Source organism: Engystomops pustulosus, chromosome 8 (genome assembly GCF_040894005.1).
Source record: "Engystomops pustulosus chromosome 8, aEngPut4.maternal, whole genome shotgun sequence".
Classification (NCBI taxonomy): domain Eukaryota; kingdom Metazoa; phylum Chordata; class Amphibia; order Anura; family Leptodactylidae; genus Engystomops; species Engystomops pustulosus.
In genome coordinates, this window is record NC_092418.1 from 3,164,713 (window position 1) to 3,308,891 (window position 144,179).

The following is a 144,179-nucleotide window of genomic DNA, read 5'->3' on the forward strand; positions in this document are numbered from 1 at the left end:
TCCTGTATCCTCCTCCTCATAGATTGTAAGCTCTTGTGTCCATTGTACCAGTGCTGTCACCTCCTGTGTCCTCCTCCTCATAGATTGTAAGCTCTTGTGATTATTGTACCAGTGCTGTCACCTCCTGTATCCTCCTCCTCATGGATTGTAAGCTCTTGTGATTATTGTACCAGTGCTGCCACCTCCTGTGTCCTCCTCCTCATAGATTGTAAGCTCTTGTGTCCATTGTACCAGTGCTGTCACCTCCTGTATCCTCCTCCTCATGGATTGTAAGCTCTTGTGTCCATTGTACCAGTGCTGCCACCTCCTGTGTCCTCCTCCTCATAGATTGTAAGCTCTTGTGTCCATTGTACCAGTGCTGTCACCTCCTGTGTCCTACTCCTCATGGATTGTAAGCTCTTGTGTCCATTGTACCAGTGCTGTCACCTCCTGTATCCTCCTCCTCATAGACTATAAGCTCTTGTGATTATTGTACCAGTGCTGCCACCTCCTGTGTCCTACTCCTCATAGACTATAAGCTCTTGTGTCCATTGTACCAGTGCTGCCACCTCCTGTGTCCTCCTCCTCATAGATTGTAAGCTCTTGTGTCCATTGTACCAGTGCTGCCACCTCCTGTATCCTCCTCCTCATAGATTGTAAGCTCTTGTGTCCATTGTACCAGTGCTGTCACCTCCTGTGTCCTACTCCTCATGGATTGTAAGCTCTTGTGATTATTGTACCAGTGCTGCCACCTCCTGTATCCTCCTCCTCATGGATTGTAAGCTCTTGTGTCCATTGTACCAGTGCTGCCACCTCCTGTATCCTCCTCCTCATAGATTGTAAGCTCTTGTGTCCATTGTACCAGTGCTGTCACCTCCTGTGTCCTACTCCTCATAGATTGTAAGCTCTTGTGACCATTGTACCAGTGCTGCCACCTCCTGTGTCCTACTCCTCATAGATTGTAAGCTCTTGTGTCCATTGTACCAGTGCTGTCACCTCCTGTGTCCTACTCCTCATAGATTGTAAGCTCTTGTGTCCATTGTACCAGTGCTGCCACCTCCTGTGTCCTCCTCCTCATAGAATGTAAGCTCTTGTGATTATTGTACTAGTGCTGTCACCTCCTGTGTCCTACTCCTCATGGATTGTAAGCTCTTGTGATTATTGTACTAGTGCTGTCACCTCCTGTATCCTCCTCCTCATAGATTGTAAGCTCTTGTGTCCATTGTACCAGTGCTGCCACCTCCTGTATCCTCCTCCTCATAGATTGTAAGCTCTTGTGACCATTGTACCAGTGCTGCCACCTCCTGTGTCCTACTCCTCATAGATTGTAAGCTCTTGTGTCCATTGTACCAGTGCTGTCACCTCCTGTGTCCTCCTCCTCATAGACTGTAAGCTCTTGTGTCCATTGTACCAGTGCTGTCACCTCCTGTATCCTCCTCCTCATGGATTGTAAGCTCTTGTGATTATTGTACCAGTGCTGTCACCTCCTGTGTCCTCCTCCTCATAGATTGTAAGCTCTTGTGTCCATTGTACCAGTGCTGCCACCTCCTGTATCCTCCTCCTCATGGATTGTAAGCTCTTGTGTCCATTGTACCAGTGCTGTCACCTCCTGTATCCTCCTCCTCATAGATTGTAAGCTCTTGTGTCCATTGTACCAGTGCTGTCACCTCCTGTGTCCTCCTCCTCATAGATTGTAAGCTCTTGTGTCCATTGTACCAGTGCTGCCACCTCCTGTGTCCTCCTCCTCATAGATTGTAAGCTCTTGTGTCCATTGTACCAGTGCTGTCACCTCCTGTGTCCTCCTCCTCATAGATTGTAAGCTCTTGTGTCCATTGTACCAGTGCTGCCACCTCCTGTGTCCTCCTCCTCATAGAATGTAAGCTCTTGTGTCCATTGTACCAGTGCTGTCACCTCCTGTATCCTCCTCCTCATGGATTGTAAGCTCTTGTGATTATTGTACTAGTGCTGTCACCTCCTGTATCCTCCTCCTCATAGATTGTAAGCTCTTGTGTCCATTGTACCAGTGCTGCCACCTCCTGTATCCTCCTCCTCATGGATTGTAAGCTCTTGTGTCCATTGTACCAGTGCTGTCACCTCCTGTATCCTCCTCCTCATAGATTGTAAGCTCTTGTGTCCATTGTACCAGTGCTGTCACCTCCTGTGTCCTCCTCCTCATAGATTGTAAGCTCTTGTGTCCATTGTACCAGTGCTGCCACCTCCTGTATCCTCCTCCTCATAGATTGTAAGCTCTTGTGTCCATTGTACCAGTGCTGTCACCTCCTGTGTCCTCCTCCTCATAGATTGTAAGCTCTTGTGTCCATTGTACCAGTGCTGCCACCTCCTGTATCCTCCTCCTCATAGATTGTAAGCTCTTGTGTCCATTGTACCAGTGCTGCCACCTCCTGTGTCCTACTCCTCATAGATTGTAAGCTCTTGTGTCCATTGTACCAGTGCTGTCACCTCCTGTGTCCTCCTCCTCATAGATTGTAAGCTCTTGTGATTATTGTACCAGTGCTGCCACCTCCTGTGTCCTACTCCTCATAGATTGTAAGCTCTTGTGTCCATTGTACCAGTGCTGCCACCTCCTGTATCCTCCTCCTCATAGAATGTAAGCTCTTGTGATTATTGTACCAGTGCTGCCACCTCCTGTATCCTCCTCCTCATAGATTGTAAGCTCTTGTGTCCATTGTACCAGTGCTGTCACCTCCTGTGTCCTACTCCTCATGGATTGTAAGCTCTTGTGATTATTGTACCAGTGCTGTCACCTCCTGTGTCCTACTCCTCATAGATTGTAAGCTCTTGTGACTATTGTACCAGTGCTGCCACCTCCTGTATCCTCCTCCTCATAGATTGTAAGCTCTTGTGTCCATTGTACCAGTGCTGCCACCTCCTGTGTCCTACTCCTCATAGATTGTAAGCTCTTGTGTCCATTGTACCAGTGCTGCCACCTCCTGTATCCTCCTCCTCATAGATTGTAAGCTCTTGTGACTATTGTACCAGTGCTGTCACCTCCTGTATCCTCCTCCTCATAGATTGTAAGCTCTTGTGTCCATTGTACCAGTGCTGCCACCTCCTGTATCCTCCTCCTCATGGATTGTAAGCTCTTGTGTCCATTGTACCAGTGCTGTCACCTCCTGTATCCTCCTCCTCATAGATTGTAAGCTCTTGTGTCCATTGTACCAGTGCTGTCACCTCCTGTGTCCTCCTCCTCATAGATTGTAAGCTCTTGTGTCCATTGTACCAGTGCTGCCACCTCCTGTATCCTCCTCCTCATAGATTGTAAGCTCTTGTGTCCATTGTACCAGTGCTGTCACCTCCTGTGTCCTCCTCCTCATAGATTGTAAGCTCTTGTGTCCATTGTACCAGTGCTGCCACCTCCTGTATCCTCCTCCTCATAGATTGTAAGCTCTTGTGTCCATTGTACCAGTGCTGCCACCTCCTGTGTCCTACTCCTCATAGATTGTAAGCTCTTGTGTCCATTGTACCAGTGCTGTCACCTCCTGTGTCCTCCTCCTCATAGATTGTAAGCTCTTGTGATTATTGTACCAGTGCTGCCACCTCCTGTGTCCTACTCCTCATAGATTGTAAGCTCTTGTGTCCATTGTACCAGTGCTGCCACCTCCTGTATCCTCCTCCTCATAGAATGTAAGCTCTTGTGATTATTGTACCAGTGCTGCCACCTCCTGTATCCTCCTCCTCATAGATTGTAAGCTCTTGTGTCCATTGTACCAGTGCTGTCACCTCCTGTGTCCTACTCCTCATGGATTGTAAGCTCTTGTGATTATTGTACCAGTGCTGCCACCTCCTGTATCCTCCTCCTCATAGATTGTAAGCTCTTGTGTCCATTGTACCAGTGCTGCCACCTCCTGTATCCTCCTCCTCATGGATTGTAAGCTCTTGTGACTATTGTACCAGTGCTGCCACCTCCTGTATCCTCCTCCTCATAGATTGTAAGCTCTTGTGTCCATTGTACCAGTGCTGCCACCTCCTGTGTCCTCCTCCTCATAGATTGTAAGCTCTTGTGTCCATTGTACCAGTGCTGCCACCTCCTGTGTCCTCCTCCTCATAGATTGTAAGCTCTTGTGATTATTGTACCAGTGCTGTCACCTCCTGTGTCCTCCTCCTCATAGATTGTAAGCTCTTGTGTCCATTGTACCAGTGCTGCCACCTCCTGTATCCTCCTCCTCATAGATTGTAAGCTCTTGTGTCCATTGTACCAGTGCTGCCACCTCCTGTGTCCTCCTCCTCATAGATTGTAAGCTCTTGTGTCCATTGTACCAGTGCTGCCACCTCCTGTGTCCTCCTCCTCATAGATTGTAAGCTCTTGTGTCCATTGTACCAGTGCTGTCACCTCCTGTGTCCTCCTCCTCATAGATTGTAAGCTCTTGTGATTATTGTACCAGTGCTGTCACCTCCTGTATCCTCCTCCTCATAGATTGTAAGCTCTTGTGTCCATTGTACCAGTGCTGCCACCTCCTGTGTCCTCCTCCTCATAGATTGTAAGCTCTTGTGTCCATTGTACCAGTGCTGCCACCTCCTGTGTCCTCATCCTCATAGATTGTAAGCTCTTGTGTCCATTGTACCAGTGCTGCCACCTCCTGTATCCTCCTCCTCATAGATTGTAAGCTCTTGTGACCATTGTACCAGTGCTGCCACCTCCTGTGTCCTACTCCTCATAGATTGTAAGCTCTTGTGTCCATTGTACCAGTGCTGCCACCTCCTGTATCCTCCTCCTCATAGATTGTAAGCTCTTGTGTCCATTGTACCAGTGCTGTCACCTCCTGTGTCCTCCTCCTCATAGATTGTAAGCTCTTGTGTCCATTGTACCAGTGCTGTCACCTCCTGTGTCCTCCTCCTCATAGATTGTAAGCTCTTGTGATTATTGTACCAGTGCTGTCACCTCCTGTGTCCTACTCCTCATGGATTGTAAGCTCTTGTGATTATTGTACCAGTGCTGCCACCTCCTGTGTCCTCCTCCTCATGGATTGTAAGCTCTTGTGTCCATTGTACCAGTGCTGCCACCTCCTGTGTCCTCCTCCTCATAGACTATAAGCTCTTGTGATTATTGTACCAGTGCTGCCACCTCCTGTATCCTCCTCCTCATAGATTGTAAGCTCTTGTGTCCATTGTACCAGTGCTGCCACCTCCTGTATCCTCCTCCTCATAGATTGTAAGCTCTTGTGTCCATTGTACCAGTGCTGTCACCTCCTGTGTCCTCCTCCTCATAGATTGTAAGCTCTTGTGTCCATTGTACCAGTGCTGCCACCTCCTGTGTCCTCCTCCTCATAGATTGTAAGCTCTTGTGATTATTGTACCAGTGCTGCCACCTCCTGTATCCTCCTCCTCATAGATTGTAAGCTCTTGTGATTATTGTACCAGTGCTGTCACCTCCTGTATCCTCCTCCTCATAGATTGTAAGCTCTTGTGTCCATTGTACCAGTGCTGCCACCTCCTGTATCCTCCTCCTCATAGATTGTAAGCTCTTGTGTCCATTGTACCAGTGCTGCCACCTCCGGTGTCCTACTCCTTATAGATTGTAAGCTCTTGTGATTATTGTACCAGTGCTGTCACCTCCTGTGTCCTACTCCTCATAGATTGTAAGCTCTTGTGTCCATTGTACCAGTGCTGTCACCTCCTGTGTCCTACTCCTCATAGATTGTAAGCTCTTGTGTCCATTGTACCAGTGCTGCCACCTCCTGTATCCTCCTCCTCATAGATTGTAAGCTCTTGTGTCCATTGTACCAGTGCTGCCACCTCCTGTGTCCTACTCCTCATAGATTGTAAGCTCTTGTGTCCATTGTACCAGTGCTGTCACCTCCTGTGTCCTCCTCCTCATAGATTGTAAGCTCTTGTGATTATTGTACCAGTGCTGCCACCTCCTGTATCCTCCTCCTCATAGATTGTAAGCTCTTGTGATTATTGTACCAGTGCTGCCACCTCCTGTATCCTCCTCCTCATAGATTGTAAGCTCTTGTGATTATTGTACCAGTGCTGCCACCTCCTGTGTCCTACTCCTCATAGACTATAAGCTCTTGTGTCCATTGTACCAGTGCTGCCACCTCCTGTGTCCTCCTCCTCATAGATTGTAAGCTCTTGTGACTATTGTACCAGTGCTGTCACCTCCTGTGTCCTCCTCCTCATAGATTGTAAGCTCTTGTGACTATTGTACCAGTGCTGTCACCTCCTGTGTCCTACTCCTCATAGATTGTAAGCTCTTGTGACTATTGTACCAGTGCTGTCACCTCCTGTGTCCTCCTCCTCATAGATTGTAAGCTCTTGTGTCCATTGTACCAGTGCTGCCACCTCCTGTATCCTCCTCCTCATAGATTGTAAGCTCTTGTGATTATTGTACCAGTGCTGCCACCTCCTGTGTCCTCCTCCTCATAGATTGTAAGCTCTTGTGATTATTGTACCAGTGCTGCCACCTCCTGTATCCTCCTCCTCATAGATTGTAAGCTCTTGTGATTATTGTACCAGTGCTGTCACCTCCTGTATCCTCCTCCTCATAGATTGTAAGCTCTTGTGTCCATTGTACCAGTGCTGTCACCTCCTGTGTCCTCCTCCTCATAGATTGTAAGCTCTTGTGATTATTGTACCAGTGCTGTCACCTCCTGTATCCTCCTCCTCATGGATTGTAAGCTCTTGTGATTATTGTACCAGTGCTGCCACCTCCTGTGTCCTCCTCCTCATAGATTGTAAGCTCTTGTGTCCATTGTACCAGTGCTGTCACCTCCTGTATCCTCCTCCTCATGGATTGTAAGCTCTTGTGTCCATTGTACCAGTGCTGCCACCTCCTGTGTCCTCCTCCTCATAGATTGTAAGCTCTTGTGTCCATTGTACCAGTGCTGTCACCTCCTGTGTCCTACTCCTCATGGATTGTAAGCTCTTGTGTCCATTGTACCAGTGCTGTCACCTCCTGTATCCTCCTCCTCATAGACTATAAGCTCTTGTGATTATTGTACCAGTGCTGCCACCTCCTGTGTCCTACTCCTCATAGACTATAAGCTCTTGTGTCCATTGTACCAGTGCTGCCACCTCCTGTGTCCTCCTCCTCATAGATTGTAAGCTCTTGTGTCCATTGTACCAGTGCTGCCACCTCCTGTATCCTCCTCCTCATAGATTGTAAGCTCTTGTGTCCATTGTACCAGTGCTGTCACCTCCTGTGTCCTACTCCTCATGGATTGTAAGCTCTTGTGATTATTGTACCAGTGCTGCCACCTCCTGTATCCTCCTCCTCATGGATTGTAAGCTCTTGTGTCCATTGTACCAGTGCTGCCACCTCCTGTATCCTCCTCCTCATAGATTGTAAGCTCTTGTGTCCATTGTACCAGTGCTGTCACCTCCTGTGTCCTACTCCTCATAGATTGTAAGCTCTTGTGACCATTGTACCAGTGCTGCCACCTCCTGTGTCCTACTCCTCATAGATTGTAAGCTCTTGTGTCCATTGTACCAGTGCTGTCACCTCCTGTGTCCTACTCCTCATAGATTGTAAGCTCTTGTGTCCATTGTACCAGTGCTGCCACCTCCTGTGTCCTCCTCCTCATAGAATGTAAGCTCTTGTGATTATTGTACTAGTGCTGTCACCTCCTGTGTCCTACTCCTCATGGATTGTAAGCTCTTGTGATTATTGTACTAGTGCTGTCACCTCCTGTATCCTCCTCCTCATAGATTGTAAGCTCTTGTGTCCATTGTACCAGTGCTGCCACCTCCTGTATCCTCCTCCTCATAGATTGTAAGCTCTTGTGACCATTGTACCAGTGCTGCCACCTCCTGTGTCCTACTCCTCATAGATTGTAAGCTCTTGTGTCCATTGTACCAGTGCTGTCACCTCCTGTGTCCTCCTCCTCATAGACTGTAAGCTCTTGTGTCCATTGTACCAGTGCTGTCACCTCCTGTATCCTCCTCCTCATGGATTGTAAGCTCTTGTGATTATTGTACCAGTGCTGTCACCTCCTGTGTCCTCCTCCTCATAGATTGTAAGCTCTTGTGTCCATTGTACCAGTGCTGCCACCTCCTGTATCCTCCTCCTCATGGATTGTAAGCTCTTGTGTCCATTGTACCAGTGCTGTCACCTCCTGTATCCTCCTCCTCATAGATTGTAAGCTCTTGTGTCCATTGTACCAGTGCTGTCACCTCCTGTGTCCTCCTCCTCATAGATTGTAAGCTCTTGTGTCCATTGTACCAGTGCTGCCACCTCCTGTGTCCTCCTCCTCATAGATTGTAAGCTCTTGTGTCCATTGTACCAGTGCTGTCACCTCCTGTGTCCTCCTCCTCATAGATTGTAAGCTCTTGTGTCCATTGTACCAGTGCTGCCACCTCCTGTGTCCTCCTCCTCATAGAATGTAAGCTCTTGTGTCCATTGTACCAGTGCTGTCACCTCCTGTATCCTCCTCCTCATGGATTGTAAGCTCTTGTGATTATTGTACTAGTGCTGTCACCTCCTGTATCCTCCTCCTCATAGATTGTAAGCTCTTGTGTCCATTGTACCAGTGCTGCCACCTCCTGTATCCTCCTCCTCATGGATTGTAAGCTCTTGTGTCCATTGTACCAGTGCTGTCACCTCCTGTATCCTCCTCCTCATAGATTGTAAGCTCTTGTGTCCATTGTACCAGTGCTGTCACCTCCTGTGTCCTCCTCCTCATAGATTGTAAGCTCTTGTGTCCATTGTACCAGTGCTGCCACCTCCTGTATCCTCCTCCTCATAGATTGTAAGCTCTTGTGTCCATTGTACCAGTGCTGTCACCTCCTGTGTCCTCCTCCTCATAGATTGTAAGCTCTTGTGTCCATTGTACCAGTGCTGCCACCTCCTGTATCCTCCTCCTCATAGATTGTAAGCTCTTGTGTCCATTGTACCAGTGCTGCCACCTCCTGTGTCCTACTCCTCATAGATTGTAAGCTCTTGTGTCCATTGTACCAGTGCTGTCACCTCCTGTGTCCTCCTCCTCATAGATTGTAAGCTCTTGTGATTATTGTACCAGTGCTGCCACCTCCTGTGTCCTACTCCTCATAGATTGTAAGCTCTTGTGTCCATTGTACCAGTGCTGCCACCTCCTGTATCCTCCTCCTCATAGAATGTAAGCTCTTGTGATTATTGTACCAGTGCTGCCACCTCCTGTATCCTCCTCCTCATAGATTGTAAGCTCTTGTGTCCATTGTACCAGTGCTGTCACCTCCTGTGTCCTACTCCTCATGGATTGTAAGCTCTTGTGATTATTGTACCAGTGCTGTCACCTCCTGTGTCCTACTCCTCATAGATTGTAAGCTCTTGTGACTATTGTACCAGTGCTGCCACCTCCTGTATCCTCCTCCTCATAGATTGTAAGCTCTTGTGTCCATTGTACCAGTGCTGCCACCTCCTGTGTCCTACTCCTCATAGATTGTAAGCTCTTGTGTCCATTGTACCAGTGCTGCCACCTCCTGTATCCTCCTCCTCATAGATTGTAAGCTCTTGTGACTATTGTACCAGTGCTGTCACCTCCTGTATCCTCCTCCTCATAGATTGTAAGCTCTTGTGTCCATTGTACCAGTGCTGCCACCTCCTGTATCCTCCTCCTCATGGATTGTAAGCTCTTGTGTCCATTGTACCAGTGCTGTCACCTCCTGTATCCTCCTCCTCATAGATTGTAAGCTCTTGTGTCCATTGTACCAGTGCTGTCACCTCCTGTGTCCTCCTCCTCATAGATTGTAAGCTCTTGTGTCCATTGTACCAGTGCTGCCACCTCCTGTATCCTCCTCCTCATAGATTGTAAGCTCTTGTGTCCATTGTACCAGTGCTGTCACCTCCTGTGTCCTCCTCCTCATAGATTGTAAGCTCTTGTGTCCATTGTACCAGTGCTGCCACCTCCTGTATCCTCCTCCTCATAGATTGTAAGCTCTTGTGTCCATTGTACCAGTGCTGCCACCTCCTGTGTCCTACTCCTCATAGATTGTAAGCTCTTGTGTCCATTGTACCAGTGCTGTCACCTCCTGTGTCCTCCTCCTCATAGATTGTAAGCTCTTGTGATTATTGTACCAGTGCTGCCACCTCCTGTGTCCTACTCCTCATAGATTGTAAGCTCTTGTGTCCATTGTACCAGTGCTGCCACCTCCTGTATCCTCCTCCTCATAGAATGTAAGCTCTTGTGATTATTGTACCAGTGCTGCCACCTCCTGTATCCTCCTCCTCATAGATTGTAAGCTCTTGTGTCCATTGTACCAGTGCTGTCACCTCCTGTGTCCTACTCCTCATGGATTGTAAGCTCTTGTGATTATTGTACCAGTGCTGCCACCTCCTGTATCCTCCTCCTCATAGATTGTAAGCTCTTGTGTCCATTGTACCAGTGCTGCCACCTCCTGTATCCTCCTCCTCATGGATTGTAAGCTCTTGTGACTATTGTACCAGTGCTGCCACCTCCTGTATCCTCCTCCTCATAGATTGTAAGCTCTTGTGTCCATTGTACCAGTGCTGCCACCTCCTGTGTCCTCCTCCTCATAGATTGTAAGCTCTTGTGTCCATTGTACCAGTGCTGCCACCTCCTGTGTCCTCCTCCTCATAGATTGTAAGCTCTTGTGATTATTGTACCAGTGCTGTCACCTCCTGTGTCCTCCTCCTCATAGATTGTAAGCTCTTGTGTCCATTGTACCAGTGCTGCCACCTCCTGTATCCTCCTCCTCATAGATTGTAAGCTCTTGTGTCCATTGTACCAGTGCTGCCACCTCCTGTGTCCTCCTCCTCATAGATTGTAAGCTCTTGTGTCCATTGTACCAGTGCTGCCACCTCCTGTGTCCTCCTCCTCATAGATTGTAAGCTCTTGTGTCCATTGTACCAGTGCTGTCACCTCCTGTGTCCTCCTCCTCATAGATTGTAAGCTCTTGTGATTATTGTACCAGTGCTGTCACCTCCTGTATCCTCCTCCTCATAGATTGTAAGCTCTTGTGTCCATTGTACCAGTGCTGCCACCTCCTGTGTCCTCCTCCTCATAGATTGTAAGCTCTTGTGTCCATTGTACCAGTGCTGCCACCTCCTGTGTCCTCATCCTCATAGATTGTAAGCTCTTGTGTCCATTGTACCAGTGCTGCCACCTCCTGTATCCTCCTCCTCATAGATTGTAAGCTCTTGTGACCATTGTACCAGTGCTGCCACCTCCTGTGTCCTACTCCTCATAGATTGTAAGCTCTTGTGTCCATTGTACCAGTGCTGCCACCTCCTGTATCCTCCTCCTCATAGATTGTAAGCTCTTGTGTCCATTGTACCAGTGCTGCCACTGCATCCCCCCTTCTCCTCATAGACTAAGTTCTTGGGGGTCATGCCCTCACTCATTGTATCACGTGGCTACGATATGTCACTGTTATGTCTTATTTTATTTGTAAGGCTGCTAAATGAAGGGTAGAAAATACAATCTATGAAGTGTATTAGAAAGACTGTAAGCTCTTGTGCGCAGGGTCCTTATTCCTATTGGTCCTTCTGACCCAACAACGTCTTATTTTGTCCGCATAGGTAGGTAATGATCTGTAAGACGCTGTGGAATATGACAATGCGCTCTATAAATATGTATTATTGAGAACTTGTATATAGGCGCCATGAGTTGTACAGCGCTATGGAATATGGTGGCGATATATATAACTACAGATTTATTATTAGTACTATTGTCCCAACCAACACCAGGACTTTCCCCTCCTCCTAAATCACATCTCAGCCAGTCACATCCCCGTGGGAAGGGGAGAAACTGATCAGGACATTTTCCGTGTAATATCACAAACAAAAAATTGGTAAACTTGAATATAATTATGGCCATAATTTTGAGTGTTTTGATTTAATTAATGACACTGCACTCAGAATGGCGCCGCTTGTAAGCAATCACCAAATCCAGAGACAATAGGACCAAATGTCCGAGTGCTGGTTCTGTAGGATCTAGACCTGGTGTCATCAGTCAGGTGAGCGCTTAAGACAAAGACCCCCAATCCTGCAGCAGAGGACGTCACCCACAGGTGCGGGAGCTACTGGTGCTCTGATCACAGCCGTGTGGACCACGAGAGGCGCCGGAGGTATCGGAACGCCGCATGACGACCTAGAGGAGCCGCTGCGAGATCGCCGGCTAGGGAGGCTGAGGGAATGACAGGAGGACGGAGCGCTGCCATCGGATTTTAAAGACCTAGATATGGAAGAGCTGCGCCAATCCCCAGACTGGCATAGCCAGTAGGAGTGGGTTGCAGTGCACTTCCAGGAGAACGCAGGAGGATATAACCGAGTCCCAGGTCATGGGATTGTAAAGACCTGGCGACCTGGATGTGGAAGAGCTGCGCCAATCCCCAGACTGGCATTGCCAGTAGGAGTGGGTTGCAGTACACATCCTAAAATCATATATAACAGAGTCCCACATCGCCAGTTAGCATGGTGCACCCTGGGATGGAGGAAGTTGGGGAGCATAAGCTGGAGGGGGGGGGGGGGAGCAGGTCTTCATCAGGGACCTCAAATTCTATAGGGTATGCAGAGGGGGGTGGGGTGTTACTCATAGCTGTGGCAGGGGGCTAGAGACTCCTAACAGCAGCAGAAGCCCCTGCCCTGGGGCACCACATGTGAGGGAAGGATCCAGCAGCCAGAGTAGGGAGCTGGGGATTCATAACTGCAGCTAAGCCTCTACCCTGCAGCACTGCAAGGGTTAAATATGCTGCTAGAAGCAGAGGGCAGTGAGGGTGATGGAGGGGCAGTGTGCTGCTCAGGGCACTGTAAGTGAAGGTGCCAGGGCAGAAGATTTACTATAGATAAGCCCTGGCAGGACTATGGGGACCATGTGGTGTGTGCATGTACAGTAGTACAAGCTGGGGCTGGGGATGCACTGTAGCTACTCCCTGCCTGGCAGCACTATAGGGACCATGTGGTGGGTGCATGTACAGGAGTACAAGCAGCTGCTGGGGATGCACTAGAGCTACTCCCTGCCTGGCAGGACTATAGGGACCATGTGGTGGGTGCATGTACAGTAGTACAAGTCGCTGCTGGGGATGCACTGTAGATACTCCCTGCCTGGCAGCACTATAGGGACCATGTGGTGGGTGCATGTACAGTAGTACCAGCAGCTACAGGGGCTGGGGATGCACTAGAGCTACTCCCCGCCTGGCAGCACTATAGGGACCATGTGGTGGGTGCATGTACAGTAGTACAAGTCGCTGCTGGGGATGCACTGTAGATACTCCCTGCCTGGCAGCACTATAGGGACCATGTGGTGGGTGCATGTACAGTAGTACCAGCAGCTACAGGGGCTGGGGATGCACTAGAGCTACTCCCCGCCTGGCAGCACTATAGGGACCATGTGGTGGGTGCATGTACAGTAGTACAAGCAGCTCCTGGGGCAGGGGACAGGCTCATTACAGCTACTGCAGACGGCCCTGGTGATAGGGGAGAGGTGGCAGGAGACACCATACCCGGTGTGACTGATCAGGCCAAGGCTTGTCTCTGCAGGGGAGGTGGTGGGACAATGTCCTGCCTGGTCCCTGCACCACAGCCACAGCAGGCAGAGGTGCAGGGGGCCAGGCAGGAGCAGGGCTGGGGGCGCAGGGGGGCCAGGCCGGAGCAGGGCTGGGGGTGCAGGGGGTCTAGGCCGGAGCAGGGCTGGGGGTGCAGGGGGCCAGGCAGGGCTGGGGGTGCAGGGGGGCCAGGCAGGAGCAGGGCTGGGGGTGCAGGGGGCCAGGCAGGAGCAGGGCTGGGGGTGCAGGGGGCCAGGCAGGGCTGGGGGTGCAGGGGGGTCAGGCAGGAGCAGGGCTGGGGGTGCAGGGGGGTCAGGCAGGAGCAGGGCTGGGGGTGCAGAGCTCGTGTGCTCTGCAGGAGAGAGGACTCGGCGGTGACTGCCTACCAGAGCCTGGAGCAGGGTTGTAGGAGCCAGTACAGCAGGGGGAAGCAGCCATGGTGGTTTCCATCAGGAGTGACGCAGCCATGCTGATTCCTCGGCCTGCAGACGACGGCGCATCCTCAGACAGCACAGAACACGCGGGAAAACCGATGAAAAAGAGGCGGAGTCTCTGCTACTCAGAGTATTTGAGCATGTGCTCACCTCCTGTACCGCCCACATTACTAGCCACGCCCCCAGCACATCCCTCTGATGAATAAAGATGAGCGGGTAGAGCAACCTCCAATTAAAGGGGCCACACATCTTTTATTGTGTTCAGACTGCTAGCCACCTTTGAGCAGTCATTAGCCCAACGGCTATGCGCCTAGGGGCTATCAATACAAAAATCCAGCATCTCACAGATACAACCACCACCTGCCTCTATCAGTCCTGCTGTACACAATTTAAGTTGCCCCTAGAAACGACCCTGTAACTTCCGAGTTTATGGTCGAGAGGAAACATTGTTGTCCTGTCTGACGCTGCACTGAGCTGCTTTCTCCCTCCAGCCCCCTCCCTGCATTCCAGGACGAGCTCACACACGAATATATATATATACACACAGACTTCCTGCAAGCAAACAACACATTGGGGGTCATTTACTAAGGGCCCGATTCGCGTTTTCCCACCGCGTTACCCGGATATTTCCGACTTTCGGCGATTTTCCCTGTATTGCCCCTGGATTTTGGCGCACGCGATCGGATTATGACGCATCGGCGCTGGCATGCACGCAACGGAAATCGGGGACGTGGCCGAACGAAAACCCGTCGGATTCGGAAAAACCACCGCATTTTTTAAAAAAAAAGGTCGCTGGACACGCGCTTACCTTCACCAGGTATAGGCTCGTGCATTCCGGCGGACCTCGGGGAACTTCAGCGCAGCAGCGACATCTGGTGGACGGCGGAGGAACTGCCTTAGTGAATCGCCGAAAGACCCGAATCCACCGTACAGAACGCGCTGCTGGATCGCGAATTAGCCGGGTAAGTAAATCTTCCCCATTGTGAAGAGAGTAAAGCTACAAGCTACAGACAGATAAGATCTTTATCCAGGGGAGGGGGAGGGAGGTATATAGCAGAGTTGAGTGTGTCATTGTGTGTAATATGCATCTCATGGATCTCATCATCTCTCATCTGTCTCATCTCTTTCTATGTGTCAGATACTGGTGAATTTTCAGAAGGTAAATGAAAGTGTATATAACCCTGTACCCTGATAATCTAAGCACATTGTCAGCACACATCATCTCACAGCACAGAGGGATCATGAAATGTCTGCTTGGAGAGTTTCTGCTCACACTCTGGAAACTTACACTGACCATCACTGAGTGATTGGAGCTAAAACACCAATAACACTGAGTAACATTGTACAGTAAGGGGTTAAAGATGGTCTTTCTTGTGTATCATCACAAGGGGGATGGAAATGTGAGAATTTTCATGGGAAAACTCCTTTAACTCCACAAACGTTACATGTATCAATATGGAAACATCATATATCAGAGCAGCAGAAAATGCAGATGTGCAAATCAGACACCTGCCCCCAATGTCTCCTGCGCACAACTCCCCGCCCCTCTGTGTCACATGACTAAAGTTTATAAACCAGAAATAATAAACCAACCCCCTTTGCCCTGCCCATTAACTCCGCCCCCGCAGAACTTATAGATGTGATTAAGGAGGAAAATAACTGAATGAGCTGCAGCCGGTCACAATCTGGATTTTATTTTGGATTATAAAATGTAACTGGAACATTCTGTGGGGTTTATAAGGAGTCAGACACCCAGCGGGGGCTCCTGTACACAGTGATCGGGGAGGAGGTCCCTGTAATACAAGACAACGTGTCATGATCCAGACATTCGGGAGGAATCAGTATATAACCCTCCCCATGTGTACAGACACATACAGGAGGCGGTGGGCAGTGTGACCATGTCCCAGCAGATCTCCACAGTCTTCACACATTGACTGCAGCTTGGAACAAATATTAAGACGTTAAATGATCCGAATTAATCTCCAGGACCAGATGTGACGCATCTGCTGGGGGGTCCGGGTCCTGACAGCGTCTAGTGAGGACAATCTGCCGGAGAAGAACCTGAGGCCGAGACTGTGATCAGTTTCTTGGCTTCTCTTTTACTTTATCAGATGTTTCCAGTACATGGCATAGAAGAGCTTCGTGTTCCTCAAGTTTAGACTCGAGCTGCTGTACTCTGGATTTAAGCCTCTCAATCTCTTCATCCTTTTTCTGTATTGTCAGTTTTGGGTCAGTCCCATAGGTCAGGTTAGGATTATAGCTTGTGTCCCTGGGAGAACCTGCACCCATCATGTTTTCTGTTCCAGTTTTCCAATGATAACTTCTGTGTCCATATTGTGTCATTCCTTCATCTTCTCCACCAGGGATTGATCGGTTCTCCTTATGTCTCTGAATTCCTTGAGTTTCTTTATTTTCATGTTCCTCGTATGGTTTATATTCCAATTCATGGATAAGGTGTGTCAACTGCAGAATTTTCTGTTCCATGTTCTGGATTGTTTCCTCCTTTCCTGCTATGGTCCTCTCCTTGTCACAAAGATCTTTCTGGATCTTCTCTTTTGCTTCTTGTGTCTCTTTCCTCACTTGTGCCTCAGCGTCTTCTCTTTCTCTTAGTTTCTCCTCCAGATCTTCCATTGTTTGTTTCATCTTCTTGGCCGTCAGCTGATTTTCTGCTCTGGTCCTCTCCTCGTCACACAGATCTTTCTGGATCTTCTCTTTTGCTTCTTGTGTCTCTTTCCTCACTTGTGCCTCAGTGTCTTCTCTTTCTCTTAGTTTCTTCTCTAGGTCTTCAATTGTTTGTTCCATCTTCTTGATCGTCCTCTCCTTGTCACACAGATCTTTCTGGATCCTCTCTACTGTCTTTTGTGTCACTATTCTCATTTGTGCCTCAGCGTCTTCTCTTTCTCTTAGTTTCTTCTCCAGATCTTCCATTGTTTGTTTCATCTTCTTGGTCGTCAGCTGATTTTCTGCCATGGTCCTCTCCTCGTCACACAGATCTTTCTGGATCCTCTCTACTGTCTTTTGTGTCTCTTTTCTCATTTGCTCCTCAGCGTCTTCTCTTTCTCTTAGTTTCTCCTCCAGATCTTCTATTGTTTGTTTCATCTTCTTGGTCGTCAGCTGATTTTCTGCCATGGTCCTCTCTTGGTCACACAGATCTTTCTGGATCCTCTCTACTGTCTTTTGTTTCACTATTCTCATTTGTTCCTCAGCGTCTTCTCTTTCTGTTAGTTTCTCCTCCAGATCTTCTATTGCTTGTTTCATGTTCTTCATCGTCACCTGATTTTCTGCCATGGTCCTCTCTTGGTCACACAGATCTTTCTGGATCCTCTCTACTGTCTTTTGTGTCTCTTTTCTCATTTGCTCCTCAGCGTCTTCTCTTTCTCTTAGTTTCTCCTCCAGATCTTCTATTGTTTGTTTCATCTTCTTGGTCGTCAGCTGATTTTCTGCCATGGTCCTCTCTTGGACACACAGATCTTTCTGGATCCTCTCTACTGTCTTTTGTTTCACTATTCTCATTTGTTCCTCAGCGTCTTTTCTTTCTCTTAGTTTCTCCTCCAGATCTTCTATTGTTTGTTTCATGTTCTTCATCGTCAGCTGATTTTCTGCCATGGTCCTCTCTTGGTCACACAGATCTTTCTGGATCCTCTCTACTGTCTTTTGTGTCTCTTTTCTCATTTGCTCCTCAGCGTCTTCTCTTTCTCTTAGTTTCTTCTCTAGGTCTTCAATTGTTTGTTCCATCTTCTTGATCGTCCTCTCCTTGTCACACAGATCTTTCTGGATCCTCTCTACTGTCTTTTGTGTCTCTTTTCTCATTTGCTCCTCAGCGTCTTCTCTTTCTCTTAGTTTCTTCTCCAGATCTTCCATTGTTTGTTTCATCTTCTTGGTCGTCAACTGATTTTCTGCCATGGTCCTCTCCTCGTCACACAGATCTTTCTGGATCCTCTCTACTGTCTTTTGTTTCACTATTCTCATTTGTTCCTCAGCGTCTTCTCTTTCTCTTAGTTTCTCCTCCAGATCTTCTATTGTTTGTTTCATGTTCTTCATCGTCACCTGATTTTCTGCCATGGTCCTCTCTTGGTCACACAGATCTTTCTGGATCCTCTCTACTGTCTTTTGTGTCTCTTTTCTCATTTGTTCCTCAGTGTCTTCTCTTTCTCTTAGTTTCTTCTCCAGATCTTCCATTGTTTGTTTCATCTTCTTCATCGTCACCTGATTTTCTGCTCTGGTCCTCTCCTTGTCACATAGATTTTTCTGGATCATCTCTGTGGTGCATTCTTTCTCTTTTACGTTCTTGTCATGTTCTTTTGCTTGCTGTTTTTCTTCGCTCTCCTTTGGTTTCTTGAGCAGGAGGTCATTCCTACTTTGAATATGCTCAGTTTCTCTTTGCAGCCTCTGCAGCTCGGGCATCTTTGTCCTGTTTTCTTCATGTAGATTTTTCTGGCCCTCTTTACATTTTTCATTGTCTGTGGATAAACAAACTGTTAAATCTTTATAGATGTTGTCCAACTCAACCAAAGTCTTAGAACCATCCAAGATCAGCTTACCAGGATCTAGAAGCCTCTTCTTTGATTTTGGCCCTTTGGGATCCACAGCATCTTTCCAAGGTGAAGTATAAGCTTTGGAGATGCCAAGTTCCTTAATTTGTAGAACAGAAGATGCGGCTTCACGGTCTCTTGAAGATAGATGATGGTCCTGTCCTGGATGTATTTGAAACTTACTTGATGTACAAGAGTTTCTTCCATAATCAGCTTCATCTGTATAAAAAGAGTAAAAACACCAAGTTACTTTCTATCCTTAGGATTTGTATTCATTAGATGACAATATACAGAGTAATGTCTCCCGCAAGCTGGGGACGGAAGCAAAATCCATTAACTATAAATTACTGGACTATGCAAATGCCCATGGCCAGTATTTGGATGGGCCTTTCTTTTCAACTGGACAGGCTGTACTAATATTCTTCTGCTGAACCTTCTGGCCAGTCTTCTCAGTAGTAAGATCTATTTGTTTCATTCCCTTTTATTGTATAACTGTTTGTGTAAGTACAGTGTTTTTATTCTTTGTAATTCCTTGTTTTATGTATGCACTGCCGATCTGTGTATTAAATATTTAAAATGTAATAAGTCACTGTTGCCTTAAAGAAATTAGGTTTCCAAAGAGCTAATGTTACCAATACCTATTGTTAAATAATGTTGTAGCTAATTGGGTTATCTAAATTTTGTGTTTCGAAATTGTTGAGGGATTTCTGTAAACATCGAACCTAATTACCTACTTATTTTACATTAATAGCAAAATATAGGTGGTGGAAATTAAGGTTTCAGCTAAAACTTAAGTGAATGCTACAAGAGTAGAATTGAGCGTAAAGGAGACATCTTGTGTAGATGGGTGGGACTTTATGTAGTAAATTGTGAGGCTCCCTATCGTAGTTGCACCCTGTGACATAACTTGAGAGTGGGGGCTCATCATAATGGGTTTCATATATGCCCTTTAGTCATGTTATGTAAATTTACCTCCATGTAGTAACTTATTGGGGCTCATTTATTAAGGGTCCGAATCGTCGGGTTATGCAAAGATTTCCGATTTGCGCCGAATTGCCCTGGGATTTTAATGCACGGGACTGGATTTTGGCGCATCGGCGCCGGCTTACACGCGACAGAAAACGGGGGTGTAGGCATCGGACAACCCGACGGATTCGGAAAAAACACGGAATTTAAAAAAGAATTTGTGTCGCAAGATCAGCACTCACATACACCGGGACAAAGAAGGTGAACTCCGGCGGACCTTGGCGCAGCAGCGACGCCCGGTGGATATCGGGCGCATGGACTTTACTGAATGACGGCAGAACCGATTCAGCATCGGACAACGCGTCGTGGGATCGCAACTGGACCGGGTAAGTAAATGAGCCCCATTGTGTAGCATACCTACAGAAGGTGAGCATACACAGTGCTAGAGCTGTTGTTTCAGATGGATGGAGAATTATATGATCATTATGCGGCTTCTCATATAATTTATAGGGAGACTGATGGGAAAACAGAAAAATAAATGAAGCTATGAATGTACTGAAGGGACGGACCCCGTCCAGCACCACTACATTACATAGGACCTTCTCATTGTATCAGAGAAGCTTCATATGTTGCATGTGGTGACTGGAGAGAGGGAGGTCATTGGCCAACTGCAGAAGGGTTACTGTAATCTATACCTGGGATTGGTAAAATGCACATATTGATGTAGTGTTGAGATGTGACATTAATGACTCCACTTCCTGTCTATTCTTACCCGGGTCCATGGTTTCATCTTCTTGGGTTTTCCTCCTTAGGATTCTCTGTATATTTTCCAGGTTCTCCACGTTGTCATTCCTTTCATTGAACAGGAATAGATCGGCGGCCAGTCTACCGATGCTGGGCTGGTTCTCCAGGATCCGGGTCTTCTCAGATGAGTCAGTTTTCTGCAGATCATCGATCACCACAATGACCTTGTCCTTACCTGCAGAAAAGTGTAAGAATCAGTCAGACTCTCTGGATCTACTGCCATGACATCAGGACAATCCATGGGATATTTCTCACATACCGAGATACTCGGAGAGGTCTCTGAGCTCCTCATCGTATAAGGAGTCGGTGACGTCTGTGATGTTGAGTCGTCCGTGTTTTTTTGTGTGGTACAGGATGGCAAAGGAGCAGTTTCTGATCTCAGAGTAAAAATCTGTGTATTTATTAGTGATGTAGACGCCATGGACATCATCTGCTCTCATCAGACACTTGGTCTTCAGCCAATCCACCAACCAGCGGTAATTACTCTCTGGAGACCTTGAGAAGATGTTGATCTTTGGTCTTGATCTCATGGGTTGTAGAACCTTATGTCCTCCATGTTTTACATATGCAGAACAGATCTGTTTGTTATCCTGAAATGATTCCTTGATTTTCTAAAAGGGGAAACAAGAATTATTATTTTTCTACAGATTCTGTCCTCAGGAAAGAGCTTTCCTGATAGGACAGATGAATGACCACCAGTAACCAGAAATCTGAATTGTAATAAGAAGAGATGTGAGCCGGACATGATAAGCAGAGGAGATCTGGGATTGGAGTCTATAAATGTTTCATTTTAATTACTGTACAGCAGTAGTGTCGCTGGGATAAAAGATCCGGTGCCCCGCCCGGATCTTTTGTCCTGTTCCCCAGATTTGCAGAATACTCGTCCGGCTGTCCGGGCATCACCCCACTCATCACTATCTGCATGCTCAGGACACAAATCGTGATGAGTAATATAGTGAAGAATGGAGCCATCAGCTCTGTTCTCAACTACAGAGAGCAGGAGACGCTGCCATCACCCAGTGTCTCGTGCTCCAGGCAGCTGACTGCACTGCTGGGTGCAGGAGAAGAGCAAGGGAAGTGCAAGGTGAGTATTAGTGATTTACTATGCAGTGTGAGGGCAAGGGGCACATTGAGGAGGGCTGTGGTGAGGACATTACTGGGGGGGCTGTGTGAGGACATTACTGGGGGGGCTGTGTGAGGACATTACTGGGGGCTGTGGTGGACATTACTGAGGGCTGCGGTGGACATTACTGGGGGGCTGCGGTGGACATTACTGGGGGGCTGCGGTGGACATTACTGGGGGGCTGCGGTGGACATTACTGGGGGGGCTGTGTGAGGACATTACTGGAGGCTGTGGTGGACATTACTGAGGGTTTCGGTGGACATTACTGGGGGGCTGTGTGAGAACATTACTGAGGGCTTCGGTGGACATTACTGGGGGCTGTGGTGGACATTACTGAGGACTACGGTGGACATTACTGAGGACTGTGGTGGACAATACTTAGGGATGCGGTGGACATTACTGAGGACTACGGTGGACATTACTGAGGAGTACGGTGGACATTACTGAGGACTAAGGTGGACATTACTGGGGGGATGCGGTGGACATTACTGAGGGCTGCGGTGGACATTACTGGGGGGCTGCGGTGGACATTACTGAGGGCTGCAGTGGACATTACTGAGGGCTGCGGTGGACATTACTGAGGGCTGTGGTGGACATTACTGGGGGCTGTGGTGGACATTACTGAGGGCTGCGGTGGACATTACTGAGGGCTGTGGTGGACATTACTGGGGGCTGTGGTGGACATTACTGAGGGCTGCGGTGGACATTACTGAGGGTCTGTGTGAGGACATTACTGGGTGGCTGTGGGGGACATTACTGAGGACTACGGCGGACAATACTGAGGACTACGGTGGACATTACTGAGGACTACGGTGGACATCACTGAGGGCTGTGGTGGACATTACTGAGGACTACGGCGGACATTACTGAGGGATGCGGTGGACATTACCGAGGGCTGTGGTGGAAATTACTGGGGACTACGGTGGACATTACTGAGGACTACGGTGGACATTACTGAGGACTACGGTGGACATTACTGAGGGATGCGGTGGACAATACTGAGGGATGCGGTGGATATTACTGAGTACTACGGTGGACATTACTGAGGAGTACGGTGGACATTACTGAGGACTAAGGTGGACATTACTGGGGGGATGCGGTGGACATTACTGAGGGCTGCGGTAGACATTACTGGGGGACTGCGGTGGACATTACTGAGGGCCGCAGTGGACATTACTGAGTGCTGCGGTGGACATTACTGAGGGCTGTGGTGGACATTACTGGGGGGTCTGTGTGAGGACATTACTGAGGACTACGGTGGACATCACTGAGGGCTGTGGTGGACATTACTGAGGACTACGGCGGACAATACTGAGAGATGTGGTGGACATTACCAAGGGATGTGGTGGACATTACTGAGGGTCTGTGTGAGGACATTACTGGGGGGCTGTGGGGGACATTACTGAGGACTACGGTGGACATCACTGAGGGCTGTGGTGGACATTACTGAGGACTACGGCGGACAATACTGAGGGATGTGGTGGACATTACCGAGGGATGTGGTGGACATTACTGAGGACTACGGTGGACATCACTGAGGGTTGTGGTGGACATTACTGAGGACTACGGCGGACATTACTGAGGGATGCGGTGGATATTACCGAGGGATGTGGTGGACATTACTGTGGACTACGGTGGACATTACTGTGGACTATAATGGACATCACTGAGGGCTGCGGTGGACATTACTGAGGGATGCGGTGGACATTACTGAGGGATGTGGTGGACATTACTGAGGACTAAGGTGGACATTACTGAGGACTAAGGTGGACATTACTGGGGGGCTGCGGTGGACATTACTGGGGGGCTGTTGTGGACATTACTGAGGGCTGCGGTGGACATTACTGGGGGGCTGCGGTGGACATTACTGGGGGCTGCGGTGGACATTACTGGGGGGCTGCGGTGGACATTGCTGGGGGGCTGCGGTGGACATTACTGGGGGGCTGTGTGAGGACATTACTGAGGGTTGCGGTGGACATTACTGGGGGGCTGCGGTGGACATTACTGAGGGCTGCGGTGGACGTTACTGAGGGCTGTGGTGGACATTACTGAGGGTCTGTGTGAGGACATTACTGGGGGCTGTGGGGGACATTACTGAGGGCTGCGGTAGACATTACTGAGGGCTGCGGTGGACATTACTGAGGGGCTGTGGTAGACATTAACAGGGGCTATGTGAGGACATTACTGGGGGGGGATGTGTGAGGACATTACTGAGGGCTGTGTGAGGACATTACTGGGGGGCTGTGGTGGACATTACTGGGGGGCTGTGTGAGGACATTACTGGGGGGGATGTGTGAGGACATTACTGGGTGGCTGTGTGATGACATTACTGGGGGGGGGGTGTGAGGACATTACTGGGGGATTGTGTGGGGCACATTGCTGGGGGGCTGTGTGGGGACCTTACTGGGGGCTGTGGTGGACATTACTGGGGGGTTGTGTGGGGGACATTACTGGGCGGTTGTGTGGGGGACATTACTGGGGATTGTGTGGGGGACATTACTGGGGGATGTGTGAGGACATTACTGGGTGGCTGTGTGAGGACATTACTGGGGGTTGTGTGGGGGAAATTACTGGGGGCTGTGTGAGGACATTAATGGGGGGGCTGTGTGGGGGACATTACTAGGGGGGTGTGTGGAGGACATTACTGGGGGGCTGTGTGGGCACATTACTGGGGGGCTGTGTGAGGACATTACTGTGGGGCTGTGTGAGGACGTTACTGGGGGGGATGTGTGAGGACATTACTGGGGGCCTGTGTGAGGACATTACTGGGGGCCTGTGTGAGGACATTACTGGGGGGGTGTGTGAGGACAATACTGGGGGGGCTGTGTGGGGGACATTACTGGGGGGTTGTGTGGGGGACATTACTGGGGATTGTGTAGGGGACATTACTGGGGGATGTGTGAGGACATTACTGGGTGGCTGTGTGAGGACATTACTGGGGGTTGTGTGGGGGAAATTACTGGGGGCTGTGTGAGGACATTAATGGGGGGGCTGTGTGGGGGACATTACTAGGGGGGGGTGTGGAGGACATTACTGGGGGGCTGTGTGAGGACATTACTGGGGGGCTGTGTGAGGACATTACTGGGGGGCTGTGTGGGCACATTACTGGGGGGCTGTGTGAGGACATTACTATGGGGCTGTGTGAGGACATTACTGGGGGGGATGTGTGAGGACATTACTGGGGGGGATGTGTGAGGACATTACTGGGGGCCTGTGTGAGGATATTACTGGGGGATTGTGTGAGGACATTACTGGGGGTGTGTGTGAGGACAATACTATGGGGGCTGTGTGGGGGACATTACTGGGGGGCTGTGTGGGGGACATTACTAGGGGGGGGTGGAGGACATTACTGGGGGGCTGTGTGAGGACATTACTGGGGGGCTGTGTGGGCACATTACTGGGGGGCTGTGTGAGGACATTACTGGGGGGCTGTGTGAGGACATTACTGGGGGGCTGTGTGGAGGACATTACTGGGGGACTCTGTGGGCACATTACTGGGGGGCTGTGTGAGGACATTACTGGGGGGCTGTGTGAGGACATTACTGGGGGGCTGTGTGGAGGACATTACCGGGGGGCTGTGTGAGGACATTACTGGGGGGCTGTGTGGGCACATTACTGAGGGCTGTGGTGGACATTGCGAGGGGCTGTTTGAGGACATTACTGAGGGCTGCGGTGGACATTACTGAGGGCTGCGGTGGACATTACTGAGGGCTGTGGTGGACATTGCGAGGGGCTGTTTGAGGACATTACTGAGGGCTGCGGTGGACATTACTGAGGGCTGCGGTGGACATTACTGAGGGCTGTGGTGGACATTATTGGGGGCTGCAGTTGACATTACTGAGGGCTGTGGGCAAATTACTGGACACTGTGGGATAAATACTGGGGGCTGTGTGAGGGCGAACCCCTGTGGGCAATGCTCGTCCCGAGTGTATATGTGTTTCCATAGAAATGCATGCGATTGTTAACGAGGACCTGGTGTCTTGCATTGTTTAAGCACAGGGCACACCCCACGTGTGTACGCAGCCATACAGTGTTTGGGGCGAGTGTTTGGGGTAGCAGTGGGAAAACACTTGCAGGGAACCAAGATGTGGAAACAGTGATGAACACAAGACGTCTTTGTGGTGAGGAGGAGGACACGTGGCTGAAGAGGAGATGTGGTGATGCAGTCCCAGGACGCATCACCTGAGGGCGATGGATGAATTAGGGAGGGATTTCTCCTTTGTTTTCTGTCGCTGTATATTAGTACAGTTGTTTTTGGCACAACCCAATGTACAGGAGTGGGCATTACTGAAAGTGGGACACATATTCACTGGTGCCCGTGCCCTGAATCATTTACCAGCCTAGCAACGCCCCTGCTGTACAGGACTTACTTCACTTGTGGACCTGGCAGAAGATGGAGAAGATCTGCTGTAACCTGGGGAGAAAGTGAGAGCTGTCAGTGATCTTCATGGTTCCAGCCTTGTGGGATATGACGAGATTATACAGAGATTTGTGGAAGGTCTTGGTGAGGATGACAATACACTGGAATCATAGCTACAGGGGAGACTCGAGCTTTCCATGGACTGTGAGGGAATCTGAAGATGTTCCAGCCCTGTCACCTGACCAGTCGTAGTTGGAATAGGTTGATGTATATCCAGTTGTACCTTATTATTTACAAGGATAATTTCCTATTATATTTATAACGTTACTGTAGACTTGCGTTACTCTTAGCAGTGACCGGTCACTAGGCGGTTGTTGAGTAGATGGAGCCTCCGACAGCTTCAGCACTGGCTGTACTGGTAGCCGTCCTGGTCCGTCTAGTAAGGACCTTCAGTGTAAATGTGTGCATGGGTGATAAACTCAGGAGCCCATTCACATTACAGCAATTCTTACATGGTGGGTCATTTTTATGGGCTTTGTCTGAGAAAATAAGAAGAATTTTTGACCCTTCAGATGTGTCTTTCGACTAGTGGGGAGCAGTCAGGTCCTATTGATGTAGTGTTGAGAATTGACATTTATTTATTTATTTATTTTTTTTTTGGGGGGGGGGTTTAAAAAATTTATTTAAAGAAAAACGAAAAGTTTTACATACAGTTGTTTATAAAGAACAGTTTACATGTTTGTCCTTAATCATTGACACTACTATCAGTAGTATTTGTTTGTGTTAGTTGGTTAAAACATGACTATCAATGCTTCTATTGTTGTTATTACTCAGACTCGATCTAGACCGGTCATTACTTCATGAGTCCAGATCCGTAAGTCGTCCATTAGACAGAGACAGATAACCTTAATTAAAAAGAAAGGAATAAAATTTAAGAAAAAGAAATGTGAAAAGTGAAAAGAGGAACAAGAAGGAAGACAGAAAAAAGGCAACTTAGCCTTTTGTAATATAATCCTTATAGTGGTCTTGCCATTTGGTGTTCTGAAGATAGGTGATGCGTTTGGGTTGGTCACTCATAGTAGTATTGAGAATTAGTCCAGACTTTCCATTGGTCTTCCATTAAGGTGGTTTTTAGAGATGAGCGAACATGCTCGTCCGAGCTTGATGCTCGGTCGAGCATTAGGGTACTCGAAACTGCTCGTTGCTCGGACGAATACTTCGCCCGCTCGAGAAAATGGCAGCTCCCGCCGTTTTGCTTTTTGGCGGCCAGAAACAGAGCCAATCACAAGCCAGGAGACTCTGCACTCCACCCAGCATGACGTGGTACCCTTACACGTCGATAGCAGTGGTTGGCTGGCCAGATCAGGTGACCCTGGGATAGACTAGCCGCTGGCCGCGCTGCTCGGATCATTCTGTCTCTGGATGCCGCTAGGGAGAGAGCTGCTGCTGGTCAGGGAAAGCGTTAGGGTGTTCTATTAGCTTACTGTTAGGCAGGAGTGATTCTCAAAGAACCCAACAGCCCTTCTTAGGGCTACAATAACGTTCTACTTTTTTTATTTTAATTTGCATCTTTTACCATTTTGTGAGGAATTAGCAGGGGGACTTGCTACCGTTGTGTTTAGCTCTTAGTGGCACACATATCCATAGCAAAGACCGAAGTGGGAAAATTCAGTAGGGGTTGGATTTCTATTAGGCAATAACTCAGTGTCATCTCATCTGGCATAGTAGTGTGCTTCCTTTGATACTTGGCTAGAAAATAGCCATAGGAGAATACAAACAGCTTCTTGAAGCCTACAGTAGCGTTCTATATATTTGATTTCTGGTTGATCTGCTGGTGGCTGTAGTTTCTGCAGTGCATGTACTTGCCAATTCTGAGCAATTTGTAGTGAGACTTGCGACCGCTGTGTTCTGCGCTTAGTGGCGCACATATCCATAGCAAAGGCCGAAGTGGCAAAATTCAGTAGGGGTTGGATTTCTATTAGGCAATAACTCAGTGTCATCTCATCTGGCATAGTAGTGTGCTTCCTTTGATACTTGGCTAGAAAATAGCCATAGCAATAGGATAGGATTGTTTGGTTTTAAAAACTCAAAAAAAAACAAAAAACACAAAAAAACACAAAAAGAAGTAAAAAAAAAAAAAAAGTTATAACTCTCATTTTAAAAATGTTTAACCCGAGGGCTAGGGGTAGAGGACGAGGGCGGGGACGTGGGCGTCCAACTACTGCAGGGGTCAGAGGCCGTGGTCCTGGGCGGGGTGAGACACCACCTGCTGATGAGGGAGCAGGGGAACGCCGCAGAGCTACACTCCCTAGGTTCATGTCTGAAGTTACTGGGACTCGTGGTAGAGCACTGTTGAGGCCAGAACAGTGCGAACAGGTGATGTCGTGGATTGTTGACAATGCTTCGAGCAATTTGTCCACCACCAGTCAGTCTTCCACGCAGTCCACCCATGTCACCGAAATCCCCACTCCTCCAGCTCCTGCACCTCAGCCTCCTCCCCCCCAGTCTGCCCCCTCCCAGGAAAATTTGGCATTTGAACCGGCATACTCTGAGGAACTGTTTTCTGGACCCTTCCCACAGTCACAAACCACTTGTCCGGTTGCTGCTGAGCAATTTTCCGATGCCCAGGTTTTCCACCAGTCACAGTCTGTGGGTGATGATGACCTTCTTGACGTAGTGGAAGTGTGTAAAGAGGTGTCCGACGATGAGGAGACACGGTTGTCAGACAGTGGGGAAGTTGTTGTCAGGGCAGGAAGTCCGAGGGGGGAGCAGACTGAGGGATCGGAGGATGATGAGGTGACAGACCCAAGCTGGGTTGAGAGGCCGGGTGAACACAGTGCTTCTGAGACGGAGGAGAGTCCTCGACCTGAACAGGTTGGAAGAGGCAGTGGTGGGGCCAGACGGAGAGGCAGGGCCAGAGCTGGTGCATCAGCGCCACTGTCAACTAGTGAAGCTCCCGTGGTGAGGGCTCTTGCGGCGAGGGCTAGATCTTCAGAAGTGTGGAGGTTCTTTAAGGAAACACCGGATGACCGACGGACTGTGGTGTGCAACATTTGCCAAACCAGGCTCAGCAGGGGTTCCACCACTACTAGCTTAACTACCACCAGTATGCGCAGGCATATGAATGCTAAGCACCCCACTCAGTGGCAACAAGCCCGTTCACCTCCGGCCGTGCACACCACTGCTCCTTCCCCTGTGTCAGCTGCTAGTCAGCCCCCTGCCCAGGACCCTGGCACAAAAACCCCATCGTCGCCTCCACGATCCTCCACAGCATCCACCAGCGTTCAGCTCTCCATACCCCAGACGCTGGAGCGGAAACGCAAATATAGTGCAACCCACCCGCACGCCCAAGCCCTTAATGTGCACATCTCCAGATTGCTTAGCCTGGAGATGCTGCCCTATAGGCTAGTAGAGACCGAGGCCTTTCGCAACCTCATGGCGGCGGCCGCCCCTCGGTATTCGGTCCCCAGCCGCCACTACTTTTCCCGATGTGCCGTCCCAGCCCTGCACCAGCACGTGTCAGACAACATCATCCGTGCCCTGACCAACGCCGTTTCTGACAAGGTCCACCTGACCACGGACACGTGGACGAGTGCTGCCGGGCAGGGCCACTATATATCGCTGACGGCACATTGGGTTAACTTGGTGGAGGCTGGGACCGAGTCTGACCCTGGGGCTGCTCATATACTGCCGACGCCGAGGATTGCGGGGCCTACCTCGGTCCAGGTGTTTCAGGCCTACTATGCCTCCTCCTCCTCCCACCCCTCCTCCACCTCCTCCTCCGAACTACCATCCGTGGGCACGGCGCCATCAGTCGGTAGCTCTAGGCACAGCAGCAGTGCCGTCGCTAAGCGACAGCAGGCGGTGCTCAAACTGCTGAGCCTAGGCGACAAAAGGCACACCGCCCAAGAGCTATTACAGGGCATCACGGCGCAGACTGATCTGTGGCTGGCACCGCTGAACCTCAAGCCGGGAATGGTTGTGTGTGACAACGGCCGTAACCTGGTGGCGGCTCTGCAACTCGGCAGACTGACACATGTGCCATGCCTGGCCCATGTGTTAAATCTGATAGTGCAGCGTTTCCTCAAGACATACCCCAATCTGTCTGATTTGCTCACGAAGGTGCGCCGCATCTGTGCGCATTTCAGGAAGTCCAGCCCAGATGCTGCCACTCTCAGGGCAGCGCAGCGCCGCCTCCAACTGCCCGCTCACCGACTGTTGTGCGACGTGCCCACGAGGTGGAATTCAACACTGACCATGTTATCCAGAGTTTACCAGCAGCGCAGAGCGATTGTAGACTGCCAGATGTCAACTTCCACCAGAACTGGTAGTCAGGTCAGTCAGCTTCCTCAAGTCTACAATGAGGAGTGGACGTGGATGTCTGATATCTGTCAGGTGCTGAGTAACTTTGAGGAGTCAACACAGATGGTCAGTGGCGATGCCGCCATCATCAGCCTCACCATCCCGCTGCTTGGCCTGTTGAAAAACTCTCTGGTCAGCATGAAGTCGGAAGCTTTGCGCTCGTCACAAGAGACGGGGGAAGAATATTCCCTTGTTGATAGCCAAAGCACCCTGAGGTCTGTTTCTCAGCGCATATCGGAGGAGGTGGAGGTGGAGGAGGATGAGGAGGAAGAGGAGGAGAATGTTGGCGAGACACAAGAGGGGACCATTGTTGAGTCCTTCACTGTTCAGCGTGTATGGGCAGAAGAAGAGGAGTTGGAGGAGTTGGAGGAGGAGGAAATGGACAGTCAGGCCAGTGAGGGGAGTGAATTCTTACGCGTTGGTACTCTGGCGCATATGGCAGATTTCATGCTAGGCTGCCTATCCCGTGACCCTCGCGTTCAAAGAATTTATTCCAGCACCGATTACTGGGTGTTCACTCTCCTGGACCCACGGTACAAGCAAAATCTTTCCACTCTCATCCCTGCAGAGGAAAGGAGTGTGAGAATGCATGAATACCAGCAGGCCCTGGTGCACAAGCTGAAACAGTATTTCCCTTCTGACAGCGCTAGCGGCAGAGTGCGTAGTTCTGCGGGACAAGTAGCGAGGGAGAGTAGGCGAGTAGGCAGCTTGTCCTGCACTGGCAAGGGTACGCTTTACAAGGCTTTTGCCAGCTTTATGTCACCCCAGCAAGACACTGTCACCTGTCCCCAGTCTCGGCAGAGTAGGGCTGATCTTTACAGAAAGATGGTGAGGGAGTACGTAGCTGACCATACCATCGTCCTAAATGATCACACAGCTCCCTACAACTACTGGGTTTCAAAGCTGGACATGTGGCACGAACTGGCGCTGTACGCCTTGGAGGTTCTTGCCTGCCCTGCCGCTAGCGTCTTGTCCGAGCGGGTTTTCAGTGCAGCTGGTGGCATCATCACCGATAAGCGTACACGCCTGTCGACTGACAGCGCTGACAGGCTGACGCTTATTAAAATGAATAAAGGCTGGATTTCTCAGAATTTCCAATGTCCACCAGGTGAAGGAAGCTCAACCTGAATAATTGATCCACTCCTCCTCCTCCTCCTCCTCATTTTCCTCCTTCTCCTCCTCTTTGTACAGTAAAGCAGAGGAAAATGGCTATTTTTTGACAGGGCCCACTGGCTCTTGCTATAGTACTTCATGCATTTAATTTTTCTGGAGGGCCACCTACCCGGTCCTCTGTTTGAAACAATTTTTGTGAGTGCCACATACAGGCACTCAATCTATTCCATTTTTCTGGAGGGCCACCTACCCGGTCCTCTGTTTTAAAAAATTTTTGGGACTGCCACATACAGGCACTCAATCTATTCCATTTTACTGGAGGGCCACCTACCTGCTCCTCTGGTTTGAAACATTTTTGGGACTGCCACATACAGGCACTCAATCTATTCCATTTTACTGGAGGGCCACCTACCTGCTCCTCTGGTTTGAAACATTTTTGGGACTGCCACATACAGGCACTCAATCTATTCCATTTTACTGGAGGGCCACCTACCTGCTCCTCTGGTTTGAACAATTTTTGGGACTGCCACATACAGGCACTCAATCTATTCCATTTTACTGGAGGGCCACCTACCTGCTCCTCTGGTTTGAAACATTTTTGGGACTGCCACATACAGGCACTCAATCTATTCCATTTTACTGCAGGGCCACCTACCTGCTCCTCTGGTTTGAACAATTTTTGGGACTGCCACATACAGGCACTCAATCTATTCCATTTTACTGGAGGGCCACCTACCTGCTCCTCTGGTTTGAAGAATTTTTGGGACTGCCACATACAGGCACTCAATCTATTCCATTTTACTGGAGGGCCACCTACCTGCTCCTCTGGTTTGAACAATTTTTGGGACTGCCACATACAGGCACTCAATCTATTCCATTTTACTGGAGGGCCACCTACCTGCTCCTCTGGTTTGAAGAATTTTTGGGACTGCCACATACAGGCACTCAATCTATCCCATTTTACTGGAGGGCCACCTACCTGCTCCTCTGGTTTGAAAAATGTTTGGGACTGCCACATACAGGCACTATCCAAATTAAATTGTCTCCATAGCAGCCTCCACACGTTGTCTCCATTGCTACCTCCAAAAGTCGTCCATATAGCTGCCTCCATACATCGTCCCTTTATCAAACGAGGTGTGTCAGGCAGAAATTTGGGTTGTTTTCATGGATTCCACATCAAAGTTGTTAACTTTGTCGCCACCCTGCTGTGTTATCCACAAAATATACTGGCAAACTTTTACCATTTAGGGATATTATTTCAGCGCTTCTTGCGCATCTGTTTACATTCCCCTCACCCGGCATATCCTAAACTTATAAGAACGCTACTACACTTGATCTTATACAAAAGGTTCTTAGAAGTGCTGTTTGGGGAGTAGCCTAGAGACAGGGGCTTGGATTGGCGAAAGCTCGCCTGGCAGCGGAACGCCAGCTCCATGCGCATCATGCGCTTCTTGCGCATCTGTTTACATTCCCCTAACCCGCCATATCCCAAACTTATAAGAACGCTACTACACTTAACTTGGTGCAGGCTGGGACCGAGTCTGACCCTGGGGCTGGTCATATACTGCCGACGCAGAGAATTGCGGGGCCTACCTCGGTCCAGGTCTCAAAGGCCTACTATACCTCCTCCCACCCCTCCTCCACCTCCTCCTCCTCCGAATTACCATCCGTGGGCATGGCGCCATCAGTCGGTAGCTCTAGGCACAGCAGCAGTGCCGTCGCTAAGCGACAGCAGGCGGTGCTGAAACTGCTGAGCCTAGGCGATAAAAGGCACACCGCCCAAGAGCTATTACAGGGCATTCCACATCAAAGTTGTTAACTTTGTCGCCACCCTGCTGTGTAATCCACAAAATATACTTGCAAACTTTTACCATTTAGGGATATTATTTCAGCGCTTCTTGCGCATCTGTTTACATTCCCCTCACCCGCCATATCCTAAACTTATAAGAACGCTACTACACTTGATCTTATACAAAAGTGCTGTTTGGGGAGTAGCCTAGAGACAGGGGCTTGGATTTGCGAAAGCTCGCCTGGCAGCGGAGCGCCAGCTCCATGCGCATCATGCGCTTCTTGCGTATCTGTTTACATTCCCCTCACCCGGCATATCCTAAACTTATAAGAACGCTACTACACTTGATCTTATACAAAAGGTTCTTAGAAGTGCTGTTTGGGGAGTAGCCTAGAGACAGGGGCTTGGATTGGCGAAAGCTCGCCTGGCAGCGGAGCGCCAGCTCCATGCCAAGATCCAACTAACATAGTTTTAACTGCAGCACCTTTAATCTACTACTAGTTCACTGCCTCCATACATGGTCCCCTTATCAAACGAGCTGTGTCAGGCAGAATTTTGGGTTGTTTTCATGGCTTCCATGTTAACTTTGTCGCCACCCTGCTGTGTAATCCACAAAATATACTGGCAAACTTTTATCATGTACCGATATTATTTGAGCACTTCTTGCTCACCTCCTTTGGTTCCTCTCTGCCACCCATTGGTTTGAAGCCTGAGTCCATTTAGGGTATGTCGCCATGACACTCTCTAGCCTGCTGCCGCTGCCTCTGCATGCCGTCCCCTATAGTGTCAGGGGCAATTATTGGATGTTTTAGATGCTATCTAGCCTCATTCTGTCACTCTGTCATGGCCATGCTGTTGCCCATAATTTTGGCATAATGGTGCGATTATGCAGCCTCAGAGGCATCCATGCATGCTGCCCCTGCTGTTTCCTGTCCATTTCCGTGGTGTTTCCATCCTTTTCTGAGGTTCCCAGGTGTTTGGCCAAGCTTCCCTGTGCAGAGCCTTGGTCCCCTTGAAAAATGCTCGAGTCTCCCATTGACTTCAATGGGGTTCGTTATTCGAGACGAGCACTCGAGCATCGGGAAAAGTTCGTCTCGAATAACGAGTACCCGAGCATTTTAGTGTTCGCTCATCTCTAGTGGTTTTCCCTCTTTGGTTGGCTATCGCTCTCTCGTAGGCACATGTGGTATTTAATTGACCTAATATATCGTCCAGTTGTGGGCATTTGGGGTCTTTCCAGTGCTTAGTTATAGTAAGTTTGGTAGTCATTAGTAATTGTGCGGGTACTGTAGGATGCTTCTTGTCTAAGCTTGCTAAATCTATTAATAGCAGCGCTTGTTGTGGTGATAGGCTTATTGGCTTCTTATATATGTGAGATAGGATATTAGTAACGGAATTCCATAAAGGTGAAATTATAGGACAGTCCCATAGAATATGAAGAAGTGTACCTCTGCCTCCGCATCCCCTCCAACAAGAAGGGGAGGTTCTTGGGTAGATCATACTTAACTTGGAAGGTGTAAAATACCACCTATGGAGAGTTTTTATTATTGCCTCCTGGTGAGACACACATTGGAATGTGGAATAAATAGTTGTAAATGCTTTTTTCCATTGAGCTGGAGTGAATGATTTTTGAAGGTCTCTTTCCCATTTAGTCATAAATGGAGGTTTGTCTTGTTTGATATTTTCTTGTAAGAGTTTATAGAAGAAAGCTATTCCTTTGGTCTTTGAGGAGGTTTTGTCCAGGTAGTTTAGTATAGTTTGGTCTATTTGAGGAACATGCTGATTGGTACTGTTTAAAATACTTCGTATTCTCAGGTATTTATGTGTTTCTCCTTGAGGTAGATTATATTTTGAGGAGATTTCTTGGTAAGATTGAATAGATTTGTGGCCCCATATGTCCTGGATTGTTTTGATTCCTTTTGCCTTCCATGTCGCTAGGTCTAAGTTAGGTGTTTTGGAATTGAGATATTCCAGGGGGATTCTGCTTAATGGAAATGTGGTTTTGTTGGAGTTCCGTTTGTGGAGAAGTTCCTGCCATGCTTGATCTGCTGCTTTAATTGTAGGTGTGTTAGGGGTAGAATTAGATAGACCCCATAGTCCATTATATAATCTAAATGCCAGTGGGAAATTGTTATTTAGATGTACTTCTTGTTTGCACCAGTTTTTCACGGGTTCCCCCCACCAGTGACTGGTTTGATCCAAAACAGCCGCATAGTAGTAGTTTTTTAAGTCTGGTAAACCGAGTCCTCCATTTAATTTATCTCTAGTCAATATTCCTCGTGCTATTCTGGGTTTTTTACCCGCCCAGATGAATTTGGAAAGCTGTGAGTGGGCTTTTTTGAAGAAATTTTCTGGTACTGGTATATTAAGACTTCTAAAAATAAAAAGGTAGCGAGGGAGTATCATCATTTTGTATGCCGCTATTCTGCCGCACCAGGATAATATTGTTTTGGAGTAGGATTCTAAATCTTTATCAATTGTTGCTAATAACGGATAGTAGTTGAGTTGTATTAGTTGGTTAGTCGGAAAGGTTAATTTCACACCCAAATATGAGATCCATTTGTCCTGCCAGTCTAGATCATATGTGGCTTTTAGTTGTTTCAGTGTAGGGGGTTTCAGGTTTATCGGTAATGCTTGGGATTTTGTATTGATCTTATAATGTGAGATCTTGCTAAATTCTGCTATAATTTTTAATGTTTCTGGTAGAGAGTTGATTGGTCGCTTAGTGTGAGGATTATGTCATCCGCAAATAGGGAGATGACATTATGAGATTGTCCCATGTTAATTCCCTTTATTTGTTCATTTTGTCTTATCAGTTCCGCTAGAGGTTCTATTGATAAATTAAAAAATAATGGGGAAAGGGGGCATCCCTGACGAGTGCCGTTTGTCAATTTAAAGTATGGGGATAAAATGCCATTTGTAAATACTTGGGCTATAGGATTTGAATATAGTGCTTTTATGGCGCTATATATTTCGCCTTTAATACCAAATTTGTTTAGTACTTCAAATGCGTATTCCCAATTCACTCTGTCAAACGCCTTTTCGGCGTCGACAGTGAGGGCTATTGCACTTTTCTTATTAAGTTCGCAATATTGAAGGGTGTTAATGATTCTCCTCGTGTTATCTGGAACTTGCCTGCCATGCGTAAAACCAGCCTGGTCCGGATGAATTAGTGTAGGAATAATTGGTTTTAACCTATTTGCTAATATTTTAGCATATATTTTTACGTCATGGTTTAAAAGTGAAATCGGTCTATAGTTGGATGTTATGTCGGTAGGTTTACCCGGCTTTGGTAGGGTGACTATTAAAGCTGATAGCATCTCACTTGGAAATGCTCCCTTTTCCTGTGCCAGGTTGAATAGCTTATTTAAATGCGGGGTGAGTGAGGTTATAAATTTTTTATAGTATTCCCCTGGTAGTCCGTCAGGGCCTGGTGTCTTATCGGATGGAAACGATCTAATAGTTTTTGTTATTTCCTCTGGGGTGAATTTAGCGTTAAGAGACTTTAGTTGTTCAGATGAAACTTTGGGAAGTGATATCTTTTTAAGAAAGGAGTTTATAGCTATTTTTGTCGGTACTGAGTTTGTGGGATCGTTCTTTAAGTTATAAAGTCCCTCATAGTATGCTGCAAAAGCTTCAGCTATGCCTCTAGGAGACATGATTTTCTCCTTAGTGTTGGGGTGATGAATCAATGGGATTTTTGATTTCAGGGCTCTTTGTTTTAGTTTTTTAGCTAATACAGCCCCTGCTTTTTGGTCCTGAGAGTAGAATTTTATTTTCATTTTTTTTAGGGAGTGTGAGTAATTAACAAGGTATAAATTTCTCAGGTGATCTCTAGCTTCCCGTAATTTTTTGTAAGTATCGTGTTGGTGGTTTGTCTTGTGAAGTGCTTCTAATATGGCTATCTTTTTTGTTGTATTATCTATTTCTTTCTTTCTCTGAATATTTGCTTTTATCCCTATCTTTATGAGTTCCCCTCTTATAAATCCTTTGTGTGTGATCCATACTGAAAAGAAATCAGTGTTCTCTTGCGTATTAAATGTCATGAATTCTTTAGAAGCTTTTTCTAGGAATTCAACATGTTTGTTGTTTGAAAAAACTGTTGTATTGGCCCTCCATACAAAATCATTGATATTTGATAGGTTGTCTGAAATTGTAAGAGATATTGGAGCATGGTCTGACCAATGTTTCGATCCAATCTTAGTATTTTCTATTCTGTCTAGTAAGTCTCTGTTAACTAAAAACATATCTATTCTAGAATATGTACAATGTCTGTGAGAATAGAAGGAGAAATCTTTTTCGGATGCGTGTTGCACTCTCCATGCATCAAATAGTTGGTTACGCCATATCCAGGGATTAAGAATGAAATCCCTTTTCGGGGATCTAGCTGTTGTGTCCAGTTCGAATTGATTGATTGTATTGAAGTCCCCACATATTATTAATTCTCCTTGTTTGATTTTGTTTACCTTTTTAAGGAGTTTCCTTAAGAATTTTCCTTGTCCCTTATTTGGGGCGTATATATTTACTATTGTGTAAGGTAGATTATTTATTGTACATACTATTATTATGTAGCGACTCTGTGAATCTATAATTTGTTGTTGTATTTTCAGTGCCAGTGATGACCGAAAACCCATTAGCACCCCCCTTTTTTTTTGGGAGAAGGTGGATGTTATAATTGTGGGGAATTGAGGGTTAGATATTTTGGGTGGGTTTTTACTACTAATGTGTGTCTCTTGTATGCAGATAATATCTGCTTTCTGTTTTTGGGTTTCTTTCCATAAGAGCGACCTTTTATATGGACTGTTAAGTCCTTTCACATTAAGGGATATAATTTTTATACCCATATTTATATTTAATGAGCTGTTTGGTGATGCATTTTTTAGTATTAGAGATGTTGTTTTCTGTTTGTTTGTTGTTTTTAGTATGACCAAAGGCAGTAGACCATAACCATATATGCATAACAATACATTTCCTATACACGAAATTTACATAAAAATAAACTTGAAATACAATAAACAAAATTGTACTAATCTGAAATTGTAGTACTTGCATGGGGTGAGTCCACGTGGAAACGTGACGGGGAGGTGTAAGTAGTCGTTCTATCTCCTCCTCTTAAACTTGTTTTAGGCTGTTTCTCGTTATATTTTTAACTTGCGGTTCGCCATTCAGGGTTTAATTTTCTGTGCTCTCTTTTTTCTTTGGATTGGGTTATTTCTTCGTATGGTAAGCCCCATTTTTCCAGAATTGAGTAGCCTTCCATGAGATTATTTATTACTACCATTGTGTTCTGGTGTTTCACCAGTATTTTGGTCGGGAAGCCCCATCTATACAGGATGTTATTTTTTCTTAGTGCAGATGTTATTGGGGCTAGCACTCTACGGGCTTGCAAAGTGGCTGCAGAAAGATCTACGTATAATTTTATGGATTCGTATGGTGCTGGTAAGTTTTGCAGGTTTCTAGATTTAGTCATCAGTTGTTCTTTTACATGAAAAAAGGTGAATCTCGCCAGGACATCTCTGGGTATAGAGTCAGGAAGAGAATTAGGCTTAGGTATTCTGTGAGCTCGATCTATGCTTAATTCATACTCCGCTAGGTTAGGGAGAATTGTTTTAGTAAGCTGTTGTACGTAATTACGGAGTTGTGTGCCTGGAACATTTTCAGGTATTCCCCTTAGTTTTACGTTGTTTCTCCTGTCTCTATCTTCAACGTCTACTAGCTTTGCTTGAATGTTAGAGACTTTTTCATCAACTTCATTATGAGAATCTACCAGCTCATTATGTGCGTTAGTGAGCGATGTCATTTTTTCTTCCACATGAGATACTCTCTCTCCTAAACTGTTGACTGAATATTGTAATGGAGAAATTAGATTAGAGAGATCTTTTTGTAGTGATATTTTAAAAGCTTCCAGCATGGCTTTTAGCTTGGTCTCAGACACTGTCTTTTCTGATGCTTGAAATAGTGAAAAGCTGTCTGGAGTAGTTGGTGTTTGGTGATTAGTCTGAGAAGAGAGGCTTGAGTCTGTGTTCACATTGAAATCTTGTTTGCGGATTTTATGTTTCACAGGACTGATGGCTGGTGAATTGGAGTTGTCAGTGCTATTCTGTGAGGGAGCTAGAGCTGAGTTAGAGCTCTCTGGCAGGTGTAGCTGCAGGGGAGACATGCTTCCCTCCCCCACCTCGTGGTCAGGAGAAGATTCTGGGCTAGAGACATGTCCCTTGCTTCTCTGGCTATTTCTAGCAGGTACTGTGTTTTCTGGAGGGGATTTGCTTGCTCTGGGGAGTTTTGAGATGGGGTTGCCGGTCTCCTTACCTCCACATGTGCTGTGGCACGATCCTTTAGTGGCGCTTGAGGATGTCTCTGCGCCATCTTTGCTTCCCCGCGGGTCCGCTGTGAAATACAGCCCGATCGGCTTATTTGCCGCTTCTTTGTTATTTCGCCGCTTTGCGGCTGTGCCAGTGATGTTTCCCGGCATGATGCTGTTGTTTTTTCCCCCTGCTCGGCGTTTATATCGCTGTTTTAGCGCTGTATGGGAGATATGAAGGACGGAGCTCCCCGTTCACGCGGCCATACTCTCAGGCAGCCAAGCCACGCCCCCCAGAATTGACATTTATGACTCCACTTACCGGTGTCCATGGTTTCATCTTTTTGGGTTTTCCTCCTTAGGATTCTCTGTATATTTTCCAGGTTCTCCACGTTGTCCTTCCTTTCATTGAACAGGAATAGATCGGTGGCCAGTCTACCGATGCTGGGCTGGTTCTCCAGGATCCGGGTCTTCTCAGATGAGTCAGTTTTCTGCAGATCATCGATCACCACAATGACCTTGTCCTTACCTGCAGAAAAGTGTAAGAATCAGTCAGACTCCCTGGATCTACTGCCATGACATCAGGACAATCCATGGGATATTTCTCACATACCGAGATACTCGGAGAGGTCTCTGAGCTCCTCATCGTATAAGGAGTCAGTGACGTCTGTGATGTTGAGTCGTCCGTGTTTTTTTGTGTGGTACAGGATGGCAAAGGAGCAGTTTCTGATCTCAGAGTAAAAATCTGTGTAATTATTAGTGATGTAGACGCCATGGACATCGTCTGCTCTCATCAGACACTTGGTCTTCAGCCAATCCTCCAACCAGCGGTAATTAAACTCTGCACACCTTGTGAAGATGCCGATCCTCAGTCTGGATCTGGCGGGTTCTATAACCTCATGTCCTCCACATTTGGTATTTGAAGACCACTTCTGTTTGGATTCTGGAGATGTTCCACTGATTTTCTGAATAATGGAAAAAGATATATTATTTTTCTCAGAATTTGTCTTGTAGGACAGATGATTGGCCACCAATGACACTGTTGAATGTATAAATTAGTAGAATTTGGAGACATGAAAAGTATTTGTAGGAATACAGCACAACCCTGTGACCCAGATTTATCAAAAACAGTGCAAACTGTACTATGTGCAGTTACCTCTGTAGTGTGCAGGGGGCGCCAGATTCATAAATTGTGGCGCCCATTCATCATGAATCTGGTGCCCCCTGCACTGCCCTGGCAGAATGCACTGACTTTTGAGTGCATCTTTAACTTGGAGCATAAAACACAATTTGCATGTCTAACTGCGCACCAGACGCCCCCTTCAGTGCAGAGACTTGTATAGCATGGAGTATAAAGCAGCCGTGTGCCGGACACTTTATAGATACATGTACAAGCAGTTTGCACTAAAGAGAACATCAGAAAACTGGCGCAGGGGCTTAATAAATATTGACCTGTATGTCACCAGACCCATTTGGAAGATTTTCCAGGGAATATTTCTTGGATCCCCTTATATAATATAGAAGATCTGTGTCCATAAACCAATCCCGGCTCCGTGGGGCATCATCTGGTTGTCTATATATGATGAGCAGCTCTAGAGATCTACAAGGAGTATCTTCATTGTCATGAGCATAGACAACATTAGGACTTACTTACACTTGTGAATATAGAGGGGAGGAAGAAAGAAGTCCAGGAACCTGCGGAGAGAGTGAGAGTTATCAGTGATCTCTACCGTCCCATCTATGTGTAAAGAGATATTACACATGATACAGAGACTGTGGACATCCACAACACAAGGGAGATTACAGAACATCTAGTGGCCACATCCTACAACACAAGGGAGATTACAGAACATCTAATGGCCACATCCTACAACACAAGGGAGATTACAGAACATCTAGTGGCCACGTCCTACAACACAAGGGAGATTACAGAACATCTAGTGGCCACGTCCTACAACACAAGGGAGATTACAGAACATCTAGTGGCCAAATCCTACAACACAAGGGAGATTACAGAACATCTACTGGCCACATCCTACAACACAAGGGAGATTACAGAACATCTAGTGGCCACATCCTACAACACAAGGGAGATTAAAGAACATCTAGTGGCCACATCCTACAACACAAGGGAGATTACAGAACATCTACTGGCCACATACTACAACACAAGGGAGATTACAGAAGATCTAATGGCCACATCCTACAACACAAGGGAGATTACAGAACATCTAGTGGCCACGTCCTACAACACAAGGGAGATTACAGAACATCTAGTGGCCACATCCTACAACACAAGGGAGATTACAGAACATCTATTTGCCACATCCTACAACATAAGAGGGAGATTACAGAACATCTAGTGGCCACATCCTACAACACAAGGGAGATTACAGAACATCTAGTGGCCACATCCTACAACACAAGGGAGATTACAGAACATCTACTGGCCACACCCTACAACAGAAGGGAGATTACAGAACAACTAGTGGCCACATCCTACAACACAAGGGAGATTACAGAACATCTAGTGGCCACATCATACAACACAATGGAGATTACAGAACATCTAGTGGCCACATCATACAACACAAGGGAGATTACAGAACATCTACTGGCCACATCCTACAACACAAGGGAGATTACAGAACATCTAATGGCCACATCCTACAACACAAGGGAGATTACAGAACATCTAATGGCCACATCCTACAACACAAGGGAGATTACAGAACATCTAGTGGCCACGTCATACAACACAAGGGAGATTACAGAAGATCTACTGGCCACATCCTACAACACAAGGGAGATTACAGAACATCTAGTGGCCACATCCTACAACCCAAGGGAGATTACAGAACATCTAATGGCCACATCCTACAACACAAGGGAGATTACAGAACATCTACTGGCCACATCCTACAACACAAGGGAGATTACAGAACATCTAGTGGCCACGTCCTACAACACAAGGGAGATTACAGAACATCTAGTGGCCACGTCCTACAACACAAGGGAGATTACAGAACATCTAGTGGCCACATCCTACAACACAAGGGAGATTACAGAACATCTACTGGCCACATCCTACAACACAAGGGAGATTACAGAACATCTAGTGGCCACATCCTACAACACAAGGGAGATTAAAGAACATCTAGTGGCCACATCATACAACACAAGGGAGATTACAGAACATCTAGTGGCCACATCCTACAACATAAGAGGGAGATTACAGAACATCTAGTGGCCACATCCTACAACACAAGGGAGATTACAGAACATCTAGTGGCCACATCCTACAACAGAAGGGAGATTACAGAACATCTAGTGGCCACATCCTACAACACAAGGGAGATTACAGAACATCTAGTGGCCACATCATACAACACAAGGGAGATTACCGAACATCTAGTGGCCACATCATACAACACAAGGGAGATTACAGAACATCTACTGGCCACATCCTACAACACAAGGGAGATTACAGAACATCTAATGGCCACATCCTACAACACAAGGGAGATTACAGAACATCTAATGGCCACATCCTACAACACAAGGGAGATTACAGAACATCTAGTGGCCACGTCATACAACACAAGGGAGATTACAGAACATCTAGTGGCCACATCCTACAACACAAGGGAGATTACAGAACATCTAGTGGCCACATCCTACAACAGAAGGGAGATTACAGAACATCTAATGGCCACATCCTACAACACAAGGGAGATTACAGAACATCTAGTGGCCACGTCATACAACACAAGGGAGATTACAGAAGATCTACTGGCCACATCCTACAACACAAGGGAGATTACAGAACATCTAGTGGCCACATCCTACAACACAAGGGAGATTACAGAAGATCTAGTGGCCACATCCTACAACACAAGGGAGATTACAGAAGATCTAATGGCCACATCCTACAACACAAGGGAGATTACAGAACATCTAGTGGCCACATCCTACAACACAAGGGAGATTACAGAACATCTAGTGGCCACATCCTACAACACAAGGGAGATTACAGAACATCTAGTGGCCACATCCTACAACACAAGGGAGATTACAGAACATCTAGTGGCCACATCATACAACACAAGTGAGATTACAGAACATCTAGTGGCCAAATCATACAACAGAAGGGAGATTACAGAACATCTAGTGGCCACATCCTACAACACAAAGGAGATTACAGAACATCTAGTGGCCACATCCTACAACACAAGGGAGATTACAGAACATCTAGTGGCCACATCCTACAACACAAGGGAGATTACAGAAGATCTAGTGGCCAAATCCTACAACACAAGGGAGATTACAGAACATCTAGTGGCCACGTCCTACAACACAAGGGAGATTACAGAACATCTAGTGGCCACGTCCTACAACACAAGGGAGATTACAGAACATCTAGTGGCCACATCCTACAACACAAGGGAGATTACAGAACATCTAGTGGCCACATCCTACAACACAAGGGAGATTACAGAACATCTAGTGGCCACATCCTACAACACAAAGGAGATTACAGAAGATCTAGTGGCCACGTCCTACAACACAAGGGAGATTACAGAACATCTAGTGGCCACATCCTACAACACAAGGGAGATTACAGAACATCTAGTGGCCACGTCCGAAGGGAGATTACAGAACATCTAGTGGCCACATCATACAAAAGAAGGGAGATTACAGAACATCTAGTGGCCACGTCCTACAACAGAAGGGAGATTACAGAACATCTAGAGGCCACATCCTACAACACAAGGGAGATTACAGAACATCTAGTGGCCACATCCTACAACACAAGGGAGATTACAGAACATCTACTGGCCACATCCTACAACACAAGGGAGATTACAGAACATCTAATGGCCACATCCTACAACACAAGGGAGATTACAGAACATCTAATGGCCACATCCTACAACACAAGGGAGATTACAGAACATCTAGTGGCCACGTCATACAACACAAGGGAGATTACAGAAGATCTACTGGCCACATCCTACAACACAAGGGAGATTACAGAACATCTGGTGGCCACATCCTACAACAGAAGGGAGATTACAGAACATCTAATGGCCACATCCTACTACACAAGGGAGATTACAGAACATCTAGTGGCCACGTCATACAATACAAGGGAGATTACAGAAGATCTACTGGCCACATCCTACAACACAAGGGAGATTACAGAATATCTAGTGGCCACGTCCTACAACAGAAGGGAGATTACAGAAGATCTACTGGCCACATCCTACAACAGAAGGGAGATTACAGAACATCTAGTGGCCACATCCTACAACAGAAGGGAGATTACAGAAGATCTACTGGCCACATCCTAAAACACAAGGGAGATTACAGAACATCTAGTGGCCACATTCTACAACACAAGGGAGATTACAGAACATCTAGTGGCCACATCATACAACACAAGGGAGATTACAGAACATCTAGTGGCCACATTCTACAACAGAAGGGAGATTACAGAACATCTAGTGGCCACATCATACAACAGAAGGGAGATTACAGAACATCTAGTCACCACATCCACAACACAAGGGAGATTACAGAACATCTAGTGGCCACATCCTACAACACAAGGGAGATTACAGAACATCTAGTGGCCACATCATACAACAGAAGGGAGATTACAGAACATCTAGTCACCACATCCACAACACAAGGGAGATTACAGAACATCTAGTGGCCACATCCTACAACACAAGGGAGATTACAGAACATCTAGTGGCCACATCCTACAACACAAGGGAGATTACAGAACATCTAGTGGCCACGTCCTACAACACAAGGGAGATTACAGAACATCTAGTGGCCACGTCCTACAACACAAGGGAGATTACAGAACATCTAGTGGCCACATCCTACAACACAAGGGAGATTACAGAACATCTACTGGCCACATCCTACAACACAAGGGAGATTACAGAACATCTAGTGGCCACGTCATACAACACAAGGGAGATTACAGAAGATCTACTGGCCACATCCTACAACACAAGGGAGATTACAGAACATCTAGTGGCCACGTCCTACAACAGAAGGGAGATTACAGAACATCTAGTGGCCACGTCCTACAACAGAAGGGAGATTACAGAAGATCTACTGGCCACATCCTACAACAGAAGGGAGATTACAGAACATCTAGTGGCCACATCCTACAACACAAGGGAGATTACAGAACATCTAGTGGCCACATCATACAACACAAGGGAGATTACAGAACATCTAGTGGCTACATCCTACAACAGAAGGGAGATTACAGAACATCTAGTGGCCACATCCTACAACACAAGGGAGATTACAGAAGATCTAGTGGCCACGTCCTACAACACAAGGGAGATTACAGAACATCTAGTGGCCACATCATACAACACAAGGGAGATTACAGAACATCTACTGGCCACATCCTACAACACAAGGGAGATTACAGAACATCTAGTGGCCACGTCCTACAACACAAGGGAGATTACAGAACATTTAGTGGCCACATCCTACAACACAAGGGAGATTACAGAACATCTAGTGGCCACGTCCTACAACACAAGGGAGATTACAGAACATCTATTGGCCACATCATACAACACAAGGGAAATTACAGAACATCTAGTGGCCACATCCTACAACACAAGGGAGATTACAGAACATCTAATGGCCACATCCTACAACACAAGGGAGATTACAGAACATCTAGTGGACCTGCCGTCAGTCCTGACTCCAGCCCTGATCTCCATATGGACCCTTCTACTGTATAGCCCAGGATATGTGGAAGGTCATGGAGAGACTGACAACACACCGGTTATTATAGTTGCAGGGGAGGTACGAGGCTCCATGATTTCCTCTGATCTAGTTTTTAACTCTCCTTTCTTTTCATCTGATCTCTTTGTTGAATCCTGAATAATTTTTCATAATCATCTTACCCTCCATATGGGCTGAGACGCAAAGGAAAGTCCTACCATTACATTCATTTTTCATGATATTTTGTTGGTATTTTGGATGTTACATTTTCATTACTCTTACTCTTAGCGGCGCTGGATTGGGGAACTGCAGTGGCTCCAGTGTTGCCCAGGACCTTAAGGATCTCCGCCATCTTCTTGTTGGCTTCTTCAGTCTTGCCAGATTCAGGGAAGAGGAGAAGCTGAGAGGACAATTGTCCGAGGCTGGGCTGTGCCTCCAGGATCCTCTGCCGCTCACTGTCAGACCAATTCTCCACATCATCCAACACCACCAGGACATTATTTCTGCCTTTAGAAATAAATGAAACAGGAGAATGAAGATCCCACAAAGCGGCTCCACCTCCATTTATCACACACTGCATGCTCCACCTCCAATTATCATAAACTGCATGCTCCACCTCCATTTATCACACACTGCATGCTCCACCTCCATTTATCATACACTGCATGCTCCACCTCCATTTATCACACACTGCATGCTCCACCTCCATTTATCACACACTGCATGCTCCACCTCCATTTATCATACACTGCATGCTCCACCTCCATTTATCATAAACTGCATTCTCCACCTCCATTTATCATACACTGCATGCTCCACCTCCACTTATCATAACCTACATGCTCCACCTCCATTTATCATAAACTGCATTCTCCACCTCCATTTATCATACACTGCATGCTGCACCTCCACTTATCATAATCTACATGCTCCACCTCCATTTATCATACACTGCATGCTCCACCTCCATTTATCACACACTGCATGCTGCACCTCCATTTATCATACACTGCATGCTCCACCTCCATTTATCACACACTGCATGCTCCACCTCCACTTATCATAATCTACATGCTCCACCTCCATTTATCATACACTGCATGCTCCACCTCCATTTATCACACACTGCATGCTCCACCTCCATTTATCACACACTGCATGCTGCACCTCCATTTATCACACACTGCATGCTCCACCTCTATTTATCCTACACTGCATGATTCCCCACCATTTATCACACACTGCAGGCTCCACCTCCATTTATCATACACTGCATGCTCCACCTCCATTTATCATACACTGCATGCTCCACCTCCATTTATCATACGCTGCATGCTCCACCTCCATTTAACATACACTGCATGATTCCCCACCATTTATCATACACCGCATGCTGTAACTCCATTTATCACACACTGCATGCTCCACCTCCATTTATCACACACTGCATGCTCCAACTCCATTTATCACACACTGCATGTTCCACCTCCATTTATCATACACTGCATTCTGCACCTCCATTTATCACACACTGCATGGTGCACCTCCATTTATCATACACTGCATGCTCCACCTCCATTTATCACACACTGCATGCTCCACCTCCATTTATCACACACTGCATGCTCCACCTCCATTTATCACACACTGCATGCTCCACCTCCATTTATCATACACTGCATGTTCCACCTCCATTTATCACACACTGCATGCGCCACCTCCATTTATCACACACTGCATGCTCCACCTCTATTTATCACACACTGCATGCTCCACCTCCATTTATCATACACTGCATGCTCCACCTCCATTTATCACACACTGCATGCTCCACCTCCATTTATCACACACTGCATGCTCCACCTCCATTTATCATACACTGCATGCTCCACCTCCATTTATCACACACTGCATGCTGCACCTCCATTTATCACACACTGCATGCTCCACCTCTATTTATCATACACTGCATGATTCCCCACCATTTATCACACACTGCAGGCTCCACCTCCATTTATCATACACTGCATGCTCCACCTCCATTTATCATACACTGCATGCTCCACCTCCATTTATCATACACTGCATGATTCCCCACCATTTATCATACACCGCATGCTCCAACTCCATTTATCACACACTGCATGCTCAGCCTCCATTTATCACACACTGCATGCTCCACCTCCATTTATCACACACTGCATGCTGCACCTCTATTTATCACACACTGCATGCTCCACCTCCATTTATCACACACTGCATGCTCCACCTCCATTTATCACACACTGCATGCTCCACCTCCATTTATCACACACTGCATACTCCACCTCCATTTATCATACACTGCATACTCCACCTCCATTTATCACACACTGCATGCTCCACCTCCATTTATCACACACTGCATACTCCACCTCCATTTATCATACACTGCATGCTCCACCTCCATTTATCACACACTGCATGCTCCGCCTCCATTTATCACACACTGCATGCTCCAACTGCATTTATCACACACTGCATTCTGCACCTCCATTTATCATACACTGCATGCTCCACCTCCATTTATCACACACTGCATGCTCCACCTCCATTTATCATACACTGCATGCTCCACCTTCATTTATCACACACTGCATGCTCCACCTCCATTTATCATACACTGCATGCTCCACCTCCATTTATCACACACTGCATGCTCCACCTCCATTTATCATACACTGCATGCTCCACCTCCATTTATCACACACTGCATGCTCCACCTCCATTTATCACACACTGCATGCTCCACCTCCATTTATCATACACTGCATGCTCCACCTCCATTTATCACACACTGCATGCTGCACCTCTATTTATCACACATTGCATGCTCCACCTCCGTTTATCACACACTGCATGCTCCACCTCCATTTATCACACACTGCATGCTCCACCTTCATTTATCACACACTGCATGCTCCACCTCCATTTATCATACACTGCATGCTCCACCTCCATTTATCACACACTGCTTGCTCCACCTCCATTTATCACACACTGCATGCTCCACCTCCATTTATCACACACTGCATGTTTCACCTCCATTTATCACACACTGCATGCTCCACCTCCATTTATCATACACTGCATGCTCCACCTCCATTTATCACACACTGCATGCTGCACCTCTATTTATCACACATTGCATGCTCCACCTCCATTTATCATACACTGCATGCTCCACCTCCGTTTATCACACACTGCATGCTCCACCTCCATTTATCATGCACTGCATGCTCCACCTCCATTTATCACACACTGCATGCTCCACCTTCATTTATCACACACTGCATGCTCCACCTCCATTTATCATACACTGCATGCTCCACCTCCATTTATCACACACTGCTTGCTCCACCTCCATTTATCACACACTGCATGCTCCACCTCCATTTATCACACACTGCATGCTCCACCTCCATTTATCACACACTGCATGCTCCACCTCCATTTATCACACACTGCATGCTCCACCTCCATTTATCACACACTGCATGCTCCACCTCCATTTATCACACACTGCATGCTCCACCTCCATTTATCACACACTGCATGCTCCACCTCCATTTATCATACACTGCATGCTCCACCTCCAGTTATCATACACTGCATGCTCCACCTCCATTTATCACACACTGCATGCTCCACCTCCATTTATCACACACTGCATGCTCCACCTCCATTTATCATACACTGCATGCTCCACCTCCATTTATCATACACTGCATGCTCCACCTCCATTTATCACACACTGCTTGCTCCACCTCCATTTATCATACACTGCATGCTCCACCTCCATTTATCACACACTGGTGCATGAACATAATTTTTAGTTATTCTTTATTAAAAAGCTGGAGAGAGGAGCTAAAGAGTGGAAGAAAAGGGACCAGGACAGAAATGGACAAGCGAAGACTGGATAGAGGAGATCAGGTCTAGAAAGGCTGCGACCATGAAATAGTGAAAACTAAGACTAGAAACAGTAGATGGAGACGGTGGCCCACATTGATCAAAAACAGTGCAGTGCGTACTATGTCCAGTGTCCTGTGTAGTGTTTACTATGTGCAGTGTGTGTACTATGTGCATGGTGTACTATGTGCAGGGTGCAATATGTGCAGGGTGTGTACTATGTGCAGGGTGTGTACTATGTGCAAGGGGTGTACTATGTGCATGGTGTACTAAGTGCAGGGCGTACTATGTGCAGGGTGTGTACTATGTGCAGGGTGTGTACTATGTGCAGGGTGTGTACTATGTGCAGGGTGTACTATGTGCAGGGTGTACTATGTGCAGGGTGTGTACTATGTGCAGGGGGTGTACTATGTGCAGGGTGTACTATGTGCAGGGGGTGTACTATGTGCAGGGTGTGTACTATGTGCAGGGTGTGTACTATGTGCAGGGTGTACTATGTGTAGTGTTTACTATGTGCAGTGTGTGTACTATGTGCAGGGTGTGTACTATGTGCAGGGTGTGCTATGTGCAGGGTGTGTACTATGTGCAGGGTGTGTACTATGTGCAGGGTGTACTATGTGCAGTGTGTACTATGTGCAGTGTGTACTATGTGCAGTGCACTATGTGCAGGGTGTGTACGATGTGCAGTGTGTACTATGTGCATATTGTGTACTATGTGCAGTGTGTACTAAGTGCAGTGTGTACTATGTGCAGGGTGTGTACTATGTGCAGTGTGTACTATGTGCAGTGTGTATTATGTGGATTTTGCACTATGTGCAGTGTCCTGTGTAGTATGTGCAGGGTGTGTACTATGTGCAGTGTGTATTATGTGGAGTGTGTACAATGTGCAGTGTCCTGTACAGTGTGTACTATGTGCATTGTCCTGTGTAGTGTATATAATGTTCAGGGTGTGTACTATGTGCAGTGTTTACTATGTGCAGTGTGTACTATGTGCAGGGTGTACTATGTACAGTGTTTACTATGTGCAGTGTCCTGTGTAGTGTGTACTATGTGCAATGTGTACTATGTGCAGTGTCCTGTGTAGTGTGTACTATGTGCAGTGTCCTGTGTAGTATGTACAATGTGCAGGGTGTGTAGTATGTGCAGGGTGTGTACTATGTGCAGTGTGTACTATGTGCAGGGTGTGTACTATGTGCAGTGCGTACTATGTGCAGTGTGTATTATGTGGAGTGTGCACTATGTGCAGTGTCCTGTGTAGTATGTGCAGGCTGTACTATGTGCAGTGTCCTGTGTACTATGTGAAGGGTGTACTATGTGCAGTATGTAATATGTGCAGTGTGTACTATGTGCAGTGTCTTGTGTACTATGTGCAGGTGTACTATGTGCAGTATGTAATATGTGCAGTGTGTACTATGTGCAGTGTCCCGTGTACTATGTGCAGTGTCCTGTGTACTAGGTGCAGCGTGTACTATGTGCAGGGTCCTGTGTACTATGTGCAGGGTCCTGTGTACTAGGTGCAGCGTGTACTATGTGCAGTGTCCTGTGTACTATATGCAGGGTGCTGTGTACTATCTGCAGTGTCCTGTGTGGTGTGTACTATGTGCAGTGTCCTGTGTAGTGTGCAGTGTGTACTATGTGCAGTGTCCTGTGTACTATATGCAGGGTCCTGTGTACTATGTGCATGGTGTGTACTATGTGCAGTGTGTGTACTATGTGCAGTGTCCTGTGTGGTGTGTACTATATGCAGTGTGTACTATGTGGAGTGTGTACTATGTGCAGTGTCCTGTGTAGTGTGTACTATGTGCAGGGTGTGTACTATGTGTAGTGTGTACTTTGTGCAAGGTGTGTACTATGTGCAGTGTGTACTATATGCAGGGGGTGTACTATGTGCAGTGTGTGAACTACATGAAGTGTGTACTATGTGCAGGGTGTACTATGTGCAGTGTCTTGTGTACTATGTGCAGGTGTACTATGTGCAGTGTCCTGTGTAGTGTGTACTATGTGCAGGGTGTGTACTATGTGCAGTGTGTACTTTGTGCAAGTTGTGTACTATGTGCAGTGTGTACTATGTGCAGGGTGTGTACTATGTGCAGTGTGTGAAATACATGCAGTGTGTACTATGTGCAGTGTGTACTATGTGCAGGGTGTACTATGTGCAGTGTGTACTATGTGCAATGTCCTGTGTACTAGGTGCAGCATGTACTATGTGCAGTGTCCTGTATACTATGTGCAGTGTCCTGTGTGGTGTGTAGTATGCACAGTGTCCTGTGTACTATGTGCAGTGTCCTGTGTGGTGTGTACTATGTGCAGTGTGTACTATGTGCAGTGTGTACTATGTGCAGTGTCCTATGTGCTATGTGCAGTGTCCTGTGTACTATGTGCAGTGTCCTGTGTGGTGTGTGCAGTGTCCTGTGTGGTGTGTACTATGTGCAGGGTGGTACTATGTGCAGTGTCCTGTGTACTATGTGCAGTATGTAATATGTGCAGTGTGTACTATGTGCAGTATGTAATATGTGCAGGTGTACTATGTGCAGTGTGTACTATGTGCAGTATGTAATATGTGCAGTGTGTACTATGTGCAGTATGTAATATGTGCAGCTGTACTTTGTGCAGTGTCCTGTGTACTATGTGCAGTGTCCTGTGTACTAGGTGCAACGTTTACTATGTGCAGTGTCCTGTATACTATGTGCAGTGTCCTGTGTGGTGTGTACTATGTGCAGTGTGTACTATGTGCAGTGTGTACTATGTAGAGTGTGTACTATGTGCAGTGTCCTGTGTAGTGTGTACTATGTGCAGGGTGTGTGCTATGTGTAATGTGTACTTTGTGCAAGGTGTGTACTATGTGCAGTGTGTACTATGTGCAGTGTGTGAACTACATGCAGTGTGAACTATGTGCAGTGTGTACTATGTGCAGGGTGTACTATGTGCAGTATGTACTATGTGCAGTGTGTACTATGTGCAGTATGTACTATGTGCAGTGTCTTGTGTACTATGTGCAGGTGTACTATGTGCAGTGTTCTGTGTAGTGTGTACTATGTGCAGGGTGTGTACTATGTGCAGTGTGTACTATGTGCAGTATGTACTATGTGCAGTGTCCTGTGTACTAGGTGCAGCATGTACTATGTGCAGTGTCCTGTATACTATGTGCAGTGTCCTGTGTGGTGTGTAGTATGCGCAGTGTCCTGTGTACTATGTGCAGTGTCATGTGTAGTGTGTACTATGTGCAGTGTGTACTATGTGCAGTGTGTACTATGTGCAGTGTCCTGTGTGCTATGTGCAGGGTCATGTGTACTATGTGCAGTGTCCTGTGTGGTGTGTGCAGTGTCCTGTGTGGTGTGTACTATGTGCAGGGTGGTACTATGTGCAGTGTCCCTTTGTGCTATGTGCAGTGTCCTGTGTGGTGTGTGCAGTGTCCTGTGTGGTGTGTGCAGTGTCCTGTGTGGTGTGTACTATGTGCAGGGTGTGTACAATGTGCAGTGTGTACTATGTACAGGGTCCTTTGTACTATGTGCAGTGTGTACTATGTGCAGTGTCCTGTGTGGTGCAGTGTCCTGTGTGGTGTGTGCAGTTTCCTGTGTGGTGTGTACTATGTGCAGTGTGTACTATGTGCAGTGTCCTGTGTACTATGTGCAGTGTGTACTATGTGGAGTGTGTACTATGTGCAATGTCCTGTGTAGTGTGTACTATGTGCAGGGTATGTACTATGTGCAGTGTGTACTATATGCAGCGTCCTGTGTACTATGTGCAGGGTCCTGTTTAGTATGTGCAGTGTGTACTATGTGCAGTGTCCTTTGTACTATGTGCAGTGTTTACTATGTGCAGGGGGTGTGTACTATGGGCAAAGTGTACCATGTGCAGTGTCTTGTGTACTATGTGCAGGGGGTGTGTACTATGTGCAGGGTGTGTACTATGTGCAGTGTGTACTTTGTGCAGAGTGTACTATGTGCAGGGTCCTGTTTACTATGTGAAGTGTCCTGTGTACTATGTGAAGGGTGTGTACTATGTGCAGTGTTTACTATGTGCAGCGTCCTGTGGACTATGTGCAGCGTCCTGTGTACTATGTGCAGGGTGTGTACTATGTGAAGTGTACTATGTGAAGTGTGTACTATGTGCAGGGTCCTGTGTACTATGTGCAGTATGTGCTATGTGCAGTGTGTACTATGTACAGGGTCCTTTGTACTATGTGCAGTGTGTACTACGTGCAGTTTCCTGTGTGGTGTGTAATATGTGCAGTGTGTACTATGTGCAGTGTCCTGTGCCCAATGTGCAGTGTGTACTATGTGGAGTGTGTACTATGTGCAGTGTCCTGTGTAGTGTGTACTATGTGAAGGGTATGTACTATGTGCAGTGTGTACTATGTGCAGCGTCCTGTGTACTATGTGCAGGGTCCTGTTTACTATGTGCAGTGTGTACTATGTGCATCGTCCTTTGTACTATGTGCAGTGTGTACTATGTGCAGTGTCTTGTGTACTATGTGCAGTGTATACTATGTGCAAGGGGTGTGTACTATGCGCAAAGTGTACCATGTGCAGTGTCTTGTGTACTATGTGCAGGGGGTGTGTACTATGTGCAGGGTGTGTACTATGTGCAGTGTGTACTATGTGCAGTGTCCTGTGCCCAATGTGCAGTGTGTACTATGTGGAGTGTGTACTATGTGCAGTGTCCTGTGTAGTGTGTACTATGTGAAGGGTATGTACTATGTGCAGTGTGTACTATGTGCAGCGTCCTGTGTACTATGTGCAGGGTCCTGTTTACTATGTGCAGTGTGTACTATGTGCATCGTCCTTTGTACTATGTGCAGTGTGTACTATGTGCAGTGTCTTGTGTACTATGTGCAGTGTATACTATGTGCAAGGGGTGTGTACTATGCGCAAAGTGTACCATGTGCAGTGTCTTGTGTACTATGTGCAGGGGGTGTGTACTATGTGCAGGGTGTGTACTATGTGCAGTGTGTACTATGTGCAGGGTCCTGTTTACTATATGCAGTGTCCTGTATGTGCAGTGTGTACTATGTGCAGTGTCCTGTGCCCAATGTGCAGTGTGTACTATGTGCAGTGTCTTGTGTAGTGTGTACTATGTGCAGGGTATGTACTATGTGCAGTGTGTACTATGTACAAGGTGTGTACTATGTGCAGGGTCCTGTTTACTATGTGCAGTGTGTACTATGTGCAGGGTTTACTGTGTGCAGTGTGTACTATGTGCAGTGTCCTGTGTACTAGGTGCAGCATGTACTATGTGCAGTGTCCTGTATACTATGTGCAGTGTCCTGTGTGGTGTGTAGTATGCGCAGTGTCCTGTGTACTATGTGCAGTGTCCTGTGTGGTGTGTACTATGTGCAGTGTGTACTTTGTGCAGTGTGTACTATGTGCAGTGTCCTGTGTGCTATGTGCAGTGTCCTGTGTACTATTTGCAGTGTCCTGTGTGGTGTGTGCAGTGTCCTGTGTGGTGTGTACTATGTGCAGGGTGGTACTATGTGCAGTGTCCTGTGTGGTGTGTGCAGTGTCCTGTGTACTATGTGCAGTGTCCTGTGTTGTGTGTGCAGTGTCCTGTGTGGTGTGTACTATGCGCAGGCTGTGTACTATGTGCAGTGTGTACTATGTACAGATTCTTTTGTACTATGTGCAGTGTGTACTATGTGCAGTTTCCTGTGTGGTGTGTACTATGTGCAGTGTGTACTATGTGCAGTGTCCTGTGTTTTATGTGCAGTGTGTACTATGTGGAGTGTGTACTATGTGCAGTGTCCTGTGTAGTGTGTACTATGTGCAGGGTATGTACTATGTGCAGTGTGTACTATGTGCAGCGTCCTTTGTACTATGTGCAGTGTGTACTATGTGCAGTGTCTTGTGTACTATGTGCAGTGTATACTATGTGCAAGGGGTGTGTACTATGCGCAAAGTGTACCATGTGCAGTGTCTTGTGTACTATGTGCAGGGGGTGTGTACTATGTGCAGGGTGTGTACTATGTGCAGTGTGTACTATGTGCAGGGTATGTACTATGTGCAGTGTGTACTATGTGCAGCGTCCTTTGTACTATGTGCAGTGTGTACTATGTGCAGTGTCTTGTGTACTATGTGCAGTGTATACTATGTGCAAGGGGTGTGTACTATGTGCAGGGTGTGTACTATGTGCAGTGTGTACTATGTGCAGGGTCCTGTTTACTATGTGCAGTGTCCTGTATGTGCAGGGTGTACTATGAGCAGTGTCTTGTGTACTTTATGCCGGGGGTGTGTACTATGTACAGGGTGTGTACTTTGTGCAGAGTGTACTATGTGCAGGGTCCTGTTTACTATGTGAAATGTCCTGTGTACTATGTGAAGGGTGTGTACTATGTGCAGTGTCTACTATGTGCAGTGTTTACTATGTGCAGCGTCCTGTGTACTATGTGCAGTTTCCTGTGTACTATGTGCAGTGTGTACTATATGCAGTGTACTATGTGCAGTGTCTTGTGTACTATGTGCAGGGGGTGTGTACTATGTGCAGGGTGTGTACTATGTGCAGTGTGTACTATGTGCAGGGTCCTGTTTACTATGTGCAGTGTCCTGTATGTGCAGGGTGTACTATGAGCAGTGTCTTGTGTACTTTATGCCGGGGGTGTGTACTATGTACAGGGTGTGTACTTTGTGCAGAGTGTACTATGTGAAGTGTCCTGTGTACTATGTGAAGGGTGTGTACTATGTGCAGTGTGTACTATGTGCAGTGTTTACTATGTGCAGCGTCCTGTGTACTATGTGCAGTTTCCTGTGTACTATGTGCAGTGTGTACTATATGCAGTGTGTACTGTGTGCAGTGTGTACTATGTGCAGGATGTGTACTATGTGCAGGATGTGTACTATGTGAAGTGTACTATGTGAAGTGTGTACTATGTGCAGGGTCGTGTACTATGTGCAGTATGTACTATGTGCAGTGTATACTATGTACAGGGTCCTTTGTACTATGTGCAGTGTGTACTATGTGCAGTTACCTGTGTGGTGTGTACTTTGTGCAGTGTGTACTATGTGCAGTGTCCTGTGCCCTATGTGCAGTGTGTACTTTGTGGAGTGTGTACTATGTGCAGTGTCCTGTGTAGTGTGTACTATGTGCAGGGTATGTACTATATGCAGTGTGTACTATGTGCAAGGTGTGTACTATGTGCAGTGTGTACTATGTGCAGCGTCCTGTGTACTATGTGCAGGGTCCTGTTTACTATGCGCAGTGTGTACTATGTGGAGTGTGTACTATGTGCAGTGTCCTGTGTAGTGTGTACTATGTGCAGGGTATGTACTATGTGCAGTGTGTACTATGTGCAGCGTCCTGTGTACTATGTGCAGGGTCCTGTTTACTATGTGCAGTGAGTACTATGTGCAGCGTCCTTTGTACTATGTGCAGTGTGTACTATGTGCAGTGTCTTGTGTACTATGTTCAGTGTATACTATGTGTAAGGGGTGTGTACTATGCGCAAAGTGTACCATGTGCAGTGTCTTGTGTACTATGTGCAGGGGGTGTGTACTATGTGCAGGGTGTGTACTATGTGCAGTGTGTACTATGTGCAGTGTGTACTATGTGCAGGGTGTGTACTATGTGCAGAGTGTACTATGTGCAGGGTCCTGTTTACTATGTGCAGTGTCCTGTATGTGCAGGGTGTACTATGTGCAGTGTCTTGTGTACTTTATGCCGGGGGTGTGTACTATGTACAGGGTGTGTACTTTGTGCAGAGTGTACTATGTGCAGGGTCCTGTTGACTATGTGTAGTGTCCTGTGTACTATGTGAAGGGTGTGTACTATGTGCAGTGTGTACTATGTGCAGTGTGTACTATGTGCAGCGTCCTATGTACTATGTGCAGCATCCTGTGTACTATGTGCAGGGTGTGTACTATGTGAAGTGTACTATGTGAAGTGTGTACTATGTGCAGGGTCCTGTGTACTATGTGCAGTATGTACTATGTGCAGTGTGTACTATGTACAGGGTCCTTTGTACTATGTGCAGTGTGTACTATGTGCAGTGTCCTGTGCCCTATGTGCAGTGTGTACTTTGTGGAGTGTGTACTATGTGCAGTGTCCTGTGTAGTGTGTACTATGTGCAGGGTATGTACTATGTGCAGTGTGTACTATAAGCAGCGTCCTGTGTACTATGTGCAGGGTCCTGTTTACTATGTGCAGTGTGTACTATGTGCAGCGTCCTTTGTACTATGTGCAGGGTCCTGTGTACAATGTGCAGTGTGCTATGGGCAGTGTCTTGTGTACTATGTGCAGTGTATACTATGTGCAAGGGGTGTGTACTATGGGCAAAGTGTACTATGTGCAGGGGGTGTGTACTATGTGCAGGGTGTGTACTATGTGCAGGGTCCTGTTTACTATGTGCAGTGTCCTGTATGTGCAGGGTGTACTATGTGCAGTGTCTTGTGTACTATGTGCCGGGGGTGTACTATGTGCAGTGTGTGTACTATATGCAGGGGGTGTACTATGTGCAGGGTGTGTACTATGTGCAGTGTGTACTATGTGCAGGGTGTACTATGTGCAGTGTCCTGTGTACTATGTGCAGTTTGTACTATGTGCAGGGGGTGTGCTATGTGTAGTGTGTACTATGTGCAGGGGTTGTACTATGTGCAGTGTGTGTACTATGTGCAGGGGGTGTACTATGTGCAGGGTGTGTACTATGTGCAGGGGGTGTACTATGTGCGGTGTGTACTATGTGCAGGGTGTGTAATATGTGCAGTGTGTACTATGTGCAGGGTATACTATGTGCAGTGTCCTGTGTAATATGTGCAGTGTGTACTATGTGCAGGGTGTACTATGTGCAGTGTCCTGTGTACTATGTGCAGTGTCCTGTGTAGTGTGCAGTGTGTGCTATGTGCAGTGTCCTGTGTAATATGTGCAGTGTGTACTATGTGCAGGGTGTACTATGTGCAGTGTCCTGTGTACTATGTGCAGTGTCCTGTGTAGTGTGCAGTGTGTACTATGTGCAGTGTCCTGTGTAGTGTGCAGGGGTCTGCAAAAGAGGACACCACTATTTTTGGTGCCCCTTTACCTTGGGCCGTGTGACACAATTCTGTCGGACTTTGCCTGTTAGCTTTGGTACATGGTTGGAATGAGCACCGGACGCCCCTTCAGTGGCAACATTTGTGTGGCTTGGGGAATAGTGCAGCCACCACTATGGAGAGCAGAATTGCTGAGGGTTTCTAGGATGGTGAAATAATGTCTAGACGATGGTCCGGTGTAACAAGGTCTATGATGTCACCATTACCTAGAGTATCGGAGAGATAGCGAAGCTCCGCATCATACAACGCTCCTTCTACATCGGTGATATTACTCCGCCCCCGGTGCTTGGTGTGATACAGGATCCCGACACCATATTTTCTGACTTCCTTCTCCCACTCTATTCTGTTGCTGTTGGTGATTGGTAGATACGACACAGGACATGTCCCTCTGATGAAGTCCCTCAACCACTGAAGATCCGTGTCTGAAGATCTGGAGGTGATCACCACAACATTCCTGTCACTGGAGAAGACACATCAGATGTGACCGGTATCACATACACGGACGTCCAACCATGACAAATACTGATTCAAAGGAAATCTACCATCTGTTTTCATGCATTATGAACCAGACATACCCTGAGAATGCTGTAGCTACACTGGTGCAGAAACATATCTTGTTTAATGCCTGAGCTGAGAGTTTTTTTCAGAAAAATAATTATACATATATGCTAATGAGGCTCTGTCGCTCCTGTGGCTGCCCCGGCACTTCTCCTCTTACCCTGATTATACACTGCTCCAGAGAATGATGTAATCACTGTGTTGTCCCTGACAGGCAGAAGTAATCAATCACTGCACCATCCCCCAGCTTCTGTGTGTGAGTCATCCAGGTTGATTCGTCTTGTCTGGACTGTTCAGGAAGCTCCTGTAATGTGTTTATCCAACTGCACCCAGCTTTCCCAGGGTCCTGAATTTTATGATTGTTTTTTGAGCAGATCCACTTGGTCCAGGGATTAAACAAGATATGTTTCTGCATCAGTTTAGCCACAGCAATGTATGTTTGCTTCATAAGGAAATCGAATTGTAGATGAAGTCTCAGGCCATAGTGCATTGCTGTAAGTCGCCCCCTAGTGCCTCTTATTGATACAGTCATACTCTAGTAACTGCCGCTTTATGTGATGATACAAATGGGGGCGATTCAGAACCTTGATGGGGTCCCGTGCCCTGGGATCGCCAGTCCCCCCACCTATGTAGTCGGCCGGTACAGTATGTAGCATGTAATATAAGGGACACACTTGTAGTGCCGCTATGTAGCATATGGAACAAACATGTAGTTCAGTATTGTACACAGGCATTATACAGTAGAGCCGGCCCCTACTTAAGAACACCCGACTTACAGACGACCCCTAGTTACAAACGGACCGCTGGATATTGGTAAGTTACTGTACTTTAGCCTTAGGCTGCAATGAATAGATGTAACAGTTATCACAGGCGTCTGCAATTAGAAATCCTGGTGAAGATAAATTACTGGTAATTCTGGTTCTTATTCCAATTATCACAGAGACCAAAACATTTTTGTCTGGATCTACAATTATAAAATTTCCTGTTCCAACTTACATACAAATTCAACTTAAGAACAAACGTACAGAACTTCTCCTGCACATAACCCGGAGACTGCCTGTACTCACATCTAGTACAGTCCATATAAGGTACAGAACACAACAGTCCTGCCCTGTGTCCCATCTGGACCCAGAAATTCGGAGAAAAATAGAAAACACATACAGTTATAAGAGGCGGTGGGGGGGGGGGGGTAGATAGACAGGTGAGGTGTGTATAGACAGGTAAGGTGTGTATAGACAGGTGAGATGTGTATAGACAGGTGAGGTGAGTGTAGACATGTGAGGTGTGTATAGACATGTGAGGTGAGTGTAGACAGGTGAGGTGTGTATAGACAGGTGAGGTGTGTATAGACAGGTGAGGTGTGTATAGACAGGTGAGGTGAGTGTAGACAGGTGAGGTGTGTATAGACAGGTGAGGTGAGTGTAGACAGGTGAGGTGAGTGTAGACAGGTGAGGTGTGTATAGACAGGTGAGGTGAGTGTAGACAGGTGAGGTGTGTATAGACAGGTGAGGTGAGTGTAGACAGGTGAGGTGTGTATAGACAGGTGAGGTGTGTATAGACAGGTGAGGTGAGTGTAGGCAGGTGAGGTGTGTATAGACAGGTGAGGTGAGTGTAGACAGGTGAGGTGTGTATAGACAGGTGAGGTGTGTATAGACAGGTGAGGTGTGTATAGACAGGTGAGGTGAGTGTATACAGGTGAGGTGTGTATAGACAGGTGAGGTGAGTGTAGACAGGTGAGGTGTGTATAGACAGGTGAGGTGTGTATAGACAGGTGAGGTGAGTGTAGACAGGTGAGGTGAGTGTAGACAGGTGAGGTGTGTATAGACAGGTGAGGTGAGTGTAGACAGGTGAGGTGAGTGTAGACAGGTGAGGTGTGTATAGACATGTGAGGTGAGTGTAGACAGGTGAGGTGTGTATAGACAGGTGAGGTGTGTATAGACAGGTGAGGTGAGTGTAGACAGGTGAGGTGTGTATAGACAGGTGAGGTGAGTGTAGACAGGTGAGGTGTGTATAGACAGGTGAGGTGAGTGTAGACAGGTGAGGTGAGTGTAGACAGGTGAGGTGAGTGTAGACAGGTGAGGTGTGTATAGACAGGTGAGGTGAGTGTAGACAGGTGAGGTGTGTATAGACAGGTGAGGTGAGTGTAGACAGGTGAGGTGAGTGTAGACAGGTGAGGTGTGTATAGACAGGTGAGGTGTGTATAGACAGGTGAGGTGAGTGTAGACAGGTGAGGTGTGTATAGACAGGTGAGGTGAGTGTAGACAGGTGAGGTGTGTATAGACAGGTGAGGTGTGTATAGACAGGTGAGGTGAGTGTAGACAGGTGAGGTGTGTATAGACAGGTGAGGTGAGTGTAGACAGGTGAGGTGTGTATAGACAGGTGAGGTGAGTGTAGACAGGTGAGGTGAGTGTAGACAGGTGAGGTGTGTATAGACAGGTGAGGTGAGTGTAGACAGGTGAGGTGTGTATAGACAGGTGAGGTGTGTATAGACAGGTGAGGTGAGTGTAGATAGGTGAGGTGAGTGTAGACAGGTGAGGTGTGTATAGACAGGTGAGGTGAGTGTAGACAGGTGAGGTGTGTATAGACAGGTGAGGTGTGTATAGACAGGTGAGGTGAGTGTAGACAGGTGAGGTGTGTATAGACAGGTGAGGTGTGTATAGACAGGTGAGGTGAGTGTAGACAGGTGAGGTGTGTATAGACAGGTGAGGTGTGTATAGACAGGTGAGGTGAGTGTAGACAGGTGAGGTGTGTATAGACAGGTGAGGTGTGTATAGACAGGTGAGGTGAGTGTAGACAGGTGAGGTGAGTGTAGACAGGTGAGTGTAGACAGGTGAGGTATGTATAGACAGGTGAGGTGAGTGTAGACAGGTGAGGTGTGTATAGACAGGTGAGGTGAGTGTAGACAGGTGAGGTGTGTATAGACAGGTGAGGTGAGTGTAGACAGGTGAGGTGTGTATAGACAGGTGAGGTGTGTATAGACAGGTGAGGTGTGTGTGTAGACAGACGCGGCCGGGCCTCACCTTTCTCTATGGCTGCGCCTCATGTCTGGTTCTCTCTCGTCTTTGCTGTCTCTTCTCTCTTTCAGGTTGTTTCCTCTCTCTGACTCTCAGCCTCTGGGTTGCTGTCTCTTTTCCTCTCTTTCTCTTTGTCTCTTGCGGTCTCTTTCTCCCTCTCTGTGTCTCTTGCTGACTCTTTCTCTTTGTCTGTTCTCCTGTTTCTGGCTGTTTTCTCTCTCAGACTCTCAGCCTCTGGGTTGCTGTCTCTTTCCCTCTCTTTCTCTTTGTCTCTTGCGGTCTCTTTCTCCCTCTCCGTGTCTCTTGCTATCTTTTTCTCTTTGTCTCTTCTCCTGTTTCTGGCTGTTTTCTCTCTCTGACTCTGTTCTGTCTCTTAGCCTCGGGGTTGCTGTCTCATTCCCTCTTCTTCTCCGTGTCTCTTGCGGTCTCTTTCTCCCTTTCCGTGTCTCTTGCTGTCTCTTTCTCTTTGTCTCTTCTCCTGTTTCTGGCTGTTTTCTCTCTCTGACTCTGTTCTGTCTCTTAGCCTCGGGGTTGCTGTCTCTTTCCCTCTTCCTCTCCGTGTCTCTTGCAGTCTCTTTCTCCCTCTCCGTGTCTCTTGCAGTCTCTTTCTCCCTCTCCGTGTCTCTTGCGGTCTCTTTCTCCCTCTCCGTGTCTCTTGCGGTCTCTTTCTCCCTCTCCGTGTCTCTTGCGGTCTCTTTCTCCCTCTCCGTGTCTCTTGCAGTCTCTTTCTCCCTCTCCGTGTCTCTTGCCGTCTCTTCTCTGTTTCCTGTAAGTCACGATCCTCCTCCTGTTACTTTCACTTTTACTCTCGTCTTTCTGTCTCATCTCATCACGGTCTGAGGCCGAGCTGTCCGGATCTCCTGCGCTCCCCATCCGCTCCTCCCGCTTTTCCCCTGTAAGGACACGGACACCGCGTGACGAGGGAATTAACGAGGCCGCAGCAGACGGTTTATTAACAAATATAAAACAGAAAATTATAACTTTATTAACAATAACAAAACAAAATGCATTAACAGACAGACCAGGCCTTAGAGGGGTAATTCCTAATGTCGGTTATCTGGCTACCCCCACCCCCTGCACCGGCTCGGGGGCTGACAGATAGGTCGCAGATAACCCAAACCACCCCGGGGGGCGACTACAAGAATCATCATCCTCCATTTCCCTTTTGGTTATGTGCACAGCGCCAAAGCTCGTGAGAACTTCCCTCCGAGGCCTCATCCTGCGGGACAAAGTTCTTCACCACTGAGGGCCGGGCGAGCGGGAATCTGTCCTGTGCCGAGCTCCAAGGAGGAAGCCGGAAGCCGGACCCCAATTTTTTATACAGGTAAACCCCCCACCTTGTGACCTCAGCCTCTCTGCAACCCCCCCCCCCCCACACACACACACACATACCTACCTAATTTAACCCTATGCCTGCTTTTAAATCTGATGAAGGCGGGCATATGGTTAACGGTGTACCTCCCAACTTTTGGGCAAGAGAAAGAGGGACAAAAGCCCCTCCCCCTTTTTCTAAACCACGCCCATTGTTCCACCCACAAGCATAGTATGATATTCACCTTGATGGTCCCCACATGGTACAACACCCTTTACTTTGGCCAAACCCCCCCCCCATGGACCCTTTTAATTACCCCTAATGCAACTCTGCTACATATAAAACATATAAAACCAATCTTTCATTTTATCCTCCCGTTACATTTAGTTTTCCACTTTTATTTAATCTCCCTAAACTTACACGTAATGCTATCCGTACTCACACCACTACCCCTCCTCACATGGTGTGGTCCCTGTTCTCTATCCTCCTCCTGTAGCATCCTGTCCTCCAGCCTCCTCCTGTATCCCCCTGTCCTCCATCTGCCTCCTGTATCCCCCTGTCCTCCATCTGCCTCCTGTAGCTCCTGTCCTCCAGCCTCCTCCTGTAGCCCCCTGTCTTCTAGTCTCCTCCTGCGGCCTCCTATACTCCAGCCTCCTCCTGTCCTCCAGCCTCCTCCTGTAGTTCCTTCCTCCAACATCCTGTCCTCCAGCCTTCTCCTGTGTCCCCCTGTCCTCCAGCCTGGTCCTGTAGCCCCTGTCCTCCATCCTCCTCCTGTAGCCCCTGTCCTCCATCCTCCTCCTGTAGCCCCCTGTCTTCTAGTCTCCTCCTGTGGCCTCCTATACTCCAGCCTCCTCCTGTCCTCCAGCCTCCTCCTGTAGTTCCTTCCTCCAACATCCTGTCCTCCAGCCTCCTCCTGTATCCCCCTGTCCTCCATCTGCCTCCTGTAGCTCCTGTCCTCCATCTGCCTCCTGTAGCTCCTGTCCTCCATCCTCCTCCTGTAGCCCCCTGTCTTCTAGTCTCCTCCTGTGGCCTCCTATACTCCAGCCTCCTCCTGTCCTCCAGCCTTCTCCTGTGTCCCCCTGTCCTCCTGTATCCCCTGTTCTACATCCTCATTCTGTAGCTTATGTCCACCATCCTCCTCCTGTAGCCCCCTGACACAAATCCTCCTCCTGTAGCCCCCTGTCTTCTAGCCTCCTCCTGTGGCCTCCTATACTCCAGCCTCCTCCTGTAGCTCCTGTCCTCCAGCCTTCTTCTGCCCTAGAGCCTCCTCCTGTAGCTACTTCCTCCAACATCCTGTCCTCCAGCCTTCTCCTGTGTCCCCCCGTCCTCCAGCCTCCTCCTGTAGCCCCTGTCCTCCATCCTCCTCCTGTGGCCTCCTATCCTCCTCCTGCAGCTCCTGTCCTCCTGCATACTCCTGTCCTTCAGCCTCCTCCTGTTTCCCCTGTTCTCCATCCTCCTTCTGTAGCTCATGTTCTCCATCCTCCTCCTGTAGCCCCCTGAACTCCATCCTCCTACTGTGGCCTCCTTTCCTCCAGCAACTCCTGTCCTCCAGCCTCCTCCTGTATCCCCTGTCCTCCATCCTCCTCCTGTACCTCATGTCCTCCATCCTCCTCCTGTATCTCATGTCCTACATCTTCCTCCTGTGGCCTCCTGTCCTCCATCCTCCTCCTGTTCTCCAGCCTCCTCCTGTATCCCCTGTTCTCCATCCTCATTCTGTAGCTTATGTCCACCATCCTCCTCCTGTAGCCCCCTGACACAAATCCTCCTCCTGTAGTCCCCTGTCTTCTAGCCTCCTCCTGTAGCTCCTGTCCTCCAGCCTCCTTCTGTCATACAGCCTCCTCCTGTAGCTCCTTCCTCCAACATCCTGTCCTCCAGCCTTCTCCTGTGTCCCCCTGTCCTCCAGCCTCCTCTTGTAGCCCCTGTCCTCCATCCTCCTCCTGTGGCCTCCTATCCTCCTCCTGCAGCTCCTGTCCTCCTGCATACTCCTGTCCTCCAGCTTCCTCCTGTATCCCCTGTTCTCCATCCTCCTCCTGTAGCCCCGTGAACTCCATCCTCCTCCTGTGGCCTCCTTTCCTCCAGCAACTCCTGTCCTCCAGCCTCCTCCTGTATCCCCTGTCCTCCATCCTCCTCCTGTAGCTCATGTCCTCCATCCTCCTCCAGTGGCCTCCTGTCCTCCATCCTCCACCTATGGCCTCCTGTCCTCCAGCAACTCCTGTCCTCCATCCTCCTCCTGAATCCCCTATCCTCCATCCTCCTCCTGTAGCTCATGTCCTCCATCCTCCTCCTGTAGCCTCCTGTCCTCCATCCTCCACCTATGGCCTCCTGTCCTCCAGCAACTCCTGTCCTCCAGCCTCCTCCTGTATCCCCTGTTCTCCATCCTCATTCTGTAGCTTATGTCCACCATCCTCCTCCTGTATCCTCCTCCTGTAGCCCACTGTCCTCCAGCATCCTGCTGTTCTCCAGCCTTCTCATGTGGTCTCCTGTCTTCCATCCTCCTCCTGTAGTCTCCTTTCCTCCATCCTCTTCCTGTAGCCCCCGGAACTCCATCCTCCTCCTGTAGCTCATGTCCTCTATCCTCCTCCTGTCCTCCAGCCTTCTCATGTGGTCTTCTGTCTTCCATCTTCCTCCTGTAGTCTCCTTTCCTCCATCCTCTTCCTGTAGCCCCCGGAACTCCATCCTCCTCCTGTAGCTCATGTCCTCCATCCTCCTCCAGTGGCCTCCTGTCCTCCATCCTCCTCCAGCAACTCCTGTCCTCCATCCTCCTCCTGAATCCCCTATCCTCCATCCTCCTCCTGTATCTCATGTCCTACATCTTCCTCCTGTGGCCTCCTGTCCTCCATCCTCCTCCTGTCCTCCAGCCTCCTCCTGTATCCCCTGTTCTCCATCCTCATTCTGTAGCTTATGTCCACCATCCTCCTCCTGTAGCCCCCTGACACAAATCCTCCTCCTGTAGTCCCCTGTCTTCTAGCCTCCTCCTGTAGCTCCTGTCCTCCAGCCTCCTTCTGTCATACAGCCTCCTCCTGTAGCTCCTTCCTCCAACATCCTGTCCTCCAGCCTTCTCCTGTGTCCCCCTGTCCTCCAGCCTCCTCTTGTAGCCCCTGTCCTCCATCCTCCTCCTGTGGCCTCCTATCCTCCTCCTGCAGCTCCTGTCCTCCTGCATACTCCTGTCCTCCAGCTTCCTCCTGTATCCCCTGTTCTCCATCCTCCTCCTGTAGCCCCGTGAACTCCATCCTCCTCCTGTGGCCTCCTTTCCTCCAGCAACTCCTGTCCTCCAGCCTCCTCCTGTATCCCCTGTCCTCCATCCTCCTCCTGTAGCTCATGTCCTCCATCCTCCTCCAGTGGCCTCCTGTCCTCCATCCTCCACCTATGGCCTCCTGTCCTCCAGCAACTCCTGTCCTCCATCCTCCTCCTGAATCCCCTATCCTCCATCCTCCTCCTGTAGCTCATGTCCTCCATCCTCCTCCTGTAGCCTCCTGTCCTCCATCCTCCACCTATGGCCTCCTGTCCTCCAGCAACTCCTGTCCTCCAGCCTCCTCCTGTATCCCCTGTTCTCCATCCTCATTCTGTAGCTTATGTCCACCATCCTCCTCCTGTATCCTCCTCCTGTAGCCCACTGTCCTCCAGCATCCTGCTGTTCTCCAGCCTTCTCATGTGGTCTCCTGTCTTCCATCCTCCTCCTGTAGTCTCCTTTCCTCCATCCTCTTCCTGTAGCCCCCGGAACTCCATCCTCCTCCTGTAGCTCATGTCCTCTATCCTCCTCCTGTCCTCCAGCCTTCTCATGTGGTCTTCTGTCTTCCATCTTCCTCCTGTAGTCTCCTTTCCTCCATCCTCTTCCTGTAGCCCCCGGAACTCCATCCTCCTCCTGTAGCTCATGTCCTCCATCCTCCTCCAGTGGCCTCCTGTCCTCCATCCTCCTCCTATGGCCTCCTGTCCTCCAGCAACTCCTGTCCTCCATCCTCCTCCTGAATCCCCTATCCTCCATCCTCCTCCTGTAGCTCATGTCCTCCATCCTCCTCCTGTAGCCTCCTGTCCTCCATCCTCCACCTATGGCCTCCTGTCCTCCAGCAACTCCTGTCCTCCAGCCTCCTCCTGTATCCCCTGTTCTCCATCCTCATTCTGTAGCTTATGTCCACCATCCTCCTCCTGTATCCTCCTCCTGTAGCCCACTGTCCTCCAGCATCCTGCTGTTCTCCAGCCTTCTCATGTGGTCTCCTGTCTTCCATCCTCCTCCTGTAGTCTCCTTTCCTCCATCCTCTTCCTGTAGCCCCTGGAACTCCATCCTCCTCCTGTAGCCTCCTGTCCTCCAGCCTCCTCCTGTATCCCCTGTCCTCCATCCTCCTCCTGTAGCTCATGTCCTCTATCCTCCTCCTGTCCTCCAGCCTTCTCATGTGGTCTTCTGTCTTCCATCCTCCTCCTGTAGTCTCCTTTCCTCCAGCCTCCTCCTGTATCCCCTGTCCTCCATCCTCCTCCTGTAGCTCATGTCCTCTATCCTCCTCCTGACCTCCAGCCTCCTCTTATTGTGGCCTTCTGCCCCCTGGCATTAAAAAAAAACCTTACCTCGTTCCCCCCTGCAGTCATTCCTTCTCCCGGGCTCCAACTGACGTGCGGAGGGGGCGGGGCAAACCGGAGGTGGAGCTGCCTCCTCCATGACTCGAGCAGAAGAGATCATGTGAAGAGGTAGCGGGGGCTGATCCCGCCTCTTCCTGGTTCCGATATCTCAGCTGCTCTGCTGCTCTTATGTACAGGACCAGGAAAAGGCGGGACAAACCACGGGAGAGGGGGGGGGGGGGAACCCGGGACATTCTCCCAGCTGCCCGTGACGGTGGGACAGAGCCCAAAAACCCGGGACTGTTCTGGGACAGTTGTGAGCTATGGTTAATGGTTCCGCCTGACCTTCTGCCCTTTCCTATAGAGAAATCTGTGTTTAAAGGGGTCCGTCTCTGCGTGTTGAGAGGTCTGGGTGTAGAGAAGTCTCTGTTTAAAGGAGCCAGAAGGACCTACAGCACAGAAAATATAGAGAAGACAGAAGTACGTAGGTAGAAGTACAGAGACTATGGAAAAGCCAGAAGGACCTTCAGTACAGAGACCATAGAGAGGACAGAAGGACCTACAGCACCGAGACTACAGAAAAGCCAGAAGGACCTACAGCACAGAGACTATAGAGAAGACAGAAGGACCTACATCCCAGAGACTATAGAGAAGACAGAAGGACCTACATCCCAGAGACTATAGAGAAGCCAGAAGGACCTACATCCCAGAGACTATAGAGAAACCAGAAGGACCTACAGCACAGAGACTATAGAGAAACCAGAAGGACCTACAGCACAGAGACTATAGAGAAGACAGAAGGACCTACATCCCAGAGACTAGAGAGAAGACAGAAGGACCTACATCCCAGAGACTAGAGAGAAGACAGAAGGACCTACATCCCAGAGACTATAGAGAAGACAGAAGGACCTACAGCACAGAGACTATAGAGAAGCCAGAAGGATCTACAGCACAGAGACTATAGAGAAGCCAGAAGGACCTACAGCACAGAGAATATAGAGAAGACAGAAGGACCTACAGCACAGAGACTATAGAGAATACAGAAGGACCTACAGCACAGAGAATATAGAGAAGCCAGAAGGACCTACGGCACAGAGACTATAGAAAAGACAGAAGGACCTACAGCACAGAGACTATAGAGAAGACAGAAGGACCTACATCCCAGAGACTATAGAGAAGACAGAAGGACCTACAGCACAGAGACTATAGAGAAACCAGAAGGACCTACAGCACAGATACTATAGAGAAACCAGAAGGACCTACAGCACAGAGACTATAGAGAAGCCAGAAGGACCTACAGCACAGAGACTATAGAGAAACCAGAAGGACCTACAGCACAGATACTATAGAGAAACCAGAAGGACCTACAGCACAGAGACTATAGAGAAGCCAGAAGGACCTACAGCACAGAGACTAGAGAGAAGACAGAAGTACCTAAAGCACAGAGACTATAGAGAAGACAGAAGGACCTACAGCACAGAGACTATAGAGAAGACAGAAGGACCTAGAACACAGAGACTATAGAGAAGACAGAAGGACCTACACCACGGAGACTATAGAGAAGAGAGAAGGACCTACATCCCAGAGACTATAGAGAAGCCAGAAGGACCTACATCCCAGAGACTATAGAGAAGCCAGAAGGACCTACAGCACAGAGACTATAGAGAAACCAGAAGGACCTACAGCACAGAGACTATAGAGAAGACAGAAGGACCTACATCCCAGAGACTAGAGAGAAGACAGAAGGACCTACATCCCAGAGACTAGAGAGAAGACAGAAGGACCTACATCCCAGAGACTATAGAGAAGACAGAAGGACCTACAGCACAGAGACTATAGAGAAACCAGAAGGACCTACAGCACAGATACTATAGAGAAACCAGAAGGACCTACAGCACAGAGACTATAGAGAAGACAGAAGGACCTACATCCCAGAGACTATAGAGAAGACAGAAGGACCTACAGCACAGAGACTATAGAGAAAACAGAAGGACCTACAGCACAGATACTATAGAGAAACCAGAAGGACCTACAGCACAGAGACTATAGAGAAGCCAGAAGGACCTACAGCACAGAGACTATAGAGAAACCAGAAGGACCTACAGCACAGAGACTATAGAGAAGCCAGAAGGACCTACAGCACAGAGACTAGAGAGAAGACAGAAGTACCTAAAGCACAGAGACTATAGAGAAGACAGAAGGACCTACAGCACAGAGACTATAGAGAAGACAGAAGGACCTAGAACACAGAGACTATAGAGAAGACAGAAGGACCTACACCACGGAGACTATAGAGAAGCCAGAAGGACCTACAGCACAGAGACTATAGAGAAGACAGAAGTACCTACACCACAGAGACTATAGAGAAGACAGAAGGACCTACACCACAGAGACTATAGAGACGACAGAAGGACCTACAGCACAGAGACTATAGAGAAGACAGAAGGACCTACAGCACAGAGACTATAGAGAAGAGAGAAGGACCTACAGCACAGAGACTATAGAGAAGACAGAAGGACCTGCATCCCAGAGACTATAGAGAAGACAGAAGGACCTACAGCACAGAGACTATAGAGAAGAGAGAAGGACCTACAGCACAGAGACTATAGAGAAGACAGAAGGACCTACAGCACAGAGACTATAGAGAAGAGAGAAGGACCTACAGCACAGAGACTATAGAGAAGACAGAAGGACCTGCATCCCAGAGACTATAGAGAAACCAGAAGGACCTACAGCACAGAGACTATAGAGAAGCCAGAAGGACCTACAGCACAGAGACTATAGAGAAGACAGAAGGACCTACAGCACAGAGACTATAGAGAAGACAGAAGGACCTACAGCACAGAGACTATAGAGAAGAGAGAAGGACCTACAGCACAGAGACTATAGAGAAGACAGAAGGACCTGCATCCCAGAGACTATAGAGAAACCAGAAGGACCTACAGCACAGAGACTATAGAGAAGCCAGAAGGACCTACAGCACAGAGACTATAGAGAAGACAGAAGGACCTACAGCACAGAGACTATAGAGAAGACAGAAGGACCTACAGCACAGAGACTATAGAGAAGAGAGAAGGACCTACAGCACAGAGACTATAGAGAAGACAGAAGGACCTGCATCCCAGAGACTATAGAGAAACCAGAAGGACCTACAGCACAGAGACTATAGAGAAGCCAGAAGGACCTAGAACACAGAGACTATAGAGAATACAGAAGGACCTACAACACAGAGACTACAGAGAAGACAGAAGGACCTAAGCTCAGGGCAAGGACCTCAAAGGTAGTTTTCTCCAAAATACTACCTGTACTGCCACACCAGAAAGGCAGCGGGAGATCAGGGAGGTAAATTAGTGGCTCAAAAGTTGGTGTAGGAAGGAGGGTTTTGGGTTCATGGAGAACTGGACTGACTTTTCTGTCGGCTACAGGCTCTACAGTAGGGATGGGCTGCACCTCAATGGGGAGGGGGCCGCTGTTTTAGGGGAAAAAATGGCTAGAAGGTTGGAGGACCTGGGGGAAAGGAAACTAGACTTGTGCAGGGCAAATAGACAGTGTACATAGAGAGCTGGGAAGAGTCATAGTCCATGGGGGAGGAAGGGGGGCTGGAATGAGATTGGGGAATAAGAACAAAAGGAATACGGACAGGGAAAACCATATAAAGTGCATGTACACAAATGCCAGAAGCCTCACAAACAAAATGGAGGAACTGGAACTCTTGATGTTGGAGCGGAAATCTGATATAGTGGGTATCAGCGAGACATGGCTGGACAGTAGCTATGACTGGGCCGTTACTATAGATGGTTATAGTCTTTTTAGAAAGGATCGTATAAATAGACAAGGGGGAGGGGTTTGTTTATATGTGAATTCTCGCCTCAAGCCTGTCCTGCGAGATGACATCAGTAACAAAAATGCAAATGTGGAGTCCCTATGGGTGGAGATAAGGGGAGGGAAAAAAATAATAAAATATTACTAGGGGTTTGTTATAAGGCTCCAAATATAATGGAGGCAGCAGAGGAAATGTTGATAAGTCACAAGGATGCAGCTTCACTTATCATGGGGGACTTCAATTACCCCGATATTGACTGGGCGGCAGAAACATGCAGGTCCTTCTAGTCCTGGAGCCAACAAGAGGGGGGTCACTGCTGGACCTTATCCTGACCAACAGACCTGATAGGGTATCAAAATTACAGGTTGGGGGGAACCTGGGGAATAGTGATCATAATATCATTGATTTTGTATTACGCTTTACTAAGAGCTTGGATGTTCTGAGAGGAAGAAGATGGACTCCGTTCCCTCCGGATGGTAGAAGGAAGAAAAAGCGAACTTCACTTTGGCGCAACACGATTTAAAGTTAAGGCATCTAAGATGACATTTTTATTAAGTAAAAAATATATAGTAATAAAATAATAAAACAATGTATATCACAAAAGACAACGTGTTTCGCGTCACAACTGGACGCTCCATCAGGTCTGTATGAGGTTCTAGGAGTTGTGCGGCTTTTTAGGTACATCCTAGAGGAAATGATGTCATAGCAGCTTCCGGACATAACCAATCAGTTATAGTCAATCGATAAGTCTCCTCAGTAAAACAACAGAATCCCAAATATTTAGGCATAAAACAGCACATCATAATAAATATCATAATAAATCATTTGATAAAATGCCGGGTATTTGGGGAGGATTTGAGGGAGATCGTGTAACCGGAAGTAATGACAGAGGATCGGGGAGGATGAGTGGAACGCTATCTCCCGGAAGAGAGTGAAATCAATGACTCGCACGATAGAGAACCCGTGGCTCATTGGTACCTGCCCTCACCCTCCGACGGTGACGCTGAAAAGGACTTGGGGGTATTGGTGGATGGTAAACTTAATTTTAGTGACCAGAGCCAGGCGGCTGCTGCTAAAGCGGATAAAATTATGGGATGTATCAAGAGAGGAATAGATTCTCATGATAAAGACATAGTTTTGCCCTTATACAAATCCCTGGTCAGACCACACATGGAATATTGTGGACAGTTTTGGGCACCAGTGTATAAAAAGGATACAGTAGAGCTGGAACGGGTGCAGAGGAGAGCAACCAGGATTATTAGGGGAATGGGGGGATTAGAATACACTGACAGATTACAAAATTTGGGGATTATTCAGTTTAGAAGAAAGACGACCGAGGGGAGACTTCATTACAATGTACAAATACCTGAACGGACAGTACAAGGATCTCTCCAAAGATCTTTTTATACCTCGGCCTGTGACCAGGACAAGGGGGCATCCTCTACACCTAGAGGAGAGGCGATTCTACCATCACCATAGAGAGGGGACATCCTCTACGCCTAGAGGAGAGGAGGTTCTACCATCACCATAGACAGGGGCATCCTCTACGCCTAGAGGAGAGGAGGTTCTACCATCACCATAGACAGGGGCATCCTCTACGCCTAGAGGAGAGGCGATTCTACCATCACCATAGACAGGGGCATCCTCTACACCTAGAGGAGAGGAGGTTCTACCATCACCATAGACAGGGGGCATCCTCTACACCTAGAGGAGAGGAGGTTCTACCATTACCATAGACAGGGGGCATCCTCTACACCTAGAGGAGAGGAGGTTCTACCATCACCATAGACAGGAGGCATTCTCTACACCTAGAGGAGAGGAGGTTCTACCGTCAGCATAGACAGGGGGCATCCTCTACACGTAGAGGAGAAGGGGTTCTACCATCACCATAAAAAGGGGGCATCCTCTACACCTAGAGGAGGGAAGGTTCTACCATCAACATAGACAGGGGGCATCCTCTACACCTAGAGGAGAGGGGGTTCTACCATCACCATAGACAGGGGACATCCTCTACACCTAGAGGAGAGGAGGTTCTACCATCACCATGGACAGGGGGCATCCTCTACACCTAGAGGAGAGGAGGTTCTACCATCACCATAGACAGGGAGCATCCTCTACACCGAGAGGAGAGAAGGTTCTACCATCAACATAGACAGGGAGCATCCTCTACACCTAGAGGAGAGGAGGTTCTACCATCACCATAGACAGGGGGCATCCTCTACACCTAGAGGAGAGGAGGTTCTACCATCACCATAGACAGGGGGCATCGTCTACACCTAGAAAAGAGGCAGTTCTCCCATCACCATAGACAGGGGGCATCCGCTACACTCAGTGGAGAGGAGGTTCTACCATCACCATAGACAGTGGGAATCCTCTACATCTAGAGGAGAGGAGGTTCTACCATCACCATAGACAGGGGGCATCCTCCACACCAAGAGGAGAGGAGGTTCTACCATCACCATAGACAGGGGGACATCCTCCACACCTATAGGAGAGGAGGTTCTACCATCACCATAGACAGGGGGCATCCTCTACACCTAGAGGAGAGGAGGTTCTACCATCACCATAGACAGGAGGCATCCTCTACACCTAGAGGAGAGGAGGTTCTACCATCACCATAGACAGGGGGCATCCTCTACACCTAGAGGAGAGGAGGTTCTACCATCACCATAGACAGGAGGCATCCTCTACACCTAGAGGAGAGGAGTTTCTACCATCACCATAGACAGGGGACATCCTCTACACCTAGAGGAGAGGAGGTTCAGGGGGCGTGGCCTAGCGCTTGATGTAGGAGGACGTGGGACACAAGCGCTCCTCCGCAATTAGCCTGAATAACCATCCTGACCCCGCTGTACCTGGGTAAAAAAGTGATTGTCCGGTGCCGGGAGCCCTGCGGAAGAAGCGGAGCAGGGAATTAAGGAGATGACGGGTCCCCGAAACAAGCGCTCGGCCGACAAACACGCCGAGCGCACGATCCAAGATGGCGCCCGGACTCCAGGCGGAAGCACTAAGGGGCTGCGTGCAGAGACAGCAGCGCGCCTCGGCAGCTTTGCAAGGCAGTCGGGGGAGAGAACCCCTGGAAAGAGGTCGGATCTACAACCGGGGAGCCTTGCCCATGGGTCCAGGTACGCAGCGCTGGCAGAGGAGGAGATGGAGGATGAGAGTGAGGAGGAGATGGGGGAGCAAGGAGAAGCTCAAGTTGTAGGGGAGGAAACTGCTGAACCAACGATTGCTGATGTGATGAGGGCCCTGCAACAGAATACTGCTACTCTGCTTAAGCTAACTGGCCAAGTGGGGGGCCTTAAAGAGGACATCTTGCTTTTGAGAAATGATGTGCATAAGGTGGCAGAACGCACCACAGCAGTGGAAGGGCGATTGCTGGAAGTGGAAGAGATGTTTCCCCCAATACAGCGTGAGGTGAGGGATCACTCCCAAGCAGTTATGCTCCTTCAAGCAAAGGCGGATGATTTGGAGAATAGACTGCGCCGAAATAATGTGCGGCTAGTTGGGGTGCCGGAACGGGTGGAGGGGCAGAACCCGGATGATTACTTTGAGAAATGGCTCTTGGAAACATTTGGCAGAGAGAATCTAACACCACTGTTTGCGGTGGAAAGGGCACACAGAGTCCCTACTCGCCCAGGCCCGCCTGGCCGCCCACCGCGTCCTGTGCTGGTGAAACTACTACATTACAAAGATAGAGATAAAATCTTGCGTCAAGCCAGAGAGCGCCAGGATATAATGATAAACGGTGCCCGGATTGCTTTTTTTCAAGATTTTTCTGCGGAAGTCCAACGACGTCGGATGCAGTTTCTGGATATAAAGAAACGCCTGCGGGCGCTCGCAGTGCCATATTCAATGTTATACCCGGCGAAATTACGAGTTGTAGCACTGGACACTACACATTTTTTTGAAACACCCGGAGCTGCACTTCATTGGCTGGACATCAATGAGCAAAGGCTGAGAAGACCTGCGGGGAATCCTGAGGACGCCTGAACACGGAAATGTGTGAGGTTCACGGTCGCTACCAGGGGACTACTACGTTTGGTTTAATATTCATTGGACAGTGTTGTGGCATGGAAGCGGACCTTCTATAATATCTGAATCGGAGTGGGGTGGAGAGGAAAATGCTGTTGAAGTTTGAAGCGGCTGTTATATAATTGTTTTTGCTTATATCTAGCATTATTATTTTCTCACAGGTACAGGGGGGTAAGGGAATTGTAGCGGCGGAGCGATCCGCTAAGTTATAGCTATGAGAATGGGGGATTTGTCTGTTAAGACGATATACTCTGCCCTGGGGGAACCCCTGAAAGTTAGAGGGGTAACCTTAAGGGGAAAAGGAAGGAGGAGACTGGTGATGGGTTGGTTGAGGGCGAGGAGGCTACAGGATAGCCCGTACCCTCTACGGAGGGGAGGTTTACAGTTCTGTTTAGGGGGGGGGAGTTGGGGGGGCAAGGGGAGGGCTGTGATCTGGTCTCTAAGAAGTTATGTACTGGTTGTATATGATGGGTGAGATTTTCTACTGTGCGTCTTGGAATGTCCGGGTCTTAGGCGCTGCAAATAAACAAAGGGCCATCTTTAAATATATGAAAGACCATTCAGTTTCCATAATGGGGTTACAGGAAACGCATTTAACGAGGGATACGGTGTCGGTACTGCACCGTTCGTGGATTAGCCACGGATTTCACGCATTCCATTCTACCTATTCGAGAGGAGTGAGCTTGTTGGTCAAACAATCAGTGCCTTTCCGATGTCATGCCTCCTTTGCGGATCCGGAGGGTCGATTTGTGGGGGTGCATTGTAGAATATACCGCTGGGATTGCATTATAGTGGTGGTATATGTTCCGCCACCCTTCTCTAGCTTAACGCTGAGGGCCATATTGGAACGTTTGTCCTCTTTACCGGAGGCACCACTTATTATTATGGGAGATTTTAATGCCGTATTGGATGAAAGCATTGACAGGTTTCCTAGTGGGGGGGGGAGGGGGACTACAGATTCCACACTACTGGCGAGATGGTGTGAAGAGTTAGGTATGCATGATTTGTGGCGGGTACGACATGTGGGAGTCCGTCAGTATTCTTGTGCCTCTGCTACTTATAGAACTATGTCGCGCATTGATATGATAATGGGCTCTGAGAGGGTGCTGCCGGTGGTGATGGACGTGAAGTATTTGCCTAGAACCCTTTCGGATCATTCCCCTGTTGTGATGAAGGTAAATGGAAGTGGAGAGAGGGAAGTGGTGAGTAAGAATGGTGGGATATGGAGACTGAACGCGTTTTGGTTGAAACTGTTTGAAGGGGTACGAATGAAGGAACAACTGAGAGAGTTCTTTGCCCTTAATGAGGGATCTGTGCCTAGACGGGTATTGTGGGATTATTTTAAGGTATATTTGCGAGACAGGTGTAAAAGCGAGATCAAAAAGGTCAAGGAGACTTCTAGGCAGATAGGGGCAGACCTACAAAGGAGGGTGGTGGAGTCAGAGGAGAATCACATTAGGGGTGGTACCCCGGAAACTGAGAAAGTGTGGATGGAGGCACAACATCAGCTTACAAAATTCCATTTAGAACAAGCTGATAATAAACGTATGTTCTTAAAGCAGCAATTCTATGCGGAAGGAGAACAGACGGGAAGGTTGTTGGCAAGGATGGCTCAGGGGCAAAAAGAAAATAACTTTGTGCATAGTATGCAGAATGAGGAGGGGGAGTTACTTACAGACACTAAGGGTATCTTAGGAGTCTTTGAAACTTTTTACGCCAGATTATATGCATCCAGGGTTAATTATTCAACGGCTCAAGTGGAGGAGTATTTGGGGGGGATTGCAATGCCCAGATTGGGACAGGAGTCACGGGATATGTTAGAGGAACCCATAACAATGGAAGAACTTGAGGAGGCGGCTATGGGCATGGCCAATGAGAAGGCCCCGGGTATGGATGGCATACCGGCTGAAATGTATAAAGAGTATGGGGATATCCTGTTACCTCAGTGGTGGGAAACCTTAAAGGAATGCTTTGAGGAAGGCTGTCTTCCTGCCTCATGTTATGAGGCATTGATAGTGGTGCTTCTGAAGGAAGGGAAGGAGGCCCAAATACCTGAATCCTATAGACCGGTCTCCTTGCTAACGTCCGATATTAAGATTCTGGCGAAAATATTAGCCAATCGGCTGAGCAGAATAATAGGGACTGTAGTACATCACGACCAAACGGGATTTATCCCATCCAAATCCACGGCTATTAATATACGTCGCTTGTTTTTAAATCTACAAGCACATCAGGAGGGGGCGGAGGAGGCGGCGGTGCTATCTTTAGATGCCGCCAAAGCCTTTGATAGTATAGAATGGGAATACCTATGGGCAGTGCTGAGGAAACTGGGCTTTGGGCCACATTTTATAAAGTGGGTGCAGATGTTGTATAGGGCTCCTGTAGCTTGTGTCCGAGTTAATGGAATGGTGTCTGAACGCCTGTGCCTGCGAAGGGGTACGAGGCAGGGATGCCCATTGTCCCCACTATTATTTGCTATGGCTATTGAGCCCTTGGCCTGCCTGATAAGACAGCACCCGGACTTAACAGGGTTTAGATATACCGGGGGGGAGGAAAGGATCGCATTATATGCAGATGATATGCTCCTTTTCCTGGCTGGAGTAGACCGAGGCTTGCCCACGGTAATGAACCTCTTAATTCAATTTGGAGACTTCTCAGGGCTACGCATTAATTGGACGAAGTCAGCATTACTACCTTTACGGGCATCTAGTTCTACCGGCATGCAGAGGTGGGGGATATCGGTGGTGGAGAAATTTAAATACTTAGGCATATGGGTCACAAGATCTTTGGCGGCTTATATAGATTTGAACTTGGCCCCTCTGTTGGGCAGAATGAGGTCCCGAGTGTTGGTGTGGAATAAACTGCCCTTATCGGCGCTGGGCCGATCCAACCTCATTAAAATGATTTTAATGCCACAATTACTCTACATATTACACAACGCACCAGTTTGGATTCCGAAGTTTTGGTTCCGAAGGATACATAGCTTGTTTAGGGACTTAATTTGGAAGAAGGGGGTCCCCAGAATTAAGTTGGAAAAGTTACAGCTTCCTAAGAGACAGGGAGGTCTAGCAATCCCAAATGCATGGGTATATTTCCTTGCAGCACAATGTCAGCACCTCGGGGGGTGGGATGTGCCTGGCTCGGAGTCATGGTGTCCGAGGGTTCTGCAGCATTTCTGTGATCCATTGTCTCCAATGGCGGCTTTGGAGGCGGGGGTCTTTGGGAGAGTAGCTAGGGGACACCCGACAGTGCTCTTGGTTCAGAAAATATGGGGAACTTATAAGAAGATAATGGAAATAGGACCCTTTACAAAATATACCTCTTTATGGGACAACCCGTACCTGGGGGAAATATATATGTTGGAAGGTATGCAAGGGTGGAAACAGCAGGGAATAAAAATGCTCGCACAATTATATGACCAGTCTGTACTAAAATCATTTCAGCAATTGGTGGATGAATTTGAGAGGAGAGGAGGTTCTATCATCACCATAGACAGGGGACATCCTCTACACCTAGAGGAGAGGAGGTTCTACCATCAGCATACACAGGGGGCATCCTCTGCACCTAGAGGAGAGGAGGTTCAACCATCACCATAGCCAGGGGGCATCCCCTACACCTAGAGGAGAGGAGGTTCTACCATCACCATAGACAGGGGGCATCCTCTACGCCTAGAGGAGAGGAGGTTCTACCATCACCATAGACAGGAGGCATCCTCTACACCTAGAGGAGAGGAGGTTCTACCATCACCATAGACAGGAGGCATCCTCTACACCTAGAGGAGAGGAGGTTCTATAATCACCATAGACAGGGAGCATCCTCTACACCAAGAAAAGAGGAGGTTCTACCATCACCATAGTCAGGGGGCATCCTCTACACCTAGAGGAGAGGAGGTTCTACCATCACCATAGACAGGAGGCATCTTCTACACCTAGAGGAGAGGAGGTTCTACCATTACCATAGACAGGTAGCATCCTCTACACCTAGAGGAGAGGAAGTTCTACCATCAAAGGGGGCATCCTCTACACCTAGAGGAGAGGGGGTTCTACCATCACCATAGACAGGGGAAATCCTCTACACCAAGAGGAGAGGAGGTTCTATCATCACCATAGACAGGGGACATCCTCTACACCTAGAGGAGAGGAGGTTCTACCATCACCATAGACAGGGGCCATCCTCTACACCTAGAGGAGAGGAAGTTCTACCATCACCATAGACAGGGGGCATCCTCTACACCTAGAGGAGAGGAGGTTCTACCATCACCATAGACAGGGGACATCCTCTACACCTAGAGGAGAGGAGGTTCTACTATCAACATAGACAGGGGGCATCCTCCACGTCTTGAGTAGAGGAGGTTCTACCATCAATGTAAACAGGGGGCATCCTCTACACCTAGAGGAGAGGAGGTTCTACCATCACCATAGACAGGGGAATCACCTTTACCATAGATATGGGGGTGCCCCCTACACTTAGTGGAGAGACGGTTCTAACATCACCATAGACAGGGGGCATCCTATACACCTACAGGAGAGGAGGTTCTACCATCACCATAGACAGAAGGCATCCTCTACACCTAGAGGAGAGGAGGTTCTACCATCACCATAGACAGGGGGCATCCTATACAACTAGAGGAGAGGAGGTTCTACCATCACCATAGACAGGGGGCATCCTTTACACCTAGAAGAGAAGAGGAGGTTCTACCATCACCTTAGACAGGGGGCATCCTCTGCACCTAGAGGAGAGGAGGTTTTACCATCATCATAGACAGGGAGCATCCTCTGCACCTAGAGGAGAGGAGGTTCTACCATCAGCATCGACAGGGGGCATCCTCTACACCTAGAGGAGAGGGGGTTCTACCATCATCATAGACAGGGGACATCCTCTACACCTAGAGGAGAGGGGGTTCTACCATCACCATAGACAGGGGACATCCTCTACACCTAAAGGAGAGGGGGTTCTATCATCACCATAGAAAGGGGGCATCCTCTACATCTAGAGGAGAGGAGGTTCTACCATCAACATAGGCTGGGGGCATCCTCTACACCTAGAGGAGAGGGGGTTCTACCATCAGCATAGACAGGGGGCATCCTCTACACCTAGAGGAGAGGGGGTTCTACCATCACCATAGACAGGGGGCATCCTCTCCACCAAGAGGAGAGGAGGTTCTATCATCACCATAGACAGGGGACATCCTCTACACCTAGAGGAGAGGAGGTTCTACCTTCAACATAGAAAAGGGGCATCCTCTACACCTAGAGGAAAGGAGGTTCTACCATCACCATAGACAGGGGGCATCCTCTACACCTAGAGGAGAGGAGGGTCTACCATCACCATAGACAGGGGACATCCTCTACACCTAGAGGAGAGGAAGTTCTACCATCACCATAGACAGGAGGCATCCTCTACACCTAGAGGAGAGGAGGTTCTACCATCACCATAGACAAAGGCATCCTCTACACCAAGAGGAGAGGAGGTTCTACCATCAGCATAGACAGGGGGCATCCTCTACACCTAGAGGAGAGGGGGTTCTACCATCACCATAGACAGGGGACATCCTCTACACCAAGAGGAGAGGAGGTTCAACCATCACCGTAGACAGGGGGCATCCTCTACACCTAGAGATGAGGAGGTTCTACCATCAACATAGACAGGGGCATCCTCTACACATAGAGCAGAGGTGATTCTACCATCACCATAGACCGGGGGCTGTCTTCTACACCTAAAGGGGGAGGAGGTTCTACCATCAACATAGACAGGGGGCATCCTCTACATCTAGAGGAGAGGAGGTTCTACCATCAACATAGGCAGGGGGCATTCTCTACACCTAGAGGAGAGGAGGTTCTACCATCAGCATAGACAGGGGGCATCCTCTACACCTAGAGGAGAGGGGGTTCTACCATCACCATAGACAGGGGACATCCTCTACACCAAGAGGAGAGGAGCTTCTATCATCACCATAGACAGGGGACATCCTCTACAGCAAGAGGAGAGGAGTTTCTACCATCAACATAGACAGGAGGCATCCTCTACACCTAGTGGAGAGGAGGTTCTACCATCACCATAGACAGGGGGCATCCTCTACACCTAGAGGAGAGGGGGTTCTACCATCACCATAGACTGGGGGCATCCTCTCCACCAAGAGGAGAGGAGGTTCTATCATCACCATAGACAGGGGACAACCTCTACACCTAGAGGAGAGGAGGTTCTACCATCAACTTAGAAAAGGGGCATCCTCTACACCTAGAGGAAAGGAGGTTCTACCATCACCATAGACAGGGGGCATCCTCTACACCTAGAGGAGAGGAGTTTCTACCATCACCATAGACAGGGGACATACTCTACACCTAGAGGAGAGGAGGTTCTACCATCACCATAGACAGGAGGCATCCTCTACATCTAGAGGAGAGGAGGTTCTACCATCAACATAGACAGGGGGCATCCTGTACATTTAGAGGAGAGGAGGTTCTACCATCAGCATAGACAGGGGGCATCCTCTACACCTAGAGGAGAGGGGGTTCTACCATCACCATAGACAGGGGACATCCTCTACACCAAGAAGAGAGGAGGTTCTACTATCAACATAGACAGGGGCATCCTCTACACCTAGAGGAGAGGAGGTTCTACCATCACCATAGACAGGGGACATCCTCTACACCTAGAGGAGAGGAGGTTCTACCATCAACATAGACAGGGGGCATCCTCTACATCTAGAGGAGAGGAGTTTCTACCATCAACATAGACAGGAGGCATCCTCTACACCTAGTGGAGAGGAGGTTCTACCATCACCATAGACAGGGGGCATCTTCTACACCTAGAGGAGAGGAGGTTCTACCATCACCATAGACAGGGGGCATCCTCTACACCTAGAGGAGAGGAGGTTCTAACATCACCATAGACAGGGGGCATCCTCTACACCTAGAGGAGAGGAGGTTCTACCATCACCATAGACAGGGGGCATCCTCTACACCTAGAGGAGAGGAGGTTCTACCATCACCATAGACAGGGGACATCCTCTACACCTAGAGGAGAGAAGGTTCTACCATCAACATAGACAGGGGGCATCCTCTACATCTAGAGGAGAGGAGTTTCTACCATCAACATAGACAGGAGGCATCCTCTACACCTAGTGGAGAGGAGGTTCTACCATCACCATAGACAGGGGGCATCCTCTACACCTAGAGGAGAGGAGGTTCTACCATCACCATAGACAGGGGGCATCCTCTACACCTAGAGGAGAGGAGGTTCTAACATCACCATAGACAGGGGGCATCCTCTACACCTAGAGGAGAGGAGGTTCTACCATCACCATAGACAGGGGGCATCCTCTACACCTAGAGGAGAGGAGGTTCTACCATCACCATAGACAGGGGGCATCCTCTACACCTAGAGGATAGGAGGTTCTACCATCACCATAGACAGGGGGCATCCTCTACACCTAGAGGATAGGAGGTTCTACCATCATCATAGACAGGGGATATCCTCTACACCTAGAGGATAGGAGGTTCTACCATCACCATAGACAGGGGGAATCCTCTACACCTAGAGGAGAGGAGGTTCTACCATCACCATAGACAGGGGGCATCCTCTACACCTAGAGGATAGGAGGTTCTACCATCACCATAGACAGGGGGCATCATCTACACCTAGAGGATAGGAGGTTCTACCATCACCATAGACAGGGGACATCCTCTACACCTAGAGGAGAGGAGGTTTTACCATCATCATAGACAGGGAGCATCCTCTGCACCTAGAGGAGAGGAGGTTCTACCATCAGCATCGACAGGGGGCATCCTCTACACCTAGAGGAGAGGGGGTTCTACCATCACCATAGACAGGGGACATCCTCTACTCCTAGAGGAGAGGGGGTTCTACCATCACCATAGACAGGGGACATCCTCTACACCTAAAGGAGAGGGGGTTCTATCATCACCATAGAAAGGGGGAATCCTCTACACCTAGAGGAGAGGGGGTTCTACCATCAGCATAGACAGGGGGTATCCTCTACACCGAGAGGAGAAGGGGGTTCTACCATCACCATGGACAGGGGACATCCTCTACACCTAAAGGAGAGGGGGTTCTATCATCACCATAGACAGGGGGCATCCTCTACATCTAGAGGAGAGGAGGTTCTACCATCAACATAGGCTGGGGGCATCCTCTACACCTAGAGGAGAGGGGGTTCTACCATCACCATAGGCAGGGGGCATCCTCTCCACCAAGAGGAGAGGAGGTTCTATCATCACCATAGACAGGGGACATCCTCTACACCTAGAGGAGAGGAAGTTCTACCATCACCATAGACAGGGGGCATCCTCTACACCTAGAGGAGAGGAGGTTCTACCTTCAACATAGAAAAGGGGCATCCTCTACACCTAGAGGAAAGGAGGTTCTACCATCACCATAGACAGGGGGCATCCTCTACACCTAGAGGAGAGGAGGGTCTACCATCACCATAGACAGGGGACATCCTCTACACCTAGAGGAGAGGAGGTTCTACCATCACCATAGACAGGAGGCATCCTCTACACCAAGAGGAGAGGAGGTTCTACCATCAGCATAGACAGGGGGCATCCTCTACACCTAGAGGAGAGGGGGTGCTACCATCACCATAGACAGGGGACATCCTCTACACCAAGAGGAGAGGAGGTTCAACCATCACCGTAGACAGGGGGCATCCTCTACACCTAGAGATGAGGAGGTTCTACCATCAACATAGACAGGGGCATCCTCTACACATAGAGGAGAGGTGATTCTACCATCACCATAGACCGGGGGCTGTCTTCTACACCTAAAGGGGGAGGAGGTTCTACCATCAACATAGACAGGGGGCATCCTCTACATCTAGAGGAGAGGAGGTTCTACCATCAACATAGGCAGGGGGCATCCTCTACACCTAGAGGAGAGGCGTTCTACCATCAGCATAGACAGGGGGCATCCTCTACACCTAGAGGAGAGGGGGTTCTACCATCACCATAGACAGGGGACATCCTCTACACCAAGAGGAGAGGAGCTTCTATCATCACCATAGACAGGGGACATCCTCTACAGCAAGAGGAGAGGAGGTTCTACCATCACCTTAGACAGGGTACATCCTCTACACCTAGAGGAGAGGAGGTTCTACCATCAACATAGAAAGGGGGCATCTTCTACACCTAGAGGAGTTGGGGTTCTACCATCACCATAGACTGGGGGCATCCTCTCCACCAAGAGGAGAGGAGGTTCTATCATCACCATAGACAGGGGACAACCTCTACACCTAGAGGAGAGGAGGTTCTACCATCAACTTAGAAAAGGGTCATCCTCTACACCTAGAGGAAAGGAGGTTCTACCATCACCATAGACAGGGGGCATCCTCTACACCTAGAGGAGAGGAGTTTCTACCATCACCATAGACAGGGGACATCCTCTTCACCTAGAGGAGAGGACGTTCTACCATCACCATAGACAGGAGGCATCCTCTACATCTAGAGGAGAGGAGGTTCTACCATCACCATAGACAGAGGCATCCTCTACACCTAGAGGAGAGGAGGTTCTACCATCAACATAGACAGGGGGCATCCTGTACATCTAGAGGAGAGGAGGTTCTACCGTCAGCATAGACAGGGGGCATCCTCTACACCTAGAGGAGAGGGGGTTCTACCATCACCATAGACAGGGGACATCCTATACACCAAGAGGAGAGGAGGTTCAACCATCACCGTAGACAGGGGGCATCCTCTACACCTAGAGATGAGGAGGTTCTACCATCAACATAGACAGGGGGCATCCTCTACACCTAATGGGGGAGGAGGTTCTACCATCAACATAGACAGGGGGCATCCTCTACATCTAGAGGAGAAGAGGTTCTACTATCAACATAGACAGGGGGCATCCTCTACATCTAGAGGAGAAGAGGTTCTTCCATCACCATAGGCAGGGGGCATCCTTTACACCTAGAGGAGAGGGGGTTCTACCATCACCATAGACAGGGGGCATCCTCTACACCTAGAGGAGAGGGGGTTCTACCATCACCATAGACAGGGGACATCATCTACAGCAAGAGGAGAGGAGGTTCTACCATCACCTTAGACAGGGGACATCCTCTACACCTAGAGGAGAGGAGGTTCTACCATCAACATAGACAGGGGACATCCTCTACACCTAGAGGAGAGGAGGTTCTACTATCATCATAGACAGGGGGCATCCTCTACATCTAGAGGAGAAGACGTTCTACCACCACCATAGGCAGGGGGCATCCTCTACACCTAGAGGAGAGGAGGTTCTACCATCAACATAGACAGGGGGCATCCTGTACATCTAGAGGAGAGGAGGTTCTACCATCAGCATAGACAGGGGGCATCCTCTACACCTAGAGGAGAGGGGGTTCTACCATCACCATAGACAGGGGACATCCTCTACACCAAGAAGAGAGGAGGTTCTACCATCAACATAGACAGGGGGCATCCTCTACACCTAGAGGAGAGGAGGTTCTACCATCACCATAGATAGGGGACATCCTCTACACCTAGAGGAGAGGAGGTTCTACCATCACCATAGACAGGGGACATCCTCTACACCTAGAGGAGAGGAGGTTCTACCATCAACATAGACAGGGGGCATCCTCTACCTCTAGAGGAGAGGAGGTTCTACCATCACCATAGACAGGAGGCATCCTCTACACCTAGTGGAGAGGAGGTTCTACCATCACCATAGACAGGGGGCATCCTCTACACCTAGAGGAGAGGAAGTTCTACCATCACCATAGACGAGGGCATCCTCTACACCTAGAGGAGAGGAGGTTCTACCATCACCATAGACAGGGGGCATCCTCCACACCTAGAGGAGAGGAGATTCTACCATGACCATAGACAGGGGGCATCCTCTACACCTAGAGGAGAGGAGGTTCTACCATTACCATAGACAGGTAGCATCCTCTACACCTAGAGGAGAGGAAGTTCTACCATCAAAGGGGGCATCCTCTACACCTAGAGGAGAGGGGGTTCTACCATCACCATAGACAGGGGAAATCCTCTACACCAAGAGGAGAGGAGGTTCTATCATCACCATAGACAGGGGACATCCTCTACACCTAGAGGAGAGGAGGTTCTACTATCAACATAGACAGGGGGCATCCTCCACGTCTTGAGTAGAGGAGGTTCTACCATCAATGTAAACAGGGGGCATCCTCTACACCTAGAGGAGAGGAGGTTCTACCATCACCATAGACAGGGGAATCACCTTTACCATAGATATGGGGGTGCCCCCTACACTTAGTGGAGAGACGGTTCTAACATCACCATAGACAGGGGGCATCCTATACACCTACAGGAGAGGAGGTTCTACCATCACCATAGACAGAAGGCATCCTCTACACCTAGAGGAGAGGAGGTTCTACCATCACCATAGACAGGGGGCATCCTATACAACTAGAGGAGAGGAGGTTCTACCATCACCATAGACAGGGGGCATCCTTTACACCTAGAAGAGAAGAGGAGGTTCTACCATCACCATAGACAGGGGGCATCCTCTGCACCTAGAGAAGAGGAGGTTTTACCATCATCATAGACAGGGAGCATCCTCTGCACCTAGAGGAGAGGAGGTTCTACCATCAGCATCGACAGGGGGCATCCTCTACACCTAGAGGAGAGGGGGTTCTACCATCATCATAGACAGGGGACATCCTCTACACCTAGAGGAGAGGGGGTTCTACCATCACCATAGACAGGGGACATCCTCTACACCTAAAGGAGAGGGGGTTCTATCATCACCATAGAAAGGGGGCATCCTCTACATCTAGAGGAGAGGAGGTTCTACCATCAACATAGGCTGGGGGCATCCTCTACACCTAGAGGAGAGGGGGTTCTACCATCAGCATAGACAGGGGGCATCCTCTACACCTAGAGGAGAGGGGGTTCTACCATCACCATAGACAGGGGGCATCCTCTCCACCAAGAGGAGAGGAGGTTCTATCATCACCATAGACAGGGGACATCCTCTACACCTAGAGGAGAGGAGGTTCTACCTTCAACATAGAAAAGGGGCATCCTCTACACCTAGAGGAAAGGAGGTTCTACCATCACCATAGACAGGGGGCATCCTCTACACCTAGAGGAGAGGAGGGTCTACCATCACCATAGACAGGGGACATCCTCTACACCTAGAGGAGAGGAGGTTCTACCATCACCATAGACAGGAGGCATCCTCTACACCTAGAGGAGAGGGGGTTCTACCATCACCATAGACAGGGGGCATCCTCTCCACCAAGAGGAGAGGAGGTTCTATCATCACCATAGACAGGGGACATCCTCTACACCTAGAGGAGAGGAGGTTCTACCTTCAACATAGAAAAGGGGCATCCTCTACACCTAGAGGAAAGGAGGTTCTACCATCACCATAGACAGGGGGCATCCTCTACACCTAGAGGAGAGGAGGGTCTACCATCACCATAGACAGGGGACATCCTCTACACCTAGAGGAGAGGAGGTTCTACCATCACCATAGACAGGAGGCATCCTCTACACCTAGAGGAGAGGAGGTTCTACCATCACCATAGACAAAGGCATCCTCTACACCAAGAGGAGAGGAGGTTCTACCATCAGCATAGACAGGGGGCATCCTCTACACCTAGAGGAGAGGGGGTTCTACCATCACCATAGACAGGGGACATCCTCTACACCAAGAGGAGAGGAGGTTCAACCATCACCGTAGACAGGGGGCATCCTCTACACCTAGAGATGAGGAGGTTCTACCATCAACATAGACAGGGGCATCCTCTACACATAGAGGAGAGGTGATTCTACCATCACCATAGACCGGGGGCTGTCTTCTACACCTAAAGGGGGAGGAGGTTCTACCATCAACATAGACAGGGGGCATCCTCTACATCTAGAGGAGAGGAGGTTCTACCATCAACATAGGCAGGGGGCATCCTCTACACCTAGAGGAGAGGAGGTTCTACCATCAGCATAGACAGGGGGCATCCTCTACACCTAGAGGAGAGGGGGTTCTACCATCACCATAGACAGGGGACATCCTCTACACCAAGAGGAGAGGAGCTTCTATCATCACCATAGACAGGGGACATCCTCTACAGCAAGAGGAGAGGAGGTTCTACCATCACCTTAGACAGGGTACATCCTCTACACCTAGAGGAGAGGAGGTTCTACCATCAACATAGAAAGGGGGCATCTTCTACACCTAGAGGAAAGGAGGTTTTACCATCACCATAGACAGGGGGCATCCTCTACACCTAGAGGAGAGGAGTTTCTACCATCACCATAGACAGGGGACATCCTCTTCACCTAGAGGAGAGGAGGTTCTACCATCACCATAGACAGGAGGCATCCTCTACATCTAGAGGAGAGGAGGTTCTACCATCACCATAGACAGAGGCATCCTCTACACCTAGAGGAGAGGAGGTTCTACCGTCAGCATAGACAGGGGGCATCCTCTACACCTAGAGGAGAGGGGGTTCTACCATCACCATAGACAGGGGACATCCTCTACACCTAGAGGAGAGGGGGTTCTACCATCACCATAGACAGGGGGCATCCTCTACACCTAGAGGAGAGGGGGTTCTACCATCACCATAGACAGGGGACATCATCTACACCAAGAGCAGAGGAGCTTCTATCATCACCATAGACAGGGGGCATCCTCTACACCTAGAGGAGAGGGGGTTCTACCATCACCATAGACAGGGGGCATCCTCTACACCTAGAGGAGAGGAGGTTCTACCATCACCATAGACAAAGGCATCCTCTACACCAAGAGGAGAGGAGGTTCTACCATCAGCATAGACAGGGGGCATCCTCTACACCTAGAGGAGAGGGGGTTCTACCATCACCATAGACAGGGGACATCCTCTACACCAAGAGGAGAGGAGGTTCAACCATCACCGTAGACAGGGGGCATCCTCTACACCTAGAGATGAGGAGGTTCTACCATCAACTTAGACAGGGGCATCCTCTACACATAGAGGAGAGGTGATTCTACCATCACCATAGACCGGGGGCTGTCTTCTACACCTAAAGGGGGAGGAGGTTCTACCATCAACATAGACAGGGGGCATCCTCTACATCTAGAGGAGAGGAGGTTCTACCATCAACATAGGCAGGGGGCATCCTCTACACCTAGAGGAGAGGAGGTTCTACCATCAGCATAGACAGGGGGCATCCTCTACACCTAGAGGAGAGGGGGTTCTACCATCACCATAGACAGGGGACATCCTCTACACCAAGAGGAGAGGAGCTTCTATCATCACCATAGACAGGGGACATCCTCTACAGCAAGAGGAGAGGAGTTTCTACCATCAACATAGACAGGAGGCATCCTCTACACCTAGTGGAGAGGAGGTTCTACCATCACCATAGACAGGGGGCATCCTCTACACCTAGAGGAGAGGGGGTTCTACCATCACCATAGACTGGGGGCATCCTCTCCACCAAGAGGAGAGGAGGTTCTATCATCACCATAGACAGGGGACAACCTCTACACCTAGAGGACAGGAGGTTCTACCATCAACTTAGAAAAGGGGCATCCTCTACACCTAGAGGAAAGGAGGTTCTACCATCACCATAGACAGGGGGCATCCTCTACACCTAGAGGAGAGGAGTTTCTACCATCACCATAGACAGGGGACATCCTCTACACCTAGAGGAGAGGAGGTTCTACCATCACCATAGACAGGAGGCATCCTCTACATCTAGAGGAGAGGAGGTTCTACCATCAACATAGACAGGGGGCATCCTGTACATTTAGAGGAGAGGAGGTTCTACCATCAGCATAGACAGGGGGCATCCTCTACACCTAGAGGAGAGGGGGTTCTACCATCACCATAGACAGGGGACATCCTCTACACCAAGAAGAGAGGAGGTTCTACTATCAACATAGACAGGGGCATCCTCTACACCTAGAGGAGAGGAGGTTCTACCATCACCATAGACAGGGGACATCCTCTACACCTAGAGGAGAGGAGGTTCTACCATCAACATAGACAGGGGGCATCCTCTACATCTAGAGGAGAGGAGTTTCTACCATCAACATAGACAGGAGGCATCCTCTACACCTAGTGGAGAGGAGGTTCTACCATCACCATAGACAGGGGGCATCTTCTACACCTAGAGGAGAGGAGGTTCTACCATCACCATAGACAGGGGGCATCCTCTACACCTAGAGGAGAGGAGGTTCTAACATCACCATAGACAGGGGGCATCCTCTACACCTAGAGGAGAGGAGGTTCTACCATCACCATAGACAGGGGGCATCCTCTACACCTAGAGGAGAGGAGGTTCTACCATCACCATAGACAGGGGACATCCTCTACACCTAGAGGAGAGAAGGTTCTACCATCAACATAGACAGGGGGCATCCTCTACATCTAGAGGAGAGGAGTTTCTACCATCAACATAGACAGGAGGCATCCTCTACACCTAGTGGAGAGGAGGTTCTACCATCACCATAGACAGGGGGCATCCTCTACACCTAGAGGAGAGGAAGTTCTACCATCACCATAGACAGGGGGCATCCTCTACACCTAGAGGAGAGGAGGTTCTACCATCACCATAGACAGGGGGCATCCTCTACACCTAGAGGAGAGGGGGTTCTACCATCACCATAGACAGGGGGCATCCTCTACACCTAGAGGAGAGGAGGTTCTAACATCACCATAGACAGGGGGCATCCTCTACACCTAGAGCAGAGGAGGTTCTACCATCACCATAGACAGGGGGCATCCTCTACACCTAGAGGAGAGGAGGTTCTACCATCACCATAGACAGGGGGCATCCTCTACACCTAGAGGATAGGAGGTTCTACCATCACCATAGACAGGGGGCATCCTCTACACCTAGAGGATAGGAGGTTCTACCATCATCATAGACAGGGGATATCCTCTACACCTAGAGGATAGGAGGTTCTACCATCACCATAGACAGGGGGCATCCTCTACACCTAGAGGATAGGAGGTTCTACCATCACCATAGACAGGGGGCATCATCTACACCTAGAGGATAGGAGGTTCTACCATCACCATAGACAGGGGACATCCTCTACACCTAGAGGAGAGGAGGTTTTACCATCATCATAGACAGGGAGCATCCTCTGCACCTAGAGGAGAGGAGGTTCTACCATCAGCATCGACAGGGGGCATCCTCTACACCTAGAGGAGAGGGGGTTCTACCATCACCATAGACAGGAGACATCCTCTACACCTAGAGGAGAGGGGGTTCTACCATCACCATAGACAGGGGACATCCTCTACACCTAAAGGAGAGGGGGTTCTATCATCACCATAGAAAGGGGGAATCCTCTACACCTAGAGGAGAGGGGGTTCTACCATCAGTATAGACAGGGGGTATCCTCTACACCGAGAGGAGAAGGGGGTTCTACCATCACCATGGACAGGGGACATCCTCTACACCTAAAGGAGAGGGGGTTCTATCATCACCATAGACAGGGGGCATCCTCTACATCTAGAGGTGAGGAGGTTCTACCATCAACATAGGCTGGGGGCATCCTCTACACCTAGAGGAGAGGGGGTTCTACCATCACCATAGGCAGGGGGCATCCTCTCCACCAAGAGGAGAGGAGGTTCTATCATCACCATAGACAGGGGACATCCTCTACACCTAGAGGAGAGGAAGTTCTACCATCACCATAGACAGGGGGCATCCTCTACACCTAGAGAAGAGGAGGTTCTACCTTCAACATAGAAAAGGGGCATCCTCTACACCTAGAGGAAAGGAGGTTCTACCATCACCATAGACAGGGGGCATCCTCTACACCTAGAGGAGAGGAGGGTCTACCATCACCATAGACAGGGGACATCCTCTACACCTAGAGGAGAGGAGGTTCTACCATCACTATAGACAGGAGGCATCCTCTACACCAAGAGGAGAGGAGGTTCTACCATCAGCATAGACAGGGGGCATCCTCTACACCTAGAGGAGAGGGGGTTCTACCATCACCATAGACAGGGGACATCCTCTACACCAAGAGGAGAGGAGGTTCAACCATCACCGTAGACAGGGGGCATCCTCTACACCTAGAGATGAGGAGGTTCTACCATCAACATAGACAGGGGCATCCTCTACACATAGAGGAGAGGTGATTCTACCATCACCATAGACCGGGGGCTGTCTTCTACACCTAAAGGGGGAGGAGGTTCTACCATCAACATAGACAGGGGGCATCCTCTACATCTAGAGGAGAGGAGGTTCTACCATCAACATAGGCAGGGGGCATCCTCTACACCTAGAGGAGAGGCGTTCTACCATCAGCATAGACAGGGGGCATCCTCTACACCTAGAGGAGAGGGGGTTCTACCATCACCATAGACAGGGGACATCCTCTACACCAAGAGGAGAGGAGCTTCTATCATCACCATAGACAGGGGACATCCTCTACAGCAAGAGGAGAGGAGGTTCTACCATCACCTTAGACAGGGTACATCCTCTACACCTAGAGGAGAGGAGGTTCTACCATCAACATAGAAAGGGGGCATCTTCTACACCTAGAGGAGAGGGGGTTCTACCATCACCATAGACTGGGGGCATCCTCTCCACCAAGAGGAGAGGAGGTTCTATCATCACCATAGACAGGGGACAACCTCTACACCTAGAGGAGAGGAGGTTCTACCATCAACTTAGAAAAGGGGCATCCTCTACACCTAGAGGAAAGGAGGTTCTACCATCACCATAGACAGGGGGCATCCTCTACACCTAGAGGAGAGGAGTTTCTACCATCACCATAGACAGGGGACATCCTCTTCACCTAGAGGAGAGGAGGTTCTACCATCACCATAGACAGGAGGCATCCTCTACATCTAGAGGAGAGGAGGTTCTACCATCACCATAGACAGAGGCATCCTCTACACCTAGAGGAGAGGAGGTTCTACCATCAACATAGACAGGGGGCATCCTGTACATCTAGAGGAGAGGAGGTTCTACCGTCAGCATAGACAGGGGGCATCCTCTACACCTAGAGGAGAGGGGGTTCTACCATCACCATAGACAGGGGACATCCTATACACCAAGAGGAGAGGAGGTTCAACCATCACCGTAGACAGGGGGCATCCTCTACACCTAGAGATGAGGAGGTTCTACCATCAACATAGACAGGGGGCATCCTCTACACCTAATGGGGGAGGAGGTTCTACCATCAACATAGACAGGGGGCATCCTCTACATCTAGAGGAGAGGAGGTTCTACTATCAACATAGACAGGGGGCATCCTCTACATCTAGAGGAGAAGAGGTTCTTCCATCACCATAGGCAGGGGGCATCCTTTACACCTAGAGGAGAGGGGGTTCTACCATTACCATAGACAGGGGGCATCCTCTACACCTAGAGGAGAGGGGGTTCTACCATCACCATAGACAGGGGACATCATCTACACCAAGAGGAGAGGAGCTTCTATCATCACCATAGACAGGGGACATCCTCTACAGCAAGAGGAGAGGAGGTTCTACCATCACCTTAGACAGGGGACATCCTCTACACCTAGAGGAGAGGAGGTTCTACCATCAACATAGACAGGGGACATCCTCTACACCTAGAGGAGAGGAGGTTCTACTATCATCATAGACAGGGGGCATCCTCTACATCTAGAGGAGAAGAGGTTCTACCACCACCATAGGCAGGGGGCATCCTCTACACCTAGAGGAGAGGAGGTTCTACCATCAACATAGACAGGGGGCATCCTGTACATCTAGAGGAGAGGAGGTTCTACCATCAGCATAGACAGGGGGCATCCTCTACACCTAGAGGAGAGGGGGTTCTACCATCACCATAGACAGGGGACATCCTCTACACCAAGAAGAGAGGAGGTTCTACCATCAACATAGACAGGGGGCATCCTCTACACCTAGAGGAGAGGAGGTTCTACCATCACCATAGACAGGGGACATCCTCTACACCTAGAGGAGAGGAGGTTCTACCATCACCATAGACAGGGGACATCCTCTACACCTAGAGGAGAGGAGGTTCTACCATCAACATAGACAGGGGGCATCCTCTACCTCTAGAGGAGAGGAGGTTCTACCATCACCATAGACAGGAGGCATCCTCTACACCTAGTGGAGAGGAGGTTCTACCATCACCATAGACAGGGGGCATCCTCTACACCTAGAGGAGAGGAAGTTCTACCATCACCATAGACGAGGGCATCCTCTACACCTAGAGGAGAGGAGGTTCTACCATCACCATAGAATGGGGGCATCCTCCACACCTAGAGGAGAGGAGATTCTACCATGACCATAGACAGGGGGCATCCTCTACACCTAGAGGAGAGGAGGTTCTACCATTACCATAGACAGGTAGCATCCTCTACACCTAGAGGAGAGGAAGTTCTACCATCAAAGGGGGCATCCTCTACACCTAGAGGAGAGGGGGTTCTACCATCACCATAGACAGGGGAAATCCTCTACACCAAGAGGAGAGGAGGTTCTATCATCACCATAGACAGGGGACATCCTCTACACCTAGAGGAGAGGAGGTTCTACTATCAACATAGACAGGGGGCATCCTCCACGTCTTGAGTAGAGGAGGTTCTACCATCAATGTAAACAGGGGGCATCCTCTACACCTAGAGGAGAGGAGGTTCTACCATCACCATAGACAGGGGAATCACCTTTACCATAGATATGGGGGTGCCCCCTACACTTAGTGGAGAGACGGTTCTAACATCACCATAGACAGGGGGCATCCTATACACCTACAGGAGAGGAGGTTCTACCATCACCATAGACAGAAGGCATCCTCTACACCTAGAGGAGAGGAGGTTCTACCATCACCATAGACAGGGGGCATCCTATACAACTAGAGGAGAGGAGGTTCTACCATCACCATAGACAGGGGGCATCCTTTACACCTAGAAGAGAAGAGGAGGTTCTACCATCACCATAGACAGGGGGCATCCTCTGCACCTAGAGAAGAGGAGGTTTTACCATCATCATAGACAGGGAGCATCCTCTGCACCTAGAGGAGAGGAGGTTCTACCATCAGCATCGACAGGGGGCATCCTCTACACCTAGAGGAGAGGGGGTTCTACCATCATCATAGACAGGGGACATCCTCTACACCTAGAGGAGAGGGGGTTCTACCATCACCATAGACAGGGGACATCCTCTACACCTAAAGGAGAGGGGGTTCTATCATCACCATAGAAAGGGGGCATCCTCTACATCTAGAGGAGAGGAGGTTCTACCATCAACATAGGCTGGGGGCATCCTCTACACCTAGAGGAGAGGGGGTTCTACCATCAGCATAGACAGGGGGCATCCTCTACACCTAGAGGAGAGGGGGTTCTACCATCAGCATAGACAGGGGGCATCCTCTCCACCAAGAGGAGAGGAGGTTCTATCATCACCATAGACAGGGGACATCCTCTACACCTAGAGGAGAGGAGGTTCTACCTTCAACATAGAAAAGGGGCATCCTCTACACCTAGAGGAAAGGAGGTTCTACCATCACCATAGACAGGGGGCATCCTCTACACCTAGAGGAGAGGAGGGTCTACCATCACCATAGACAGGGGACATCCTCTACACCTAGAGGAGAGGAGGTTCTACCATCACCATAGACAGGAGGCATCCTCTACACCTAGAGGAGAGGAGGTTCTACCATCACCATAGACAAAGGCATCCTCTACACCAAGAGGAGAGGAGGTTCTACCATCAGCATAGACAGGGGGCATCCTCTACACCTAGAGGAGAGGGGGTTCTACCATCACCATAGACAGGGGACATCCTCTACACCAAGAGGAGAGGAGGTTCAACCATCACCGTAGACAGGGGGCATCCTCTACACCTAGAGATGAGGAGGTTCTACCATCAACATAGACAGGGGCATCCTCTACACATAGAGGAGAGGTGATTCTACCATCACCATAGACCGGGGGCTGTCTTCTACACCTAAAGGGGGAGGAGGTTCTACCATCAACATAGACAGGGGGCATCCTCTACATCTAGAGGAGAGGAGGTTCTACCATCAACATAGGCAGGGGGCATCCTCTACACCTAGAGGAGAGGAGGTTCTACCATCAGCATAGACAGGGGGCATCCTCTACACCTAGAGGAGAGGGGGTTCTACCATCACCATAGACAGGGGACATCCTCTACACCAAGAGGAGAGGAGCTTCTATCATCACCATAGACAGGGGACATCCTCTACAGCAAGAGGAGAGGAGTTTCTACCATCAACATAGACAGGAGGCATCCTCTACACCTAGTGGAGAGGAGGTTCTACCATCACCATAGACAGGGGGCATCCTCTACACCTAGAGGAGAGGGGGTTCTACCATCACCATAGAGTGGGGGCATCCTCTCCACCAAGAGGAGAGGAGGTTCTATCATCACCATAGACAGGGGACAACCTCTACACCTAGAGGAGAGGAGGTTCTACCATCAACTTAGAAAAGGGGCATCCTCTACACCTAGAGGAAAGGAGGTTCTACCATCACCATAGACAGGGGGCATCCTCTACACCTAGAGGAGAGGAGTTTCTACCATCACCATAGACAGGGGACATCCTCTACACCTAGAGGAGAGGAGGTTCTATCATCACCATAGACAGGAGGCATCCTCTACATCTAGAAGAGAGGAGGTTCTACCATCAACATAGACAGGGGGCATCCTGTACATTTAGAGGAGAGGAGGTTCTACCATCAGCATAGACAGGGGGCATCCTCTACACCTAGAGGAGAGGGGGTTCTACCATCACCATAGACAGGGGACATCCTCTACACCAAGAAGAGAGGAGGTCCTACTATCAACATAGACAGGGGCATCCTCTACACCTAGAGGAGAGGAGGTTCTACCATCACCATAGACAGGGGACATCCTCTACACCTAGAGGAGAGGAGGTTCTACCATCAACATAGACAGGGGGCATCCTCTACATCTAGAGGAGAGGAGTTTCTACCATCAACATAGACAGGAGGCATCCTCTACACCTAGTGGAGAGGAGGTTCTACCATCACCATAGACAGGGGGCATCTTCTACACCTAGAGGAGAGGAGGTTCTACCATCACCATAGACAGGGGGCATCCTCTACACCTAGAGGAGAGGAGGTTCTAACATCACCATAGACAGGGGGCATCCTCTACACCTAGAGGAGAGGAGGTTTATCCATCACCATAGACAGGGGGCATCCTCTACACCTAGAGGAGAGGAGGTTCTACCATCACCATAGACAGGGGACATCCTCTACACCTAGAGGAGAGAAGGTTCTACCATCAACATAGACAGGGGGCATCCTCTACATCTAGAGGAGAGGAGTTTCTACCATCAACATAGACAGGAGGCATCCTCTACACCTAGTGGAGAGGAGGTTCTACCATCACCATAGACAGGGGGCATCCTCTACACCTAGAGGAGAGGAGGTTCTACCATCACCATAGACAGGGGGCATCCTCTACACCTAGAGGAGAGGAGGTTCTAACATCACCATAGACAGGGGGCATCCTCTACACCTAGAGGAGAGGAGGTTCTACCATCACCATAGACAGGGGGCATCCTCTACACCTAGAGGAGAGGTGGTTCTACCATCACCATAGACAGGGGGCATCCTCTACACCTAGAGGATAGGAGGTTCTACCATCACCATAGACAAGGGGCATCCTCTAAACCTAGAGGATAGGAGGTTCTACCATCACCATAGACAGGGGGCATCCTCTACACCTAGAGGATAGGAGGTTCTACCATCATCATAGACAGGGGATATCCTCTACACCTAGAGGATAGGAGGTTCTACCATCACCATAGACAGGGGGCATCCTCTACACCTAGAGGAGAGGAGGTTCTACCATCACCATAGACAGGGGGCATCCTCTACACCTAGAGGATAGGAGGTTCTACCATCACCATAGACAGGGGGCATCCTCTACACCTAGAGGATAGGAGGTTCTACCATCATCATAGACAGGGGACATCCTCTACACCTAGAGGATAGGAGGTTCTACCATCACCATAGACAGGGGGCATCCTCTACACCTAGAGGAGAGGAGGTTCTACCATCACCATAGACGAGGGCATCCTCTACACCAAGAGGAGAGGAGGTTCAACCATCACCGTAGACAGGGGGCATCCTCTACACCTAGAGATGAGGAGGTTCTACCATCAACATAGACAGGGGCATCCTCTACACATAGAGGAGAGGTGATTCTACCATCACCATAGACCGGGGGCTGTCTTCTACACCTAAAGGGGGAGGAGGTTCTACCATCAACATAGACAGGGGGCATCCTCTACATCTAGAGGAGAGGAGGTTCTACCATCAACATAGGCAGGGGGCATCCTCTACACCTAGAGGAGAGGCGTTCTACCATCAGCATAGACAGGGGGCATCCTCTACACCTAGAGGAGAGGGGGTTCTACCATCACCATAGACAGGGGACATCCTCTACACCAAGAGGAGAGGAGCTTCTATCATCACCATAGACAGGGGACATCCTCTACAGCAAGAGGAGAGGAGGTTCTACCATCACCTTAGACAGGGTACATCCTCTACACCTAGAGGAGAGGAGGTTCTACCATCAACATAGAAAGGGGGCATCTTCTACACCTAGAGGAGAGGGGGTTCTACCATCACCATAGACTGGGGACATCCTCTTCACCTAGAGGAGAGGAGTTTCTACCATCACCATAGACAGGGGACATCCTCTTCACCTAGAGGAGAGGAGGTTCTACCATCACCATAGACAGGAGGCATCCTCTACATCTAGAGGAGAGGAGGTTCTACCATCACCATAGACAGAGGCATCCTCTACACCTAGAGGAGAGGAGGTTCTACCATCAACATAGACAGGGGGCATCCTGTACATCTAGAGGAGAGGAGGTTCTACCGTCAGCATAGACAGGGGGCATCCTCTACACCTAGAGGAGAGGGGGTTCTACCATCACCATAGACAGGGGACATCCTATACACCAAGAGGAGAGGAGGTTCAACCATCACCGTAGACAGGGGGCATCCTCTACACCTAGAGATGAGGAGGTTCTACCATCAACATAGACAGGGGGCATCCTCTACACCTAATGGGGGAGGAGGTTCTACCATCAACATAGACAGGGGGCATCCTCTACATCTAGAGGAGAGGAGGTTCTACTATCAACATAGACAGGGGGCATCCTCTACATCTAGAGGAGAAGAGGTTCTTCCATCACCATAGGCAGGGGGCATCCTTTACACCTAGAGGAGAGGGGGTTCTACCATTACCATAGACAGGGGGCATCCTCTACACCTAGAGGAGAGGGGGTTCTACCATCACCATAGACAGGGGACATCATCTACACCAAGAGGAGAGGAGCTTCTATCATCACCATAGACAGGGGACATCCTCTACAGCAAGAGGAGAGGAGGTTCTACCATCACCTTAGACAGGGGACATCCTCTACACCTAGAGGAGAGGAGGTTCTACCATCAACATAGACAGGGGACATCCTCTACACCTAGAGGAGAGGAGGTTCTACTATCATCATAGACAGGGGGCATCCTCTACATCTAGAGGAGAAGAGGTTCTACCACCACCATAGGCAGGGGGCATCCTCTACACCTAGAGGAGAGGAGGTTCTACCATCAACATAGACAGGGGGCATCCTGTACATCTAGAGGAGAGGAGGTTCTACCATCAGCATAGACAGGGGGCATCCTCTACACCTAGAGGAGAGGGGGTTCTACCATCACCATAGACAGGGGACATCCTCTACACCAAGAAGAGAGGAGGTTCTACCATCAACATAGACAGGGGGCATCCTCTACACCTAGAGGAGAGGAGGTTCTACCATCACCATAGACAGGGGACATCCTCTACACCTAGAGGAGAGGAGGTTCTACCATCACCATAGACAGGGGACATCCTCTACACCTAGAGGAGAGGAGGTTCTACCATCAACATAGACAGGGGGCATCCTCTACCTCTAGAGGAGAGGAGGTTCTACCATCACCATAGACAGGAGGCATCCTCTACACCTAGTGGAGAGGAGGTTCTACCATCACCATAGACAGGGGGCATCCTCTACACCTAGAGGAGAGGAAGTTCTACCATCACCATAGACGAGGGCATCCTCTACACCTAGAGGAGAGGAGGTTCTACCATCACCATAGACAGGGGGCATCCTCCACACCTAGAGGAGAGGAGATTCTACCATGACCATAGACAGGGGGCATCCTCTACACCTAGAGGAGAGGAGGTTCTACCATTACCATAGACAGGTAGCATCCTCTACACCTAGAGGAGAGGAAGTTCTACCATCAAAGGGGGCATCCTCTACACCTAGAGGAGAGGGGGTTCTACCATCACCATAGACAGGGGAAATCCTCTACACCAAGAGGAGAGGAGGTTCTATCATCACCATAGACAGGGGACATCCTCTACACCTAGAGGAGAGGAGGTTCTACTATCAACATAGACAGGGGGCATCCTCCACGTCTTGAGTAGAGGAGGTTCTACCATCAATGTAAACAGGGGGCATCCTCTACACCTAGAGGAGAGGAGGTTCTACCATCACCATAGACAGGGGAATCACCTTTACCATAGATATGGGGGTGCCCCCTACACTTAGTGGAGAGACGGTTCTAACATCACCATAGACAGGGGGCATCCTATACACCTACAGGAGAGGAGGTTCTACCATCACCATAGACAGAAGGCATCCTCTACACCTAGAGGAGAGGAGGTTCTACCATCACCATAGACAGGGGGCATCCTATACAACTAGAGGAGAGGAGGTTCTACCATCACCATAGACAGGGGGCATCCTTTACACCTAGAAGAGAAGAGGAGGTTCTACCATCACCATAGACAGGGGGCATCCTCTGCACCTAGAGAAGAGGAGGTTTTACCATCATCATAGACAGGGAGCATCCTCTGCACCTAGAGGAGAGGAGGTTCTACCATCAGCATCGACAGGGGGCATCCTCTACACCTAGAGGAGAGGGGGTTCTACCATCATCATAGACAGGGGACATCCTCTACACCTAGAGGAGAGGGGGTTCTACCATCACCATAGACAGGGGACATCCTCTACACCTAAAGGAGAGGGGGTTCTATCATCACCATAGAAAGGGGGCATCCTCTACATCTAGAGGAGAGGAGGTTCTACCATCAACATAGGCTGGGGGCATCCTCTACACCTAGAGGAGAGGGGGTTCTACCATCAGCATAGACAGGGGGCATCCTCTACACCTAGAGGAGAGGGGGTTCTACCATCACCATAGACAGGGGGCATCCTCTCCACCAAGAGGAGAGGAGGTTCTATCATCACCATAGACAGGGGACATCCTCTACACCTAGAGGAGAGGAGGTTCTACCTTCAACATAGAAAAGGGGCATCCTCTACACCTAGAGGAAAGGAGGTTCTACCATCACCATAGACAGGGGGCATCCTCTACACCTAGAGGAGAGGAGGGTCTACCATCACCATAGACAGGGGACATCCTCTACACCTAGAGGAGAGGAGGTTCTACCATCACCATAGACAGGAGGCATCCTCTACACCTAGAGGAGAGGAGGTTCTACCATCACCATAGACAAAGGCATCCTCTACACCAAGAGGAGAGGAGGTTCTACCATCAGCATAGACAGGGGGCATCCTCTACACCTAGAGGAGAGGGGGTTCTACCATCACCATAGACAGGGGACATCCTCTACACCAAGAGGAGAGGAGGTTCAACCATCACCGTAGACAGGGGGCATCCTCTACACCTAGAGATGAGGAGGTTCTACCATCAACATAGACAGGGGCATCCTCTACACATAGAGGAGAGGTGATTCTACCATCACCATAGACCGGGGGCTGTCTTCTACACCTAAAGGGGGAGGAGGTTCTACCATCAACATAGACAGGGGGCATCCTCTACATCTAGAGGAGAGGAGGTTCTACCATCAACATAGGCAGGGGGCATCCTCTACACCTAGAGGAGAGGAGGTTCTACCATCACCATAGACAGGGGACATCCTCTACACCTAGAGGAGAGGGGGTTCTACCATCACCATAGACAGGGGACATCCTCTACACCAAGAGGAGAGGAGCTTCTATCATCACCATAGACAGGGGACATCCTCTACAGCAAGAGGAGAGGAGTTTCTACCATCAACATAGACAGGAGGCATCCTCTACACCTAGTGGAGAGGAGGTTCTACCATCACCATAGACAGGGGGCATCCTCTACATCTAGAGGAGAGGGGGTTCTACCATCACCATAGAGTGGGGGCATCCTCTCCACCAAGAGGAGAGGAGGTTCTATCATCACCATAGACAGGGGACAACCTCTACACCTAGAGGAGAGGAGGTTCTACCATCAACTTAGAAAAGGGGCATCCTCTACACCTAGAGGAAAGGAGGTTCTACCATCACCATAGACAGGGGGCATCCTCTACACCTAGAGGAGAGGAGTTTCTACCATCACCATAGACAGGGGACATCCTCTACACCTAGAGGAGAGGAGGTTCTACCATCACCATAGACAGGAGGCATCCTCTACATCTAGAAGAGAGGAGGTTCTACCATCAACATAGACAGGGGGCATCCTGTACATTTAGAGGAGAGGAGGTTCTACCATCAGCATAGACAGGGGGCATCCTCTACACCTAGAGGAGAGGGGGTTCTACCATCTCCATAGACAGGGGACATCCTCTACACCAAGAAGAGAGGAGGTTCTACTATCAACATAGACAGGGGCATCCTCTACACCTAGAGGAGAGGAGGTTCTACCATCACCATAGACAGGGGACATCCTCTACACCTAGAGGAGAGGAGGTTCTACCATCAACATAGACAGGGGGCATCCTCTACATCTAGAGGAGAGGAGTTTCTACCATCAACATAGACAGGAGGCATCCTCTACACCTAGTGGAGAGGAGGTTCTACCATCACCATAGACAGGGGGCATCTTCTACACCTAGAGGAGAGGAGGTTCTACCATCACCATAGACAGGGGGCATCCTCTACACCTAGAGGAGAGGAGGTTCTAACATCACCATAGACAGGGGGCATCCTCTACACCTAGAGGAGAGGAGGTTCTACCATCACCATAGACAGGGGGCATCCTCTACACCTAGAGGAGAGGAGGTTCTACCATCACCATAGACAGGGGACATCCTCTACACCTAGAGGAGAGAAGGTTCTACCATCAACATAGACAGGGGGCATCCTCTACATCTAGAGGAGAGGAGTTTCTACCATCAACATAGACAGGAGGCATCCTCTACACCTAGTGGAGAGGAGGTTCTACCATCACCATAGACAGGGGGCATCCTCTACACCTAGAGGAGAGGAGGTTCTACCATCACCATAGACAGGGGGCATCCTCTACACCTAGAGGAGAGGAGGTTCTAACATCACCATAGACAGGGGGCATCCTCTACACCTAGAGGAGAGGAGGTTCTACCATCACCATAGACAGGGGGCATCCTCTACACCTAGAGGAGAGGGGGTTCTACCATCACCATAGACAGGGGGCATCCTCTACACCTAGAGGATAGGAGGTTCTACCATCACCATAGACAGGGGGCATCCTCTAAACCTAGAGGATAGGAGGTTCTACCATCACCATAGACAGGGGGCATCCTCTACACCTAGAGGATAGGAGGTTCTACCATCATCATAGACAGGGGATATCCTCTACACCTAGAGGATAGGAGGTTCTACCATCACCATAGACAGGGGGCATCCTCTACACCTAGAGGAGAGGAGGTTCTACCATCACCATAGACAGGGGGCATCCTCTACACCTAGAGGATAGGAGGTTCTACCATCACCATAGACAGGGGGCATCCTCTACACCTAGAGGATAGGAGGTTCTACCATCATCATAGACAGGGGACATCCTCTACACCTAGAGGATAGGAGGTTCTACCATCACCATAGACAGGGGGCATCCTCTACACCTAGAGGAGAGGAGGTTCTACCATCACCTTAGACAACGGCTTCCTCTACACCTAGAAGAGAGGTGGTTCTACCATCACCATAGACAGGGGGCATCCTCTACACCTAGAGCAGAGGAGGATCTATCATCACCATAGACAGGGGGCATCCTCTACACCTAGAGCAGAGGAGGTTCTACCATCACCATAGACAGGGGGCATCCTCCACACCTAGAGGAGAGGAGGTTCTACCATCACCATAGACAAGGGGCATCCTCCACACCTAGAGGAGAGGAGGTTCTAACATCACCATAGACAGGGGGAATCCTCTACACCTAGAGGAGAGGAAGTTCTACCATCAAAGGGGGCATCCTCTACACCTAGAGGAGAGGGGGTTCTACCATCACCATAGACAGGGGGCATCCTCTGCACCTAGAGGAGAGGAGGTTTTACCATCATCATAGACAGGGAGCATCCTCTGCACCTAGAGGAGAGGAGGTTCTACCATCAGCATCGACAGGGGGCATCCTCTACACCTAGAGGAGAGGGGGTTCTACCATCACCATAGACAGGGGACATCCTCTACACCTAGAGGAGAGGGGGTTCTACCATCACCATAGACAGGGGACATCCTCTACACCTAAAGGAGAGGGGGTTCTATCATCACCATAGAAAGGGGGAATCCTCTACACCTAGAGGAGAGGGGGTTCTACCATCAGCATAGACAGGGGGTATCCTCTACACCGAGAGGAGAAGGGGGTTCTACCATCACCATGGACAGGGGACATCCTCTACACCTAAAGGAGAGGGGGTTCTATCATCACCATAGACAGGGGGCATCCTCTACATCTAGAGGAGAGGAGGTTCTACCATCAACATAGGCTGGGGGCATCCTCTACACCTAGAGGAGAGGGGGTTCTACCATCACCATAGGCAGGGGGCATCCTCTCCACCAAGAGGAGAGGAGGTTCTATCATCACCATAGACAGGGGACATCCTCTACACCTAGAGGAGAGGAGGTTCTACCTTCAACATAGAAAAGGGGCATCCTCTACACCTAGAGGAAAGGAGGTTCTACCATCACCATAGACAGGGGGCATCCTCTACACCTAGAGGAGAGGAGGGTCTACCATCACCATAGACAGGGGACATCCTCTACACCTAGAGGAGAGGAGGTTCTACCATCACCATAGACAGGAGGCATCCTCTACACCTAGAGGAGAGGAGGTTCTACCATCACCATAGACAAAGGCATCCTCTACACCAAGAGGAGAGGAGGTTCTACCATCAGCATAGACAGGGGGCATCCTCTACACCAAGAGGAGAGGGGTTTCTACCATCACCATAGACAGGGGACATCCTCTACACCAAGAGGAGAGGAGGTTCTACCATCAACATAGAAAGGGGGCATCTTCTACACCTAGAGGAGAGGGGGTTCTACCATCACCATAGACAGGGGGCATCCTCTCCACCAAGAGGAGAGGAGGTTCTATCATCACCATAGACAGGGGACATCCTCTACACCTAGAGGAGAGGAGGTTCTACCTTCAACATAGAAAAGGGGCATCCTCTACACCTAGAGGAAAGGAGGTTCTACCATCACCATAGACAGGGGGCATCCTCTACACCTAGAGGAGAGGAGGGTCTACCATCACCATAGACAGGGGACATCCTCTACACCTAGAGGAGAGGAGGTTCTACCATCACCATAGACAGGAGGCATCCTCTACACCTAGAGGAGAGGAGGTTCTACCATCACCATAGACAAAGGCATCCTCTACACCAAGAGGAGAGGAGGTTCTACCATCAGCATAGACAGGGGGCATCCTCTACACCTAGAGGAGAGGGGGTTCTACCATCACCATAGACAGGGGACATCCTCTACACCAAGAGGAGAGGAGGTTCAACCATCACCGTAGACAGGGGGCATCCTCTACACCTAGAGATGAGGAGGTTCTACCATCAACATAGACAGGGGCATCCTCTACACATAGAGGAGAGGTGATTCTACCATCACCATAGACCGGGGGCTGTCTTCTACACCTAAAGGGGGAGGAGGTTCTACCATCAACATAGACAGGGGGCATCCTCTACATCTAGAGGAGAGGAGGTTCTACCATCAACATAGGCAGGGGGCATCCTCTACACCTAGAGGAGAGGAGGTTCTACCATCACCATAGACAGGGGACATCCTCTACACCTAGAGGAGAGGGGGTTCTACCATCACCATAGACAGGGGACATCCTCTACACCAAGAGGAGAGGAGCTTCTATCATCACCATAGACAGGGGACATCCTCTACAGCAAGAGGAGAGGAGTTTCTACCATCAACATAGACAGGAGGCATCCTCTACACCTAGTGGAGAGGAGGTTCTACCATCACCATAGACAGGGGGCATCCTCTACACCTAGAGGAGAGGGGGTTCTACCATCACCATAGAGTGGGGGCATCCTCTCCACCAAGAGGAGAGGAGGTTCTATCATCACCATAGACAGGGGACAACCTCTACACCTAGAGGAGAGGAGGTTCTACCATCAACTTAGAAAAGGGGCATCCTCTACACCTAGAGGAAAGGAGGTTCTACCATCACCATAGACAGGGGGCATCCTCTACACCTAGAGGAGAGGAGTTTCTACCATCACCATAGACAGGGGACATCCTCTACACCTAGAGGAGAGGAGGTTCTACCATCACCATAGACAGGAGGCATCCTCTACATCTAGAAGAGAGGAGGTTCTACCATCAACATAGACAGGGGGCATCCTGTACATTTAGAGGAGAGGAGGTTCTACCATCAGCATAGACAGGGGGCATCCTCTACACCTAGAGGAGAGGGGGTTCTACCATCACCATAGACAGGGGACATCCTCTACACCAAGAAGAGAGGAGGTTCTACTATCAACATAGACAGGGGCATCCTCTACACCTAGAGGAGAGGAGGTTCTACCATCACCATAGACAGGGGACATCCTCTACACCTAGAGGAGAGGAGGTTCTACCATCAACATAGACAGGGGGCATCCTCTACATCTAGAGGAGAGGAGTTTCTACCATCAACATAGACAGGAGGCATCCTCTACACCTAGTGGAGAGGAGGTTCTACCATCACCATAGACAGGGGGCATCTTCTACACCTAGAGGAGAGGAGGTTCTACCATCACCATAGACAGGGGGCATCCTCTACACCTAGAGGAGAGGAGGTTCTAACATCACCATAGACAGGGGGCATCCTCTACACCTAGAGGAGAGGAGGTTCTACCATCACCATAGACAGGGGGCATCCTCTACACCTAGAGGAGAGGAGGTTCTACCATCACCATAGACAGGGGACATCCTCTACACCTAGAGGAGAGAAGGTTCTACCATCAACATAGACAGGGGGCATCCTCTACATCTAGAGGAGAGGAGTTTCTACCATCAACATAGACAGGAGGCATCCTCTACACCTAGTGGAGAGGAGGTTCTACCATCACCATAGACAGGGGGCATCCTCTACACCTAGAGGAGAGGAGGTTCTACCATCACCATAGACAGGGGGCATCCTCTACACCTAGAGGAGAGGAGGTTCTAACATCACCATAGACAGGGGGCATCCTCTACACCTAGAGGAGAGGAGGTTCTACCATCACCATAGACAGGGGGCATCCTCTACACCTAGAGGAGAGGTGGTTCTACCATCACCATAGACAGGGGGCATCCTCTACACCTAGAGGATAGGAGGTTCTACCATCACCATAGACAGGGGGCATCCTCTAAACCTAGAGGATAGGAGGTTCTACCATCACCATAGACAGGGGGCATCCTCTACACCTAGAGGATAGGAGGTTCTACCATCATCATAGACAGGGGATATCCTCTACACCTAGAGGATAGGAGGTTCTACCATCACCATAGACAGGGGGCATCCTCTACACCTAGAGGAGAGGAGGTTCTACCATCACCATAGACAGGGGGCATCCTCTACACCTAGAGGATAGGAGGTTCTACCATCACCATAGACAGGGGGCATCCTCTACACCTAGAGGATAGGAGGTTCTACCATCATCATAGACAGGGGACATCCTCTACACCTAGAGGATAGGAGGTTCTACCATCACCATAGACAGGGGGCATCCTCTACACCTAGAGGAGAGGAGGTTCTACCATCACCTTAGACAGCGGCTTCCTCTACACCTAGAAGAGAGGTGGTTCTACCATCACCATAGACAGGGGGCATCCTCTACACCTAGAGCAGAGGAGGATCTATCATCACCATAGACAGGGGGCATCCTCTACACCTAGAGCAGAGGAGGTTCTACCATCACCATAGACAGGGGGCATCCTCCACACCTAGAGGAGAGGAGGTTCTACCATCACCATAGACAAGGGGCATCCTCCACACCTAGAGGAGAGGAGGTTCTAACATCACCATAGACAGGGGGAATCCTCTACACCTAGAGGAGAGGAAGTTCTACCATCAAAGGGGGCATCCTCTACACCTAGAGGAGAGGGGGTTCTACCATCACCATAGACAGGGGGCATCCTCTGCACCTAGAGGAGAGGAGGTTTTACCATCATCATAGACAGGGAGCATCCTCTGCACCTAGAGGAGAGGAGGTTCTACCATCAGCATCGACAGGGGGCATCCTCTACACCTAGAGGAGAGGGGGTTCTACCATCACCATAGACAGGGGACATCCTCTACACCTAGAGGAGAGGGGGTTCTACCATCACCATAGACAGGGGACATCCTCTACACCTAAAGGAGAGGGGGTTCTATCATCACCATAGAAAGGGGGAATCCTCTACACCTAGAGGAGAGGGGGTTCTACCATCAGCATAGACAGGGGGTATCCTCTACACCGAGAGGAGAAGGGGGTTCTACCATCACCATGGACAGGGGACATCCTCTACACCTAAAGGAGAGGGGGTTCTATCATCACCATAGACAGGGGGCATCCTCTACATCTAGAGGAGAGGAGGTTCTACCATCAACATAGGCTGGGGGCATCCTCTACACCTAGAGGAGAGGGGGTTCTACCATCACCATAGGCAGGGGGCATCCTCTCCACCAAGAGGAGAGGAGGTTCTATCATCACCATAGACAGGGGACATCCTCTACACCTAGAGGAGAGGAGGTTCTACCATCACCATAGACAGGGGGCATCCTCTACACCTAGAGGAGAGGAGGGTCTACCATCACCATAGACAGGGGACATCCTCTACACCTAGAGGAGAGGAGGTTCTACCATCAGCATAGACAGGAGGCATCCTCTACACCTAGAGGAGAGGAGGTTCTACCATCAACTTAGAAAAGGGGCATCCTCTACACCTAGAGGAAAGGAGGTTCTACCATCACCATAGACAGGGGGCATCCTCTACACCTAGAGGAGAGGAGTTTCTACCATCACCATAGACAGGAGGCATCCTCTACATCTAGAGGAGAGGAGGTTCTACCATCACCATAGACAGAGGCATCCTCTACACCTAGAGGAGAGGAGGTTCTACCATCAACATAGACAGGGGGCATCCTGTACATCTAGAGGAGAGGAGGTTCTACCGTCAGCATAGACAGGGGGCATCCTCTACACCTAGAGGAGAGGGGGTTCTACCATCACCATAGACAGGGGACATCCTATACACCAAGAGGAGAGGAGGTTCAACCATCACCGTAGACAGGGGGCATCCTCTACACCTAGAGATGAGGAGGTTCTACCATCAACATAGACAGGGGGCATCCTCTACACCTAATGGGGGAGGAGGTTCTACCATCAACATAGACAGGGGGCATCCTCTACATCTAGAGGAGAGGAGGTTCTACTATCAACAAAGACAGGGGGCATCCTCTACATCTAGAGGAGAAGAGGTTCTTCCATCACCATAGGCAGGGGGCATCCTCTACACCTAGAGGAGAGGGGGTTCTACCATCACCATAGACAGGGGGCATCCTCTACACCTAGAGGAGAGGGGGTTCTACCATCACCATAGACAGGGGACATCATCTACACCAAGAGGAGAGGAGCTTCTATCATCACCATAGACAGGGGACATCCTCTACAGCAAGAGGAGAGGAGGTTCTACCATCACCATAGAAAGGGGGCATCCTCTACACCTAGAGATGAGGAGGTTCTACCATCAACATAGACAGGGGGCATCCTCTACACCTAATGGGGGAGGAGGTTCTACCATCAACATAGACAGGGGGCATCCTCTACATCTAGAGGAGAGGAGGTTCTACTATCAACAAAGACAGGGGGCATCCTCTACATCTAGAGGAGAAGAGGTTCTTCCATCACCATAGGCAGGGGGCATCCTCTACACCTAGAGGAGAGGGGGTTCTACCATCACCATAGACAGGGGGCATCCTCTACACCTAGAGGAGAGGGGGTTCTACCATCAGCATAGACAGGGGGCATCCTCTACACCTAGAGGAGAGGGGGTTCTACCATCACCATAGACAGGGGACATCCTCTACAACAAGAAGAGAGGAGGTTCTACCATCAACATAGACAGGGGGCATCCTCTACACCTAGAGGAGAGGAGGTTCTACCATCACCATAGACAGGGGACATCCTCTACACCTAGAGGAGAGGAGGTTCTACCATCACCATAGACAGGGGACATCCTCTACACCTAGAGGAGAGGAGGTTCTACCATCAACATAGACAGGGGGCATCCTCTACCTCTAGAGGAGAGGAGGTTCTACCATCACCATAGACAGGAGGCATCCTCTACACCTAGTGGAGAGGAGGTTCTACCATCACCATAGACAGGGGGCATCCTCTACAGCTAGAGGAGAGGAAGTTCTACCATCACCATAGACGAGGGCATCCTCTACACCTAGAGGAGAGGAGGTTCTACCATCACCATAGACAGGGGGCATCCTCCACACCTAAAGGAGAGGAGGTTCTACCATGACCATAGACAGGGTACATCCTCTACACCTAGAGGAGAGGAGGTTCTACCATCAACATAGAAAGGGGGCATCTTCTACACCTAGAGGAGAGGGGGTTCTACCATCACCATAGAATGGGGGCATCCTCTCCACCAAGAGGAGAGGAGGTTCTATCATCACCATAGTCAGGGGACAACCTCTACACCTAGAGGAGAGGAGGTTCTACCATCAACTTAGAAAAGGGGCATCCTCTACACCTAGAGGAAAGGAGGTTCTACCATCACCATAAACAGGGGGCATCCTCTACACCTAGAGGAGAGGAGTTTCTACTATCACCATAGACAGGGGACATCCTCTTCACCTAGAGGAGAGGAGGTTCTACCATCACCATAGACAGGAGGCATCCTCTACATCTAGAGGAGAGGAGGTTCTACCATCACCATAGACAGAGGCATCCTCTACACCTAGAGGAGAGGAGGTTCTACCATCAACATAGACAGGGGGCATCCTGTACATCTAGAGGAGAGGAGGTTCTACCGTCAGCATAGACAGGGGGCATCCTCTACACCTAGAGGAGAGGGGGTTCTACCATCACCATAGACAGGGGACATCCTATACACCAAGAGAAGAGGAGGTTCAACCATCACCGTAGACAGGGGGCATCCTCTACACCTAGAGATGAGGAGGTTCTACCATCAACATAGACAGGGGGCATCCTCTACACCTAATGGGGGAGGAGGTTCTACCATCAACATAGACAGGGGGCATCCTCTACATCTAGAGGAGAGGAGGTTCTACTATCAACATAGACAGGGGGCATCCTCTACATCTAGAGGAGAGGAGGTTCTTCCATCACCATAGGCAGGGGGCATCCTTTACACCTAGAGGAGAGGGGGTTCTACCATCACCATAGACAGGGGGCATCCTCTACACCTAGAGGAGAGGGGGTTCTACCATCACCATAGACAGGGGACATCATCTACACCAAGAGGAGAGGAGCTTCTATCATCACCATAGACAGGGGACATCCTCTACAGCAAGAGGAGAGGAGGTTCTACCATTACCTTAGACAGGGGACATCCTCTACACCTAGAGGAGAGGAGGTTCTACCATCAACATAGACAGGGGACATCCTCTACACGTAGAGGAGAGGAGGTTCTACTATCATCATAGACAGGGGGCATCCTCTACATCTAGAGGAGAAGAGGTTCTACCATCACCATAGGCAGGGGGCATCCTCTACACCTAGAGGAGAGGAGGTTCTACCATCAACATAGACAGGGGGCATCCTGTACATCTAGAGGAGAGGAGGTTCTACCATCAGCATAGACAGGGGGCATCCTCTACACCTAGAGGAGAGGGGGTTCTACCATCACCATAGACAGGGGACATCCTCTACACCAAGAAGAGAGGAGGTTCTACCATCAACATAGACAGGGGGCATCCTCTACACCTAGAGGAGAGGAGGTTCTACCATCACCATAGACAGGGGACATCCTCTACACCTAGAGGAGAGGAGGTTCTACCATCACCATAGACAGGGGACATCCTCTACACCTAGAGGAGAGGAGGTTCTACCATCAACATAGACAGGGGGCATCCTCTACCTCTAGAGGAGAGGAGGTTCTACCATCACCATAGACAGGAGGCATCCTCTACACCTAGTGGAGAGGAGGTTCTACCATCACCATAGACAGGGGGCATCCTCTACACCTAGAGGAGAGGAAGTTCTACCATCACCATAGACGAGGGCATCCTCTACACCTAGAGGAGAGGAGGTTCTACCATCACCATAGACAGGGGGCATCCTCCACACCTAGAGGAGAGGAGGTTCTACCATGACCATAGACAGGGGGCATCCTCTACACCTAGAGGAGAGGAGGTTCTACCATGACCATAGACAGGGGGCATCCTCTACACCTAGAGGAGAGGAGGTTCTACCATCACCATAGACAGGGGACATCCTCTACACCTAGAGGAGAGGAGGTTCTACCATTACCATAGACAGGAGGCATCCTCTACACCTAGAGGAGAGGAGGTTCTACCATCACCATAGACAGGGGGCATCCTCTACACCTAGAGGAGAGGAGGTTCTACCATCACCATAGACAGGGGGCATCCTGTACATCTAGAGGAGAGGAGGTTCTACCATCAGCATAGACAGGGGGCATCCTCTACACCTAGAGGAGAGGGGGTTCTACCATCACCATAGGCAGGGGGCATCCTCTACACCTAGAGGAGAGGAGGTTCTACCATCAACATAGACAGGGGGCATCCTGTACATCTAGAGGAGAGGAGGTTCTACCATCAGCATAGACAGGGGGCATCCTCTACACCTAGAGGAGAGGGGGTTCTACCATCACCATAGACAGGGGACATCCTCTACACCAAGAAGAGAGGAGGTTCTACCATCAACATAGACAGGGGGCATCCTCTACACCTAGAGGAGAGGAGGTTCTACCATCACCATAGACAGGGGACATCCTCTACACCTAGAGGAGAGGAGGTTCTACCATCACCATAGACAGGGGACATCCTCTACACCTAGAGGAGAGGAGGTTCTACCATCAACATAGACAGGGGGCATCCTCTACCTCTAGAGGAGAGGAGGTTCTACCATCACCATAGACAGGAGGCATCCTCTACACCTAGTGGAGAGGAGGTTCTACCATCACCATAGACAGGGGGCATCCTCTACACCTAGAGGAGAGGAAGTTCTACCATCACCATAGACGAGGGCATCCTCTACACCTAGAGGAGAGGAGGTTCTACCATCACCATAGACAGGGGGCATCCTCCACACCTAGAGGAGAGGAGGTTCTACCATGACCATAGACAGGGGGCATCCTCTACACCTAGAGGAGAGGAGGTTCTACCATGACCATAGACAGGGGGCATCCTCTACACCTAGAGGAGAGGAGGTTCTACCATCACCATAGACAGGGGACATCCTCTACACCTAGAGGAGAGGAGGTTCTACCATCACCATAGACAGGAGGCATCCTCTACACCTAGAGGAGAGGAGGTTCTACCATCACCATAGACAGGGGGCATCCTCTACACCTAGAGGAGAGGAGGTTTTACCATCACCATAGACAGGGGCATCCTCTACACCTAGAGGAGAGGAGGTTCTACCATCACCATAGACAGGGGCATCCTCTACACCTAGAGGAGAGGAGGTTCTACCATCACCATAGACAGGGGGCATCCTCTACACCTAGAGGAGAGGAGGCTCTACCATCACCATAGACAGGGGACATCCTCTACACCTAGAGGAGAGGAGGTTCTGCCATCACCATAGACAGGGGACATCCTCTTGTAGATTCTTAGCAACTGCAGAGCAATAATATCACATTGTATGGGAATAAAACTTTTTTTAATTTGTTTCTGTTTCAGGAAGTTATTCTGACCGCTATTAGGGGTCCGGAAGGACTTTTTCCATGTTTTGGGCCTATTGACATCAGCTGTGCATTGGTTTTGCCTTCTTCTGTATCCGCGTGGTACCAGTGAATAGGTTGGACTTGTTGGACTGATGATAATATTATTTCCACCCATTAAGAACTTATCCTCCAGCAGAGTGAAGAATTAATGACGATGTTGTTGTAGATTCAATAAGCTGCTGGGTCATAAGCATCAACTGAGAAGTTTTTCTTTATTCAAATGAAACATGTATCACCATGGCTTTAATCTGGCCAATAGGAACACACGGAAAAGTATTTGAACATTTACATATTCAAAATGAGAAAATAAATGACAATTGTAAACACAATGGGAGTCATTTACTGAGGGCCTGATTCGCGTTTTCCCGACGTGTTACCCGAATATTTCTGATTTGCGCCAATTTTCCCTGTATTGCCCCGGGATTTTGGCGCACGCGATCGGATTTTGGTGCATCGGCGCTGGCATGCACGCAACGGAAATCGGGGGCGTGGCCAAACGAAAACCCGATGGATTCGGAAAAACCGCCACATTTAAAAAAACGCAAGTGTCGCGGAGCTTGCACTTACCTTCTTCCAGGATAGGCCGGTGTATTTGAGTGCGTTCCGACGCTCTCTAGCGCAGCAGCCCCACCTGTTGGACGCCGAAGGAACTGCCTTTATGAATGGCGGTGGGACCCGAATCCACCGCAGAGAACGCGCCGCTGGATCGCGAACGGACCGGGTAAGTAAATCTGCCCCAATGGATGAGCAAACTGTTTACATCTGGCTCCATTACTGCCAGACTCTGTATCCAGAGATGTCACATCTAAAGTGCACGTCTGCCACGGCCTGAAACTGTTGCTGTAGCACACACAGCTGTCAATTCCACATCATCGCCATCCGCTGTCAGTTCTGTACGTACACTCAATGATAACCATTTCCATGTGGACATCCGTGTGCCCCTCCAACCACTGGGGAGCCAGTAGGACATGGGAGGTCACAGGAAGGTCCCAGGGACCACGCTGAAACTTTACGATGGTCCAGCAGGAATTGGGTGACCCTATTAGGGTTTTATCTTTACCCGTTAAAGTTTTGTATAAATCGCCATCACCTTTGATCTCTGTATGGGGTTATCAAACCTGGCGAGTAGCCCCACAAGAGCCCCTCAAACTCTACGCAATGCTGTTCCATGCACCGTTACTTCATGTATGTGTCATGGTGTCAGTGTTTCCACATCTTGGGGCACATTTACTAAGGGTCCGAATCCCGCTTTTCTGTCGGGTTTTCCGAATCTTACAGTTTTACCCCGGGTTTTTGGCGCACGTGATCGGATTGTGTCGCATCGGCGCCGGCTTGCATGCGACAAAAAACTGGGGGTGTGGGCATCGGAAAACCCGACGGATTTGAAAAAATAGCGCTATTTTTAAAAAAAGTGTCGCTTGACACGCACTTACATACACCAGGAAGAGGATGGTGAACTCAGGCGGACCTCGGCGCAGCAGCGACACCTGGTGGATATCGGGTGCACGGACCTTAGTGAATCCCGGCAGGACCCGAATCATCATCGAAGAACGCGCCGCTAGATCAAGAATGGACTGGTAAGTAAATGTGCCCCATTGTGTTCATTATTTCAGTGCATTATGGCAATAGAACTGGGATGATTCCCATTGGCTGGTGGATTCTCTGGCATGAACCTGTCTGTCGGACTGGATATTTCATCCTGCTGCCTCATCTCTTGTGGAATAGTATTTATTCTTCACAGGTTTATAAAGGGAACCTGTCACAAGGGACCTTATTTTCACTACAGACAGGATGCAGGAGCCCATTACTCCTGCAGTGCACATATGTATTTCTACTTTCTCTGAGTATGTGCATTACAATATAATCGTGTCTTATAACTTACCTTACTCCCTGACAGAATCCTCTTTGTAGTCCCAGGGGTTGGGCTTTGGTTTTCATGCATTTAAAACATTTTAATAACGTGTCTGTGCTGCATACTCCTCAGCTTTCAGCCACCACCTTTGTGCTCCTGTACAGCTCCTCCCTCCCCCCTGTGCTGTGAGCTCGGTTTCTGTAAAGGAACATAAAGGTGGGGGCTGAGAGTTGGGGAGTGAGCAGCACAGACAAATCACGTATTGTTTTTTGAAATGCATCCAATCCAAAGCCCAACCCCTGGGACCACACAGAGGATTCTGTAACCAGTCTGTAGTGAAAATGAGGTCCCTGGTGACAGGTTCTCTTTAATTGGCGTAAAAAGAACATTTTTAAAGGAAATCAACTTTTTGTAAATGACCCGGAACAAGCAGGAGATGCTGAGATACAGCTTGTACCCGGGAGACATATGGTATCTGTGTCCATCGGTCTTATCACTCTTGGCTCCTTAGGTTTGGATCATAAATCTTCTTTCATTTCTTACTTTTAAAGATGGAGAGAAATCTATTTGGTTTCTTCGCTCCCTGAGCTTCTTTCTCGGCCTGGAGCTCTTTTGCTTTCTGTTCTTCGCTCTCCTTTTCTTTTAATCTTTCCAGCTCCTGTTGTTTTCTTCTCAGGTTCTCCTGCAGCTTCTGTTCTTCTCTCTCTCTCTGTCTCCTCATCTCCTCCTCCTGTTGCCTTAGCACCTTCTCCCGCTCAGCTTTCTCTTTAGCCTTCTGCTTCTCCTCTTCCATCTGCTTTGCCCTCATATCAGCCTCATGGACATAGTTGAGGACGAATTTCCTCCTCTCCGCCGTCTCCTTCACTGGATCTCGAGGGATTTTCTCCACATGAAACTGAACGTCCTTAATGACTTCACACAAGAACTTCAGGAGCTCCTCGTGTTTTCCTCGGGTTTTCATGTGATCTTCTTGGGTGTAATTCTCAAATGAAAAGATTCTTTCCACCCCGATGTCCCTGAATATTCCCTCTGTTGCAGTCAAGGATCCGGCTGTCTTACGGGTGAGGACGACTATAGGAAAAACGCCTGGAATAGAAGGTACAAGAGACAAATCAGAGGAGCTCAAGCCTGACCTGGAGACTTCTACTGCACTGAGGGTTTAGACAAGTCCAGTACAACAATAAGTTGATCTCCATCCCTTCCCTCAACCACAGAAGTCCAGGAACCTGAGATCTGAGGGACCGTGTGCAAAGTCTACACATTCTGAGTCTCCAATACTGTCCGTCACAGGGAGGGACCACACTGGTCAAAGTGGTTTCTGTCACAGGTGCTCCCGCGACCCATATCTCAGGTCATGGGCTCACCCGTGCCCCTCCATGTGTGCTCCCGCTGCTTTCCTCTCTCCGCACCTGATTCTGGACCTCGGCCTGCGCATGCTCATCCACGTCTACTAGGGCGGGCGCACGCTGGCTTCAGAAAATTTAAAGGGCCAGCACAAACAAGCTTCTCCCTGCACATCCTGACAGATATCCGTGCCTTGTGCCTTAGAAACATCTTTGCCTCATGCCCTGCGCTGTTATTGTGATTTCCCGTTGTGACCCCGTTTGTGACCTCTGCTCCTCTGCTGCCTGTCCAGACCAATTGCTACGTCCCCGATCCTGTGCTGCCGTCTTGACCTCCTGCCTGCTCCCGACCATGAGTTTGGCTGATGATTTTGTGCTACGCCTTGGCTGCCACTGCGGACAAAGTCGCCCCTGTGGAACGACCTGGTGGCACCACACCGCAACAAGTCCAACCCGCTATGCGGAGGCTCTGGTGAAAACTGGGTACGACTGAGACTCCGTTCCCAGGTTTCGGCTTACGTCATCGTCCGCTGTGGTTTAGAGGATCCACTCCCCCAGAAGCTTTACAGTTTCCTTCCGTACAGTCTTTGTACAGTAACAGAACCCTGCAGAGCAGGAGCCATAAGGAACCAGGATACACCTCCAGCAATCTCTTCCTGGGTCTCCATAGGTACCAGATATGATTCTGGACTCTGCTTGTTATGGAGGCAGAAAATTGCTGTTACTGAGGTGCAGCCACATCTCACGAATAATCTAGTGACCTACTGTAGGGTCCTGCGAGTCGCCACCTCCCTGTGGACTGATGTCCCGCTGAGAGGTGAGAAGTCCAAACCTCCAGAGACGGAACACTCGCCTGACGCCAGCACAAGGCTCTAAATAGTTCTTATAATAATGACTACTGAAAAGTGATGTCTACAGATCTAGAAGTCCCATGATATTATAATGAGGAGCCTCTGCTGTGCTCATGGCTCAGAACATCCCTTCCTAATCTCAGTGACCATTGTAACGAGCGCAGAAGCTGAGACACTTATGAGGAAAAGCCCAAAATCAATGAGGAGAACCCAGAATCAAACCTCTTCAAGTAAAAGCAATGGTGGTTGTATCCGTGCATCCTTGCATCACAGAACTTGTCTGCAGCATCCAGGGGACGCATCAGGTGTAACACCCTAGGGTCCTACAGTCAGCACCCCCTTATTATTACACGTGTATAATACCTGTCAGCATCTGTGCAGTGTGAAATAAAGATTTTAGATCCTCCTTCTCCTGCAATGTGATTTCATTTCTTACACTAAAAAAGAATAAATAACAAAAATAAATCAATTACAATAGAAACAAGGTACATAAGAAATCATTATATCTAGCACAAGAATATAACTCTTATAATACTGCCACCTATGTACAGGAATATAACTACTATAATACTGCCACCTATGAACAATAATACAACTACTATAATACTGCCCCCTTGCTGTGAGGACGTGTATGAGCTGAGCTCCTGAGTCTCTGCATGTCTGGAGCTAGCCCAGGGCGGGGCCACCCTGGGTGGGGAGATTCCCCAGGCAAGGCCCAGGCTTCCAGGCCTACACCGGGAGTAAACTCCCAAAAACCTTCTAGGGATGCAAATCCCAAAGTAACCAGTAAAGATTGTGGACAGATTGCAGACAATGCGATTGTGATGAGAAAGACTGAAAAAGTGGAAGTAACTGAAGCAGCAATGAAAGCGTCAAGTTCTATGAGCAGCCAGCGTGGAGGAGCTCAGGTGATGCAGAGTGAGAGACAAGCAGCAGGTGCACAGCCCCCCACTCCTGCACCCAGACAGAGGAGAACATCCATAGAGAAACAAACCCTGCAAGAAAACCTGCAGCAGAGGGAGGTGTTGTCCAGCATGGCCGCTACAGGCCGCACCAGGTCAGCAGTAAAGCCGCAGAGTGTTACCATAAGCACTGCTAAGTGTGAACAGACCCCTGCCAGTGCAAGCCACAAGCCTGGGAAGGAGACAGGTGCACCCAAACCATCTGGAGCTGCACCCCGACCAGCACAGCAGGGGAAGGAGACCGCACGGGCACCGGAGTTGCAGTTGGTGGAGGAGATACCGACTCTGGTAAGGAGGATGGGGGAGCTGACTAACCATAAGAAAATGCTGCAGATGCAAATTGACTGTATGTACTCTCTTAGAACTGCACACCCTGAGAGTAGCGCCCTGTATAACTCCAAGCTGCAGGGACTAAGCATAGAGCTGGCACAGGTGGTCAGGGATATGGACTGTGTCCTGGAGAGGATGGGACCCCTGGCCGAGTCTTACAGAAACCAGGAGCGCTTCTCCCAGCAGAGGCAGAGCTGTGACTCTGGGCCCCGGGCCCCTACAGCACAAGCAGGACCTGTCCCCCCAGATGTACCCCAACGTGTGACACAGATTCTCAGGCCTGCGAGCTTCTCATTCCAGAAGGGACAGACACCAGATCAGCCGCAGAGCTCTGCAGCGGTCCCAGAGCATGAGCATGGACCTGTAGTACCACAAGTCCCAGCAGTGTCTGTGCATCAGCAGGATGGTGAACTTTCATCTATGGGTCAGGGTGATGCGGTGATCCAGGAGAACTCTAGCATGCTTGAGACTGGGGACACTGTAGGACATTCTGCTGTACCTGAGGGGTCGGGGGATGGAGGGGACCCTCAGTCTATCTGGGAGGTACAGCCACCGGAGGATAACATAGAGGTGGATGGGGGGCAGGGGGTGGCGCAGAATGATGCTTGTGACTTCCCCCCTTTAACATCGAGCCCCCTTGTAAAGTCAGGTCTCTCTAGATCAGACCCTCCCCCCAATACCCGTAGTGAGCCCCATCCGGAACCTCCTAAAAACGCCTGGAGCCGCGGCGCTCCCTCCTTCACCTCCGGCGCACACTACTCCGGGCAGGCGTTCAAAAGGAGGAATGTGGTGCGCTTTAAGAACAGAGGCGCAAAGGAAGATCTCCCGGATAGGAGGTTTGTGGTGCGGGATCTCCTGTGTCACCAGATGGGGTTCTCACCAGATGATATCCTGGCCGTCATCAACCTTCCAGACAGACAGGGCTATGATGTCAGCTTTAAGCTTATGTCAAGTCTGGACAGGTTCTGGGATAAACTCCCCCGGTTCAGGGACACTGATGGTTGGAGCAAGTTTGTGTTCGTCCCCATATCCAGGCCAGGTACCGTGGTGGTCAATATAATATTCTGGAACGAGTCGGTTCCTCCTCAGGACATTCTAGTGTGGCTCAGACGCCATTGTGATCTGCTGTCTGACCTCACTAAGAATAGAGACGCCGACGGTATCTGGACTGGAGGGTGGAAGGTTCTGGTGAAGTTGAGGCAGTTTAACAACATTACCCTGCACCTCCCTAACTCCTTCTATATAGGCAGAGGAAAGGGCGTCTGCTTCTATCCCGGACAACCACGAAAGTGCTTCAGGTGTGGTAGGATCGGTCACGTGGCCAAAGTATGTACAGTAGTAAAATGCAACTTGTGTGGGGAGGTCGGCCATCTCAGTGCCACCTGTGAAATGGTCAGATGCAACCTCTGCGGAGAGATGGGCCACCCGCACAAGGATTGCCCCGAGGCCTGGCATAACATCGCCAGGGATTTTTCTGATGATGAAATGGTGCAGGAGGCAGATGCTTTAGAGGAGGAGGCCCTGGTGTCGGGGCAAATTCTGACCAGGCGGGAGGTACAGGGGTCAGGGGATGCAGAACCCCAGCAGTCAGTCAGCGCTCAGGGGAGTGTGGAGGTTGTAACCCACGACCAGCCTCAGGCAGCCACCTCTGTAACATCTACTGAATATGAGGAGGTGAAAAAGAATAAAAGGAAGAAAAAAGACAAATCCTCCCGTAAGCCTGAGGAGTACAGTGCGGAGCCTAAGACCAGGAGGAAGTCCAGTGGTGATGCCGGGGTCATGGTCCTTTCCAACAGGTTTGATGCTCTGTCAGAGTCTGATGGGGACTTTGAAAAAGAGCTGGAAAGAATTGATAATGAGTGTGAGGTGGACACAGGGGATCCTCCAACTAAGAAGAAGCCCCCTCCTGTAGAGACCGCTGAGGATTCAGACATGGAGACAGGTGGAAGACAGGGGGACTTTGACTCTGACTCATGATGATGGGGGTCGCTGCTCTGCTCTTTATCATTGTAATGGCTGGGTTCTCTCTAAAAGTTGCTTCCAGCAACGTCAACAGCATTAAAGTAAGAAGGACTAGACACGCAGTATATGACCACCTGAGATATCTGGACGCTGATGTCATCTTCCTGCAGGAGACCCGTCTGACCACCTTAGGGCATCTCCGTGATGCTGAGCGTGAGTGGCGGTCTGGTCCTTCTTACTGGTCACTGGCTGTGGAGCCGTACGCCGGGGTCGCCATACTGTTTAACACCACAGACGTGACGGTGCACAGGCTGACGGAGGTCGCTATGGGGAGGTGCCTGGTGCTAGAGGTGACCATCCATGGTAGGCGGCTCCGGCTGATCAACATCTATGGCCCACAGACAGTGACAGAGAGAATCCAGCTGTTCAATGAGGTGAAGCAGCATTTATTTACCTCTATCCCTGGGATAATGGCGGGCGACTTTAATGTTGTCATGACTTCAGGTGACCGGTCCTCAGGCAGAGCAGTGGTCAGGGACTCCAGGGTCCTACAGAGCATAATATCACAGGCAAACCTACGTGATGTATTTACCTTGGACGGGAGGAAACCTCGGTACACCTACTCCTGTGCTGACAGACATAGCAGGATCGATATGGCATTTGTGAGTCCCTCAGAGAATGTTAGTGGTATAAGCGAGAAGGTTGTTCCATATTCTGACCATCTTATCTTATTGTTTCACCTAGGAGCCACTAACCGCTCGGACATTGGTCGGGGGTTATGGAGGCTCAATTCTAGCATCCTGGATGATGTATATGTCCAGAATTGTATCCACTCCCTTTTCAGGACCAGCTTCAGAGACAGGACTTCTATGACAACATATCTGACTGGTGGGAGAACGTCAAGGAGGAGATCCGGTCCCTCTTAAAGAGACTGTCAGTGAAGAAGGGTAAGAGTAAGTACAGCCAGTATCTCAAGCTGCGGAGAGAATTGGAGTCAATATATTCGGCGGGAGGGGGGGACAAACAAAAGATTGACCGACTGAAGTCTGAAATAAAGCAGTATCAGTACAGCCGCTACACGTCCCTGGTTATCGAGCGGGACTACGGAAAACTGAGCGTTCCTGATCCGTATGAAAATTGCCGGGAACGTGTGGCCAAGAAATCGATCGCAGGTCTCACTGACTCCCAGGGAGTTTTACAGGAATCTCGGGAGGGTATCCTGGGGGTGGTGAGATCCTACTATGCTGAATTATTTCAGAAGAAGGTTTTGGATAAAGAGAAAATGGCTCAATTCTTGGAGGCAACTCCAGGTCCTGACACTAAAGATTTGGACTTTTCTCCTTTGACGGCAGAAATAACAGAGGAGGAGGTTAAAGAGGCCATTGATAAGTTACATCTGAAGAAGGCACCAGGTCCTGATGGTATAACATGTGAATTCTATAAGAAGTTCAGAGACCTCTTAGCCCCGATCCTTGTGGATGTATTTACAAATTGTCTAGAAAATCACCTGATGCCTCCATCCATGAGGGTCTCATCGCTAATTCTGCTGTCCAAAGGTAAAGAGCCTAGCGACATCAAGAACTGGAGGCCGATCGCCTACGGTACGGTATTCCGGGACAATTTATAGATTGGCTGAGAACTTTGTATAGAGAGGCTGAGAGCTTTCCTCTGATCAATGGTTGGCAGGGGGACACTTTTGAAGTAGAGGCCGGGGTGCGACAGGGCTGCCCCCTGAGTCCACTGCTGTATGTGTTTGCCATAGACTTGTTTCTGCGATCACTGCAGCGGTGTGATTTTCAGGGGGTGCCGGTCCCCCATTGCTTGCCTTTGAAGGTAGTCGCCTACGCGGATGATGTGACTGTGGTGATATCTGAACCTCGTGAGGTGGAGATGTTATCTGCAGCCATCAGAAGTTACTCAGAGGCCTCCGGGTCTCTGGTCAACCTTGAGAAGAGTCAGGCTTTCTGGACATTGGATACTGCTCCTGACTTTGATCTGCCACAGTTCGCCAAGGCCTCCACCCATATTAAAATCCTTGGGGTTAAATTTGGGAGGGAAGATAATGCCAAACTAAATTGGGAAGAGAAGTTGGAAACCGGAAATGTAAAGGTTCAGCGATGGAAGAACTGGAGGCTGACCTATAGAGAAAGGGTTACTCTGCTGAAGACTTACCTGGTCCCTGTCTTCCTCTACGTCTCTGTCGTATTTCCTTTGCCAGAATCTTTCTCCGCTAGGCTCTTTAGCCTGTTCTTCCAGCTTTTATGGGGGAACAGGTTGAACCCAATAAAAAGAGGGATCACCTACCTGCAGAGGAGAGAGGGTGGGCTGGATATGTTAAATCCAAGGGTTTTCTTTGACTCCATGTTTCTGAAAGTAAATTTCGGTTGCCTGGACTCAAATAATGGTCTCCTGTGGGTAAGTAGTGTCAGGGACTGGATATTGCCTTTTGCAGAGTCTTGGGTGCGAGGCGGCAGTCTCAAGAGGGGCCGATGGACTCCTGGCTTCCTCCCCCAGTATCTGGAGTATGGTCTCAGGTGTTTGAAAAAGTGGAGAATAGATAAGACCTATCTGGAGAGTAAGACCAGGAAGGACCTTTATACTAATATCTGTAAGACCTTCTATACTGTTCAGCCAGCTCTGAGGGACTGCACAACGGCCACCCTGCAGGAAAGCCTGAGGTTCCTCAATAGTCTGAGACTCCCTGCAAAGCTCTTTGATATCGCCTGGTTGTCCTTACATGGGAGGCTCTTTGTCAGGGGCAATTTAAAATTCTTGAGTCTCTCTGAGTGTTTGTGCCCCTTTGGATGTCAGCAGGAGGAGACCATGGAGCATTTTATCACTGAGTGCCCGGGAGGGAGGCGGATATGGCAGGAGGTGTCCCGCAGACTCAAAATATCAAGACTGCAGTCTCTGACCTACCCAGAGATCATCTATGGGGTAACACCACAGGTAGGCGGCATAGACCAAGGGACCATGTACCTGATCATCACCACAATTAAATATTACCACTGGCACACCAGGACCAGAGTGTCTGCACACAACGAGTCCTTCCAGCCCATGACCACTGTAACCCAAATACTCTCAGAGCTGAGGTGGATACGATCCATAGAGGTTAGAAAAACTGGTAATAATGTTAAGTTATGGAGAAACAAATGTCTGGGGTAACTGATCGAGTAATTATATTAATTTCCACATTTTTTTTTTTCTTTTTACCAGTAATGGACTTTTTGAGTTAAGATTATTATGAATTTATTATTTTCTGATCAGTATGATATTTGTTAATTAACTGTTTGTTCATTCTGATGAGAATGTATTGTAATATTTTCTGTTTGTTTATACTAATAAAAATTGCCCCCTATGTACAGGAATATAACTACTATAATACTGCCCCCTATGTACAGAAATATAACTACTATAATACTGCCCCCTATGTACAGGAATATAACTACTATAATACTGCTCCCTATGTACAAGAATATAACTACTATAATACTGCCCCCTATGTACAAGAATATAACTACTATAATACTGCCCCCTATGTACAAGAATATAACTACTATAATACTGCCCCCTATGTACAGGAATATAACTACTATAATACTGCCCCCTATGTACAGGAATATAACTACTATAATACTGCCTCCTATGTACAAGAATATAACTACTATAATACTGCCCCCTATGTACAGGAATATAACTACTATAATACTGCTCCCTATGTATAGGAATATAACTACTATAATACTGCCCCCTATGTACAGGGATATAACTACTATAATACTGCCCCCCTATGTACAGGAATATAACTACTATAATACTGCCCCCTATGTACAGGAATATAACTACTATAATACTGCCCCCCTATGTACAGGAATATAACTACTATAATACTGCCCCCTATGTACAGGAATATAACTACTATAATACTGCTCCCTATGTATAGGAATATAACTACTATAATACTGCCCCCTATGTACAGGGATATAACTACTATAATACTGCCCCCCTATGTACAGGAATATAACTACTATAATACTGCCCTCTATGTACAGGAATATAACTACTATAATACTTCCCCTATGTACAAGAATATAACTACTATAATACTGCCCCCTATGTACAAGAATATAACTACTATAATACTGCCCCCTATGTACAGGAATATAACTACTATAATACTGCCCCCTATGTACAGGAATATAACTACTATAATACTGCCCCCTATGTACAATAATATAACTACTATAATACTGCCCTCTATGTACAGGAATATAACTACTATAATACTGCCCCCTATGTACAGGAATATAACTACTATAATACTGCCCCCTATGTACAGGAATATAACTACTATAATACTGCCCCCTATGTACAAGAATATAACTACTATAATACTGCCCCCTATGTACAGGAATATAACTACTATAATACTGTCCCCTATGTACAGGAATATAACTACTATAATACTGCCCCCTATGTACAGGAATATAACTACTATAATACTTCCCCTATGTACAAGAATATAACTACTATAATACTGCCCCCTATGTACAGGAATATTTAAAAAACCATTTATTCCTAATATCTTTTTAGTGGCAGTCCAAATTCTCTTTAAAGTCTTACCCAGCAGATATCCCTGAAAAATTTTTCCTTCTAAAAGGGAGCCCTCCAGAAGCTCAAAAATACTTTCTGTTTTGCCCTGTGTCATCGTCACCAATTTAACCATCAGTGGCTTTTCCCTCCATTTTATTAGCCGGCTGATCTGCGCTCCTAGATAGTAACCCTGAAAAAAGGGTAACCCCAGTCCCCCTTCCCCCAGTGGCTTATAAAGAAAATCCATCTTTATCCTAATTCTCTTTCTGCCCCAAATCAAACCATTCAAAATTGCTTCGATCATTTTAAAAAAGGAGTCTTCAATCCAGAGTGGTGATGCTGACAAATAATATAGTACCTGCGGCAGGATAACCATTTTGATAAGCCCTATCTTGTCTGCTTTAGAGAGAGGGAGCTTGTTCCAAACTCCAACTCTCTTCCTCAGAGTTCCAATTAATGGCACCAGATTCAGATTATAGAAATCTTCCAAGTTACTTGAGACTTCCACTCCCAAATAGTGAAAGCTCTTGACACACGGTAATGTGGTGTTGTCTGTCGCCCAACTGTCTACTAATGGGTCTAAGGCCAGCAGGGCGGACTTCCGCCAATTTATCTGCAATCCAGAAAATTTGCCAAATTCTTCAGTGACCCTGATAGCCATTGGGATTGAGTCCGGGGAGTCTTGTAAAAAAAGCGCTAGATCATCCGCATATAGACAGATCTTATCGCCTGAACCCCCGCAGCCCCCACCCAGTATACTTTTTTCCCCTCTAATTTTCAAGGCTAAGGGTTCTATATATATTGCAAAGAGCAGGGGTGACAGTGGGCACCCCTGTCTCGTCCTGCGGGTAAGTTGGAACTATTCCGATTCGCTGTTGCCAGTACGGATTCTTGCTGTGCGCGCCCTATACATGCACTTGACTAGCCCGATAAACCAGTCCCCCAGTCCGAAACTCCTCATAACCTCCCACAGGAAGCTCCACCCTGTCAAACGCCTTTACAGCGTCCAAAGACAAGATGGAGCGGAGCCCTCCCTCTCCCAGATCGATAGCCGAGAATAATCTCTGGATACAGTCTCCAGTGCTTCTACCGGGTATAAATCCATTCTGATCTCTATGAATTATATATTTAATAACCCGTTGTAGCCTAATTGCAAGGACTTTAGAGAAGATCTTAATATCTGTATTTAACAGCGAAATGGGGCGATACGACCCCACTTCGGTTGGATCTTTTTCTTTCTTTGGGATCAGTACTATCCCAGCTTCAGCCATCGATCTGGTAACTCCTCCAACTTCAACCACTTCCTCCAGCACCTCCAACAATCTAGGGAGAATAGTCTCCCCATATTGTTTGTAAAAGCCAAATGGAAGCCCGTCTGGGCCTGGTGAAGAGTCCCTACCAAAAGAGTCCAGAGCCATCTTGATTTCTTGTAAGGTAATGGGGTCATTTAACATTTGCTTTTGGGCTTCCGAAACTTTGGGAAACTGTATTCCCCTCAGGTACTCTCTCATCTTACTAGCGCCCAGTGTTTCCTCTGATCTGTACAAGTCAGCGTAAAAGTTTCTCATTGTCTGCACTATCTCATCCTGATTGTTGGTCACTATACCGTCCTCCCTCCTGATAGCTGTAATGATGTTCTTACCACCGGAGTCCTTTATTATACCTGCAAGATATTTACCCGGTTTCCCACTTTCTATAAAATGAGTCTGGGACCGAAAAAAGGCTCTGTGTTGGGCTTTCTGGCTCATGAAATCTTTGAGATCCTGCGTACATTTAAGAGTCCTGGTTCTAGACTCTTCTGAGGGGGACTCAATATACCTCCGTTCCGCATTGTGCAACTCTTGTTGTAGACTACTTTCCTGTTGATTATATTGGATCTTTGCCCGCTTAATTTCCCTCCTATATAAAGCTCCTAAATGAAGCTTTAAGGCGTCCCAAATAGCACTCTTACTTGCCGAACCCAAATTCTGCACCCAAAACTTCTGCGTTTCCTCCTTGATATTCAGTTGATCCTTAAGGATACAAATCCAGTAAGGGTTTAACTTGAACCGCCTATGGCTTTGTACTGTCGATTTCAAAATGATCATTACTGGCGCATGATCAGATATTATAATATTTTCGTATGCCATTTTGCGGATCAAGTTAAAAAAGGCAGGGTTGACCAAACTTAGATCAATGCGGGATAACGACTGGTATGAGCGGCTTGAACATGAAAAGGCTTTCCGGTTGCCATACAGCTTTCACCAGACATCAATCCAGCCTAACTCACCACAGACAGGAAGATTTAACTAGCACCTAGAAGAGGCTGTAAAGCGTGTCTTGGCCAGATTTTGCCTGTGCCACTAATGCGACAACATCTATGTCAGCAGAAACAATAGGGTTGGCATATTTACAAAGCCGGTGATTATTTAGTTGTAAACTTTTACAGACCTGACCAATGCACGTTATGCTAATACATATAGTTATTAACCCTAAAGAGGCAGATAAGCGTTTAACATGGGACAAATCTTTGTTGTCAAAGGAGCACTGTCTTTTTCGTCAATTTCTTGTTCCACAGGACCCGGGCAAAGATAGGATGTAATGTCCAATATTTGTCGCAAGGTTATTCCAACAATCAGACAAATCAAAATTGACCGGGTTCAAACCACCTGCAAGGCTGTAAACTGTATTGCCCTATTCCAGTATATACGTTTATACAACCCGCGTCGGCGGTGTATTATCAGAAGACAGAGAAGCTCTGGCAGTATTAAATATGTTAGTTCTGTGAGCTCGTGTTGGGTTAATGCTCTACAGTCACAATATATATAGCTCAGCGGCGATGCGGGCAAAACGCTGACTCCAAAGAAGCAAAAGAAGCCTGTGTGGGTTAATTGTAAGTGCTCACAAATCATTAGTGACTCTCAAGATACAAAATCCTTTCTTTGGAGCACAGTACACAAAGTTCAGCACTGGTTAGTAAAAAGCAAAGATAAACCATTTGGTATGTTAGACATTTCGGCTGTGAATGCTCATGACAGATGGGAGAGGAGTAGGGAGTGCTGAGTTAGTCGCAAGAAGGTTAGTGGAGCAGCTATGCAATAAATCCATCCTCCATACAGCAATATTTGTTAAAGCATGCTTTGGATCTCACCCACTTGACGCCTCAGGTTGTAGCCACGCTGAACCTTGCTAATAACTCTTCCAGCTACGTCCGGTCTCCAGGGAGCAGAGGAGCTTTATCTCCATACGGTAAGCTGCACATTGGGAGAAGCGACACAGGAATCCCGGGTGCAGAGGTCACTGGCAGTATACCATCAATTCATAGTCGGGCACGCTCAGTCGCAGCGTGACGCCAACTTCGCCCGACCTGAGATCACAGGTCAACAGCAAGCAACCGGACCCGCACCGATGGCACACAGAGGGATGTCTCCCAACCGACCGAGGCAGGAGAGCCGGCATGCTACATGGTAGGAGGCTTCCGGGGGAGGGGCGACAAAGACGCTTGCTTACGTCATGCCGTCTCGCACTCAAAGCTGCTGTGTACAGGAATATAACTACTATAATACTGCCCCCTATGTACAGGAATATAACTACTATAATACTGCCCCCTATGTACAAGAATATAACTACTATAATACTGCCCCCTATGTACAAGAATATAACTACCATAATACTGCCCCCTATGTACAGGAATATAACTACTATAATACTGCCCCCTATGTACAGGAATATAACTACTATAATACTGCCCCCTATGTACAGGAATATAACTACTATAATACTGCCCCCTATGTACAAGAATATAACTACTATAATACTGCCCCCTATGTACAAGAATATAACTACTATAATACTGCCCCCTATGTACAGGAATATAACTACTATAATACTGCCCCCTATGTACAGGAATATAACTACTATAATACTGCCCCCTATGTACAGGGATATAACTACTATAATACTGCCCCCTATGTACAAGGATATAACTACTATAATACTGCCCCCTATGTACAAGAATATAACTACTATAATACCGCCCCCTATGTACAAGAATATAACTACTATAATACTGCCCCCTATGTACAGGGATATAACCACTATAATACTGCCCCCCTATGTACAGGAATATAACTACTATAATACTGCCCCCTATGTACAAGAATATAACTACTATAATACTGCTCCTATGTACAGGAATATAACTACTATAATACTGCCCCCTATGTACAGGGATATAACTACTATAATACTGCCCCCTATGTACAGGGATATAACTACTATAATACTGTCCCCTATGTACAAGAATATAACTACTATAATACTGCCCCCTACGTACAAGAATATAACTACTATAATACTGCCCCCTATGTACAAGAATATAACTACTATAATACTGTCCCCTATGTACAAGGATATAACTACTATAATACTGCCCCCTATGTACAGTAATATAACTACTATAATACTGCCCCCTATGTACAGGAATATAACTACTATAATACCGCCCCCTATGTACAGGAATATAACTACTATAATACTGCCTCCTATGTACAAGAATATAACTACTATAATACTGCCCCCTATATACAAGAATATAACTACTATAATACTGCCCCCTATATACAAGAATATAACTGCTATAATACTGCCCCCTATGTACAGGAATATAACTACTATAATACTGCCTCCTATGTACAAGAATATAACTACTATAATACTGCCCCCTATATACAAGAATATAACTACTATAATACTGCCTCCTATGTACAAGAATATAACTACTATAATACTGCCCCCTATATACAAGAATATAACTACTATAATACTGCCCCCTATGTACAGGAATATAACTACTAGAATACTGCCTCCTATGTACAAGAATATAACTACTATAATACTGCCCCCTATATACAAGAATATAACTACTATAATACTGCCTCCTATGTACAAGAATATAACTACTATAATACTGCCCCCTATATACAAGAATATAACTGCTATAATACTGCCCCCTATGTACAGGAATATAACTACTATAATACTGCCTCCTATGTACAAGAATATAACTACTATAATACTGCCCCCTATGTACAAGAATATAACTACTATAATACTGCCCCTATGTACAGGAATATAACTACTATAATACTGCCCCCTATGTACAGGAATATAACTACTATAATACTGCCTCCTATGTACAAGAATATAACTACTATAATACTGCCCCCTATGTACAGGAATATAACTACTATAATACTGCCCCCTATGTACAGGAATATAACTACTATAATACTGCCTCCTATGTACAAGAATATAACTACTATAATACTGCCCCCTATGTACAGGAATATAACTACTATAATACTGCCCCCTATGTACAGGAATATAACTACTATAATACTGCCCCTATGTACAGGGATATAACTACTATAATACTGCCCCTATGTACAGGAATATAACTACTATAATACTGCCCCTATGTACAAGACTATAACTACTATAATACTGCCCCCTATGTACAAGAATATAACTACTATAATACTGCCCCCTATGTACAGGAATATAACTACTATAATACTGCCCCCTATGTACAAGAATATAACTACTATAATACTGCCCCCTGTGTACAGGAATATAACTACTATAATACTGCCCCCTATGTACAGGGATATAACTACTCTAATACTGCCCCTATGTACAAGAATATAACTACTATAATACTACCCCCTATGTACAAGAATATAACTACTATAATACTGCCCCTATGTACAAGAATATAACTACTATAATACTGCCCCCTATGTACAAGAATATAACTACTATAATACTGCCCCCTATGTACAGGAATATAACTACTATAATACTGCCCCTATGTACACGAATATAACTACTATAATACTGCCCCCTGTGTACAGGAATATAACTACTATAATACTGCCCCCTATGTACAGGAATATAACTACTATAATACTGCCCCTATGTACAAGAATATAACTACTATAATACTGCCCCATGTGTACCAGAAAATAACTACTATTATACTGCCCCCTATGTACAGGAATATAACTACTATAATACTGCCTCCTATGTACAGGGATATAACCACTATAATACTGCCCCCTATGTACAAGAATATAACTACTATAATACTGCCTCCTATGTACAGGAATATAACTACTATAATACTGCCTCCTATGTACAGGGATATAACCACTATAATACTGCCCCCTATGTACAAGAATATAACTACTATAATACTGCCCTTATGTACAGGAATATAACTACTATAATACTGCCCCCTATGTACAGGAATATAACTACTATAATACTGCCCTCTATGTACAGGAATATAACTACTATAATACTGCCCTCTATGTACAGGAATATAACTACTATAATACTGCCCCCTATGTACAAGAATATAACTACTATAATACTGCCCCCTATGTACAGGAATATAACTACTATAATACTGCCCCCTATGTACAGGAATATAACTACTATAATACTGACCCTTGGTGTAAGTTGTTCTTACCTGTGTATAAATACGGGGAAGATGAAATCTGAGGATTTGATTTCTTTCTCTGCTCTTGTTATTCTTTCTACCAGTCCAAATCCTTGAGCCCATTCCACCGTCTTCCCGAGTGGCAGCAGGTTACCTGGAGGGGTAACAGGTGGGGGGGGGGGGTTTATAGATACATTGGTGGCACTTTGGCTTTGGTGCTGGGTGGCAGGATCAGTAGTTGTATAGATTGTTGAGAGAACCGTTTAGAGCCGGAGGATGAGGGGGAAGGAGCCGGAGGATGAGGGGGAAGGAGCCGGAGGATGAGGGGGAAGGAGCCGGTGCTCCGGGTGCAGATACAGAAGAAAAGTTTTCATGAATAGAGAAGGTTACAAAAAATTTAATTTTGTATAAAAAGCAAAGAACTAAAGTAGAAATAGAGAGATCAGATTAATAGGAACCAGAACCGACTCTTTACCCCCTAAGATCCCAACACTCAGTCTAATATCTACATTGTGGGGCAGATTTCCATTCGCGATCCAGCGGCGCGTTCTGTGCGGTGGATTCGGGTTCTTGGCGATTCACTAAGGCAGTTTCCCCGACGTCCCCCAGGTGGCGTTGCTGCGCTGAACTTCCACGAGGTCCGCCGGAGTGCACGACCCTATACCTGGTGAAGGTAAGCGCAAGTTTTTTTTTTAAGTGCGGCGGTTTTCCGAATCCGTCGGGTTTTCGCTTGGCCGCGCCCCCCCGATTTCCGTTTCGTGCATGCCGGCGCTGATGCCCCACAATCCGATCGCGTGCGCCAAAAACCCGGGGCAATTCAGGGAAAATTGGCGCAAATCGGAAATATTCGGGTAACACGTTGGTAAAATGCGAATCGGCCCTTAGTAAATGACCCCCAATGTGCAGAACCTAACACGAGACCACGTAAGGTCATCTGATCAGTTACACAAAAGGTCACAGGTCATTCTATGTATAATGTGACAGGAATTCATCCCAAACGGAGATAAAATGGCCACTGCCCTGCGAGGCTGCAGAGGAGGCGTGTCCTACAGAGGTTCCCGGGGTTTACTATCATGTTTTGTAGGAATCTCTCAGCCAACACAGAAGATTCCATCTGATAAACCTTCTCGAGAACAGTGCACATTATCCCTGGATACAGTCAGGAGACAGAGCAGTGTGAGAGTGCTGACAGCAGACTGTCCCCAGATACAGAAGGGAGGAGGAGCAGTGTGAGTGCTGAGAGAAGACTGTCCCCAGATACAGAAGGGAGGAGGAGCAGTGTGAGTGCTGAGAGAAGACTGTCCCCAGATACAGAAGGGAGGAGGAGCAGTGTGAGTGCTGAGAGAAGACTGTCCCCAGATACAGAAGGGAGGAGGAGCAGTTTGAGAGTGCTGAGAGGAGACTGTCCCCCGATACAGAAGGGAGGAGGAGCAGTGCGAGAGTGCTGAGAGGAGACTGTCCCCAGATACAGAAGGGAGGAGGAGCAGTGTGAGAGTGTGGAGAGTAGACTGTCCCCAGGTACAGAAGGGAATAGGAGCAGTGTGAGAGTGCTGAGAGGAGACTGTCCCCAGATACAGAAGGGAGGAGGAGCAGTGTGAGAGTGCAGAGAGGAGACTGTCCCCAGATACAGAAGGGAGGAGGGGCAGTGTGAGAGTGCTGAGAGGAAACTGTCCCCAGGTAAAGAAGGGAGGAGGAGCAGTGTGAGAGTGGTGAGAGGGAACTGTCCCTGGATACAGAAGGGATGGTGAGCAGTGTGAGAGTGCTGAGAGGAGACTGTTCCTTGATACAAAAGGGAGGAGAAGCAGTATGAGAGGGCTGAGAGGTGACTGTCCCCAGGTACAGAAGGGAGGGTGAGCAGTGTGAGAGTGCTGAGAGGAGACTGTCCCTGGATACAGAAGGGACGGTGAGCAGTGTGAGAGTGCTGAGAGGAGACTGTTCCTTGATACAAAAGGGAGGAGAAGCAGTGTGAGAGTGCTGAGAGGATACTGTCCCTGGATACAGAAGGGAGGGTGAGCAGTGTGAGAGTGCTGAGAGGAGACTGTTCCTTGATACAAAAGGGAGGAGAAGCAGTGTGAGAGTGCTGAGAGGATACTGTCCCTGGATACAGAAGGGAGGGTGAGCAGTGTGAGAGTGCTGAGAGGAGACTGTCCCTGGATACAGAAGGGATGGTGAGCAGTGTGAGAGTGCTGAGAGGTGACTGTCCCCAGGTACAGAGGGAGGGTCAGCAGTGTGAGAGTGCTGAGAGGATACTGTCCCTGGATACAGAAGGGAGGGTGAGCAGTGTGAGAGTGCTGTGCGGAGACTGTCCCTGGATACAGAAGGATGGGTGAGCAGTGTGAGAGTGCTGAGAGGAGACTGTCCCCGGATACAGAAGGGAGGGGAGCCGTGTGAGTGCTGAGAGGAGACTATCCTTGGATACAGAAGGGAGGGGAGCCATGTGAGAGTGCTGAAGGGAGACGGTACCTGGATCGAAAAGAGAGGGGAGCAGTGTGAGAGTATGAAGAAGAGACTGTCCCTGGATACAGAAGGGAGGAGGAGCAGTGTGAGAGTGCAGAGAGGAGACTATCCCTGGATCGAAAAGAAAGGGGAGCAGTGTGAGAGTATGAAGAAGAGACTGTCCCTGGATACAGAAGGGAGGGGAGCAGTGTGAGAATACTGAGAGAAGGCTGTTCCCGAATACAGAAGGGAGGGGAGCAGTGTGAGAGTGCTGATAGGAGACTGTCCCGAGGTACAGAAGGCAGGGGGAGCAGTGTGAGAATACTGAGGGGAGACTGTCCCCAGATACAGATGGAAGGGGAGCAGTGTGAGAATACTGAGAGGAGAATGTCCTCGGATAAAGAAGGTAGGGGAGCAGTGTGAGAGTGCTGAGAGGAGACTCTCCTCAGATACAGAAGGGAGTTGGGAGCAGTGTAAGAGTGTGGAGAGGTGACTGTCCCCAGATAGAGAAGGGAGGAGGGCAGTGGAGGGGAGAGGAGACTGTACCCAGATACTGATGGGAGGAGGGCAGTGTGAGAGTGCTGAGAGGAGACTGTCCCTCGATATAGAACTAAGGGGGAGCAGTGTGAGAGTGCTGAGAGGAGACTGTCCCTGGATACAGAAGGGAGGGGGAGCAGTGTGAGAGTGCTGAGAGGAGATTGCCCCATATGTAAGATGGGAGGGGGGGCCTTTCCTTGTGGTGTTATAGTGAAGCTTTCTAAAAACAAAGAAAAGGCTTTATGTGTCAAAAAGGGGTTGTCAACTTTCAGCAAATAATTGATTGGTTTGCGTAAGAAAAAGTTATACAATTTTCCAATATACTTCCAATATACTGTATCAATTCCTCGTGGTTTTCTAGATCTCTGCTTGCTGCCCTTCTATTGGAAGCTTCTATGTTACTTCCAGTGCATTGAAATCTGCCCATGGTCTCTTGATGGACACGCAGTTGGTCAAGCGGCTCATGTACCTACCTGTCCATCAGCAAGCAGGGATCTAGAAAACTGCAGAATTGACACAGTAAGTAGATTGAAAAATTGTATAACTTTTCCTTACAAATACAATATCAAGTATTTGCTGAAAGTGGGCGACCCCTTTGATATGTGACAGCTGGGTTGTCGTACACATACATTTTCCTAAGTACAGAAAATGAATCCTCCTTTACGAGATTATTACCTTATAACTAAGATAATCTTGAAGACCATCTACTAAAAAATCTGCTACATCATCATTAAAGAATTTCTTCCTGAGCTTCCTTGTCCCTTGTACTACCGATCCCTCAGTACTCACCGAGCTGAGCGTAGATTTCTCCATATTCGCGCTCATCCATCTTTGCACATCCTCGGTTGTCCACCAGGGTGATGTTCTCTGTCAGTTTGTACGGGAGTCTATCTTTTGTGTGTCCACCATCTATACCCAATGACTTCGCATAGTTCTTGAATTCCTGATCTTCCCAGACGTAGATACAAGTGTTGATGAACGAGGACTTTCCATGTCCTAGAAGTCCAAAGAGTTGGATGAGAATCCGGTTAAAGCCTTGGCTTCCTCTCTCACATCTATCCAAGCTGAAGTTCTGGATTAAGTGTCTCATCTCATCGCTGTCCATGTTGTCTTCATCCCTGTCTTCTCACTGACTGTTGCTGTGGAATGTGCATTTCTTGTTACCTTCCCTCATAAAGTCATAGATGTTTTTATCTTCTATATTGTCCTGGACTCTGGTCACAGACTGAATCCTCCCAGCACTTCCTCATACTTCAGAAACTCAGATCCTTCTAGATCAGTGATGGCGAACCTTTTGGAGACGGAGTGCCCAGACCACAACCAAAATCCACTTTTTTACCATAAAGTGCCAACATGGCATTTTAGGCAGTAACTTATTGCTACCTGTTCTTCCACATCTTTCAATCATATTGGCCGCCTGAGGCAACTAATACAGTTGAAATAACATCATTGTAGAGTCCAGGGTCTCTCTGTACAGGAAGAATAAAGGGTCCAGCAGGAGGACCTCCAAAGATAATGCAGCCCTGTCTACACCTTCGCACTTTTCCCGCAGTTCCAAACAGCTTGAAGTGTCTCTTTAAAATATCTTTATATTTAAAGCATCTCTTAAAGGGAACCTACCATCACTGCTTCGAACCCGTAGCTCCACAGACGCAGGCGACAGGTTCATCGGACGAGGGCGCGCAGTTATGAGAAGCTGCACGCCAAAGAAAGATCAGCCTTACACCATTAGCACAGGTATTGACTTAGCTCATTTTTGGGGCCACCACAAGGTCTACACTTCTACCAGTGGCTGTGGAACATAAGTGGTTTATATAAACCCGTCTACTGCTCAGGCTCATGAATATTAATTTAAATTCTGTACAATATTCATTATTGTGTCCATTACATTCGAGGATCTAAGAAAATGTGATGATACTGAGGGGACATGACAATATTGTGGTGACGTCCTCTGTATAATGTGATCTTTTATAATGGCCACTTCAGGCTCGGTGCAAAGTGACAGGAAGATACCTCTAACACAGAGGAAATATACCAAAAGTTTGTCATTAGTACAGGACTCCCAGCACTTCCTTAGTAGAGGACCCCCCAGCACTTCATTAGTACAGGACCCCCCAGCACTTCATTAGTACAGGACCCCCCAGCACTTCATTAGTACAGGACCCCCCAGCACTTCATTAGTACAGGACCCCCCAGCACTTCATTAGTACAGGACCCCCCAGCACTTCCTTAGTAGAGGACCCCCAGCACTTCATTAGTACAGGACCCCCAGCACTTCCTTAGTAGAGGACCCCCAGCACTTCATTAGTACAGGACCCTCAGCACTTCATTAGTACAGGACCCCCCCCCCCCTCCAGCATTTCATTAGTACAGAACCCCCAGCACTTCATTAGTACAGGACCCCCCAGCACTTCATTAGTACAGGACCCCCCAGCACTTCATTAGTACAGGACCCCCCAGCACTTCATTAGTACAGGACTCCCAGCACTTCATTAGTAGAGGACCCCCCCCCCCCTCCAGCATTTCATTAGTACAGAACCCCCAGCACTTCATTAGTACAGGACCCCCCAGCACTTCATTAGTACAGGACCCCCCAGCACTTCATTAGTACAGGACCCCCCAGCACTTCATTAGTACAGGACCCCCCAGCACTTCATTAGTACAGAACCCCCCAGCACTTCATTAGTACAGGACCCCCCAGCACTTCATTAGTACAGGACCCCCCAGCACTTCATTAGTATAGGACTCCCAGCACTTCCTTAGTAGAGGACCCCCAGCACTTCCTTAGTAGAGGACCCCCAGCACTTCATTAGTACAGGACCCCCAGCACTTCCTTAGTAGAGGACCCCCAGCACTTCATTAGTACAGGACCCCCAGCACTTCATTAGTACAGGACCCCCAGCACTTCATTAGTACAGGACCCCCAGCACTTCATTAGTACAGGACCCCCAGCACTTTATTAGTAGTGGACCCTCCAGCGCTAAATTAGAAGAGGACTCCTCAGCATTACATAAGTAGGGACCCACTAGCACTTCATGAGTAGAGGACCCCCCAGCACTTTATTACTAGGGGACACCCCAGCACTTCATTAATATAGGGTACTGGGGGTGTCCATGTTTTGCACAAAAGAGTTTTATTGAGGTTTTGCACTTTAAAGGGGCTGTAGAGCTCTGTTCTAGGTTCTCCTCCCCCTGCTGCTCACCCCTCCCCTTGTGGTTATAAAGTGGGTGCCGGGGAGATGCACTTCCTCTTGCCCGCGCCACCTGTGAAGCTGTTTTATCTGTCTGTGGTGAGCGTGTATTTGGTTTGTTACCCTGGGTCCTCTCTGCCAGGTCTGCTATTATGGGCGATCCCCTGATAGAGGCTCTTTGCGCCCGTATTAGGCTGGGGGAGGGGGCTGGCTGTCTCAAGTCCTCTCTCCCTCTCAGCCAGCATCCCCCCCCCACGCAGTTTCGCCGCGCACCTCCGCCGGCTTCCCTTCTGCCTCCCCCACCACCTACATTCCTCCCTCCGCCTCCTGCAGCTCCTGTAGTTAGCCGGCGGTCCCAACGCGTGCCTCGCTCCCGCACATTCTCCCCACTTCCGGCCACCCACGCTGTGGAGGAGCTCCGCCCCCTCCTTCCCCAACAGCGATTCCTGTACGGGCGGCCACCATCAACAGCATGGGAGCAACACAGAGCTCCGCTGCCTCCGACGACGACGAGGCATCCGTAGCCTCCATAGCCCCGAATAGCGCTGCCCCAGTGCCCGAGGTGCGGCAGGAGCTCTCAGCACCAGTGGCAGCAACTGCTGTGCCTTTAGGAGCGGAGGCTGGCGCCCCTACGCTGGTGGTGAGTCAGCCACTCATGGCCCCGGCCCAGACCCTCATGGCTCTGGCCCAGCCATTTATGCCCCCTGCCCAGCCACTAATGGCCCCTTCCCAGCCACTTGTGGCCCCCTCCCAGCCACCTGTGGCCCCTGCACAGCCTTTTATGGTGCCGGTTCAGGCTACCATACCCCTTGCCCCATCCCAGCCGCCCCAGGGACCTCCGGCTCCAGCTGGGTCCAGGTGCAGGCGCAGCAGGTCCTACTCGTCCTCGCCTGCCCGGGATGCACGCAGGCATCGCCGCCGGGGTTCTGCGGCGCATCGTGACAGCAGTGGAAGATGGTCCCGCTCCTCTCATCGGGAGAGAAGGTCCAGGTTGTCCAGGTGGCGTTCCCCGTCTTCATCGGGCGCCTTGGCGATGTCTGATCAGCGGAGTCGAGGACGACGTGGGAGCAACAGGAGTGGTTCTGCGAGGGTTCCCCCGCTGATGCCATTGGCCACCATTTCGACGCGGGGGCGGGTCCTAGTGGGGTGAGTTCGGAGATATTGTCATCTTTGAAGCAAATAGTGGATAAGTTGCCATCTTCTGTAGCTCCGTCTGTAGCGCCCCCTCAGGCCCCTGTCCCTTCTACCCCCTCTTCGCCTGTGGCAGCTTGGGGCCCACAAGGACAAGGCTTATTGGGCAGTTAGCCCATTGGGAGATCATATTGGCTAATGAGTATGTGGATATATGGTCGCTTGTATCAGTTGACCAGTATACAGTGGATAGGGAACTTCGGGTGTGGTCTGAGAGGCCTCAGGATTGGAAGCACCGAGTGGCCAAGACCATTAACAACTGGATTCAGGCCTTTTTCGTCTTAGGAGGTATCATGGGGCAGAAGCGTTGGATGAGAGGCCAAAGAGTTGGATGAGAATCTGGTTAAAGCCTTGGCTTCTTCTCTTACATCTATCAAAGCTGAAGTTCTGGATGAAGTGTCTCATCTTATAACTGTTCATGTTGTCTTCATCCCTGTCTTCTCACTGACTGTTGCTGTGGAATGTGCATTTCTTGTTACCTTCCCTGATAAAGTACTTACAAGTTTTTATCTTCTGTATGGTCCTGGACTCTGGTCACAGACTGAATCCTCCCAGCACTTCCTCATACTTCAGAAACTCAGATCCTTCTAGATAAATATCTGCTAGTACCCTGTATATGTATCATGTCTCTCATGGTCCAGGGTCTGTTCTCACAGTAGAAGTGCAGGAGGTGACATTGATAGCATGTGCTATGGATACAGTAAGTGGAGAGATGGGAATATCCATGTACATGGAAAGATCAGTCTTACACCATTAGCACAGGTATTGACTTAGCTCATTTTTGGGGCCACCACAAGGTCTACATTTCTACCAGTGGCTGTGGAACATAAGTGGTTTATATAAACCCATCTACTGCTCAGGCTCATGAACATTAATTCAGCGGAGTCGAGGACGACGTGGGAGCGACAGAAGCCATTCTGCCAGGGAGACCAGCCTGGTTCCACCGCCGATGCCATTGGCCACCATCTCGATGCCCGTGGCACCGGCCACGGGTGCAGCTGTATCTGGCGAGTATCCGTTTGTGGGGGCATGGGCGGAGACAGGTCCTAGTGGGGTGGGTTCTGAGATATTGTCATCTTTGAAGCAAATAGTGGATTAGTTGCCATCTTCTGTAGCTCGGTCCGTAGCGCCCCCTCAGGCCCCCGTCCCTTCTACCCCCTCTTCGCCTGCGGTAGCTGGTGTCCACAAGGACTCCGTTTATTGCGCGGTTAGCCCACTGGGGGATCATTTAGATATTGCGGTGAAGGAGAAGATTTGGGCTAACTGGATTCAGGCCTTTCTCGTCTTAGGAGGTGTCATGGGGCAGAAGCACCCGGAATGGTGGTCCGAGTTGTTTATGTATATGGATGTGATCTATTCCTTGTACAAGTCACATGGCGGTTCCACCTGATGGAAGTACGATGAAGATTTTCGGAAGCGCTCAGCGCTGCATCTAGAAATGGGCTGGGGAGTGAAAGCAGCAGATGTTTGGTTGCGGTTGATGGTATCCCAGAAGCCCTCCCCCTTTCCCGCCTCCTCTGGAGCAGTCCATGCCACAGGGGCAGTGGCCGTTAGGCGCTCGGGAACATGCTGGCTCTTTAATGAAGGGCACTGTCGTTTTTTTGGCCTGTGCAAATACAAGCACAAGTGCTCGTCTTGTGGCGGGCAGCACCCCTTCTCCCGTTGTAACAAAGCAGCCAGCAGGCAGCTGCCAAGAGCCCCTGAACAGAAAGACCCTGGTGAGAGTGGCCACGATGCAGCCAAGTCCCTGTCTTTTGGTTTTCGTTACGGGTTTTTCTTCCCCTGTGCCGGGAGGGGTTTTTTTGCGGAACACCTTGCGATCAGCAAGGGAACACCCCGACGTCTTATGGGAAAAAATCGCAAAGGAGGTCGAACCATGGTGACGGACAATGGAAGGAACATGGTGTCCGCGCTGCAGCGAGGAGGGATGGTACATGCGCCCTGCATGGCACACATGTTCAATCTGGTAGTCAACAAGTTCCTGAAGTCTCCCAGCCATCTGCAAGACATTCTAAAAATTGCCAGAACACTGTGCACGCACTTCAGCCATTCTTACAAAGCCAAGCACACCCTCCTCGAGTTGCAGCGTCAGAACGGCCTACCCCAAAATAATCTGATATGCGATGTTTCCACACGTTGGAATTCCAGCCTCTATATGTTAGACCGCCTGTATGAACAGAGCAAAGCCATTAATGATTTTTTGATGATGCAAGCGGACCGGAGTACTCCCCTGTGTAACTTTGATGTCAGCCACTGGCAGCTCATGTGTGACACCTGCCGTTTGCTCAGGCCCTTTGAAAAGGCCACATTATTTGTCAGTCGCCAGGACTGCGGGATGAATAACGTCATTCCACTGCTTCATGTCCTGGAACTCATGCTGCAAAATCTGTCTGGTCAGGGCACTGGAGAAGTGGAGACTACATCTCCACTGGGGGCTGAACTGGAGGAGGATGAGGAGGAGGACATTGGACCACAAGCAGAGTCTGGTGAAATCAGTGGTTTTTACACTCAGGTGAGTGGAAGTGAAAGAGAGGAGGAGCAGCCGGAGGAGGTAGAAGACGAGGCAGATGACCCAGAAGCACCGTGGCAGTATACAGTGGAGATGGAGGCCGGGAGTCCCTCAGAGTCACTTGCGCAGATGGCCCACAGCATGCTGCTTTGCCTAACTAGTGACAGCCGAATAGTCAACATCCGCCATAGGGATGACTTTTGGCTCTCCACCCTCTTGGATCCTCGCTACCGGGCAAAAATGGGTGACTTTTTTCCAGCTGCTGAGAGGGAGAAACAACTGGCATACTATAGAGAAATACTGTGCACAGAGTTGGCCGCTGCCTATGTGCGCCATTGTCCATCCTCTGTCAGGTCTGACCGGGGGATTCCTGGTAGTCATCGCTCACGTGCTACTGCCACGGCTGCTGTGGGGAGCTGGAGGGGGTAGGAGCAGTATCAGCACCATCAGCAGCAGCTTAAGTCTGGATTCCTTATTGAGCTTCTTCACCCGCCGAGTGTAGCCGCCACCAGCAGCAACAGGACATGGAGCAGATCCTACACCAGCAGGTGGTGGCCTACTTGG

At 48.8% G+C, this 144,179-nt stretch overlaps 2 protein-coding genes across 3 annotated transcripts; both read right to left on the bottom strand.

Moving 5' to 3' along the window:
- Window positions 1-15,526: 15,526 nt before the first annotated feature.
- LOC140076251 (uncharacterized) lies at window positions 15,527-63,446 on the bottom strand. 2 transcript variants are annotated; one of them, XM_072122781.1, is made up of 11 exons: window positions 62,512-63,446; window positions 59,140-59,393; window positions 46,254-46,478; window positions 40,858-40,898; window positions 39,817-40,168; window positions 39,526-39,732; window positions 25,649-25,692; window positions 20,415-20,766; window positions 20,124-20,330; window positions 18,395-18,604; window positions 15,527-18,313 (listed from the first exon to the last, which is right to left on the bottom strand). In XM_072122781.1, the coding sequence occupies exons 1-11, from the start codon at window positions 62,532-62,534 to the stop codon at window positions 15,933-15,935; spliced, it is 4,296 nt and encodes a 1,431-aa protein (XP_071978882.1). In that variant the 5' UTR covers window positions 62,535-63,446; the 3' UTR covers window positions 15,527-15,932. The 2 variants fall into 2 exon arrangements, with proteins under 2 accessions (XP_071978882.1, XP_071978883.1); XM_072122782.1 differs by lacking the exon at window positions 59,140-59,393.
- Window positions 63,447-117,388: 53,942 nt separating this feature from the next.
- Window positions 117,389-138,055, bottom strand: LOC140076252 (uncharacterized). The gene is made up of 4 exons (XM_072122784.1): window positions 137,515-138,055; window positions 133,783-133,906; window positions 119,785-119,858; window positions 117,389-118,313 (listed from the first exon to the last, which is right to left on the bottom strand). Exons 1-4 carry the CDS (start codon window positions 137,828-137,830, stop codon window positions 117,760-117,762), a joined length of 1,068 nt encoding a protein of 355 aa, XP_071978885.1. The 5' UTR covers window positions 137,831-138,055; the 3' UTR covers window positions 117,389-117,759.
- Window positions 138,056-144,179: the final 6,124 nt, after the last annotated feature.

What these genes read in the sequence shown, in the direction of transcription:
- LOC140076251 (XM_072122781.1), bottom strand. Translation starts at nt 62,534, where the DNA reads ATGAGGCGCAGCCATAGAGAAAG. An exon ending in AGACCTCTCCGAGTATCTCG is followed by an intron (nt 39,733 to 39,816) that starts GTATGTGAGAAA and finishes ACTTTTCTGCAG; the next exon opens with GTAAGGACAAGGTCATTGTG. An exon ending in AGATGAAACCATGGACCCGG is followed by an intron (nt 18,605 to 20,123) that starts GTAAGAATAGAC and finishes CTTTTTATACAG; the next exon opens with ATGAAGCTGATTATGGAAGA.
- LOC140076252 (XM_072122784.1), bottom strand. Translation starts at nt 137,830, where the DNA reads ATGGACAGCGATGAGATGAGACACTTAATCCAGAACTTCAGCTTGGAT. An exon ending in AGAAATCTACGCTCAGCTCG is followed by an intron (nt 133,907 to 137,514) that starts GTGAGTACTGAG and finishes TTACCCCTCCAG; the next exon opens with GTAACCTGCTGCCACTCGGG. An exon ending in TTCCCCGTATTTATACACAG is followed by an intron (nt 119,859 to 133,782) that starts GTAAGAACAACT and finishes ATTCTTTTTTAG; the next exon opens with TGTAAGAAATGAAATCACAT.